Source organism: Triticum urartu, chromosome 3A (genome assembly GCF_056163025.1).
Source record: "Triticum urartu cultivar PI428250 chromosome 3A, HENAU_Tu73, whole genome shotgun sequence".
Classification (NCBI taxonomy): Eukaryota; Viridiplantae; Streptophyta; class Magnoliopsida; order Poales; family Poaceae; genus Triticum; species Triticum urartu.
Window position 1 is genome coordinate 24,485,679 of NC_141875.1, and position 137,814 is coordinate 24,623,492.

At 44.9% G+C, this 137,814-nt stretch overlaps 5 protein-coding genes, 2 long non-coding RNA genes and 3 pseudogenes across 8 annotated transcripts; 6 read left to right on the forward strand and 4 right to left on the reverse strand.

The window, feature by feature from the left end:
• Positions 1-897: 897 nt before the first annotated feature.
• LOC125547722 (UDP-glycosyltransferase 72B1 pseudogene) lies at positions 898-4,319 on the forward strand (annotated as a pseudogene).
• Positions 4,320-10,416: 6,097 nt separating this feature from the next.
• On the reverse strand, positions 10,417-41,823 carry LOC147978040 (uncharacterized). Its single transcript, XM_087514627.1, has 6 exons — positions 41,693-41,823; positions 40,968-41,481; positions 12,020-12,200; positions 11,673-11,866; positions 11,024-11,492; positions 10,417-10,802 (listed from the first exon to the last, which is right to left on the reverse strand). The coding sequence occupies exons 1-6, from the start codon at positions 41,821-41,823 to the stop codon at positions 10,417-10,419; spliced, it is 1,875 nt and encodes a 624-aa protein (XP_087370753.1).
• Positions 41,824-43,824: 2,001 nt separating this feature from the next.
• LOC147978041 (uncharacterized) lies at positions 43,825-46,940 on the forward strand. Its single transcript, XR_015618015.1, has 2 exons — positions 43,825-44,582; positions 45,375-46,940. It is a non-coding gene; the product is annotated as an uncharacterized LOC147978041 (long non-coding RNA).
• A 42,080-nt stretch (positions 46,941-89,020) lies between these two features.
• LOC125547723 (putative E3 ubiquitin-protein ligase SINA-like 6) lies at positions 89,021-93,697 on the forward strand. The gene is made up of 2 exons (XM_048711522.2): positions 89,021-89,214; positions 92,715-93,697. The coding sequence occupies exons 1-2, from the start codon at positions 89,077-89,079 to the stop codon at positions 93,399-93,401; spliced, it is 825 nt and encodes a 274-aa protein (XP_048567479.2). The 5' UTR covers positions 89,021-89,076; the 3' UTR covers positions 93,402-93,697.
• Positions 93,698-94,967: 1,270 nt separating this feature from the next.
• On the reverse strand, positions 94,968-98,479 carry LOC125547724 (putative E3 ubiquitin-protein ligase SINA-like 9; annotated as a pseudogene). Its single transcript, XR_015618016.1, has 3 exons — positions 98,151-98,479; positions 96,269-97,159; positions 94,968-95,310 (listed from the first exon to the last, which is right to left on the reverse strand). The product of XR_015618016.1 is annotated as a putative E3 ubiquitin-protein ligase SINA-like 9 (transcript).
• Positions 98,480-104,767: 6,288 nt separating this feature from the next.
• LOC147978042 (uncharacterized) lies at positions 104,768-112,777 on the forward strand. The gene is made up of 2 exons (XR_015599527.1): positions 104,768-104,801; positions 112,570-112,777. It is a non-coding gene; the product is annotated as an uncharacterized LOC147978042 (long non-coding RNA).
• A 10,615-nt stretch (positions 112,778-123,392) lies between these two features.
• On the forward strand, positions 123,393-125,090 carry LOC125542460 (hydroquinone glucosyltransferase). Its single transcript, XM_048705506.2, has one exon. It carries the CDS (start codon positions 123,512-123,514, stop codon positions 124,958-124,960), a length of 1,449 nt encoding a protein of 482 aa, XP_048561463.2. The 5' UTR covers positions 123,393-123,511; the 3' UTR covers positions 124,961-125,090.
• A 3,896-nt stretch (positions 125,091-128,986) lies between these two features.
• ER-ANT1 (endoplasmic reticulum-adenine nucleotide transporter 1) lies at positions 128,987-131,829 on the forward strand. Its single transcript, XM_048705507.2, has 3 exons — positions 128,987-129,396; positions 130,675-131,043; positions 131,131-131,829. Exons 1-3 carry the CDS (start codon positions 129,070-129,072, stop codon positions 131,443-131,445), a joined length of 1,011 nt encoding a protein of 336 aa, XP_048561464.2. The 5' UTR covers positions 128,987-129,069; the 3' UTR covers positions 131,446-131,829.
• A 649-nt stretch (positions 131,830-132,478) lies between these two features.
• LOC147978043 (uncharacterized) lies at positions 132,479-133,647 on the reverse strand (annotated as a pseudogene).
• Positions 133,648-133,806: 159 nt separating this feature from the next.
• Positions 133,807-137,053, reverse strand: LOC125542462 (putative E3 ubiquitin-protein ligase SINA-like 6). Its single transcript, XM_087546090.1, has 3 exons — positions 136,870-137,053; positions 135,334-136,015; positions 133,807-133,943 (listed from the first exon to the last, which is right to left on the reverse strand). Exons 1-3 carry the CDS (start codon positions 137,035-137,037, stop codon positions 133,807-133,809), a joined length of 987 nt encoding a protein of 328 aa, XP_087402216.1. The 5' UTR covers positions 137,038-137,053.
• Positions 137,054-137,814: the final 761 nt, after the last annotated feature.

The following is a 137,814-nucleotide window of genomic DNA, read 5'->3' on the forward strand; positions in this document are numbered from 1 at the left end:
ACTTTTTTGCTACAACAGTTTTGTTTTTTTTTTGCTACTACCGGCACTGATGTTTGTTACATCCTTTTTCATGAGGTTGTCGAGACCCTGCGACTATGTGTTTTGCTACAACCTTTTACACTTTTTGCTATAACCTTGTGCATTTTTTGCTACTACCTGAGAAGCCCCTAGCTGGACCACAAGTTGTTTTTGCTACAACCGTTTTGTGGTTTGCTGCAGCCAGTGTCAATTTTTGCTACCACCGGCTTCTTGATTTTTCTGGAACCAGCGCTCGATTTTTCATTTTTGCTACCACTAGCGTTCGATTTGCTGGAACAAGCTTCAATTTTTGCTACCATCAGGTTTTTGGTTTGTTGAAACGGCGTCGATTTTTTCCAATTTTGCTACCAACGTTTTATTGGTTTTTGCTGGAAGCGTCAAGAATTTTAGCTACGATCGGTGGAATTTTTTGCTGCGACCGACAAATTAAGGACGAGGAACAACACGAGCTCTACGACGGATGCTGCGGCCAGTGACGTGCGGCTCTGCGAGCCGCGGGAGGCCTCGCCAGAGTTGCGCCGCGGGGGCCTTGCTGGAGCTGCGCGGTGCTGCGAGCCGCGGGGGATCTCACCGGAAATGCGCCACGTGGGGCCGAAGAAGAAGAAGCTGAGATGATATATTTTTTGCTCCAGATCCAACCGCCATGCAGCTCGCATCGAGCGGCTATGGCTGGACCGGTCGAAAGTTTCGACCGATGCACGGGCGCCTAGCGGTGCCCTAATGGTAATAGTATAAACCCCGTACGGGGTCGAATGATAAAATCGGAATCTGAGCTTACCCCAAATGATTGGCCCAGCGTCAATCAATGTCTCATAACGTGGCTGTCCGATCTGAATTTTGCACGTTGTGCAATTAATTCCCTTGTCGTCTGAAACAATTTTCGCTTATATAGACCCCCAAAGCAACGCACGTATGTATCACGAGGCAAATAATCCCACGGGAAACAATGGAGGCCAGCGGCATGGCTGAGGCTCGCCGCCCTCCGCACGTCGCCATGCTGGTGACGCCCGGGATGGGTCACCTCATCCCGCCGGCGGAGTTGGCCAAGCGCCTGGCCGCGCGGCACGGCGTCACGGCCACGCTCATCACCTTCGCCTCCACGGCGTCCGCCACGCAGCGGGCCTTCCTCGCCTCCCTCCCGCCCACCATCGCCTCCATGTCCCTCCCGCCCGTCGACCTCTCCGACCTGCCCCATGGTGCCAGCCTCGCGACCCTCATGTCCAAGGAGTGCGTCCGCTTGGTGCCGGTGCTGATCGGGGTTCTGACGGGGCTCATGGAGACGACGCGGCTGGTGGCCTACGTGGCTGACGTCTTGGGAACAGACTCGTTCGATGCTGCCGTGGCTGCCGGCGTGCCGAGGAGATACATGTTCTTTACGGGGAACCTCCATTGGCTCACGCTCATCCTCCACCTCCCGGAGCTGGACGACACGATGCCCGGTGAGTTCCGGGACCTCGCTGAGCCCGTCAGGCTGCCCGGCTGCGTGCCTATCCCGGGGACGGAAGTCATGTCGGCTCTCCTGGACAAATCCAACCCCAGCCAGGGACGGAGCTCTCATGTAGCCACTGGTGTCAATTGACACCGGTGCCTTCTGGCTTTTGAGCTAATAAGTATTAACAAAAATGCGTCTGACCCCAGCTCAAAAATTCCATTGACCCCAGCCCATCAGGAGAGCAGTCAATCCCTAAAGCCTTAGCCCATAACATCCATTAAGTTATAAAAAAAATCAACAGCCTGCGGCAGCAAACAATGACAGAAGGCCAGGCCCAATGCGTACACACGTCTTTATGTATCAATTAATCGATGTACGCTACTCGGCTGTCGTACGCCTGTACCTATACGCGAATAGACGGACGCCCTCATCTCTTCGCCTCCTCATCTCGATCCCTAATTCTGCCACCGCCGTAGCGAATCGGCGACGAACGACGGCGAACTCGACGCCATTTCATCGGGTGAATGTTGACGTCGGCCGACCGTCCGTCAGTGCATAATCTTTAATTTGCAAGTGTTGGCTCTTCCTATCCCAGGTAATCCGCACCCTCTCTCTCTCCCGGTCTCTAGATTTTCTACAATTTTACATGTGCTTTGATTTCTTCTCATGATGGCTATTGGCTAGGTAAGTTTTGAGTGTCTTTTCTTTGATTTGCCAAGGACCAGGAGGATATGGATAAATTTTTTGTTGAAAGGGAAACGACCAGCACCAGACAGTAATGTGGCAGGGACTTCATACTAGTAGAAAAATGGGCTTTCGTTCGGGCCTGGCCAGCCCATTAGTCCCGGTACTTTCACGAATCAGGACCAATGGATACATTTGTCCCGGTTCGTGAGCCCAGGGAGCCGGCCGGGGCCTCGTGGGTATTGGTCCCGGTTCGTATGGACCCATTTGTCCCGGTTCTAGGCACGAATCGGGACCAAAGGGTCTCCTGCCTGGGCTCGCCGCACCGGCCACGTGGAGGCACATCTGTCCCGTTTAGTATAAGAACCGGGACTAAAGGCCTAGGGCATTAGTAACGACCCTTTAGTCCCGGTTCCCCAACCGGGACAGATGGGCCTTATGAACCGGGATAAATGGCCCTTTTTCTACTAGTGTCAAGGCCAGTTAGACCAAGACAAAATCTTGCATCAAATATTGGTACTACTCCTCTGCCTCCGACAGAAATTAATTTAGATGCACTTCCTCATGATCCAGCTGATCTTGCTAATATTTTCACAGATGAATCTTGGTCATGAACTTTGGATTTTCATAGACAATGTCCGAGCGGACCAAAGATTTGCCAATTTGGATGGCATTGCTGATCTTGCTAAAGTGTTGGTGGAAACTAAAAAGCATCTTGCTTTTCCTTTGATGTATCAACTTCTCAAGTTGGTGCTAATTTTGCGAGTTGCTACAATGTCAGTGGAGAGATGCTTTTCAGCAATGAATATCGCCAAGAGTGTTTTGCGGAACAAAATGGGTGATGAGTTCATGAGTGATTGCCTGACTTGCTATGTGGAGAAAGACATATTTTCTATAATAACAAATGATGATGTGATTGATCTATTTAAGAAGATGAAAGATCGAGAAGGGAAGTTATAAAATGTGAGTCTCCGTATCACTTTATTTTTTCCTTAATGATACTTATTTTCTGTATTACTTGTTTTTTATATTGTTGTGAATATAATATGGTCTTTTGTTCATCCTTTCCAGAAAGTTACAAATGAAACGTTCCAAAGTCATATTTTTGCCTATTATTTCCGGAATATGTAAAGAAGTGTTACTTTATGACTTCGCTCAGCCAATACTCGCTACTCGGTACATTTTTATGTAATAATAATATCACCAGCTCTTTCCATATTGTTGTTCTTTATATTGCTCTCGGCCATTATCTATGTTGTTGCACTACTATAATTTCTGCTAGAGGTTTAGCGTGGGCAGCGGTTGACACCAGTGCCCATTTTTTCTAGCTTCATCCCTGACCCCAGCTACCGGTGGATGGTGCACCATGGCGAGCTCTACCGCCACGCCGAGGCCATCCTGGTCAACTCCTTCGACGCCTTAGAGCCAGACGCCGCTAGGGTGCTCTCTCACCCGGAGCCCGGCCGTCCTCCGGTGCACAACATCGGTCCGCTCACAAGAACGGACGCCAGCCGCGTGCCTGGATTGGCTCGACCGGCAGCCGCCCAAGTCGGTCATCTTCGTCTCCTTCGGATCTGGTGGGTCGCTGCCGACGGAGCAGATGCACGAGCTGGCGCTAGGGCTGGAGCTCAGCGGGCAGCGGTTCTTGTGGGTGGTGCGGAGCCCAAGCGACGAGGGAGCCTTGCACGCCAACTACTACGACGCCGAGAGCAAGAAGGACCCCCTGGCCTACCTCCCGGAGGGGTTCGTGGAGAGGACCAAGGACGTCGGCCTCCTCGTGCCATCGTGGGTGCCGCAGGCGAAGGTACTGGCTCACGAAGCGACGGGAGGATTTTTGGTGGACTGCGGGTGGAACTCGGTCTTGGAGAGCTTGGTGCACGGTGTACCCATGGTCGCATGGCCGCTCTACGCCGAGCAGGGGCAGAACGCTGTGATGCTGACCGAGGGGGCTGGAGTAGCCATACGAGTGTCGATGAACAAGAAAAAGGAGGAGATTGCCGCGGTGGTGAGGGAAATCATGGCAGGCCAAGGCGAAGGCGCCGAGGTAAGAGCTAAGGTGGCGGCACTGCACAAGGCGGCCACCGAAGCTCTACTTGAGGGAGGTGCCACCATGACCGCGTTGGATGAGGTGGTGCACAAGTGGACATGCCATGAGGATAACTAGCTAGGTGTACGCAAATCTAGCAATACATATGCCCCCTCCTATGCAGTTGTATGATTTGTTTATTGTTCTCATATATTTTCATCTTCAATCCATTTTAGACGACATACTATGTTGGAAATAATGTGGAATCGGGGTTCACTAAGACAGAAATAAAGTATTGGATCAAACTTTTCTCTGGTGTTAAGGTGGTATCTGTGAATAACCATAGACTACCTGAAAAAAGATAGAAGAATATGACCTATTTTGGGCGTATAATGCATTACATATGTATGATCATTACCCTTCAATCGGGTCATTCTATTCTACTTTTAGATAGAGAAAAAAACTAAAGGAGAATACTTAGGCCCAGTTCTTTTGAGCAGATTACGGAGAATCTTGGTCCCGAAAATCCCGAGCGAAAAGAACTCGATTGAACTTCCAAAATCTCAACCGGATTCTCCAGAATCCTAGTGCAATCCCAAAATCCCAAAATACCTGGCTTCTCCCACAATCTCAGGATTCTGGCAAGTCCCATCAAAGAAAACGTTTGGACTTAATAGAGTACCCCTTTTGCAGCTGGTTATTACGGCCAAACTGCCACTGAGCCAGCCACGGTCGATACAAAGAGAACGAGCCTCTGTCGATGCATGTTCGCATCGCTTTCCTCCCCGCTTACCTCGAGCAGGGCCGCGCGCTAGGGTTCCAGCACCGCCACCGGCCCCGCCTCGCCGCCCCTGACCTCGCTGCCGCCGTCCCGGTACTCGCCGCCGCTGGATTGGTCCTCGCCGCTGCCGGTACCCACTCCCGCCGCAGCCCAGCCGTCCTCCGTGGCCCTCTGCCCTCTGCCGCAGCGGGGACAACAGGAAGCCACCGCCGCGCCCCTCTGCACCGGGTGCCCACGGCGTCTCCATCCCGAAGCCGCAACCGAAGTGCCCACCATTCATCCTCCTCCACGGTGAGCCATCCTCTCTGTCCCAACTCTTTGTTCTTCTTTTTTAGCTATATAAATTGGATAGATGCAAATACTTTGTTGCATAGATGGATGAATCGGTGTGTCCGTTGGATAGATGGATGAATGGATTGATTTTTTAATTTGTTAGATGGATGAATGATGCCAGAATTTTTTTTGTTCATATTGTCGATGCTACTGTGTATATTGGTTCTATTGGTAGATATTGGTGTTGTGATATTTGCTACTGTATGAAGATGTTGTTACATTTGACTAGTAGATACTGTTAGAAAAAACAAAGTGTTAACAATTCATCAAACAATTTCTCCAAGGGTAGTACAGACATTTCAACACACAACTCTTTCCAGAATCTCAAACTACAATGTCAGAAAAGAACTCGACCACAGATTCTGGGAGAAGCAGATTCTAGGAGAATTTTCTACAATCTTGATTCTGTAGAATCCTGGGCGAAAAGAACTAGCCCTTAATAACACGACGAAACATTTATACAAAACACCTATTCCGAGCACACGCAAGGGAACCATAGGCAGCAAGTGAAATCCAATCAACTAAAGATATTATTATCATTATCATCATCATCATCATCATTATTATTATTATTATTATTATTATTATTATTATTATTATTATTATTATTATTATTGGGTATTTGTTGATCGATTAGGCATCGCCAAATCTATATCTCACTTATTGCAAGACGTAGCTTGGCCTCCCCTCTCGGCTTGGGTGCGAGCAGGCCCATAAACCGGTTTTGGGAAGATTCAGTAGACCACACATTGGATCAGTTTTAGAACCTTCCATGCGCATTCTTTCTTTTTCAGTTTTTCTATGTTTTTTTATATTTTATATTTTACTTTTACTTTTTTATTTAAAAATACGTTTACATTTGAATACAAGTTTTAAAAATTTCGTATAAATGTGGAACATTTTTCAGATACATGTTGACCCTTTTTCATATACATGACGAACATTGTTTGGAATACATCTCTGAATTGTTTTGTGAATACATGTTAAAATTTTCAAAATACACTTTGAACATTTTCTTGATGGCAACAAATATTATTCTAAATTATACAAGCATTTAATTTTCATTGTATATACATTTTTATAAAAATATCATGAACATATTTTTGAAAGGTATGAACATTTTCTAAAATGTCACATATATTCTTTTTGAATGGTACATTTAGAAAAATACGAAAGAATACATCATATAAACAGCTTGTAAAAATGTGACCTGTAAATTTTTTTCAAAACAAGTGAAGCTTTGATAGTTGAAAAATGAAGAATTTTTTTCATGTCAATTGCCTGAATCTCAAATTTGTGCTGGTGCCGGAAATTTGGATCGGGACATTGGTGAATGTTGACAATAGAGCCATATACATTTTTGTTAAAAAAGATTAGCCAAACATATGCTTATCAATTTGAAGTTTTTTTCTAGGAAACTATGAATTTAATATTTGAGATTATTTGTTGCTACAGCCAACTTGTCTAAAAGTCTAAACTGTTAAAAAGAGACGGGCAATATATTTTAACACCAGGACTAAAGGGAAGAAGCCTTTTTGAAATGAACAAGAGAAAAATCACCATGGAAGAAGCTAGGCCCGGGGATGCATGCATGCATGCATTAGCGGTTTTGTCCTCACTGCCGTAGGGCAATGGCGCACCGTACCTGCCCTGCATCTATTCACTAAAATACATCTAGATACATCAATACCTATGACAAGTAATTCGGAACAAAGGAAGTAGGTACCATCGCTGCTTGGCCTTGCTTTGCATGGAGTCAATGGCAGAAAATTACCACATTTGCCCACCAAATCGCTAATCTGTTGCAAAAAAACACCACATTAGCAGTAAACTTGTTGCAAAAAACACCGATCGCTCACTTTGCTTCATTTAATCACGTTTCTAACAAAAATCGCCACGTGTGCGCGTTGACTGAGTCTTCTTCCTTCTCCTCTCTTCCCCTTCTATCACACATTTTGTCAAACATGTTGAGGGCATATCCCGCCAGCGCCATGGCAGCCGTCGCGGCTAGCCCCAATACGCCGCCCCGGCGAGATCCCCTCCGCCCCGCACCGCCCATGGAGCTAATCCCGAGCTCCTGCCGCAGCTCGCGAAGGGAGGCATCAGGGGTCCCCCGCCCGTTGCTGCAGTCCGCCGCGCTTTGAGCCGGGAATAAGGACCTTGTCGCACAGCTCCGCCTCAGCGTGCAGCATCCCGTGACCCTCGTTCTCGCGGCGACGGACCTCTCGGTGGCCGGCGTGGATGCGGGAAGGCCGTGCGGCGCGGCCGTCATGCGATTCGTGCTGGGGGAGGACCGCCTCGCTCAAGGAGGCAACGGGCCGCCGCCGCTGCCATCGAGCGCCAGCGAAGACAATGCACGGCGACCATTCTTCTGCTTGACAACGAGGAGGGGGAGCAGCACCTCCCCGCCCTCAACAAGCTTGCCGGCCGCGGAGCAGCAGGTACGCAGTGGGGACGTGCACGCCCTGGGCCTGGTGCTCCTCCTCGGTGCGGCTAATGGCGAAGCCGAGCTTGGTGTCCTCCTCCTCCAGGGTGATCTCCACGTGCATCTCTCCGGCGGCCGCGGTGTACCAGAGGCGCACAGTTTACCAGGGCAGCGCATTAGGGCCAGCTACGACGGCCATGGCGATGACGGGAGATGCCCTCAACATCTTTGATAAAATGTGTGATAGAAGGGGAAGAGAGGAGAGGGAAGAAGACTCAGTCAACGCGCACACGTGGTGATTTTTGCCAAGTCAGCTCCCGACAAGCGGGCCTCATTGTCGGAAACGCAATTAACTGAAGCAAAGTGAGCGATCAGTGCTTTTTGCAACAAGTTCACTGCTAATGTAGTGTTTTTTGCAACAAATTAGCGACTTGATGGTTTTCTGCAAAGCTAGTCGTAAACATGGTAGTTTTCTGCAATTGACTCCTTTACATGAGATTGTTTCGGCCGGGCATCATAATGCAGTCAAATCATCACCAGACTCTAGTTTTTTTCCCCAATGGTGACCATGCACCTGCACTGCATGCACAAAGAACAACAAATGCTTGCTTTTGGCGCCATGGCCGGCCGTGAGCAAGCGGCTGTGCATAGCGTAGCGAGGTGGCTTGGAAAAGCACCAACCTCAGGACGAGAACATTGGGCGAGCCTGAATGAGCGTTGCTGCATGCATGTATGTATAGCTGCTGCTGGCAAGCCTGAATGATCTGATGGCTGTTTGTCTGTAGGAGTATCTCATGGTCAGGACTAGGAGAGAAGCTGTTCCTTGCAACAGGAGAGCAACTTGTCGCCGGTCGATCATGTGAACGCGCGCGTCGCCTACTCCGGCGGAGGCCGGAGTCTAGCTAGCTCAAGAATTTCCGTGCGTGCATGGAATTACTATTTCCGCCTTGTAGAGAATGATTTGGTGCATCGATAATAATTGATCGTGCACTAGACACATATATATAGGTACAAGGGGTGCGACCGGTGTCTTCTCCCAAGATACAAGTATATATAGGGAAAGAGAGACACTACAAGTGCGGCATACAAAACTCAGACCTACGTACATGTACACATGTTCAACACCCCCCGCAGTCGAAGCGTCGCCGGTGACGCAGAGACTGGATCGAAAGCCCTCAAACGTCGAGGTGGGTAGTCCCTTCGTCATGACATCGCGAACTGCGGATCGGTGGGCACATGGAGAACTCGAACACGACCAAGTGCGACGTGCTCCCTGACGAAGTGAATGTCGAGCTCAATATGCTTCGTCCGTCGGTGATGGACAGGGTTGGCAGCGAGATACATCGCGGAGACGTTGTCACAGTAAACAAGCGTCGCCTTGGTAACCTCGCATAGCAACTCCTGAAGTAACTGTCGTAACCAAGAGCACTCCGCGACGGCGTTGGCCACAGCGCTGTACTCAGCCTCGGCGCTCGATCGTGAGGTCGTGGGTTGTCGTTTAGACGACCACGAAATCAGAGAGGGCCCAAGGTTGACACAGTAGCCGGAAGTGGAGCGGCGAGTGTCGGGACACCCAGCCCAGTCGGCGCCGGAGTAGGCGACAAGGCTGGTGTCAGGTGAGGCCGTCAGGGTGAGACCCATAGCTGTGGTGCCACGTATGTACCGAAGAATACGTTTCACCAGAGCCCAATGAGTGTCACGAGGAGCATGCATATGAAGGCACACCTGCTGGACAGCGTACTGAATGTCCGGACGCGTCAGTGTGAGATACTGAAGCGCACTGACGATGGAGCGGTAGAAGGGAGCGTCGGACGCCGGAGAACCCTTGATGGCGAACACCTTAGCCTTCGTGTCGACAGGCGTAGGAGCAGGCTTGCAGTTAAGCATGCCCGCTCTCTCCAGAAGCTCGTAGGCGTACTTCTGCTGGTGCAGGAAGAAGCCAGTGGCCCGGTGCACAACCTCGATGCCGAGGAAGTAGTGGAGAGCCCCCAAGTCCTTGAGGGCGAACTCGGTGCCGAGGCGAGCTGTGATCTGCTGAAGGAGCGCTGGCGAAGAGGCAGTCAGGATGATGTCGTCGACGTACAGGAGGAGGTACGCGGTGGCGGGACCCTGGTGATAAACAAACAGGGAGGCATCAGACCGTGTGGACCGGAACCCCTGCTGCTGAAGGAAGGCCACGATCCGCTGGTACCAGGCCCGAGGCACCTGCTTCAACCCGTAAAGAGAACGGGAGAGCAAGCACACGTGGTCCGGATAGTCAGTGTCGACGAAGCCAGTAGGCTGCTGACAGAACACCCGTCGAGATGGCCATGCAAGAAAGCATTGGACACATCGAGCTGGTGGACCGGCCAGGCGCGAGAAACAGCGAGCTGGAGAACAACGCGAATCGTGCCCGGTTTGACAACCGGGGCGAAGGTGTCGGTGAAGTCCACACCTGCACACTGGCGAAAGCCGCGCACCACCCAATGTGCCTTGTAGCGCTCAAGGGAACCGTCGGGGCGAGTCTTGTGGCGGAAGATCCACTTGCCAGTGATGACATTGGCATGGGGAGGCCCCGGAACAAGCTGCCACGTACGGTTGCGCTGCAGGGCGTCAAGCTCCTCACGCATCTCAGCTAGCCAATTTGGATCCCGAAGGGCTGCGCGAGCGGAGGTGGGTAGCGGAGACAGTGCAGAGGTGGATGCAGCACACGCGTACTAGTCCGACGGGTAGCACATGCTGGGACAAAGTGTCCCGGTCCGAACCCGAGTGACCACACCGGTGAGGGGTGCGGCCGCAGCAACGGGGGCCGCAACAGGGGCCGCGGCGGGGGCGGCCGAGGAGGCCGCGGCATTAGGGGCCACGGCAGAAACGGGGGCTGCTGGGGGGCCGCGGCGACGGGGCCCACGGGGGCCGCGGCGGGGTCGGCCGAGGGGGCAGCGGCAGTAGCCGCCGTGCCAGGGGCCACGGCAAGGGCCGCAGCGCCAGGGGCCGCCGGCGCAGGGAGCGCGGGCAGGGCCGACTCCGAGGCGCGGCTGGGCTGTTCGCCAGAGGTGGGGGCAGGGGCGAACCGCGCCGCTGGAGACGCTGAAGGTGACGGTACCTGCTAAAACGGGAACACCAGCTCATCAAAGTACACATGCCACGAAGTGAAAACGCGGTGGGACACTGGATCATAGCACCGGTAACCTTTGGTGTTGGGAGGATAACCAAGAAAAATGCAAGGAAGTAACCGGGGTGCGAGTTTGTGAGGAGCAGTGGACACGGTGCTAGGGTAAGAGAGACACCCGAAGATGCGAAGATCATCATAAGATGGAACCGCACCGAAGAGGAGCTGGTGAGGAGTGTAGTTCCAGCGGGAACGACAGGGGCGAATGTTAATGAGGAGGCTGGCGGTCGCGAGCGCGTCCGACCAGAACCGAGGAGGCACGTAGGAGTGGAAGAGCAACGTGCAGACACAGTCATTAAGAGTGCGAAGGACGCGCTCGGCGCGACCATTCTGCTGGGACGTGTAGGGGCATGTGAGGCGAAAGATGGTGCCGTGGGATGCAAGTAAATTGCGGACGGCGACGTTGTTAAACTCCTTGTCGTTGTCAGTTTGCAACGCGAGAATGGGACGACCGAACTGTGTGGTGACATATAAATAAAAGGCTGTGAGTGTGGCAAGAGCATCGGACTTGCGACGGAGAGGGAATGTCCACACATAATGAGAAAAATCATCCAATATCACCAGATAGTATAAATAGCCCGTGTTGCTAGCAACCGGGGACGTCCAAATATCACTATACAATAGCTGAAATGGAAAGGTGGAAATGTTTGTAGACTCGCTAATGGGAAGACGAATGTGCTTGCCAAGACGGCAAGCCTCACAAGTATGATCGTCGACTTTATTACATGAGAAAGAAAAACTATGAAGAATCTGACGCATAACGGTGAAGTTGGGATGACCAAGAAGGGCATGCCAAAGATCGACACTGGTGACGAAGGCGACGGGACGACGGGTGGTGGTGGCGCCGGAGGGGTGCACTGGGTAAAGCTCGTCCGGGCTGTCACATCGCTGGAGTACCATCCGTGTACGGGCGTCCTTCACAGAAAAACCGATATCGTCAAATTCAATGGTGATAGGGTTCTCACGAGCACGGCGACGAACAGAAACAAGATTAGTAACTAAGTCAGGAGACACAAAAACATTAGACATATGGACATGAGTAGAAGTAGACGGAAAAGACATATGACCGACATGCGTAATGGGTAGGAAGGAACCGTTACCAACGGTGATACGGGTGGGAGTATGAACGGGAGTGGCAGACATGAGGTTACCGGGATGAGCAGTCATGTGAGCGGTGACGCCCGAGTCCACGTACCATTCACCACCGCAACCATAAGAGCTCGGTGATAGGGCGGAGTGCAGGGCGGCGAGCAGGGCCGGGTCCCACGGCGGCAGTACCTGAGTAGGGTAAAACCCTCCGTAGGCCGGCGCGGGAGCTGCACCGAAGGCTGACTGAGTTGTTGAAGAAACATACCAAGTTCATATGGACAGAGGAATGTGAGGCTAGTTTCCAGGAGTTGAAGAAACGTTTGGTTACCTCACCAGTGTTGATTTTGCCAGACCAGACCAAGGATTATGAGGTGTATTGCGACGCTTCACGTCGAGGACTTGGAGCAGTGCTTATGCAGGAAGGGAGAGTTGTTTCATATGCCTCAAGACAACTGAAGCCTCATGAGTTGAATTATGCCACGCATGATTTGGAGTTAGCAGCAGTAGTGCATGCATTGAAGACATGGAGACATTTCCTCATTGGAAATCATTGTGAGGTGTACACGGATCATAAGAGTTTGAAGTACATTTTCACAGAGAAGGAGTTAAATCTCAGACAAAGGAGATGGTTGGAGCTTATCAAGGATTATGATATGAAATTGCATTATCACCCCGGAAAGGCTAATGTAGTAGCTGACGCATTAAGCTGTAAGAGCCATGTCAATACATTAATGACAGGAGAAATACCAAGGGAGTTAGCAGAAAATCTTCGTGAACTATGTTTGGAAATAGTTCCGAGAGGCTATGTAGCAGCATTGGAGATTCAGTCAACCTTGATGGATAAAATCAGGGAAGCTCAGAAAGCTGACAAAGAGATTGCCGCTATAAAGGAGAAACTGAGCAAAGGAAAAGCTAAAGGATTTCTTGAGGATGAACACGACACCCTATGTTTTGAAGACCGTGTTTACGTGCCCAATGACCCGGAGATCAGGAAGTTGATTTTGCAAGAGGCACACGACTCACCGTATTTGATTCACCCAGGAAATACCAAGATGTATTTGGATTTGAAGGATATTTTCTGGTGGACCGGAACGAAGAAGGATATTGCGGAGTATGTAGCAGTTTGTGATGTATGTCAGAGAGTAAGGCAGAGCATCAGAAGCCAGCAGGATTGTTACAACCATTGCCGATACCCGAATGGAAGTGGGATAAGCTAGGCATGGATTTTATCACGGGATTGCCCAGGACTCGTTCAGGCTATGACTCGATTTGGTTTGTAGTTGATCGATTGACGAAAGTAGCTCATTTCATCCCGGTAAAGACCACTTACACCAGTGCTAAGTTGGCAAAGATATACATGACCAGGATCGTATGTTTGCATGGAGTTCCAAGGAGTATCGTATCAGATAGAGGAACCCAGTTTACCTCAAAGTTCTGGAAGCAGTTGCACGAAACTTTGGGTACCAGGCTAGAATTTAGTACAGCTTTTCATCCATAGACAGATGGACATACCGAGAGAGTCAATCAGATTTTGGAGGATATGCTGAGAGCTTGTGCGCTAGATTACGGATCTAGTTGGGACGATAATTTGCCATATGCAGAGTTCTCTTACAACAACAGTTATCAAACTAGTTTAAAGATGGCCCCTTTCGAAGCTTTGTATGGAAGGAGGTGCAGGACACCGTTGTCGTGGGACGAAGTTGGAGACCGCCAGTTGTTTGGATCTGACTTGATTAAAGAGTCTGAACAGAAGGTGAAGTTGATTCGCGAGAGACTCAAGATAGCCCAGTCCAGACAGAAAAGTTATGCAGATTCTAAATGCAAGGAGACAGTTTACGAAGTCGGAGATAGAGCTTATCTTGGAGTATCTCCACTTTGGGGAACAAAACGTTTTGGAGTTAAAGGGAAGTTAGCGCCACGATTTGTAGGACCATATCGAGTTTTGGAGCATATGGGAGAAGTGGCCTACAAGTTGGAATTGCCCGAAGGATTGTCAGGAGTACATGATGTGTTCCACGTTTCTCAGTTAAAGAAATGTCACGCGGAGATGGCTGACATACCGTTGAGAGACACGGTGCCTTTGGAAACTATTGAGCTGGATAACGATTTGACCTACGAGGAGAAACTAGCTAAGATTCTCGAGTTTGCCAGCCGAGTTACTCGCAGCAAAGTTATCAAGTTTTGTAAAGTTCAGTGGAGCCACCACACGGAGGATGAAGCCACCTGGGAGCGAGAGGAAGATTTGCTCAAGGACCACCCTCACCTATTTTCTAGCCAACCCGAATCTCGAGGGCGAGATTCATCTTAAGGGGGGTAGGTTGGTAACATTCCAAAATTCCAATTTGGAATGTTATACATTAGATCATCAATGCATATCATATTTTATTTTGCATTTTGGTTGATCCTAGAAATTCTACGCAACTCAATGACCCACGGAGAGAGTTGGGGATTTCGTTATTTTCATATTTGAGTTCTCTCAAATTTTGAGAATAGGATCATTTGATTTTATTTATTTTATCATCAATTATTTCTACTACAAAAATATGAGAGAGGGAATAAAATGACTTTCCCAAAATAAAGAAATATTGAGGATTTATTAATAAAATCAAATAAGATTTTATTTCGGACTTTTTCGGTGTTTTATTGAATTTAGGAAAAAAGTGCGTTTTTCAAAATTGAATTTAGGGCCCAAATAAATGTTCACCTTGTGCAGCTTGATTTTAGAAGCCCGTGAAAATTTATTTCGGAATTTTTGGAGTCCGTTTAGTATTTCTTTTTATTTTTCTTCCAAGCGGAATAATTAAAAAAACGAACCGACTCCGGGCCGTACCCGAGCGGGACACCGCCCGGGGGCAGCCTTTAAATAGCGCCGCCCCAGCCCATCAGCCCTGCCTCGATCCGTGCGCGCCGCCGGAGCCGCCGTCGCCGACGATCCCGCCGCCCGAGATTCGACGCCGCCTCGTTTTCCGTGCCGAAAAAAAAAGAAAAAAAATCGGCGTTCGTCGTTTTTCTTTTTCTCGGATTAAATCCGCGATTTTTCTGATCGCGATTCCTGATTCGATTTTCGTTTTAGTTTAATTTTTCGCTCGTTTATCGGAATCAGGCGATTCAAACGCCTAGAGATTCGTCTCGAAACCCTCTATTCGTTTAACCAACTTAAAAAAGTTTTTGCTACTGTAAAATTTGCCCTAGATCCAGATTACTAGAACGAAGTTGTTTTCTTTTGCCGTTTGACTTTCGTTGTTTCGTTAGATTTGATTCTTTTTGCCAACCGGAGTTCTTAAGTTGAAATTTCTGGTTAGATCTCTTATTTGAGTTTTATCTATGCATTAGATGAGTACTTATTGTATGCTTGTTTGTTTGTCTGCGATAGAATACCCGGAGTGCGCCGCCTGTTACTTCGAATCGTTAGGTTTCGCGGATTGTCAGCAAGGCAAGTAACACTTTGATCATACCTTTTCTACTACCCAGTTTTATTGCATTAGATCAATCCTCGCACATTGCATGATTAGGATCTAATTAAATTGTGGGATGGGAAGTAGATGAGGTAGTACCTATTACCTGTTATTATCAAACCTTTGGGAGTTACTTCTACGTTTGCTTATTATGCCATGCTATGCTAGTAGACGTGGATTGGGTGAGTGATATCCATGACAGATGTGAGATTGTTAATTAATGGTTTATCTAAGGTGGCAACTTAAACACACATCTGGGTGGATTGAGGCACCTGGGTATTCCAGGACTTGCCTGTTTTCTTTTGGACCGCCACCCAGGCTCAAAGGGATCATGAGACTATTCATACTAGAAACTTCCGTGTGCAGCCACAAGCTATTATGGGCTCTAGCATAGTTGACTAAGTTGTGTGAACTCTTACAGTGGTAGACTAGCAGATGTAGGGGATGTAGGTGGTACGGTCTACCCGATCGTAAGGTGCTAGCGCTTCTGAAAGACTATGTCTCGGTCATCCGTCTTCTCAAACACCATGTAGTGCGAGAAACCAAATGGAGGCGATCGAGTCTTGTGGGGAAAAGTGGACAAACCTCTGCAGAGTGTAATAAACTAATCATGGTTAGCCGTGTCCCCGGTTATGGACATCTTGAGTATCTAGTACTTGGATTTTCATGTGAATCTCAACATGTTACTCTAAATTAATTTTGTTGGGTTATGTTTAATGATGATATTTAATTGGGATTGAGAATGCTGTCAACCATTCTCAATGTTTAACAACCACCATGATAGTAATTAAATTTTATTCCTTTGAAGTAGGGAAAAATTGGCTTTACGCAAAACAGTAACCATAGAGCTTTCCACCAGCCAAATATGCATATAGTATAGCTATTTCATTCCATTACTCTCTATGTGTTACCTTGCCAGCATATTCCATGTGCTGACCCGTTTTCGGGATGCAACGTTAATGTTGCAGACTTTTCAGACGACGATTAAGGAGTTTTTAGGTCGTGGTTCTATACTCAGTGATGCCGTTGGAGTTGATGGACTCACTTATCTTCCAAGCCTTCCGCTGTTATCGTTATTAGATGGCCTTAAGCCATACTTATTGTAATAAGTTCTCTTTTGAGACACTCGATGTAATAAGTGTGTGATTGCTACTCTGCTATAAATCCTCTGAGTACTGTGTGGTGTCAGCATTACTGATCCAGGGATGACACCGGAGCACAGAGATCAGACTGTTTGAGGTCTGGTCGCTACAGAGATGGTACAGAGCACACGCTGACTGTAGGACGCGACCAGTAAGCTAAAGACCTAGATCACTATTCACTCTCTTCTCTTCTGACTTCTCATCTTTTCTACTCTTTAGGATGGTGGATGCAAGGAACAAGTTCACGCAACCGGATGAAGATACACCCTTTGGACGATACTTGAAGGATGTCACTAGATACCTGAACATAGGAGTACCAAGCTTCACAGGAACCTACAACGCCACTTTACCTGAGGAAGAGCGCTGGATGATTCAAGTTCAAGTTCTAGGAAGGACGTTCATGCCAGTCACCGAGCCCATAGAGTTTTCTTTTGATGCCCCAACTTGGAGTCTAGGAAAGAGCATGGCAGCTCACATCACCATGGGACGCATTGGAAAAGTTGTTGGAAATATGCCCAGAGGCAATAATAAAAGCATTATTATTATATTTCCTTATTCATGATAATTTTCTTTATTCATGCTATAATTGTGTTATCCGGAAATCGTAATACATGTGTGAATAATAGACACCAACATGTCCCTAGTAAGCCTCTAGGTGACTAGCTCGTTGATCAACAGATAGTCATGGTTTCCTGACTATGGACATTGGATGTCATTGATAACGAGATCACATCATTAGGAGAATGATGTGATGGACAAGACCCAATCCTAAACATAGCACAAGATCGTTTGGTTCGTTTGCTAGAGTTTTCCAATGTCAAGTATCTTTTCCTTAGACCATGAGATCGTGTAACTCCCGGATACCGTAGGAGTGCTTTGGGTGTACCAAACGTCACAACGTAACTGGGTGACTATAAAGGTATACTACGGGTATCTCCGAAAGTGTCTGTTGGGTTGACACGGATCAAGACTGGGATTTGTCACTCCGTATGACGGAGAGGTATCACTGGGCCCACTCGGTAATGCATCATCATAATGAGCTCAAAGTGACCAAGTGTCTGGTCACGGGATCATGCATTACGGTACGAGTAAAGTGAGTTGACGGTAACGAGATTGAACGAGGTATTGGGATACCGACGATCGAATCTCGGGCAAGTAACATACTGATTGACGAAGGGAATTGTATACGGGGTTGCTTGAATCCTCGACATCGTGGTTCATCCGATGAGATCATCGAGGAGCATGTGGGAGCCAACATGGGTATCCAGATCCCGCTGTTGGTTATTGACCGGAGAGCGATCTCGGTCATGTCTACATGTCTCCCGAACCCGTAGGGTCTACACACTTAAGGTTCGGTGACGCTAGGGTTGTAGGGATATGTATATGCAGTAACCTGAATGTTGTTCGGAGTCCCGGATGAGATCCCGGACGTCACGAGGAGTTCCGGAATGGTCCGGACGTAAAGAATTATATATAGGAAGTGCTATTTCGGCCGTCGGGACAAGTTTCGGGGTCACCGGTATTGTACCGGGACCACCGGAAGGGTCCCGGGGGTCCACCGGGTGGGGCCACCTATCCCGGTGGGCCCCATGGGCTGAAGTGGGAAGGGATCCAGCCCAAAGTGGGCTGGGGCGCCACTTCCCTTAGGGCCCATGCGCCTAGGGTGGGGAAACCCTAAAGGGGGGGCGCCCCCTTGCTTGGGGGGCAAGCCCCCCACCCCTTGGCCGGCGCCCCCTCCTAGGCCCCCCTATATATAGTGGGGGGGATGGAGGACCTCTTACCTTTGCCTTTGGTGCCTCCCTCTCCCTCTCCAACACATCCTCCTCCTCCATAGAGCTTGGCGAAGCCCTGCCGGAGTACTGCAGCTCCACCACCACCACGCCGTCGTGCTGCTGCTGGAGCCATCTTCCTCAACCTCTCCTTTCCCCTTGCTGGATCAAGAAGGAGGAGACGTTACGCTGACCGTACGTGTGTTGAACGCGGAGGTGCCGTCCGTTCGGCACTAGGATCTCCGGTGATTTGGATCACGTCGAGTACGACTTCCTCATCCTCATTCTTTGAACGCTTCCACGCGTGATCTACAAAGGTATGTAGATGCAATCCAATCACTCGTTGCTATATGAACTCCTAGATGGATCTTGGTGAAACTGTAGGAAATTTTTTGTTTTCTACAACGTTCCCCAACAGTGGCATCATGAGCTAGGTCTATGCGTAGTTCTCTTTGCACGAGTAGAACACAATTTGTTGTGGGCGTAGATGTTGTCAACTTTCTTGCCGCTACTAGTCTTATCTTGCTTCAGCGGTATTGTGGGATGAAGCGGCCCGGACCAACCTTACACGTACGCTTACGTGAGACCGGTTCCACCGACTAACATGCACAAGTTGCATAAGGTGGCTGGCGGGTGTCTGTCTCTCCCACTTTAGTTGGAGCGGATTCGATGAAAAGGGTCCTTATGAAGGGTAAATAGAAGTTGAAAAATCACGTTGTGGCTTTCACGTAGGTAAGAAAACGTTCTTGCTAGAACCCTATTGCAGCCACGTAAAACTTGCAACAACAATTAGAGGACGTTTAACTTGTTTTTGCAGCAAGTGTTCTGTGATGTGATATGGCCAAAGTTGTGATGAATGATGAATGATATATATGTGATGTATGAGATGTTCATGCTATTGTAATAAGAATCACGACTTGCATGTCGATGAGTATGACAACCGGCAGGAGCCATAGGAGTTGCCTTTATTTTTTTGTATGACCTATGTGTCATTGAGAAACGCCATGTAAATTACTTTACTTTATTGCTAAACGCGTTAGCCGTAGTAGTAGTAGTAATAGTTGGCGAGCAACTTCATGGAGACACGATGATGGAGATCATGATGATGGAGATCATGGTGTCATGCCGGTGACAAGATGATCATGGAGCCCCAAGATGGAGATCAAAGGAGCTATGTGATATTGGCCATATCATGTCACTATTATTATTTGATTGCATGTGATGTTTATCATGTTTTTGCATCTTGTTTACTTAGAACGACAGTAGTAAATAAGATGATCCCTCATAATAATTTCAAGAAAGTGTTCCCCCTAACTGTGCACCGTTGCGACAGTTCGTTGTTTCGAAGCACCACGTGATGATCGGGTGTTAGATTCCAACGTTCACATACAATGAGTGTAAGACAGATTTACACATGCAAACACTTAGGTTGACTTGACGAGCCTAGCATGTACAGACATGGCCTCGGAACACAGAAGACCGAAAGGTCGAGCATGAGTCGTATAGAAGATACGATCAACATGAAGATGTTCACCGATGTTGACTAGTCCGTCTCGCGTGATGATCGAACACGGCCTAGTTAACTCGGATCATGTTATACTTAGATCACTGAAGGGATGTCTATCTAAGTGGGAGTTCATTGAATAATTTGATTAGATGAACTTAATTATCATGAACTTAGTCTAAAATTTTTTACTATATGTCTTGTAGATCAAATGGCCAACGTAGTCCTCAACTTCAACGCGTTCCTAGAGAAAACCAAGCTGAAAGACGATGGCAGCAACTACACGGACTGGGTCCAGAACCTGAGGATCATCCTCATAGCTGCCAAGAAAGATTATGTCCTACAAGCACCGCTAGGTGACGCACCTGTTCTCCCTGCAGAACAAGACGTTATGAACGCTTGGGAGGCACGTACCGATGACTACTCCCTCGTTCAGTGCGGCATGCTTTACAGCTTAGAGCCGGGGCTCCAAAAGCGTTTTGAGAGACACGGAGCATATGAGATGTTCGAAGAGCTGAAAATGGTTTTCCAAGCTCATGCCCGGGTCGAGAGATATCAAGTCTCCGACAAGTTCTTCAACTGTAAGATGGAGGAAAACAGTTCTGTTAGTGAGCACATACTCACTATGTCTGGGTTGCATAACCGCTTGACTCAGCTGGGAGTTAATCTCCCGGATGACGCGGTCATTGACAGAATCCTTCAGTCGCTTCCACCGAGCTACAAGAGCTTTGTGATGAACTTCAATATGCAGGGGATGGAAAAGACCATTCCTGAAGTATTTGCAATGCTGAAATCAGCAGAGGTAGAAGTCAAAAAGGAACATCAAGTGTTGATGGTGAATAAAACCACTAAGTTCAAGAAGGGCAAGGGAAAGAAAGCTTTCAAGAAGGACGGCAAGGGAGTTGCCGCGCCCGGCAAGCAAGCTGCCGGGAAGAAGCCAAAGAATGGACCCAAGCCCGAGACTGAGTGCTTTTATTGCAAGGAAAGTGGTCACTGGAAGCGGAACTGCTCCAAATACTTAGAGGACAAGAAGGCCGGCAAAATGAAGGTATATGTGATATACATGTAATTGATGTGTACCTTACCAGTACTCGTAGTAGCTCCTGGGTATTTGATACCGGTGTGGTTGCTCACATTTGTAACTCAAAACAGGAGCTGCGGAATAAGCGGAGACTGGCGAAGGACGAGGTGACGATGCGCGTCGGGAATGGTTCCAAGGTCAATGTGATCGCCGTCGGCACGCTACCTCTACATTTACCTGCGGGATTAGTTTTAAACCTTAATAATTGTTATTTAGTGCCAGCTTTGAGCATGAACATTGTATCAGGATCTCGTTTAATTCGAGATGGCTACTCATTTAAATCCGAGAATAATGGTTGTTCTATTTATATGAGAGATATGTTTTATGGTCATGCTCCGATGGTGAATGGTTTATTCTTAATGAATCTCGAGCGTAATGCTACACATGTTCATAGTGTGAGTACCAAAAGATGTAAGATTGATAATGATAGTCCCACATACTTGTGGCATTGCCGCCTTGGTCACATAGGTGTCAAACGCATGAAGAAGCTCCATGCTGATGGAATTTTAGAGTCTCTTGATTACGAATCGTTTGACACGTGCGAACCATGCCTCATGGGTAAAATGACCAAGACTCCGTTCTCAGGAACAATGGAGCGAGCAACCAACTTATTGGAAATCATACATACTGATGTGTGCGGACCAATGAGTGTTGAGGCTCGCGGTGGCTATCGTTGTGTTCTGACCCTCACTGATGACTTGAGTAGATATGGGTATGTCTACTTAATGAAACACAAGTCTGAGACATTTGAAAAGTTCAAGGAATTTCAGAGTGAGGTTGAGAATCAACGTGACAGGAAAATCAAGTTCTTGCGATCAGATCGTGGAGGAGAATACTTGAGTCACGAGTTTGGCACACACTTAAGAAAATGTGGAATAGTTTCACAACTCACGCCGCCTGGAACACCTCAGTGTAATGGTGTGTCCGAACGTCGTAATCGCACTCTATTAGATATGGTGCGATCTATGATGTCTCTTACCGATTTACCGCTATCTTTTTGGGGCTATGCTTTAGAGACTGCCGCATTCACTTTAAATAGGGCTCCGTCGAAATCCGTTGAGACGACACCGTATGAATTATGGTTTGGGAAGAAACCTAAGTTGTTGTTTCTAAAAGTTTGGGGATGCGATGCTTATGTCAAGAAACTTCAACCTGAAAAGCTCGAACCCAAGTCGGAAAAATGTGTCTTCATAGGATACCCTAAAGAAACTATTGGGTATACCTTCTACCTCAGATCCGAAGGCAAGATCTTTGTTGCCAAGAATGGATCCTTTCTAGAGAAAGAGTTTCTCTCGAAAGAAGTAAGTGGGAGGAAAGTAGAACTTGATGAAGTATTACCTCTTGAACCGGAAAATGGCGCAACTCAAGAAAATGTTCCTGAGGTGCCTGCACCGACTAGAGAGGAAGTTAATGATGATGATCAAGATACTTCTGATCAAGCTCCTACTGAAATTCGAAGGTCCACAAGGACACGTTCCGCACCAGATTGGTACGGCCACCCTGTCTTGGAAATCATTTTGTTAGACAACGGTGAACCTTCGAACTATGAAGAAGCGATGGCGGGCCCGGATTCCGGCAAATGGCTGGAAGCCATGAAATCCGAGATAGGATCCATGTATGAAAACGAAGTATGGACTTTGGCTGACTTGCCCGTAGAGCGGCGAGCCATAGAAAATAAATGGATCTTTAAGAAGAAGACAGACGCGGATGGTAATGTGACCATCTATAAAGCTCGGCTTGTCGCTAAGGGTTATCGACAAGTTCAAGGGGTTGACTACGATGAGACTTTCTCACCGGTAGCGAAGCTAAAGTCCGTCCGAATCATGTTAGCAATTGCCGCATTCTATGATTATGAGATATGGCAAATGGACATCAAAACGGCATTCCTTAATGGTTTCCTTAAGGAAGAATTGTATATGATGCAGCCGAAAGGTTTTGTCGATCCTAAATATGCTGACAAGGTGTGCAAGCTCCAACGCTCGATTTATGGGCTGGTGCAAGCATCTCGGAGTTGGAACATTCGCTTTGATAAGATGATCAAAGTGTTTGGGTTTATGCAGACTTATGGAGAAGCGTGCGTTTACAAGAAAGTGAGTGGGAGCTCTGTAGCATTTCTCATATTATATGTAGATGACATACTTTTGATGGGAAATGATATAGAGCTTTTGGACAGCATTAAGGCCTACTTGAATAAGAGTTTTTCAATGAAGGACCTTGGAGAAGCTGCTTATATATTAGGCATCAAGATCTATAGAGATAGATCAAGACGCCTCATAGGTCTTTCACAAAGCACATACCTTGATAAGATATTGAAGAAGTTCAATATGGATCAGTCTAAGAAGGGGTTCTTGCCTGTATTGCAAGGTGTGAAATTGAGCTCAGCTCAATGTCCGACCACGGCAGAAGATATAGAAGAGATGAGTGTCATCCCCTATGCCTCAGCCATAGGGTCTATTATGTATGCCATGCTGTGTACCAGACCTGATGTAAACCTTGCCGTAAGTTTGGTAGGAAGGTACCAAAGTAATCCCGGCAAGGAACACTGGACAGCGGTCAAGAATATCCTGAAGTACCTGAAAAGGACTAAGGAAATGTTTCTCATTTATGGAGGTGACGAAGAGCTCGTCGTAAAAGGTTACGTCAACGCTAGCTTCGACATAGATCTGGATGACTCTAAGTCACAAACCGGATACGTGTATATTTTGAATGGTGGGGCAGTAAGCTAGTGCAGTTGCAAGCAGAGCGTCGTGGCGGGATCTACATGTGAAGCGGAGTACATGGCAGCCTCGGAGGCAGCGCATGAAGCAATTTGGGTGAAGGAGTTCATCACCGACCTAGGAGTCATACCCAATGCGTCGGGGCCAATCAAACTCTTCTGTGACAACACTGGAGCTATTGCACTTGCCAAGGAGCCCATGTTTCACAAGAAGACCAAGCACATCAAGCGTCGCGTCAACTCCATTCGTGAAAATGTTCAAGATGGAGACATAGATATTTGTAAAGTACATACGGACCTGAATGTAGCAGATCTGTTGACTAAACCTCTCCCTAGAGCAAAACATGATCAACACCAGAATTCCATGGGTGTTCGATTCATCACAATGTAACTAGATTATTGACTCTAGTGCAAGTGGGAGACTGTTGGAAATATGCCCTAGAGGCAATAATAAAAGCATTATTATTATATTTCCTTATTCATGATAATTGTCTTTATTCATGCTATAATTGTGTTATCCGGAAATCGTAATACATGTGTGAATAATAGACACCAACATGTCCCTAGTAAGCCTCTAGGTGACTAGCTCGTTGATCAACAGATAGTCATGGTTTCCTGACTATGGACGTTATCAACGACATCACATCATTAGGAGAATGATGTGATGGACAAGACCCAATCCTAAACATAGCACAAGATCGTTTGGTTCGTTTGCTAGAGTTTTCCAATGTCAAGTATCTTTTCCTTAGACCATGAGACCGTGTAACTCCCGGATACCGTAGGAGTGCTTTGGGTGTACCAAACGTCACAACGTAACTGGGTGACTATAAAGGTATACTACGGGTATCTCCGAAAGTGTCTGTTGGGTTGACACGGATCAAGACTGGGATTTGTCACTCCGTATGACGGAGAGGTATCACTGGGCCCACTCTGTAATGCATCATCATAATGAGCTCAAAGTGACCAAGTGTCTGGTCACGGGATCATGCATTACGGTACGAGTAAAGTGACTTGCCGGTAACGAGATTGAACGAGGTATTGGGATACCGACGATCGAATCTCGGGCAAGTAACATACCGATTGACGAAGGGAATTGTATACGGGGTTGCTTGAATCCTCAACATGGTGGTTCATCCGTTGAGATCATCGAGGAGCATGTGGGAGCCAACATGGGTATCCAGATCCCGCTATTGGTTATTGACCGGAGAGCGATCTCGGTCATGTCTACATGTCTCCCGAACCCGTAGGGTCTACACACTTAAGGTTCGGTGACGCTAGGGTTGTAGGGATATGTATATGCAGTAACCTGAATGTTGTTCGGAGTCCCGGATGAGATCCTGGACGTCACGAGGAGTTCCGAATGGTCCGGAGGTAAAGAATTATATATAGGAAGTGCTATTTCGGCCGTCGGGACAAATTTCGGGGTCACCGGTATTGTACCGGGACCACCGGAAGGGTCCCGGGGGTCCACCGGGTGGGGCCACCTATCCCGGAGGGCCCCATGAGCTGAAGTGGGAAGGGATCCAGCCCAAAGTGGGCTGGGGCGCCACTTCCCTTAGGGCCCATGCGCCTAGGGTGGGGAAACCCTAAAGGGGGGGCGCCCCCTTGCTTGGGGGGCAAGCCCCCCACCCCTTGGTCGCCGCCCCCCTAGGAGATTGCATCTCCTAGGGCCGGCGCCCCCCTAGGCCCCCCTATATATAGTGGGGGGGATGGAGGACCTCTTACCTTTGCCTTTGGTGCCTCCCTCTCCCTCTCCAACACATCGTCCTCCTCCATAGAGCTTGGTGAAGCCCTGCCGGAGTACTGCAGCTCCACCACCACCACGCCGTCGTGCTGCTGCTGGAGCCATCTTCCTCAACCTCTCCTTTCCCCTTGCTGGATGAAGAAGGAGGAGACGTTACGCTGACCGTACGTGTGTTGAACGCGAAGGTGCCATCCGTTCGGCGCTAGGATCTCCGGTGATTTGGATCACGTCGAGTACGACTTCCTCATCCCCGTTCTTTGAACGCTTCCGCGCGTGATCTACAAAGGTATGTAGATGCAATCCAATCACTCGTTGCTATATGAACTCCTAGATGGATCTTGGTGAAACCGTAGGAAAATTTTTGTTTTCTGCAACGTTCCCCAACAGAAGTCTACCGCAAGGATCTCAAGGATACTATCTACCAGATTTGTGGGCGCCGAGATGAACACTAGGAGATGATCAGCACCAGAAAGGATAGATCAATCGCAGCTTTTATTCAGGAGTTAAACTAGCACATTCGATGACAGGAGAACCAGATGTGCGCCGACATGATAGATCTGAAGAAGGCTAAGACTAGAATCAAGGAACTGGAGGAAGAACTCAAGGCTACACGTGAGGATTATGAAGAGGAAATTGAAGTATTGGTGGACAAGAATGCCGACCTAACAAAGAAGATTGGAATATTTATGGGAGGCCCTACACCAGTAGATGAAGACGAAGAACCCAAGGAGATTAGTCCGGAAGACTACATCATCATCGACGGCACCGACTCGGAACCAGATAGTAGTGATGATGATTATGTTGATGAAGCTAGAGCAGATATCATGGAGTCTGCAACCGAACAATATTTCTAGTAGACCACCACATCAGTAGTAGTAATCCACCATGTAAATATAGTAGTCCGAGCACTTTTGCGATAGTTAGGTCGATTGTATGCCCTTGTTTGATTGAATGAAGTGAATTGTTTGGTTTTGCCTCATGTGCATATGGGTAGTGTTTTCTCTTTAGACCCCCTCTATTCTTATATCTCATCTTTTCTAAACCCTCAGATGCCTCCGAGACGTGACCCTGGATTTGCCTTTCCACCGGAGCTAACCCAGCTGATCCAACAGCAGAACACATTGATGCAGTTGCTAGTCCAGAATCAGAATCAGGGGAACAACAACAACAACCCACCACCACCACCACCACCTGTTGACCACTTAGCCCGTTTTCTTAGGCTGAATCCGCCGGTGTTTTCCAGTAGCACCGAGCCGATAGTAGCAGATGATTGGCTCCACAAGACAGCCAGGGAGTTGACCACAGCAGGATGCACAGATGCGGAAAAAGTGAAGTTTGCCGCACATCATCTTGAAGGACCCGCAGCATCATGGTGGGAGAATTTCATAGCCACTTTCCCAGTTGACACTGTCACATGGGACCAATTTCAGCAGGCTTTTCGTACTGCCCATGTTTCAGCAGGAGCTATGGCCATGAAGAAGCGTGAGTTTCGTAACTTGCGCCAAGAGGATGGACAGTTGGCCAGCATGTGGAGGAATTTAGTAAGTTAGCACGTTATGCCCCATATGACGTTGCTACGGATGCAGCTAAGCAGGAGAAGTTTCTGGAAGGACTGAATGATGAGTTGAGCATGCAGTTGATGGTAGCAACCTTCAACAACTACCAGGAGTTGGTAGATCGTGCTCTTATGATTGAAGGGAAGCAGCATCAGATTGAGAACCGCAAGAGGAAGTATGGACAAGGAAAGTATAATTCAGGAGCTCAGCAGAAGCCATGTTTTACCCCTAGACCGAGAGGACATTTTCAGCATACCCATGGAGGAGGTAGCTCGCACAATCACAATGGCACCAAGAATGGTAATGGCAACGGAGGAAGCAACGGCCAGAACCGCACCAACCCCTCAACCCCAGCTAAGAAGGACCTAAGCCAAGTCACTTGCTTTAAGTGTTCGAAGACCAGACATTATGCCAATGAATGTCCTGAAGGCCAAAATGGCAATGGAAGTTCTGGGAAGAAGCCGAACCCTTTTAACAGGGGACAAGTGAACCACGTTAGCGTGGAGGAGGTTGAAGCTCAGCCCGATGCAGTAATAGGTAAGTTTTTGGTTAAGTCATTTGCTGCACTCGTTCTTTTTGATACTGGTGCATCGCATTCATACATCTTAAGGGGATTTGTGGTTAAGTATAACCTACCAACCCAAGCCCTTAGGTCACCCATGTTAGTAACCTTGCCTGGAGCAGAGTATGTGGCTAGTCTATGGTGTGATCGGTTACCATTAAGGATGGTAACTATGTTTTTCCCTCAGACCTAATAGTATTGGAATCTCAAGGATTGGATGTGATATTAGGCATGGATTGGTTATCAAAGTATGAAGGGAATATTGAGTGTGCTAGTAAGTCAATTTTGCTTACCACCCCAGAAGGGAGAAGGATCAAGTATGTATCTCGGCATGTGCCAAAGAGGACTCAAGTAAATTGCCTAACAAGAGTTGTGCAGGAGGAAGTACCAGCGGTAAGGGATTTCCCTGATGTATTTCCAGAAGAGTTGCCAGGCATGCCACCGGATAGAGATATTGAGTTTCTGATTGAGCTATTGCCAGGCACAGGGCCAATATCAAAGAGACCATATAGGATGCCAGCAAAGGATTTAGTGGAAATTAAGAAACAGATTAAGGAGTTACTGGATAAGGGATATATCCGCCCAAGTTCTTCGCCTTGGGGATCGCCAGTACTTCTAGTGGAGAAGAAGGATGGATTGTTAAGGATGGTTGTCGATTATCGAGGATTGAATGAAGTTACGATCAAGAATAAGTACCCACTACCGATGATCAATGATCTGTTTGATCGATTGCAAGGAGCTAAGGTATTTTCCAAGATCGATCTGCGATCAGGATACCACCAGTTGAAGATTCGAGAACAGGATATCTCGAAGACACCTTTTACCACCAGGTATGGGTTGTACGAGTATACCGTTATGTCATTTGGTCTGACCAACGCACCTGCCTATTTTATGAACATGATGAACAAAGTGTTTATGGAGTTTTTGGATAAGTTCATCGTAGTGTTCATTGATGATATCTTGGTATATTCGAAGAATGAAGAGGAGCATAAGGAGCATTTGCGTTTGGTACTTGGAAAGCTCAGAGAACATCAGTTGTATGCCAAGTTCAGCAAATGTGAGTTTTGGTTGAAGGAAGTAGGATTCCTCGGACATGTTATATCTGGAGAAGGTATAGCAGTAGATCCCGCTAAAGTTGAAACCGTGACCAAGTGGGAAGCCCCAACAACAGTTGCAGAGATCCAGAGTTCTCTTGGACTCGCAGGATACTACCGGAGATTTATTGAGAATTTCTCAAAGATTGCGAAGCCTATGACTGAGTTGTTGAAGAAAGATACCAAGTTCATATGGACAGAGGAATGTGAGGCTAGTTTCCAGGAGTTGAAGAAACGTTTGGTTACCTCACCAGTGTTGATTTTGCCAGACCAGACCAAGGATTATGAGGTGTATTGCGACGCTTCACGTCGAGGACTTGGAGCAGTGCTTATGCAGGAAGGGAGAGTTGTTTCATATGCCTCAAGACAACTGAAGCCTCATGAGTTGAATTATGCCACGCATGATTTGGAGTTAGCAGCAGTAGTGCATGCATTGAAGACATGGAGACATTTCCTCATTGGAAATCATTGTGGGGTGTACACGGATCATAAGAGTTTGAAGTACATTTTCACACAGAAGGAGTTAAATCTCAGACAAAGGAGATGGTTGGAGCTTATCAAGGATTATGATATGAAATTGCATTATCACCCCGGAAAGGCTAATGTAGTAGCTGACGCATTAAGCCGTAAGAGCCATGTCAATACATTAATGACGGGAGAAATACCAAGGGAGTTAGCAAAAAATCTTCGTGAACTATGTTTGGAAATAGTTCCGAGAGGCTATGTAGCAGCATTGGAGATTCAGTCAACCTTGATGGATAAAATCAGGGAAGCTCAGAAAGCTGACAAAGAGATTGCCGCTATAAAGGAGAAACTGGGCAAAGGAAAAGCTCAAGGATTTCGTGAGGATGAACACGACACCCTATGGTTTGAAGACCGTGTTTACGTGCCCAATGACCCGGAGATCAGGAAGTTGATTTTGCAAGAGGCACACGACTCACCGTATTTGATTCACCCAGGAAATACCAAGATGTATTTGGATTTGAAGGATATTTTCTGGTGGACCGGAACGAAGAAGGATATTGCGGAGTATGTAGCAGTTTGTGATGTATGTCAGAGAGTAGGGCAGAGCATCAGAAGCCAGCAGGATTGTTACAACCATTGCCGATACCCGAATGGAAGTGGGATAAGCTAGGCATGGATTTTATCACGGGATTGCCCAGGACTCGTTCAGGCTATGACTCGATTTGGTTTGTAGTTGATCGATTGACGAAAGTAGCTCATTTCATCCCGGTAAAGACCACTTACACCAGTGCTAAGTTGGCAAAGATATACATGACCAGGATCGTATGTTTGCATGGAGTTCCAAGGAGTATCGTATCAGATAGAGGAACCCAGTTTACCTCAAAGTTCTGGAAGCAGTTGCACGAAACTTTGGGTACCAGGCTAGAATTCAGTACAGCTTAACATCCACAGACAGATGGACAAACCGAGAGAGTCAATCAGATTTTGGAGGATATGCCGGAGCTTGTGCGCTAGATTACGGATCTAGTTGGGACGATAATTTGCCATATGCAGAGTTCTCTTACAACAACAGTTATCAAACCAATTTAAAGATGGCCCCTTTCGAAGCTTTGTATGGAAGGAGGTGCAGGACACCGTTGTCGTGGGACGAAGTTGGAGACCACCAATTGTTTGGATCTGACTTGATTAAAGAGTATGAACAGAAGGTGAAGTTGATTCGCGATAGGCTCAAGATAGCCCAGTCCAGACAGAAAAGTTATGCAGATTCTAAACGCAAGGAGACAGTTTACGAAGTCGGAGATAGAGCTTATCTTCGAGTATCTCCACTTCGGGGAACAAAACGTTTTGGAGTTAAAGGGAAGTTAGCGCCACGATTTGTAGGACCATGTCGAGTTTTGGAGCGTATGGGAGAAGTGGCCTACAAGTTGGAATTGCCCGAAGGATTGTCAGGAGTACATGATGTGTTCCACGTTTCTCAGTTAAAGAAATGTCACGCGGAGATGGCTGACATACCGTTGAGAGACACAGTGCCTTTGGAAACTATTCAGCTGGATAACGATTTGACCTACGAGGAGAAACCAGCTAAGATTCTCGAGTTTGCCAGCCGAGTTACTCGCAGCAAAGTTATCAAGTTTTGCAAAGTTCAGTGGAGCCACCACACGGAGGATGAAGCCACCTGGGAGCGAGAGGAAGATTTGTTCAAGGACCACCCTCACCTATTTTCTAGCCAACCCGAATCTCGAGGGCGAGATTCATCTTAAGGGGGGTAGGTTTGTAACATCCCAAATTTCCAATTTGGAATGTTATACATTAGATCATCAATGCATATCGTATTTTATTTTACATTTTGGTTGATCCTAGAAATACTACGCAACTCAATGACCCACGGAGAGAGTTGGGGATTTTGTTATTTTCATATTTGAGTTCTCTCAAATTTTGAGAATAGGATCATTTGATTTTATTTATTTTATCATCAATTATTTCTACTACAAAAATATGAGAGAGGGAATAAAATGACTTTCCCAAAATAAAGAAATATTGAGGATTTAATAATAAAATCAAATAAGATTTTATTTCGGAGTTTTTCGGTGTTTTATTGAATTTAGGAAAAAAGTGCGTTTTTCAAAATTGTATTTAGGGCCCAAATAAATGTTCACCTTGTGCGGCTTGATTTTAGAAGCCCGTGAAAATTTATTTCGGAATTTTTGGAGTCCGTTTAGTATTTCTTTTTATTTTTCTTCCGAGCGGAATAATTAAAAAAGAACGAACCGACTTCGGGCCGTACCCGAGTGGGACACCGCCCGGGGGCAGCCTTTAAATAGCGCCGTCCCGAGCCGCCCCAGCCCATCAGCCCCGACTCGATCCGCGCGCGCCGCCGGAGCCGCCGCAGCCGCCGCCGACGATCCCGCCGCCCGAGGTTCATCGCTGCCTCGTTTTCCGTGCCGAAAAAAAAGAAAAAAAAATATTCGGCGTTCGTCGTTTTTCTTTTTCTCGGATTAAATCCGCGATTTTTCTGATTGTGATTCCTGGTCCGATTTTTGTTTTAGTTTAACTTTTCGCTTGTTTATCGAAATCAGGCGATTCAAGCGCCTAGAGATTCGTCTCAAAACCCTCTATTCGTTTAACCAACTTAAACAAGTTTTTGCTACTGTAAAATTTGCCCTAGATTCAGATTACTAGAACGAAGTTGTTTTATTTCGCCGTTTGACTTTCGTTGTTTCGTTCGATTTGATTCTTTTTGCCAACCGAAGTTCTTAAGTTGAACTTTCTGGTTAGATCTCTTATTTGAGTTTTACCTGTGCATTAGATGAGTACTTATTGTATGATTGTTTGTTTGTCTGCGATAGAATACCCGGAGTGCGCCGTCTGTTACTTCGAATCGTTAGGTTTCGCGGATCGTCAGCAAGGCAAGTAACACGTTGATCATACCTTTTCTTCTACCCAGTTTTATTGCATTAGATCAATCCTCACACATTGCATGATTAGGATCTAATTAAATTGTGGGATGGGAAGTAGATGAGGTAGTACCTATTACCTGTTATTATCAAACCTTTGGGAGTTACTTCTACGTTTGCTTATTATGCCATGCTATGCTAGTAGACGTGGATTGGGTGAGTGATATCCATGACAGATGTGAGATTGTTAATTAATGGTTTATCTAAGGTGGCAACTTAAACACACATCTGGGTGGATTGAGGCAACTGGGTATTCCAGGACTTGCCTGTTTTCTTTTGGACCGCCACTCAGGCTCAAAGGGATCATGAGACTATTCATACTAGAAACTTCCATGTGCAGCCACAAGCTATTATGGGCTCTAGCATAGTTGACTAAGTTGTGCGAACTCTTACAATGGTAGACTAGCAGATGTAGGGGATGTAGGTGGTACGGTCTACCCGATCGTAAGGTGCTAGCGCTTCTGAAAGACTATGTCTTGGTCATCCGTCTTCTCAAACACCATGTAGTGCGAGAAACCAAACGGAGGCGATCGAGTCTTGTGGGGAAAAGTGCGCAAACCTCTGCAGAGTGTAATAAACTAATCATGGTTAGCCGTGTCCCCGGTTATGGACATCTTGAGTATCTAGTACTTGGATTTTCATGTGAATCTCAACATGTTACTCTAAATTAATTTTGTTGGGTTATGTTTAATGATGATATTTAATTGGGATTGAGAATGCTGTCAACCATTCTCAATGTTTAACAACCACCATGATAGTAATTAAATTTTATTCCTTTGAAGTAGGGAAAAATTGGCTTTACGCAAAACAGTAACCATAGAGCTTTCCACCAGCCAAATATGCATATAGTATAGCTATTTCATTCCATTACTCTCTATGTGTTACCTTGCCAGCATATTCCGTGTGTTGACCCGTTTTCGGGCTGCAACGTTAATGTTGCAGACTTTTCAGACAACGATTAAGGAGTTTTTAGGTCGTGGTTCTATACTCAGTGATGCCGTTGGAGTTGATGGACTCACTTATCTTCCAAGCCTTCCGCTGTTATCGTTATTAGATGGCCTTAAGCCATACTTATTGTAATAAGTTCTCTTTTGAGACACTCGATGTAATAAGTGTGTGATTGCTACTCTGCTATAAATCCTCCGAGTGCTGTGTGGTGTCAGCATTACTGATCCAGGGATGACACCGGAGCACAGAGATCAGACTGTTTGAGGTCTGGTCGCTACATCTACATAGTTCTCGAACCCGTAGGGTCCGCACGCTTAACGTTCGTTGACGATATAGTACTATGAGTTATGTATGTTGGTGACCGAATTTTGTTCGGAGTTTTGGATGAGATCACAAATATGACGAGGAACTCCGGAATGGTCCGGAAGTAAAGATTGATATGTGGATAGTAGTGTTTGATCTCCGGAAGGGTTCCGGAATTCACCGGAAGGGGTTCCGGATGTTTCCTGAAATGTTTGGGCACGAGAACACTTTATCTGGGCCAAAGGGGAAAGCCCACGAGGCTTTTGGAAAGTGCAAAAGGAAGTTTTGCGGAGACCAGAGGCTAGACGCCAGGAACCCTGGCATCTAGGGGGTAGACGCCGGGAACCCTGGCGTCTAGCCCTGGAGTCCGAGAAGGACTCTTGCCTTTCGGGTGAAACCAACTTTGAGGAGGCTTTTACTCCAAGTTTTGACCCCAGGGCTCAACATATAAATAGAGGGGTAGGGCTAGCACCAAAGACACATCGAGAAACTTCAAGCCGTGTGCCGGCAACCCCGTCCCCTCTAGTTTATCCACCGTCCTAGTTTTCGTAGTGCTTAGGCGAAGCCCTGTGGAGATTGTTCTTCACCAACACCGTCACCACGCCGTCGTGCTGCCGGAACTCATGTACTACTTCGTCCCTCTTGCTGGATCGAGAAGGCGAGGACGTCACCGATCCGAACGTGTGCAGAACTCGGAGGTGCCATGCTTTCGGTACTTGGATCGGTCGGATGTGAAGACGTACAACTACATCAACCGCGTTGATATAACGCTTCCGTGAACGGACTACGAGGGTACGTAGACAACACTCTCCCCTCTCGTTGCTATGCATCACCATGATCTTGCGTGTGCGTAGGTAATTTTTTGATATTACTATGTTCCCCAACAGTGGCATCCGAGCCTAGGTTTTATGCGTTGATGTTATGCACGAGTAGAACACAAGTGAGTTGTGGGCGATATAAGTCATATTGCTTACCAGCATGTCATACTTTGGTTCGGCGGTATTGTTGGATGAAGCGGCCCGGACCGACATTACACATACGCTTACGCGAGACTAGTTCTACCGACGTGCTTTGCACACAGGTGGCTGGCGGGTGTCAGTTTCTCCAACTTTATTTGAACCAAGTGTGGCTACGCCCGGTCCTTGCGAAGGTTAAAACAGCACCAACTTGACAAACTATCGTTGTGGTTTTGATGCGTAGGTAAGAACGGTTCTTGCTTAAGCCCGTAGCAGCCACGTAAAACTTGCAACAACAAAGTAGAGGACGTCTAACTTGTTTTTGCAGGGCATGTTGTGATGTGATATGGTCAAGACATGATGCTAACTTTGATTGTATGAGATGATCATGTTTTGTAACCGAGTTATCAGCAACTGGCAGGAGCCATATGGTTGTCGCTTTATTGTATGCAATGCAATCGCCCTGTAATGCTTTACTTTATCACTAAGCGGTAGCGATAGTCGTAGAAGCATAAGATTGGCGAGACGACAACGATGCTATGATGGAGATCAAGGTGTCGCGCCGGTGACGATGGTGATCATGACGGTGCTTCGGAGATGGAGATCACAAGCACAAGAAGATGATGGCCATATCATATCACTTATATTGATTGCATGTGATGTTTATCTTTTATGCATCTTATCTTGCTTTGTTTGACGGTAGCATTATAAGATGATCTCTCAATAAATTCCAAGATAAAAGTGTTCTCCCTGAGTATGCACCGTTGCCAAAGTTTGTCGTGCCCAGACACCACGTGATGATCGGGTGTGATAAGCTCTACGTCCATCTACAACGGGTGCAAGCCAGTTTTGCACACGCAGAATACTCAGGTTAAACTTGACGAGCCTAGCATATGCAGATATGGCCTCAGAACACTGAGACCGAAAGGTCGAGCGTGAATCATATAGTAGATATGATCAACATAGTGATGTTCACCATTGAAAACTACTCCATTTCACGTGATGATCGGTTATGGTTTAGTTGATATGGATCACGTGATCACTTAGAGGATTAGAGGGATGTCTATCTAAGTGGGAGTTCTTAAGTAATATGATTAATTGAACTTAAATTTATCATGAACTTAGTCCTGGTAGTATTAGCATATCTATGTTATAGATCAATAGCTCGCGTTTAGCTCCCCTGTTTTATTTTTGACATGTTCCTAGAGAAAACTAAGTTGAAAGATGTTAGTAGCAATGATGTGGATTGGATCCGTGATCTGAGGTTTATCCTCATTGCTGCACAGAAGAATTATGTCCTTGATGCACCGCTAGGTGACGAACCTATTGCAGGAGCAGATGCAGATGATATGAACGTTTGGCTAGCTCAATATGATGACTACTTGATAGTTTAGTGCACCATGCTTAAATGGCTTAGAATCGGGACTTCAAAGACGTTTTGAACGTCATGGACCATATGAGATGTTCCAGGAGTTGAAGTTAATATTTCAAGCAACTACCTGAGTTGAGAGATATGAATTCTCCAACAAGTTCTATAGCTAAAAGATGGAGGAGAATAGCTCAAGCAGTGAGCATGTGCTCAGATTGTCTGGGTACTACAATCGCTTGAATCAAGTGGGAGTTAATCTTCCAAATAAAATAGTGATTGACAGAATTCTCTAGTCACCATCACCAAGTTAGTAGAACTTCGTGATGAACTATAATATGCAAGGGATGACGAAAACAATTCCCAAACTCTTCGCGATGCAAAAATCGGCGAAGGTAGAAATCAAGAAAAACATCAAGTGTTGATGAATGACGAGACCACTAGTTTCAAGATAAAGGGTAAAGGGAAGAAGGGGAACTTCAAGAAGAACGGCAAACAAGTTGCTGCTCAAGTGAAGAAACCCAAGTATGGACCTAAGCCTGAAACTGAGTGCTTCTACTGCAAAGGGACTGGTCACTAGAAGCGGAACTACCCCAAGTATTTGGTGGATAGGAAGGATGGCAAAGTAAACAAAGATATATTTGATATACATGTTATTGATGTGCACTTTACTAGTGTTTATAGCAACCCCTCGGTATTTGATACTGGTTCAGTTGCTAAAGAGTAGTAACTCGAAATGGGAGTTGCAAAATAAACAGAGACTAGTTAAGGGTGAAGTGACGATGTGTGTTGGAAGTGGTTCCCAGATTGATATGATCATCATCGCACACTCCCTATACTTTCAAGATTAGTGTTGAACCTAAATAAATGTTATTCGGTGTTTGCGTTGAGCATAAATATGATTGGATCATGTTTATTGCAATACGGTTATTCATGTAAGTTAGAGAATAATTGTTGTTCTGTTTACATGAATAAAACCTTCTATGGTCATACACTCAATGAAAATGGTTTGTTGGATCTCGATCGTGGTGATACACATTTTCATAATATTGAAGCGAAAAGATGCAAAGTTAATAATGATAATGCGACTTATTTGTGGCACTGCCGTTTAGGTCATATTGGTGTAAAGCGCATGAAGAAAATCCATACTGATGGGCTTTTGGAATCACTTGATTATGAATCAGTTGATGCTTGCGAACCATGCCTCATGGGCAAGATGACTAAAACTCTGTTCTCCAGAACAATGGAGCGAGCAATAGATTTGTTGGAAATCATACATACTGATGTATGTGGTTCGATGAATATTGAGGCTCGCGACAAGTATCATTATTTTCTGATCTTCACAGATGATTTGAGCAGATATGAGTATATCTACTTGATGAAACACAAGTCTGAAATATTTGAAAAGTTCAAAGAATTTCAGAGTGAAGTGGAGAATCATCGTAACAAAAATAAAAGTTCCTATGATATGATCGCAGAAGTAAAATATTTGAGTTACGAGTTTGGCCTTCAGTTAAAACAATGTGAAATAATTTCACTACTCACGCCACCTGGAACACCACAGCGTAATGGTGTGTCCGAACATCATAACCATACTTTATTTGATATAGTGCAATCTATGATGTCTCTTACCGATTTACCACTATCGTTTTGGGGTTATGCATTAAATACAGCTGCATTCACATTAAAAAGGGCACCATCTAAATCCGTTGAGATGACACCGTATGAACTATGGTTTAGCGAGAAACCTAAGCTATCGTTTCTTAAAGTTTGGGGTTGCAATGCTTATGTGAAAAAGTTTCATCTTGATAAGCTCAAACCCAAGTCGGAGAAGTGCATCTTCATAGGATACCCAAAAGTTACTGTTGGGTACACCTTCTATCACAGATCCGAAGGCAAGATATTTGTTGCTGAGAATGGATCCTTTCTAGAGAAGGAGTTTCTCTCGAAATAAGTGAGTGGGAGGAAAGTAGAACTTGATGAGGTAACTATACCTGCTCCCTTATTGGAAAGTAGTTCATCACAGAAATATGTTCCTGTGACTACTACACCAATTAGTGAGGAAGCTAATGATGATGATCATGTAACTTCGGATCAAGTTGCTACCGAACCTCATAGGTAAACCAGAGTGAGATCCGCACCAGAGTGGTACGGTAATCCTGTTCTGGAGGTCATGTTACTTGACCATGACGAGCCTATGAACTATGAGGAAGCGATGATGAGCCCAGGTTCCGCGAAATGGCTTGAGGCCATGAAATCTGAGATGAGATCCATGTATGAGAACAAAGTATGGACTTTGATTAACTTGCCCATTGATCGGCGAGCCATTGAGATTAAATGGATCTTCAAGAGGAAGACGGACGCTGATAGTAGTGTCACTATCTACAAAGCTAGAATTGTCGCAAAAAGGTTTTCGACAAGTTCAAGGTGTTGACTGTGATGAGAGTTTCTCACTCGTATCTATGCTTAAGTCTGTCCGAATCATGTTAGCAATTGCCGCATTTTATGAAATCTGGCAAATGGATAAAAAAACCACATTCTTTAATGGATTTACTAAAGAAGAGTTGTATATGATGCAACCAGAAGGTTTTGTCAATCCTAAAGGTACTAACAAAATATGCAAGCTCCAGCGATCCATCTATGGACTGGTGCAAGCATCTCGGAGTTGGAATATACGCTTTGATAAGTTGATCAAAGCATATAGTTTTATACAGACTTGCGATGAAGCCTGTATTTACAATAAAGTGAGTGGGAGCACTACAACATTTCTAATAAGTATATGTGAATGACATGTTGTTGATCGGAAATAATGTAGAATTATTCTGCAAAGCATAAAGGAGTGTTTGAAAGGAGTTTTTCAAAGAAAAACCTCGGTGAAGCTGCTTACATATTAAGCATCAAGATCTATAGAGATAGATCAAAACGCTTGATAAGTTTTTTTCATGAGTACATACCTTGACAAGATTTTGAAGTAGCTCAAAGTGGAACCGTCAAAGAAAGAGTTCTTGCCTGTGTTACAAGGTGTGAAATTGAGTAAGACTCAAAGCCCGACCACGGCACAAGATAGAAAGAGAATGAAAGTCATTTCCTATGCCTCAGCCATATGTTCTATAAAGTATGCCATGCTGTGTACCAGATCTATTGTATACCCTACACTGTTTTTGGCAAGGGAGTACAATAGTGATCTAGGAGTAGATCACTGGACAGCGGTCAAAATTATCCTTAGTGGAATAAGGATATGTTTCTCGATTATGGAGGTGACAAAAGGTTTGTCGTAAAGAGTTACGTCGATTCAAGCTTTGACACCGATCTGGATGACTCTAAGTCTCGATCTAGATACATATTGAAAGTGGGAGCAATTAGCTAGAGTAGCTCCGTGCAGAGCATTGTTGACATAGAAATTTGCAAGATACATACGGATCTGAATGTTGCAGACCCGTTGACTAAACTTCTCTCACAAGCAAAACATGATCACACCTTAGTACTCTTTGGGTGTTAATCACATAGCGATGTGAACTAGATTATTGACTCTAGTAAACCCTTTGGGTGTTAGTCACATGATGATGTGAACTATGGGTGTTAATCACATGGTGATGTGAACTATTGATGTTAAATCACATGGCGATGTGATCTAGATTATTGACTCTAGTGCAAGTGGGAGACTGAAGGAAATATGCCCTAGAGGCAATAATAAAGTTATTATTTATTTCCTTATATCATGATAAATGTTTATTATTCATGCTAGAATTGTATTAACCGGAAACATAATACATGTGTGAATACATAGCAAACAGAGTGTCACTAGTATGCCTCTACTTGACTAGCTTGTTGCTCAAAGATGGTTATGTTTCCTAACCATAGACATGAGTTGTCATTTGATTAACGGGGTCACATCATTAGGAGAATGATGTGATTGACTTGACCCATTCCGTTAGCTTAGCACTTGATCGTTTAGTTTTTTGCTATTGCTTTCTTCATGACTTATACATGTTCCTATGACTATGAGATTATGCAACTCCCGTTTACCGGAGGAACACTTTGTGTGCCACCAAACGTCACAACGTAACTGGGTGATTATAAAGGTGCTCTACAGGTGTCTCCAAAGGTACTTGTTGGGTTGGTGTATTTCAAGATTAGGATTTGTCACTCCGATTGTCGGAGAGGTATCTCTGGGCCCACTCGGTAATGCACATCACTATAAGCCTTGCAAGCATTGCAACTAATGAGTTAGTTGCGGGATGATGTATTACGGAACTAGTAAAGAGACTTGTCGGGTAACGAGATTGAACTAGGTATTGAGATACCGACGATCGAATCTCGGGTAAGTAACATACCGATGACAAAGGGAACAACGTATGTTGTTATGTGGTCTGATCGATAAAGATCTTCGTAGAATATGTAGGAGCCAATATGGGCATCCAGGTCCCGCTATTGGTTATTGACAAGAGAGGTGTCTCGGTCATGTCTACATAGTTCTCGAACCCATAGGGTCCGCACGCTTAACGTTCGTTGACGATATAGTACTATGAGTTATGTATGTTGGTGGCCGAATGTTGTTCAGAGTTTTGGATGAGATCACAAATATGACGAGGAACTCCAGAATGGTCCGGAAGTAAAGATTGATATGTGGATAGTAGTGTTTGATCTCCGGAAGGGTTCCGGAATTCACCGGAAGGGGTTCCGGATGTTTCCCGAAATGTTTGGGCACGAGAACACTTTATCTGGGCCAAAGGGGAAAGCCCACGAGGCTTTTGGAAAGTGCAAAAGGAAGTTTTGCGGAGACCAGAGGCTAGACGCCAGGAACCCTAGCGTCTAGGGGGTAGACGCCGGGAACCCTGGCGTCTAGCCCTGGAGTCCGAGAATGACTTTTGCCTTTCGGGTGAAACCGACTTTGAGGAGGCTTTTACTCCAAGTTTCGACCCCAGGGCTCAACATATAAATAGAGGGGTAGGGCTAGCACCAAAGACACATCGAGAAACACCAAGCCGTGTGCCGGCAACCCCATCCCCTCTAGTTTATCCTCCGTCCTAGTTTTCGTAGTGCTTAGGCGAAGCCCTGCGGAGATTGTTCTTCACCAACACCGTCACCACGCCGTCGTGCTGCCGGAACTCCTCTACTACTTCGCCCCTCTTGCTGGATCGAGAAGGCGAGGACGTCACCGAGCCGAACGTGTGCAGAACTCGGAGGTGTCGTGCTTTCGGTACTTGGATCGGTCGGATGTGAAGACGTACGACTACATCAACCGCGTTGATATAACGCTTCCGCGGACGGTCTACGAGGGTACGTAGACAACACTCTCCCCTCTCGTTGCTATGCATCACCATGATCTTGCGTGTGCGTAGGAAATTTTTTGAAATTACTACGTTCCCCAACAGTACGTCCATGGGGGATTCACCTGCTGCTGCTGCTGACGAGGGCCCCTCCCGGCGCCTGGTGCTGCTTGCGGCCGCACCCGCGGCGGTTGCCGCGGCGTCCGCCGCCCGGCTGCTGGGGGCAGCGGGAGGCGCGGGCGGGAGGGGAAAATACCCCGGAGGCGCGGGGGGCGGCAGCTGCTGGCGCGGCGCGGGTGGGCGGCCTGTGGAGGGGCACCACATGAGGTGCCGGCGGCGAGGGCGTGATGCTGCACATGCTTCTTGACCCCCTTCATCCGGCGCTCCTCCAACCGCAAGTACGCCACAAACTTGGGAAAGGAGGGCTCCGGCATCAAGGTGAGGTTGGAGGCGGCGTTGCCGAAGTCCTCGTTGAGGCCGGCGGTGAGCGTGCTGAGGAGGAGGTCGTCATCCACCTTGGCTCCAATGTCACGGAGCTCATCCGCCAACGTCTTCAGACGGCGGCAGTAGTCATCAATGGACTGTTCATCCTGGTGACAGTCAAAAAATTCCTGCTGCAAAAAAAACGCGGCGCTGAAGCTTGTTGTTGGTGAACAAGCCGTTCAGCTTAACCCACATGGCACGGGCGTCGTCACCGGCGCTCACGACCGTGTGGAACGAGTCCTTGGAGATGGTGGTGAAGAACCACCGGATGATTGTGGCGTCGATCGCGGTCCACTATGGCGCGGGAGTCCACGGTGCCATCCATATGATACACGAGGTTGTTCTCGTGAAGAGCAGCGAGAAGTACGTCTTCCACGCGAAGTACGTGAAGTTGGAGGCATCGAGGACCACGGGGACGCGTGCATGGACGTTGATGTCGCGGATCTCAGCAGGGTTGACGGCGAAGGGGTTGGAGTAGATGGAGGCGTTGGACGACATGGCTGCGAGGTCGTGGGAGGGAGGCGACACGGCTTAGGGAGAAGCGGCGCGGCGATGGAGGGCGGGCGGCGCGGCTTGGGGAGAAGCGACGCGGCGGTGGAGGGCGGGCGGCGCGGCGGGTGGGCGGCGCGGCGTGGAGGGGAGGGCGCGCGGGGAGGAGAAGGCGCGCGGGAAGGAGGGGACGCGGCGGCGGCGGTAGATCGCGGCGGCGACGGCGGCCCGAAGCGGCGGTTAAGGTTAGTGGAAGCGGGAGGATCGACTTGCGATAGATACCATGTAGAGAATGATTTAGTGCATTGATAATAATTGATCGTGCACTAGGCACATATATATGGGTATAAGGGGTGCGACCAGTGTCTTGTCTCCTAAGATACAAATACATACAGAAGAAGAGAGACACTACAGATATGGCATACAAAACCCAGACTTACATACATGTACACATATTCAACACACCTGCCTGATCATCTACTCATGATGAAGTCGTTGTGCTGGTGTCTATCCCGAGGCTGAGGCCATGCATGCATGGAAGATGGTATTCTCGTCGGCACAAGCTTAAGGTTAGGACTCTGACAAATCCTAAATTCTCATGCCCAGTACTATTCCTTGAAGGAGTACTAGTGTATTACTGATTTACTACTGTTTTCTTTAGACAAACTGTCGTGGGCCTACTGACTACTAGCGGTTACCAACTTGGCAGAAGGCCCAAATCATGATGTTTAACGCCTTCTCTAAGATGGGCGAGTCTATATTTCGCGGCACGCGACAGAATCTTGCGACTTGCTCAAACAACTTGCGCGGGAGGCTACTGCCTCGGTTTTTTTTCACATTTTATTCATTTTTTAATTTTTTAAACTTCCAAATATTCTAAACATATACTATAACAAAACAAAATTATACTTTACATAATGTTTTCCAAAAGGTTAATCAAGCATTTGAAAAATGTTAAATGCGTATAGTAAAAATGTTGACCATGTATACGAAATGTATACAAAAACAATATATTTCCTCCGATTCTATTTACTCTTCTCATAACTCTTGACCCGCATACATGAGGGGGCACTGGTTTTATTTTTTTGGACTAATTTGCCCCTGTGCAACAATACTCTGCATGAGTATCGGGAGTAGATATGCATGCAATGGTTGGCTGGTCCTTCTTTTTCGCTGCAGTTGGCTCCGCAACACGCTCATCCCGCATGAGCCAATGCATGCCGTTTTGCTGCTGCCTTTTTTCTTGGAAACTGGCGCAATTAATTAGGGCAGAAGCGGATATGGCGAGGCACAAAAGGAAACCAGCGTTAGGAATCGGCAACGTACAGACTAATACGAGAAAACTGATAAAAAGTTATACGCAAAATAAAAAAGAATCGGAGGGAGTACAATGTGAGTAAAAAAATTGATCATGTATTTAAAAATGTGTGACGTCCCGAGACCGACGCGCCAGGTGTCTTCCAGTTATTCGTTGTTATTGCCTTGTCATTTGCTTGCATGTCGCATCTTGCCATGTCATCATATGCATTGCATTATCATGTTTTCAAAACTTGCATCCGTCCCGGTCACCCCGTTCCTTCCGTTGTCCGTTCTGAACCCAGACACACTCGCACGCGCCCGTGGCATGTCCGAAATATTATTTTATAAGTGACTGGAGAATGTTCTCGGAATGGGTTGAAAGTTGGCATGTAGTGTTGTTATGTTGTTAGTAGGTCGTCTGCCAAGTTTCATCACATTCGGAGTTCGTTTAATGCCCCAACGGATAACTATAGCGGCATTATAGCCGGTATAACCTCAGACGTTTTCGGTCTCTCGAAACAGTTGCCGGGCTGCATTCCTCCTCTTTCCTCTCGGACCAACTCCTTTACACAGCCCACTAATCCAGCTCACCAAACCCCCCTCTGACCGGAACCGTTTGATCGACATCGGAGGGTCTAGAGACAACCCCTAGACCCAAACCCTAGCAATTTTGCAATATATGGTCACCCTCCTTCCAAATTTGGCATCCCCTAGTCTCCACCTACCTCCAGCCGCAGCCAACCCCGCCTTCCTCGTTTTCAGCGCCAAGCCACCCGTCGCCGCCACTTGTCGCCGGCCTAGAGGCCAGCGCCGCCACCTGCCGTCGGCCCCGGCCAATCCCCTTGCTCCACGTCACCCCTCAGCCCCCTCCACCCCGCGCGGCCCGCCCGAGCACGCATCCGGCCCGCCCTGGGCTGGATCTGGGCCCGAGCGCCTCCGCCCCAGCGCCCCGTCTTCCTCTCGCGAGCAAGATCCAGATCAAACCCCGCCGCCGCCAACCTCTCGCCGCCGCCTGCACCACGTCGACCCCGCTAGAGCTGCGTCATCCCGGCGAACCCAAGGCCGATCTTGCGCCCCTTGTTTCTTTTCCTCCCTGGCTTCCTTCCCTCACCCTTTTTCTCTGTTTTCCCTCGACCAGGAGCATGCCCCGCCATGGCAGTTGGCCGTTCGTCGCCCTCGCTGCCGGATCTGGCTGCTCCAGTGCCCCATGGCCGTATCCGCTGCCGTCTGGTCGCTGGTAGCCGCCGTTGTGCCCGCGACCCTCTGCTACGCCCGTTCGCCACCGGCGCCCCCAAGTTTCTCTGTGCCCCTGTTTTTCTCTCCACCGAGCCGAGCCATCGTTGACCTCGAGTGCCGCCTCCAGCGCCATCGTGGACCGGTGCCTCCCAAGGCCCAGCCAGCGCCAGGAAGGCCCTGCCTCCTCCACGGCCTGCCCGCGCCGCCAACACCGACCTAGGCCTCAGCCCATGGTGAGGCCCCCAGCGCCTCCTTTATTTTTTTTCTTTTTGTCTGCTATCCCATTATGCTTCAAATTCGGCCCACGTGTGTCTTTTTCCATTTTGCGAATTTAGCATTTAATCCTGAGACAGCAGTTTTACATAAAAGCCCTTGCATTTCATGCATATCCTAACTCCAAAACCGTGCATCACATGTAAATAACTTATATATGTAAAATGCTTAGAATTTCGTCTATTCTCATAATATGCCACTTTCATCCATGTTTAAAATGTTGTTTGTGTAATTTCTACCCATATGCCATGCTAAATGATTTAATTCATAACTAAATAACCGTAGCTCCAAACCTAACAAACTTTATATGTAAATGTGGTAGAAAAATGCCTAGTTTAACATGGTGTATTTACTTTGCATGTTTAACAACTCTAAAATTTGGTTTAGGGCAGAACAGTACCAAATCTAATATATGCACATGATGAGTTTCCGGACTTGTTGGTTGTTGTTCCGGCCTCATTTAAACTTGCCTAGATAGGTAGTTTTCATTATGCTTCACCTCTTGCCATGTTTAACAACATTTAATATTGTTGGGTACATAACGAGAGAGAACTAAATAAGTCATGTGGTATTCCGTCAATATGCAACTCGTTGCATATTGAGCTCCACTTAATTTGTAGTGTTGTTTGTGCACTTTGCCATGCCATGCCTCATTAATCCGGACATGCATCATACTTGGTTGTGCATCATGCCATGCATATGTGGTGGTTGTTTACTATGTTGTTTGCTTATTTCTGGTGTTGCTTCTTCAGGTTAGTTCCGATAACGTCGCGTATGTGAGGATCCGTTCGACTACGTCCGTTTGTCTTATGGACTCGTTCTTCTTCCTTGCAGGATTTCAGGCAAGATGACCATACCCTGGAAATCACTTCTATCTTTGCTTGCTAGTTGCTCGCTCTTTTGCTATGTCGTGATACCTACCACTTGCTATATCATGCCTCCCATTTTGCCATGTCAGCCTCTAACCCATTTTTCCTAGCAAATCGTTGTTTGGCTATGTTATCGCTTTTGCTCAGCCCCTCTTATAGCAAAGCTAGTTGCAGGTGTTGATGAGGTTTGTTCCATGTTTGGAACATGGATATGTTGGGATATCACAATATCTCTTATTTATTTTAATGCATTTATGTACTTGGTAAAGGGTGGAAGGCTCGGCCTTATGCCTGGTGTTTTGCTCCACTATTGCCGCCCTAGTTTTCGTCATACCGGTGTTATGTTCCTTGATTTTGCGTTCCTTACACAGTTGGGTGTTATGGGGACCCCTTGACAGTTCGCTTTGAATATAACTCCTCTAGCAAGGCCCAACCTTGGTTTTACCATTTGCCTCACCACCACCTACCCTTCCCTCGGGTCGACCAACTCGAGGGTCATCTTTATTTTAGCCCCCCCCCCCCCCAGCTAGTGCTTGTCTAAGTGTTGGTCCGAACCGAGCCGCCTGCGGGGCCACCTTGGGGAAACTCGAGGTCTGGTTTTACTCGTGGCTTGTCTCATCCAGTGTTGCCCTGAGAACGAGATATGTGCAGCTCCTATCGGGATGACGGCGCACCGGGCGGTCTTGCTGGTCTTGTTTTACCATTGTCGAAATGTCTTGTGACCGGGATTCCGAGTATGATCGGGTCTTCCTGGGAGAAGGAATATCCTTCGTTGACCGTGAGAGCTTGTGATGGGCTAAGTTGGGACACCCCTGCAGGGTTTGAACTTTTGAAAGCCGTGCCCACGGTTATGGGCAGATGGGAATTTGTTAATATCCGGTTGTAGAGAACTTGACACTTAACTTAATTAAAATGAATCAACCGCGTGTGTAGCCGTGATAGTCTCTTCTCGGCGGAGCCCGGGAAGTGAACACGGTTCTTATGTTATGCTTGAACATAAGTAGATTCAGGATCACTTCTTGATCACTTCTAGTTCACGACCGTTGCATTGCTTCTCTTCTCGCTCTTATTTGCGTATGTTAGCCACCATATATGCTTAGTGCTTGCTGCAGCTCCACCTCACTACCCTTTCCTACCCATAAGCTTAAATAGTCTTGATCTCGCGGATGTGAGATTGTTGAGTCCTCGTGGCTCACAGATACTTCCAAACAGTTGCAGGTGCCGATGGTACCAGTGCAGATGACGCAACTGAGCTCAAGTGGGAGCTCGATGAAGATCATGTTCGTTGTGTTTTTTCGTTTCCAGTTGATCAGTAGTGGTGCCCAGTTGGGACGATGGGGGATCTAGCATTTGGGGTTGTCTTCTTTTATTTTGGTTCCGTAGTCGGACCTTGATTGTATTCTAGATAATGTATGTTTAACTTGTATTTGTGTGAAGTGGCGATTGTAAGCCAACTCTTTATCCCATTCTTATTCAGTACATGGGATTGTGTGAAGATTACCCCTCTTGCGACAAACCTACCATGCGGCTATGCCTCTAAGTCATGCCCCGACACGTGGGAGATATAGCCGCATTGTGGGTGTTACAAGTTGGTAATCAGAGCCATCCCCGACTTAGGAGCCCCCTGCTTGATCGAGTCGCTGACGTTATTGAGTCTAGAACAAAATGTTTTGAGTCTTAGGATTATATATATATCGGAGAGTAGGATTCTTTTTACTCCTCAGTCCCTTCGTCGCTCTGGTGAGGCCTCCTAACGTAGAGTTTTGACTCTTCTCTCCTTAAATTTTCACGAAATTTTTTTGGGATCACGCGGGTATCTTGGAATCGTTCCAATAGTCTTGTGACAAGAACATTGTTCTTGGTGCGTCCTGACATTTAGGGGTTGTGGCAGTGTCCCGGGGAGTTGAGCTCCGAGGTGTTGTCGTCACAATTTTATCGTTGCAGTTCTGGAATACCTGAGTTCGCCGACATCGAAAATCTCTTTTATGCAGTTGTAGGTGAGATAACCTCGACGCCACCCAGTACTGGGGCGGGAGTTCGGGAGTATTTCCATAACTCGCATAACGAATGATTTTCGAAGGTTGGGGTAAATGATTTCCGAAGGTTTCTTGGTTATGTGTTGAAGGATGGATACTGCTGGATGTAGGATTTGCTAGTTTTGGGTGAGATATTATGCTTCCCTTGTATCCCCAACACCTGATTGCATAACCAGAAAGTTTCAGGAGTTTATAAGTGAGAATTCAAGTATCACGTAGGATACCCTTCCAACAGACACATGATATGATATGGGATCTATCATATGTTTGTTTCCGGCTTATTTCCTAAGTCAATCCTTTGTTTTTGTTTTTGTTGTGGTATTCGAGTTGCTTCAATGTCAAGTGTTGACTCCATACCTTCCCTAAGCGATGTTCTCATATTTCTATGTGGATGCTAATCCGTCATGATCATCGAGATTGTCATGTCAATCCTTTTCAACCGGTGTGTTTCTCTTCAAGTGGATCCGATCATTTCAACATTCGCAAGATCAACTCTAAGTTCTCTCAACGGTGTTCGTTTCATCTGCTCCAAGTTGCGTTTGTATTCCCGCCCTCCCACCCTTTTTCTTCAAGGACTCGGATTTCTTAATCAAGTATTCATCTTATTGATGGGAAGCCTCTCCATTCTTTTCCGTCAATGTTCTTATCCGGTGATTCTCAGGAAGATTCTAACGGGGCTTGAAGTTCATCATTTGCCATTCTTTTTCTTCTCCGGTGGATTCAATTCAAGCTTTGTCGATAATATAATTCCATCGGTTCAAATGCTCTCTCATGCCGGTGGACCTCTTTATCATTCATATCTCATTGTTCATTTGTTCCGGAGTGCCGAAGATATATCAGAAGATTTGTGTTTTCACTCCTAATACGTTCAAGCTCTTTCGAGGTTGTTATCTCATTCAAGCCATTTAATTCAACCGATGCAATCTATCTTTTAAATCATCAACGGTGTTTCTCTTGAGTGGGCCCTAACCCACAGGTCTTTTCCCAGGATCTTACCTGACTCTTCTAATCTTCCCGGAGTTACTCTCAAATTCATTTTCCAAGTTTGACGTAAGAATGAGTTATCATCAGTCAAATGCCTTCTCCAAGATCTTTCACATTCTTTTCATCATTGGTTCAACCTTTCTATTTTTCATTCCGGAGTGCCTCAACAATTCATGGTGGTGTTTCTCATCATCATTCTCTGCATTTGAAGACCGAAGAAGAGTTTCTCCTCCAAATCTCACCCATTCTTCCAAGGACGCGAAGTGCAAGCTTGATGCCATCCTCTCATAATTGTTTGTGATTGTGAGAATTCTTTTCACCCATCCGAAGCAATTCAGGAGTCTTTTCAGTTTGATTCTCCGGAGCCCATCATCTCATAATTATGCATTCTAGCTTTCAGCTCTCGTTCTCCAAATCTTACCGGTGCATCGTTCAAGTTTTCTCTAATCAATCCGGGATCTCTTCGTTCACTTGCATCTAAATTCTCTCAAGTATCTTCGCTCATTTTCCAATTCCTCCTGCTGATGTGTTCGTTTTCTTCGTTCATTTTCAATTCTTACGGTGGTTCGTTCAAGATTTCTCTTCCTTGTTTATCATATCAATTTATTCGTTGTTTCAATCCTACCGGTGGATCGTTGAAGACCTTCCCAAGTTTACGCTATATCTCTCTTAATCCTTTCAATGAGAATGAGTGGTATGCCAAATCCGTTGCTTGTCATCAATTTAAATTGGTGAAGGATACGCATAACATAATTCTTATTCTTGCTTCATCCAAGGGATTGATTCAATTCTTCCGGAGTTTGTTCACAATGAGTAAATTCTCGGTTCAAGTGCTTCATACTTTCCCGGAGTTCCAAGCTCTCTCAATTATATCATCACGAAGCTCCATTTAATCATTGCTAGGCTTCTCCCGGAGTCCTTTTCAACTTTCCTTTCGTTTGATCATTCTTTTGTTACCGGAGTTCTTCATGGAGGTTACATTGTGGTACATCAAGGATTCCTTTCATTCTTCAATTGTTCGTCAAGATTTCTCTCGAAGCGATGATCCGCCAAGCAATACTTCAAGTATTCTTCATCTTGCATTTCGAAGTGCAGTTCTTCCTATATTATATTTTGAGGTGGTGTTATGTCATTGATAATTTCCCTCCGTGTTTCATGATTCACAAGTTTTCAAGGGTGACATATCTAAATCCATCATTTTATCTTCGCTCAAGACATCTTTTCAACCAATCAACCTCTTCATTGGAGCTATCTTGGGTTATATTTCACCTAAAGCTTTCCCTAAAGAATGTTGCTCTTATGGTGCTTATAAATGACCCAAGTTCTTCATTTATCCTTTTGGTGAAATAAGTTTCTCGTCTGCTTGTTCATATCAATCCAATCCATTGTTTTTCGTTAGTGGCAGAATTTCACCTCAAGTTTTTGAGATGTTTTCCATAAGCCCACAACAAGCTTACTCTTTTCGTTGTTGGATTTCCAACAACTCCATTCGACCCTTCTCCTAAATATGCTTTTCCAAGCTCATTTGAGGTAGAAGATGTGGTCGTAATTGATCCTTATCGTTCCTTGTACATATCGTTTCAACCGGAGTGCTTGCATGTACTTCTTGTCCATTGCAACCCCTTTTCTTATATCTTTAAACCTACAAGGTTTTCGTAATGTTCCTTGTTCCCCTTTTCTAATGGAGTGTTTTCAACTTTGTTCATCTTCGTTGTATTCTTTCTTTAAATTTGCTCGACCTCTCAAGGTTCTTTGGTTTCACTCTTTTTGTCAAGAAGCAACTTTTTTTACCTCTTCCTCTTCCGCTTTTTCTCCAGTGCCATCCTAGATCTCGGGACGAGATCCTCTCGTAGTGGTGGAGTATTGTGACGCCCCGAGAGCGACGCGCCAGGTGTCTTCCAGTTATTCGTTGTTGTTGCCTTGTCATTTGCTTGCGTGTCACATCTTTCCATGTCATTATGTGCATTGCATCATCATGTTTTCAAAACTTGCTCGTCCAGGTCTCCTTGTTCCTTCCATTGTCCGTTATGAACCCAGACACACTCGCACGCGCCCGTGGCATGTCCAAAATATTATTTTATAAGTGACCAGAGAATTTTCTCGGAATGGGTTGAAAGTTGGCATGCCGTGTTGTTATGTTGTTAGTAGGTCGCCTGCCAAGTTCCATCGCATTCGGAGTTCATTTGATGCCCAACGGATAACTATAGCGGCATTATAGCCGGTCTAACGTCGGACGTTTTCGGTCTCTGGAAATAGTTGTCGGGCTGCATTCCTCCTCTTTCCTCTCAGCCCAACTCCTTTTCACAGCCCACTAATCTAGCCCACCAAACCCCCCTCCGACCGGAACCGTTTGATCGACATTGGAGGGTCCAGAAACAACCCCTAGACCCAAACTCTACCAATTTGCTATATATGGTCACCCTCCTTCCAAATTTGGCATCCCCTAGTCTCCACCTACCTCCAGCCGCAGCCAACCCCGCCTTCCTCGTTTTCAGCGCCAAGCCACCCAGCCGCCGCCACTTGTCGTCGTCCCAGAGGCCAGCGCCGCCACCCGCCCTCGGCCCGGCCAATCCCCTTGCTCCACGTCGCCCCTCAGCCCCCTCCACCCCGCGTGGCCCGCCCGAGCCCGCAACCAGCCCGCCCTGGGCTGGATCTGGGCCCGAGCGCCTCTGCCCTAGCGCCCCGTCTTCCTCCCCGCGATCAAGATCCAAATCGAACCCCGTCGCCGCCTGCACCACGTCGACCCCGCCGGAGCTGCGTCATCCCGGCGAACCCAAGGCCGATCTCGCGCCCCTTTGATACGTCTCCAACGTATCTATAATTTTTTATTGCTCCATGCTATATTATCTACTGTTTTGGACATTATTGGGCTTTATTATCCACTTTTATATTATTTTTTGGACTAACCTATTAACCGGAGGCCCAGCCCAGAATTGATGTTTTTGCCTATTTTAGGGTTTTGAAGAAAAGGAATATCAAACGGAGTCCAAACGGAATGAAACCTTCGGGAACGTGATTTTCTCAACGAACAAGACCCGGGAGACTTGGACCCTACGTCAAGAAAGAAAAGAGGAGGCCACGAGGTAGGGGGCGCGCCTACCCCCCTCCCAGGCGCGCCCTCCACCCTCGTGGGCCCCCTGTTGCTCCATCGACGTACTCCTTCCTCCTATATATACCTACGTACCCCCAAACGATCAGAACGGAGCCAAAACCCTAATTCCACCGCCGCAACTTTCTGTATCCACGAGATCCCATCTTGGGGCCTATTCCGGAGCTCCGTCGGAGGGGGCATCGATCACAGAGGGCTTCTACATCAACACCATAGCCCCTCTGATGAAGTGTGAGTAGTCTACCTCAGACCTACGGGTCCATAGTTAGTAGCTAGATGGCTTCTTCTCTCTTTTTGGATCTCAATACAATGTTCTCCCCCTCTCTTGTGGAGAACTATTCGATCTAATCTTCTTTTTGTGGTGTGTTTGTTGAGACCGATGAATTGTGGGTTTATGATCAAGTGTATCTATGAACAATATTTGAATCTTCTCTTAATTCTTTTATGTATGATTGGTTATCTTTGCAAGTCTCTTCGAATTATCAGTTTGGTTTGGCCTACTAGATTGATCTTTCTTGCAATGGGAGAAGTGCTTAGCTTTGGGTTCAATCTTGCGGTGTCCTTTCCCAGTGACAGTAGGGGCAGCAAGGCACATATTGTATTGTTGCCATCGAGGATAACAAAACGGGGTTTTCTTCATATTGCATGAGTCTATCCCTCTACATCATGTCATCTTGCTTAAGGCGTTACTCTGTTTTAAACTTAATACTCTAGATGCATGTTGGATAGCGGTCGATGAGTGGATTAATAGTAGTAGATGCAGGTAGGAGTCGGTCTACTTGTCTCGGACGTGATGCCTATATACATGATCTGTTGGGGAACATAGTAATTTCAAAAATTTCCTACGCACACGCAAGATCATGGTGATGCATAGCAACGAGAGGGGAGAGTGTGATCTACGTACCCTTGTAGACCGACAGCGGAAGCGTTATGACAACGCGGTTGATGTAGTCGTACGTCTTCACAGCCCGATCGATCAAGCACCGAAACTACGGTACCTCCGAGTTCTAGCACACGTTCAGCTCGATGACGATCCCCGGACTCCGATCCAGCAAAGTGTCGGGGAAGAGTTCCGTCAGCATGACGACGTGGTGACGATCTTGATGTTCAACTGTCGCAGGGCTTCGCCTAAGCACCACTACAATATTATCGAGGACTATGGTGGAAGGGGGCACCGCACACGGCTAAGAAAACGATCACGAGGATCAACTTGTGTGTCTAGGGGTGCCCCCTGCCCCCGTATATAAAGGAGCAAGGGGAGGAGGCCGGCCGGCCCTATTGGCGCGCCAAGGAGGAGTCCTCCTCCTAGTAGGAGTAGGACTCCTACTAGGAGGGGGAAAGGAAGTGGGGAGGGAGAAGGAAAGGGGGGCGCCGCCCCCCCTCTCCTAGTCCAATTCGGACCAGGGGGGAGGAGGCGCGCGGCCCACCCTGGCTGCTCCTCTCTCTCCACTAAGGCCCATATGGCCAATTACTTCCCCGGGGGTTCCGGTAACCCTCCGGCTCTCCGATTTTCTCCGAAATCACCCGGAACGCTTCCGGTGTCCGAATATAGCCGTCCAATATATCAATCTTTATGTCTCGACCATTTCGAGACTCCTCGTCATGTCCGTGATCACATCCAGGACTTCGAACTAACTTCGGTACATCAAAACTCATAAACTCATAATATAACTATCATCGAAACCTTAAGCGTGCGGACCCTACGGGTTCGAGAACAATGTAGACATGACCGAGACATGTCTCCGGTCAATAACCAATAGCGGAACCTGGATGCTCATATTGGCTCCCACATATTCTACGAAGATCTTTATCGGTCAGACCGCATAACAACATATGTTGTTCCCTTTGTCATCGGTATGTTACTTGCTTGAGATTCGATCGTCGGTATCTCAATACCTAGTTCATTATCGTTACCGGAAAGTCTCTTTACTCGTTTCGTAATACATCATCTCGCAACTAACTCATTAGTTGCAATGCTTGCAAGGCTTAAGTGATGTGCATTACCGAGTGGGCCCAGAGATACCTCTCCGACAATCGAAGTGACAAATCCTAATCTTGAAATACGCCAACCCAACATGTACCTTTGGAGACACCTGTAGAGCTCCTTTATAATCACCCAGTTACATTGTGACGTTTGGTAGCACACAAAGTGTTCCTCCGGTAAACGGGAGTTGCATAATCTTATAGTCATAGGAACATGTATAAGTCATGAAGAAAGCAATAGCAACATACTAAACGATCGAGTGCTAAGCTAACAGAATGGGTCAAGTCAATCACATCATTCTCCTAATGATGTAATCCCGTTAATCAAATAACAACTCTTTGTCTATGGTTAGGAAACATAACCATCTTTGATTAACGAGCTAGTCAAGTAGAGGCATACTAGTGACACTCTGTTTGTCTATGTATCCACACATGTATTATGTTTCCGATTAATACAATTCTAGCATGAATAATAAACATTTATCATGAAATAAGGAAATAAATAATAACTTTATTATTGCCTCTAGGGCATATTTCCTTCAGTCTCCCACTTGCACTAGAGTCAATAATCTAGTTCACATTGCCATGTGATTTAACACCAATAGTTCACATCATTATGTGACCAACACTCAAAGGGTTTACTAGAGTTAATAATCTAGTTCACATCGCTATGTGATTAACACCCAAAGAGTACTAAGGTGTGATCATGTTTTGCCTGTGAGAGAAGTTTAGTCAACGGGTCTGCCATATTCAGATCCGTAAGTATTTTGCAAATTTCTATGTCTACAATGCTCTGCACGGAGCTACTTTAGCTAATTTCTCCCACTTTCAATATGTATCCAGATGAAGACTTAGAGTCATCCGGATCAGTGCCAAAATTTGTATTGACGTAACCCTTTATGACGAACCTTTTGTCACCTCCATAATCGAGAAACATATCCTTATTCCACTAAGGATAATTTTGACCAATGTCCAGTGATCTACTCCTAGATCACTATTGTACTCCCTTGCTTAACACAGTGTAGGGTATACAATAGATCTGGTACACAGCATGGCATACTTTATAGAACCTATGGCTGAGGCATAGGGAATGACTTTCATTCTCTCTCTATCTTCTGCCGTGGTCGGGTTTTGAGTCTTACTCAACTTCACACCTTTGTAACACAGGCAAGAAATCCTTCTTTGACTGTTCCATTTTGAACTACTTCAAAATCTTGTCAAGGTATGTACTTATTGAAAAAAACTTATCAAGCGTCTTGATCTATCTCTATAGATCTTGATGCTCAATATGTAAGCAGCTTCACCGAGGTCTTTCTTTGAAAAACTCCTTTCAAATATTCCTTTATGCTTTCCAGAAAATTATACATTATTTCCGACCAACAATATGTCGTTCACATATACTTATTAGAAATGTTATAGTGCTCCCACTCACTTTCTTGTAAATACTGTCTTCACCGCAAGTCTGTATAAAACTATATGCTTTGATCAACTTATCAAAGCGTATATTCCAACTCCGAGATGCTTGCACCAGTCCATAGATGGATCGCTGGAGCTTGCATATTTAGTTAACACCTTTAGGATCGACAAAACCTTCTAGTTGCATTGTATACAACTCTTCTTTAATAAATCCATTAAGGAATGCAGTTTTGTTTATCCATTTGCCAGATTTCATAAAATGCGGCAATTGCTAACTTGATTCGGACAAACTTAAGCATAGATACAAGTGAGAAACTCTCATCGTAGTCAACACCTTGAACTTGTCGGAAAAACCTTTTTGCGACAATTCTAGCTTTGTAGATAGTAACACTACTATCAGCGTCTGTCTTCCTCTTGAAGATCCATTTAATCTCAATGGCTCGCCGATCATTGGGCAAGTCAATCAAATTCCATACTTTGTTCTCATACATGGATCTCATCTCAGATTGCATGGCCTCAAGCCATTTTGTAGAATCTGGGCTCACCATCGCTTCTTCATAGTTCGTAGGTTCATCATGATCTAGTAGCATGATTTCCAGAACAGGATTACCGTACCACTCTGGTGCGGATCTTACTCTGGTTGATCTACGAGATTCAGTAATAACTTGATCTGAAGTTTCATGATCATCATCATTAACTTCCTCACTAATTGGTGTAGGTGTCACAAAAACCGTTTTCTGTGATGAACTACTTTCCAATAAGGGAGCAGGTACAGTTACCTCATCAAGTTCTACTTTCCTCCCACTCACTTCTTTCGAGAGAAACTCCTTCTCTAGAAAGGATCCATTCTAAGCAACGAATATCTTGCCTTCGGATCTGTGATAGAAGGTGTACCCAACTGTCTCCTTTGGGTATCCTATGAAGACACATTTCTCCGATTTGGGTTTGAGCTTATCAGGATGAAACCTTTTTCACATAAGCATCACAACCCCAAACTTTAAGAAACGACAACTTTGGTTTCTTATTAAACCACAGTTCATATAGTGTCGTCTCAACGGATTTAGATGGTGCCCTATTTAACGTGAATGCAGCTGTCTCTAATGCATAACCCCAAAACGATAGTGGTAAATCGGTAAGAAACATCATAGATTGCACTATATCCAATAAAGTACGGTTATGACGTTCGGACACACCATTATGTTGTGGTGTTCCAGGTGGCATGAGTTTGTGAAACTATTCCACATTGTTTTAATTGAAGACCAAACTCGTAACTCAAATATTCGTCTCTGCGATTAGATCGTAGAAACTTTATTTTCTTGTCACGATGATTTTCCACTTCACTCTGAAATTCTTTGAACTTTTCAAATGTTTCAGACTTATGTTTCATCAAGCAGATATACCCATATCTGCTCAAATCATATGTGAAGGTCAGAAAATAACGATACCCGCCGCGAGCTTTAACACTCATCGGATCGCATACATCAGTATGTATTATTTCCAATAAGTCAGTTGCTCGCTCCATTGTTCCGGAGAACGGAGTCTTTAGTCATCTTGCCATAAGGCATGGTTCGCAAGCACCAAGTGATTCATAATCAAGTGATTCCAAAATCCCATCAGCATGGAGTTTCTTCATGCGCTTTACACCAATATGACCTAAACGGCAGTGCCACAAATAAGTTGCACTATCATTATTAACTTCGCATCTTTTGGTTTCAATATTATGAATATGTGTATCACTACGGTCGAGATCCAATGAACTATTTTCATTGGGTGTGTAACCATATAAGGTTTTATTCATGTAAACATAACAACAATTGTTCTCCAACTTAAATGAATAACCGTATTGCAATAAACATGATCATATCATATTCATGCTCAATGCAAACACCAAATAACACTTATTTAGGTTTTAACACTAATCCCGAAAGTATAGGGAGTGTGCGATGATGATCATATCAATCTTGGAACTACTTCCAACACACATCGTCACCTCACCCTTAACTAGTCTTTGTTCATTCTGCAACTCCCGATTCAAGTTACTAATCATAGTAACTGAACTAATATCAAATGCTGAGGGGTTGCTATAAACACTAGTAAAGTACACATCAATAACATGTATATCAAATATACTTATGTTCACTTTGCCATCCTTCTTATCCGCCAAATACTTGGGGCAGTTCCACTTCCAGTGACCAGTCCCTTTGCAGTAGAAGCACTTAGTCTCAGGCTTAGGATCAGACTTGGGCTTCTTCACTTGAGTAGCAACTTGCTTGCCGTTCTTCTTGAAGTTCCCCTTCTTCCCTTTGCCCTTTTCTTGAAACTAGTGATCTTGTCAACCATCAACACTTGATGTTTTTTCTTGATTTCTACCTTCGTCGATTTCAGCATCACGAAAAGCTTGGGAATCGTTTCTGTTATCCCTTGCATATTATAGTTCATCACGAAGTTCTACTAACTTGGTGATGGTGACTAGAGAATTCTGTCAATCACTATCTTATCTGGAAGATTAACTCCCACTTGATTCAAGTGATTGTAGTACCCAGAAAATCTGAGCATATGCTCACTAGTTGAGCGATTCTCCTCCATCTTTTAGCTATAGAACTTGTTGGAGACTTCATATCTCTCAACTCGAGTATTTTCTTGAAATATTAACTTCAACTCCTGGAACATCTCATATGGTCCATGACGTTCAAAACGTCTTTGAAGTCCCGATTCTAAGCCGTTAAGCATGGTGCACTAAACTATCAAGTAGTCATCATATCGAGCTAGCCAAGCGTTCATAACGTATGCATCTGCTCCTGCAATAGGTCTGTCACCTAGCGGTGCATAAAGGACATAATTCTTCTGTGCAGCAATGAGGATAATCCTCAGATCACGGATCCAATCCGCATCATTGCTACTAACATTTTTTAACACAATTTTCTCTAGGAACATATCAAAATAAAGACAGGGAAGCAACAACGTGAGCTATTGATCTACAACATAATTTGCAAAATACTACCAAGACTAAGTTCATGATAAATTTAAGTTCAATTAATCATATTACTTAAGAACTCCCACTTAGATAGACATCCTTCTAATCCTCTAAGTGATCACGTGATCCAAATCAACTAAACCATGCCCGATCATCACGTGAGATGGAGCAGTTTCATTGGTGAACATCACTATGTTGATCATATCTACTATATGATTCACGCTCGACCTTTCGGTCTCCGTGTTCCGAGGCCATATCTGTATATGCTTGGCTCATCAAGTATAACCTGAGTATTCCGCGTGTGCAACTGTTTTGCACCCGTTGTATTTGAACGTAGAGCCTATCACACTCGATCATCACGTGGTGTCTCAGCACGAAGAACTTTCGCAACGGTGCATACTCAGGGAGAACACTTATACCTTGAAATTTAGTGAGAGATCATCTTATAAAGCTACTGTCGAACTAAGCAAAATAAGATGTATAAAAGATAAACATCATATGCAATCAAAATATGTGACATGATATGGCCATGATCATCTTGCGCCTTTGATCTCCATCTCCAAAGTACTGTCATGATCTCTATCATCACCGGCATGACACCATGATCTCCATCATCTTGATCTATATCAATGTGTCGTTACATGGTCGTCTCACCAACAATTGCTCTTGCAACTATTGCTATCGCATAGCGATAAAGTAAAGCAATTATTTGGCGCTTGCATCTTATGCAATAGAGAGACAACCATAAGGATTTTGCCAGTTGCCGATAACTTCAACAAAACATGATCATCTCATACAACAACTTATATCTCATCACGTCTTGACCATATCACATCACAACATGCCCTGCAAAAACAAGTTAGACGTCCTCTACTTTGTTGTTGCAAGTTTTACGTGGCTGCTACGGGCTGAGCAAGAACCGTTCTTACCTACGCATCAAAACCACAACGATAGTTTGTCAAGTTGGTGCTGTTTTAACCTTCGCAAGGACCGGGCGTAGCCACACTTGGTTCAACTAAAGTTGGAGAAACCGACACCCGCTAGTCACCTGTGTGCATAGCACGGCGGTAAAACCAGTCTCGCGTAAGCGCACGCGTAATGTCGGTCCGGGCCGCTTCATCCAACAATACCGCCGAACCAAAGTATGACATGCCGGTAAGCAGTATGACTTATATCGCCCACAACTCACTTGTGTTCTACTCGTGCATATAACATCAACACATAAAACCTAGGCTCGGATGCCGCTGTTGGGGAACGTAGTAATTTCAAAAATTTCCTAAGCACACGCAAGATCATGGTGATGCATAGCAACGAGAGGGAAGAGTGTGATCTACGTACCCTTGTAGACCGACAGCGGAAGCGTTATGACAACGCGGTTGATGTAGTCGTACGTCTTCACGGCCCGATCGATCAAGCACCGAAACTACGGTACCTCCGAGTTCTAGCACACGTTCAGCTCGATGACGATCCCCGGACTCCGATCCAGCAAAGTGTCGGGGAAGAGTTCCGTCAGCACAACGGTGTGGTGACGATCTTGATGTTCAACTGTCGCAGGGCTTCGCCTAAGCACCACTACAATATTATCGAGGACTATGGTGGAAGGGGGCACCGCACACGGCTAAGAAAACGATCATGAGGATCAACTTGTGTGTCTAGGGGTGCCCCCTGCCCCCGTATATAAAGGAGCAAGGGGAGGAGGCCGGCCGGCCCTATTGGCGCGCCAAGGAGGAGTCCTCCTCCTAGTAGGAGTAGGACTCCTACTAGGAGGGGGAAAGGAAGTGGGAGAAGGAAAGGGGGGCGCCGCCCCCCCCCCCCCTCTCCTAGTCCAATTCGGACCAGGGGGAGGAGGCGCGCGGCCCACCCTGGCTGCTCCTCTCTCTCTCTCCACTAAGGCCCATATGGCCCATTACTTGCCCCGGGGGGGTCCGGTAACCCTCCAGCTCTCCGGTTTTCTCCGAAATCACCCGGAACGCTTCCGGTGTCCGAATATAGCCGTCCAATATATCAATCTTTATGTCTCGACCATTTCGAGACTCCTCGTCATGTCCGTGATCACATCCAGGACTCCGAACTAACTTCGGTACATCAAAACTCATAAACTCATAATATAACTATCATCGAAACCTTAAGCGTGCGGACCCTACGAGTTCGAGAACAATGTAGACATGACCGAGACATGTCTCCGGTCAATAACCAATAGCGGAACCTGGATGCTCATATTGGCTCCCACATATTCTATGAAGATCTTTATCGGTCAGACCGCATAACAACATACGTTGTTCCCTTTGTCATCAGTATGTTACTTGCCTGAGATTCGATCGTCGGTATCTCAATACCTAGTTCAATCTCATTACCGGCAAGTCTCTTTACTCGTTTCGTAATACATCATCTCGCAACTAACTCATTAGTTGCAATGCTTGCAAGGCTTAAGTGATGTGCATTACCGAGTGGGCCCAGAGATACCTCTCCGACAATGAGTGACAAATCCTAATCTCGAAATACGCCAACCCAACATGTACCTTTGGAGACACCTGTAGAGCTCCTTTATAATCACCCAGTTACGTTGTGACGTTTGGTAGCACACAAAGTGTTCCTCTGGTAAACGGGAGTTGCATAATCTCATAATCATAGGAACATGTATAAGTCATGAAGAAAGCAATAGCAACATACTAAACGATCGAGTGCTAAGCTAACGGAATGGGTCAAGTCAATCACATCATTCTCCTAATGATGTGATCCCGTTAATCAAATAACAACTCTTTGTCTATGGTTAGGAAACATAACCATCTTTGATTAACGAGCTAGTCAAGTAGAGGCATACTAGTGACACTCTGTTTGTCTATGTATCCACACATGTATTATGTTTCCGGTTAATACAATTCTAGCATGAATAATAAACATTTATCATGAAATAAGGAAATAAATAATAACTTTATTATTGCCTCTAGGGCATATTTCCTTCATGATCATACCTAGATATTCTCATAACTATGCTCAATTCTGTCAATTGCTCAAGAGTAATTTGTTCACCCACCGTAGAATACTTATGCTCTCGAGAGAAGCCACTAGTGAAACCTATGGCCCCCGGGTCTATCTTCATCATATTAAGCTCCTACTACTTAGTTATTTCCTTTGCTAATTACTTTGCCTTTATTTTACTTTGCATCTTTATCACAAAAATACCAAAAATATTATCTTATCATATCTATCAGATCTCACTCCCGTAAGTGGCCTTATAGGGATTGACAACCCCTATTTGCGTTGGTTGCGAGGATTTATTTGTTTTGTGCAGGTACGAGGGACTCGCGCGTAGCCTCCTACTGGATTGATACCTTGGTTCTCAAAAACTGAGGGAAATACTTACGCTACTTTGCTGCATCATCCCTTCCTCTTCGGGGAAAACCAATGCAGTGCTCAAGAGGTAGCACCCTTCTTTCTTTTCCTCCCTGGCTTCCTTCCCTCACCCTTTTTCTCTGTTTCCCCTCGATCAGGAGCATGCCCCGCCATGGCAGTTGGCCGTTCGTTGCCCTCGCTACCGGATCTGGCTGCTCCGGTGCCCCATGGCCGGATCCGCCGTCGTCTGCTCGCTGGTAGCCGTCGTCGTGCCCGCGACCCTCTGCTAAGCCCGTTCGCCACCGGCGCCCCCAAGTTTCGTCGCGCCCCTGTTTTCCTCTCCACCGAGCCGAGCCATCGTTGACCTCGAGTGTCGCCTCCAGCGCCATCGTGGACTGGTGCCTCCCAAGGCCCAGCCAGCGCCAGGAAGGCCCAGCCTCCTCTGCGGCCTGCCCGCGCCGCCAACACCGACCTGGGCCTCAGCCCATGGTGAGGCCCCCAGTGCCTCCTTTGTTTTTTTTTCTTTCTGTTTGCTGGCCCATTATGCTTCAGATTCGTCCCGCGTATGTTTTTTTTCCTTCTGCGAATTTAGCATTTAATCCCGAGACAACCGTTTTACATAAAAGCCCTTGCATTTCATGCATATCCTAACTCCACAACCGTGCATCACATGTAAATAACTTATATATGTAAAATGCTTAGAATTTTGTCTAGTTTCATAATATGCCACTTTCATCCATGTTTAAGATGTTTAAAACGTTGTTTGTGTAAGTTTTGCCCATATGCCATGCTAAATGATTTAATTCATAACTAAATAACCGTAGCTCCAAACCTAACAAACTTCATATGTAAATGGGGTAGAAAAATGCCTAGTTTAACATGGTGTATTTACTTTGCATGTTTAACAACTCTAAAGTTTGGTTTAGGGCAAAACAGTACCAAATCTAATATATGCACATGAGGAGTTTCCGGACTTGTTGGTTGTTGTTCCGGCCTCACTTAAACTTGCCTAGATAGGTAGTTTTCATTATGCTTCACCTCTTGCCATGCTTAACAATATTTAATATTGTTGGGTACATAAACGAGAGAGAACTAAATAAGTCATGTGGTATTCCGTCAATATGCAACTCATTGCATATTGAGCTCCACTTAATTTGTAGTGTTGTTTGTGCACTTTGCCATGCCATGCCTCATTAATCCGGACATGCATCATACTTGGTTGTGCATCATGCCATGCTTATGTGGTGGTTGTTTACTATGTTGTTTGCTTCTTTCCGGTGTTGCTTCTTCAGGTTAGTTCCGATAACGTCGCGTTTGTGAGGATCGGTTCGACTACGTCTGTTTGTCTTCTTCATGGACTCATTTTTCTTCCTTGCGGGATTTCAGGCAAGATGACCATACCCTCAAAATCACTTCTATCTTTGCTTGCTAGTTGCTCGCTCTTTTGCTATGCCGCGATACCTACCACTTGCTATATCATGCCTCCCATTTTGCCATGTCAGCCTCTAACCCATTTTTCCTAGAAAACCGTTGTTTGGCTATGTTACCGCTTTTGCTCAGCCCCTCTTATAGCGTTGCTAGTTGCAGGTGAAGATGAGGTTTGTTCCATGTTTGGAACATGGATATGTTGGGATATCACAATATCTCTTATTTATTTTAATGCATCTATATACTTGGTAAAGGGTGGAAGGCTCGGCCTTATGCATGGTGTTTTGTTCCACTCTTGCCGCCCTAGTTTCCGTCATACCGGTGTTATGTTCCTTGATTTTATGTTCCTTACACGGTTGGGTGTTATGGGGACCCCTTGACAGTTCGCTTTGAATAAAACTCCTCCAGCAAGGCCCAACCTTGGTTTTACCATTTGCCTCACCACCACCTACCCTTCCCTCGGGTCGGCCAACCCGAGGGTCATCTTTATTTTAGCCCCCCCGACCAGTGCTGGTCTAAGTGTTGGTCCGAACCGAGCCGCCTGCGGGGCCTCCTCGGGGAAACTCGAGGTCTGGTTTTACTCGTAGCTTGTCTCATCCGGTGTTGCCCTGACAACGAGATTTGCGCAGCTCCTATCGGGATATCGGCGCATCGGGCGGTCTTGCTAGTCTTGTTTTGCCATTGTCGAAATGTCTTGTAACCAGGATTCCGAGTCTGATCGGGTCTTCCTGGGAGAAGGAATATCCTTCGTTGACCGTGAGAGCTTGTGATGGGCTAAGTTGGGACACCCCTGCAGGGTTTGAACTTTCGAAAGCCGTGCCCACGGTTATGGGCAGATGGTAATTTGTTAATATCTGGTTGTAGAGAACTTGACACTTAACTTAATTAAAATGAATCAACCGCGTGTGTAGCCGTGATAGTCTCTTCTCGGCGGAGTCCGGGAAGTGAACACGGTTCTTGTGTTATGCTTGAACGTAAGTAGATTCAAGATCACTTCTTGATCACTTCTAGTTCACGACCGTTGCATTGCTTCTCTTCTCGCTCTTATTTGCGTATGTTAGCCACCATATATGCTTAGTGTTTGCTGCAGCTCCACCTCACTACCCTTTCCTACCCATAAGCTTAAATAGTCTTGATCTCGCAGGTGTGAGATTGCTGAGTCCTCGTGGCTCACAGATACTTCCAAACAGTTGCAGGTGCCGATGATACCAGTGCAGATGATGCAACTGAGCTCAAGTGGGAGCTCGATGAAGATCGTGTTCGTTGCGTTGTTTCGTTTCCAGTTGATCAGTAGTGGTGCCCAGTTGGGACGATGGGGGATCTAGCATTTGGGGTTGTCTTCTTTTATTTTGGTTCCGTAGTCGGACCTTGATTGTATTCTAGATAATGTATGTTTAACTTGTATTTGTGTGAAGTGACGATTGTAAGCCAACTCTTTATCCCATTCTTAATCAATACATGGGATTGTGTGAAGATTACCCTTTTGCGAAAAACCTACCATGCGGCTATGCCTCTAAGTCGTGCCCCGACACGTGGGAGATATAGCCGCATTGTGGGTGTTACAAAATATTAATCAAGATTTTCAAAAAAAGTGTTGACCATGTATTAGAAAATCTTGTACTTGTATTTAAAAAATGTTAAATGTATATAGAGAAAATGTTAACCATGTATTAAGAAATGTTGACCATGTATTAAAAGTATTGAACTTGTATTTGAAAAATGCTAAATTTGTATAGAAAAATGTTGACCATGTCTTGAAAAAATGTTAAACTTGTATTTGAAATATCTTAAATGCATATAGAAAAAATGTTGACCATGTATTTAAAATAATAAAAAAAATTCATCACATATATAAAACTGTTAATCAAGCATCTGAAAAAATGTTAACTAGTATTTTTAAAAATGTTAATGAAACATTTGAGAAAAAGTTAAATGTGCAAATAAAAATGTTCACCATGTATGAAAAAAATGCTAAACCTGTATTTGAAAAATGATAACTGTATAATAGAAAAAATGTATTGCATATACCAAAAATATGTATAGAAAAACAATGAAAACCCGCGGGATAACAAATGAAAAAGGAGCAAAAAACCGAAAGAGGAAATAAAATAAAAAACCCAGAAAGAACCGAGAAAGAAACAAAATAAAATAAAGAAAATAAAGTGAATGAAAAACCCAGAAAGAATAGAGAAAGACACAAAGAAAAAATGGTGAAAATAAGAAAAAAAACAAAAACAAAAAACCGAAAAGCCTATGGAAACCTGACTCTTTTACTTCAAGTTCATCACGCCCTATAGTAGTATAACACGAACTCGACAATTAACTTATGGCCAGCGGCGCAACGCTGTAACTAGTGGTTTTAGGATCGAACCCGCTCGGTCCATTTTTCTCTTCCTCTACTTGATTTCTTTCCAAATGCACTAATGGGCCAGCCCGTCGCTGTAGGCACTCGACGCGCGAGAAGCTTTTGTCTTGCTATAAGCGAGATATAGCTATCATGCTCTAAGATTAGGATAGATTTGACAAGATGGGCTTCGTTTTTTGGTTAGGTCATCAGGGACCATAGATTATAGTTATCACCGATTCCATTTCACTTAGACGAAGCCAAAAAAAACTAAAATCCATCCGGCTGATTTCTAGAAAGAAATCAACCGTGTCGTCTGCGCGCCATGCGTCCTCCCACATTGCATCGCTCGGTCAACTGCCCAACCCACATACCACATCTCTGGCTGGGCCCATGCGCCGCTTAACATCCGCCTTATCCCCACGCAAGAAGCCACAACCATGCATTTTTTTTCCTGCCGCATTGTCATCTTCCACTTCTCTAGATCTACGACAACACCGGTCACCGCTACCGCAAGCGCTATTCTCCTTCGCTGCTGCTCTTGCCCGCTGTTGCGGAGCAAAAAGGGAACGACACTGCTCGCCGCTATGTTTCTGCTATAGGGAGTACTGCAATGGGTCGTGTGGCGCTGCAATGGAGTGGTTGTTGATGCCGGCGACGCGACATGTCGAGTATGGCGGTGCTACAATGGAGCGGGCGCCACTTCCGAGGGTGTGATGACGGCACTACAATGGAGTGGGCTCCTGTTGCTGTCGGTGTGACAAGTCGTGGACGGCGGCGCTGTAGTGGTGGTGCTGCCGGCGGGGCGGCGAGGCAGGCCCGTCTTGCGGGAGACCAGCTCATCCTTGGCGTTGTGTCTGATCTGGACGTCGTGGTTGCGCGAGGGCGAGGCCGGCTCGACCCTTGACGCGGCGTCCAATCTGAACAACGCCGCGGTTGCGTGCAGGGGGTGTTCAGAATTTTTAAATTTTACTTACTATATATTTTTGTTTACTGTTCATTAGGGAGCATATGCTCCCAAGAGTCAAAACAGCCCTCCCGAAAGAAACGTTGTACGTAAATCGTATACATAGTTTATCGTACGCATAGCAGGGCGAAACCTATTCCCCCGCGCAATGGAAGAGGGCTGTAGTCTCGCTAAATTCTCTCTTGATCGTCCTATAGGACGTCATTTTTTGCTCCTTCAGCCTCCGAATATTCATTGTGTCTGTATGGAGGTAACATTGTGAAGGTTTTTTTATCAATAAACCGGAGCGTTTTAAGCCTAAAAGGAAACCTATTCCCCGCGTAAGGATGAGCAAGGGAGCTCCTATACGGCGCTTGATACACCCGTGCAGGAACTGGCGCTCACTAGCCGCACCTGGTGGGCCAACCCAAGACACAGCATAGCAAAAATGTATAAATAGCGGAAAAAAATTCCCTAAAATATTGCTCCCACGAGGAATCGACCTCACCCCATGTAGCTTCATTGCAGGTAGCCCAAAGATTAGAGCAACAAGGCGATAGTGAAAGATTCCAGCGCGAATTGTTTAAAAATAACTGTAGCCGCGCTGATTATTGCTCATAGATAAAAAAACATGGTTTTTTTTAACAAAAAATATGAACAAAATTAGAAATTTCACAGATTTTTTAAAAAAAAGTCATGAATTTTTAAAAAAGTTCATGTAATAAAAAGGTTCACAAATTCAAAGAAGTTAACGAATTAGAAAATGTTCATCGATTTTCCAAAAAGTTCAAAATTTTGAAACAAGTATCAATTTAGAAAACCAGTTCATCGATTTTGAAAATCGTTCATCGATACATAACAAACTTCATCGATTTTGAAAAAAGTTCATCAATTCTGAAAAACATTCATCCATTTTAAAAAAAGTTCGCTGATTTTGGAAAAGGTTCATCTATTTTAAAAAAAAACCTTCACAAATTGGATTTTGAAAAATAATTCATCGAAATGGGTGTTTCCTCTCCCTATTCCCATTGGTTTTAGAAAGATTATAGAACCTTCTTTGACCCGTTTTTTGTTCTTTGCTTTTTACCGGTTTTCTTCCAGTTTTAAACTTTTTATTTTTTATTTTTATTTCATGTTATTTTTTCTCCTTATCTATTTTGATTCCGAACTATTTTCTTAAATTCATTATCATTTTTAAATTGATGTATATTTGTATAGATCATGAACACCTTTTTAAATTTGTGGACATTTCCTTAAATTTGGGAGCATTTAAATTAATGAAAAAAGTTATAATTTCACAATTATATTCGTGGATATCTTTTAAAAAATCTTTAATAGTTTGAAAATTTAGAAAAAAATTAACTTCATGATTTTTATTTTTTTTGAATGTTTTACAAAATGTTGAAAATTTTAAAATTCAGAAATAGTTTTCTATTTTGTGAGCATATGTTTAATCAAGAATCTTTTTAATTTGTGAACATATTAAAAATTCTTTAATACTTGAATTTTTTTTATCCTTTTTCAAATTCAATATTATTTCACAAAATTTGTAAGCATTGCTTTGGAATTTCATTTAAAGTGAAAAATAAAAAAAATAAAAAAAGGAAAAAGGAAACAATAAACAACGGCCCCGCTTTGCAATGGCCCAAAAGCAAGTGTCAGGGGTATGTGTTTGGTTCCCTACTGAGGCGCTGCTCTGCGCTGACTAGTAGTGGCGGAGCCAAAAAAATCTATCGGGGGGGGGGGGGGGGGGGGAGGGGGCCGCAAGTGCTCTTAAAACTATATGGGCAGGGTCAAATCATTGAAAACTTGATTTTTTATCAGCAAATCATCACTGATTCTGGAAGATGGTACCAGTTCATTAGCAAGTATAGGCAGAAAATCCATAATGTCAGGGGGCTAGGGCCGTGTCGGTCCCCCTGTCTCCGCCACCGATGACTAGGAGGACTTCATACCAAGCTACTCCTATCCCCTCTTTGTTTTCAAATTTGCCCACGAGCCTGAACATCGACAAACGTTCGCCGCTCAATTTTTTTAATTATTTATTACCGCTTTTACTATCTTCGTTTGGATTTATAAGTAGGACATGGCTTTTTAGGTCTTTACTTTACTAGAAAAATATGTATTTTATTCACAAAACATAGATATGTAGGCACTAGATTCCTCATCAAATGAAGTTTCTAACTATCAGGGTTAAAATTTTCAACGAAATTTCATCAAATATTTCCATGGGGTCTAAAAAATTTTTAATCCAAAATTTCGAGCCAGATTCAAACTAATTTCAAAATATTTTTAAAGGTAAAAATGCAAAGAAATTTGAAATCTCAAAATACAAAATTTTCTCTGATATATGCAATATTTTTGAGTTTCTGCATATTTCGGTGAGGCCCAAAGTTGTTTTGTTTATGAAATTTTAAACCTTGCTGAATATATAATTTTGTTACATATTATACATATTTCATTTGTCAAATCAAACGCCTAAAAATGCATACCCAACTTATAAACGCAATCGGAGGGACTACTATTCTTCAAGTACCTAAAAAATATATTTTGTTTTAATCCATTTTTGTTTCTCTCGCCCGATGCAGCCCATGTAAAAGGGCCGAGCCAAACTGCAAAATGTTTCCTACAAAGGTGGCATTTTGACGTATAGGAAAATCAAAAGCGCCATTTGAGGGTTTCGTTAAGGTGCAGCCGCCGCCACGGCAAGGGAATTTTTGGTCCCCTCGTCTCCGGCTGCCATCTTGGCGTTGAGAGGTTGGGGGACCGCGCATCTTTCAGATTTTTACATTTTTTGTCGTCGTTTAGTGATCATTGTATGTGTGAGAATAAATTTACTTTCGTTCTTTTGGTAGTGGCATGTGGTTAGAGAGTCGTTTGTCCTCGTTGATCCGATTATTCAGATTTCATGAGTTTATGTTGGTGTGTCAAAAAAAATTTTGTTGGTTTAATTCTTTGTGGAGTTGAAAGCTTTCATCGACAACATGGTGAAGATATTTTGATCCGAGGACTTGAACTTCTAGGATATTGTCCCCGGCCCAAGTACGTTCATTGACCAAGGCTTCCCACCTTCTTGGATGGGCGACTCATGACGTGTTCAAAAACTGTTATTGGTAATGTTAGTGCGGGTGAAAGAGTGACAACATAGTTGCTCCAGTCCAATTGCAACTTTTTTACCGATGGCTTTCAAGTATTTCTTCTAATAGAGATTGACACAACGAAGAAGGATTTTCCAAAAGATTTTATTGTAATGCTTAGTCATAGGAGTTACTTTATATTTTTGGGGATCTTATATCCAAATTAGTGTACCTGCAATTGTTATGAGTATGAATAAAATTACAGATGTTTCTAAAAAAGTGTGGCATTTTATTTAACAATATATCTCACCCTAAAAAACATAATACAGGAATCAACACATTGGAGTAGGATTTTCTACAAGCGCTTGGCACAGAACTAGTTAAGGGTTTCACGGTGCAAAAGTTCTCAAAAAATTTGAAAAAAATACTGAACCAACACACCTATAATATAACATGATCCAACGAAGGGATTAAAAAAATACGACTGTATGTGTCCTGGACAAAAAAACAAATAGTTCAGTATATATTTATGTCGCAGTGAGCTGAAATGCTTATTATTTTTGCCGAGGACACACAGATGCATATTTTGATAAAAACAGCAAGGTAACTAATGATAAAAGTGAGCGTAAACGGTATTGCAATGCTAGGAAACAAGGCCTAGTGTTCATACTTTCACTAGTGCAAGTCCTCTCAACAATACTAACATAATTGGATCACATAACTATCCCTTAACATGCAACAAAGAGTCACTCCAAAGTCACTAATAGCGGAGAACGAACGAAGAGATTATGGTAGGGTACGAAACCACCTCAAAGTTATTCTTTCCAATCAACCCGTTGGGCTATTCCTATAAGTGTCACAAATAGCCCTAGAGTTCGTACTAGAATAACACCTTAAGATACAAATCAACCAAAACCCTAATGTCACCTAGATACTCCAATGTCACTTCAAGTATCCGTGGGCATGATTATACGATATGCATCACACAATCTCATATTCATCTATTCAACCAACACAAAGGACCTCAAAGAGTGCCCCAAAGTTCTACCGGAGAATCACGACAAAAACGTGTGCCAACCCCTATGCATAGGTTCATGGGCGGAACCCGCAAGTTGATCACCAAAACATACATCAAGTGAATCACCTGATATCCCATTGTCACCACAGATATCCACGGCAAGACATACATCAAGTGTTCTCAAATCTTTAAAGACTCAATCCGATAAGATTACTTCAAAGGGGAAACTCAATTCATTACAAGAGAGTAGAAGGGGGAAGAAACATCATAGGATCCAAATATAATAGCAAAGCTCGCAATACATCAAGATCGTATCACCCCAAGAACACGAGAGAGAGAGAGAGAGAAAGAGAGAGATCAAACACATAGCTACTGGTACATACCCTCAGCCCCGAGGGAGAACTACTCTCTCCTCATCATGGAGAGCGCCGGGATGATGAAGATGGCCACCGGAGAAGGATTGCCCCCTCCGGCAGGGTGCCGGAACGGGTCTAGATTGGCTTTCGGTGGCTACGGAGGCTTCTGGCGGCGGAACTCCCGATCTATTGTGCTCACGGATGTTTTTAGGGTATATGGAGATATATAGGCGAAAGAAGTACGTCAGGGGGGCCACGAGGGGCCCACGAGGGTGGAGGGCGCGTCCAGGGGTGGGCGCGCCCCCCTGCCTCGTGGCCTCCTCGCAGGTCCCCCGATGTGCACTCCAAGTCTTCTGGGCTTCTTTCCTTCCAAAATTGAGTTCCGTGAAGTTTCAGGTCAATTGGACTCCGTTTGATTTTCCTTTTCTTCGAAACCCTAAAACAGGGTAAAAACAGAAACTGACACTGGGCTCTGGGTTAATAGGTTAGTCCCAAAAAATGATATAGAAGTGTATAATAAAGCACATAAACATTCAAAACAGTAGATAATATAGCATGGAGCAATCAAAAAGTATAGATACGTTGGAGACGTATCAGCATCCCCAAGCTTAATTCATGCTCGTCCTCGAGTAGGTAAATGATAAAAATAGAATTTTTGATGCGGAGTGCTACTTGGCATAATTTCAATGTAATTCTTCTTAATTGTGGTATGAATATTCAGATCCATAAGATTCAAGACAAAAGTTCATATTGACATAAAAATGATAATACTTCAAGCATACTAACTAAGTGTAGCGACCAGACCTTAAACAGTCTGGTCTCTGTGCTCCGGTGTCATCCCTGGATCAGTAATGCTGACACCACACAGTACTCGAAGGATTTATAACAGAGTAGCAATCACACACTTATTACATCGAGTGTCTCCATAGAGAACTTATTACAATAAATATGGCTTAAGGCCATCTAATAACTATAACAGCGGTAGGCTTGGAAGATAAGTGAGTCCATCAACTCCAACGGCATCACTGAGTATAGAACCACGACCTAAAACTCCTTATTACAATAAAAGTCTGCAACATCGGGTAGACCGTACCACCTACATCCCCTACATCTTCTAGTCTACCATTGTAAGAGTTCGCACGACTTAGTCAACTATGCTAGAGCCCATAATAGCTTGTGGCTGCACACGGAAGTTTCTAGCATGAATAATCTCATGATCCCTTTGAGCCTGGGTGGTGGTTCAAAAGAAAACAGGCAAGTCCTGGAATACCCAGGTGCCTCAATCCACCCAGATGTGTGTTTAAGTTGCCACCTTAGATAAACCATTAATTAACAAAACTCACATCTGTCATGGATATCACTCACCCAATCCACATCTACTAGCATAGCATGGCAAAATAAGCAAACGTAGAAGTAACTCCCAAAGGTTTGATAATAAACAGGTAATAGGTACTACCTCATCTACTTCCCATCCCACAATTTAATTAGATCCTAATCATGCAATGTGTGAGGATTGATCTAATGCAATAAAACTGGGTGGTAGAAAAGGTATGATCAAAGTGTTACTTGCCTTGCTGATGATCCGGGAAACCTAACGATTCGAAGTAACAGGCGGCGCACTCCGGGTACTCTATCGCAGACAAACAAACAAGCATACAATAAGTACTCATCTAATGCACAGGTAAAGCTCAAATAAGAGATCTAACCAGAAGGTTCAACTTAAGAACTCCGGTTGGCAAAAAGAATCAAATCGAACGAAGCAACGAAAGTCAAACAGCGAAAGAAAACAGCTTCGTTCTAGTAATCTGGATCTAGGGCAAATTTTACAGTAGCAAAATCTTGTTTAAGTTGGTTAAACGGATAGAGGGTTTCGAGACGAAACTCTAGGCGCTTGAATCGCCTGATTCCGATAAACGAGCGAAAAGTTATACTAAAAGGAAAACCGGATCAGGAATCGCGATCAGAAAAATCGCGGATTTAATACGAGAAAAAGAAAAACGACAAACGCTCGCTAAATTAAATAAACCGGAAAAACCGATCTATTTTAAAAAAACCGAATCTAATAAACCGACGAAAACCGATGAAAACCGATCGGGTTTTTTAAAAAAAACGATGGCACGGAAGTCGAGGCGGCGGCGAACCTCGGCGGCAGCGGCGCGGCAGCGGCGGCGGGTGGCGGCGCGGCTTGGGGGCTAGGGCGGCTAGGGTTTCCCCGGGGCTGGGCCTCGGCTTATAAAGGCCCCCCTCGGGCCGGAGTCCTAGTCGGACACGGCCCGTAGGTCGGTTCGCACTTTTTTTTCGCTCGGAAGAAAAATAAAAATAAATACTAAACGGACTCGAAAAATTCCGAAATAAATTTTCACGGGCTTCTAAAATCAAGCCGCACAAGGTGAACATTTATTTGGGACCTAAATGCAATTTTGAAAAACGCACTTTTTTCCTAAATTCAAATAAAATAATGAAAAACTCCGAAATAAAATCTTATTTTATTTTATTATTAACTCCTCAATATTTCTTTATTTTGGGAAAGTCATTTTATTCCCTCTCTCATATTTTTGTAGTAGAAATAATTGATGATAAAATAAATAAAATCAAATGATCTTATTCTCAAAATTTGAGAAAACTCAAATTTGAAAATAACGAAATCCCCAACTCTCTCCGTGGGTCATTGAGTTGCGTAGAATTTCTAGGATCAACCAAAAAGCAAAATAAAATATGATATGCATTGATGATCTAATGTATAACATTCGAAATTGAAAATTATGGCTGTTACAAACGTATCCCCCTTAAGATGAATCTCGCCCTCAAGATTCGGGTTGGCTAGAAAATAGGTGAGGGTGGTCCTTGAGCAAATCTTCCTCTCGCTCCTAGGTGGCTTCATCCTCTGTGTGGTGGCTCCACTGAACTTTGCAAAATTTGATAACCTTGTTGCGGGTAACTCGACTGGCAAACTCGAGGATTTTAATTGGTTTCTCCTCGTAGGCCAAATCGTTATCCAACTGAATAGTTTCCAAAGGCACTGTGTCTCTCAACGGTATGTCAGCCATCTCCGCGTGACATTTCTTCAACTGGGAAACGTGGAACACATCATGCACTCTTGAAAATCCTTCGGGCAATTCCAATTTGTAGGCCACTTCTCCCATACGCTCCAAAACTCGATATGGTCCTACAAATCGTGGTGCTAACTTCCCTTTAACTCCAAAACGCTTTGTTCCCCGAAGTGGAGATACTCGAAGATAAGCTCTATCTCCGACTTCGTAAACTGTCTCCTTGCGTTTAGAATCTGCATAACTTTTCTGTCTGGACTGGGCTATCTTGAGCCTATCGTGAATTAGCTTCACCTTCTCTTCAGACTCCTTAATCAAGTCAGGTCCAAACAACTAGCGGTCTCCAACTTCGTCCCACGACAATGGTGTCCTGCACCTCCTTCCATACAAGGCTTCGAAAGGGGCCATTTTTAAACTGGTTTGATAACTGTTGTTGTAAGAGAACTCGGCATCTGGCAGATTGTCGTCCCAACTAGATCCATAATCTAGCGCACAAGCTCTCAGCATATCCTCCAAAATCTGATTTACCCTCTCGGTCTGTCCATCTGTCTGTGGATGAAAAGCTGTACTGAATTCTAGCCTGGTTCCCAAAGTTTCATGCAACTGCTTCCAGAACTTTGAAGTAAACTGGGTTCCTCTATCTGATACGATACTCCTTGGAACTCCATGCAGACATACGATCCTGGTCATGTATATCTTTGCCAACTTAGCACTGGTGTAAGTGGTCTTTACTGGGATGAAGTGAGCAACTTTCGTCAATCGATCGACTACAACCCAAATCGAGTCATAGCCTGAGCGAGTCCTGGGCAATCCCGTGATAAAATCCATGCCTAGCTTATCCCACTTCCATTCGGGTATCGGTAATGGTTGTAACAATCCTGCTGGCTTCTGATGCTCTGCCTTACTCTCTGACATACATCACAAACTGCTACATACTCCGCAATATCCTTCTTCGTTCCGGTCCACCAGAAAATATCCTTCAAATCCAAATACATCTTGGTATTTCCTGGGTGAATCGAATATGATGAGTCGTGTGCCTCTTGCAAAATCAACTTCCTGATCTTCGGGTCATTGGGCACGTAAACGCGGTCTTCAAACCATAGGGTGTCGTGCTCATCCTCACGAAATCCTTTAGCTTTTCCTTTGCTCAGTTTCTCCTTTATAGCAGCAATCTCTTGGTCCGTTTTCTAAGTTTCCCTGATTCTATCCATCAAAGTTGACTGAATCTCTAATGTTGCTACATAGCCTCTCGGAACTATTTCCAAACATAGTTCACGAAGATTTTCTGCTAACTCCTTGGGTATTTCTCCCGTCATTAATGTATTGACATGGCTCTTACGGCTTAATGCGTCAACTACTACATTAGCCTTTCCGGGGTAATAATGCAATTTCATATCATAGTCCTTGATAAGCTCCAACCATCTCCTTTGTCTGAGATTCAACTCCTTCTGTGTGAAAATGTACTTCAAACTCTTATGATCCGTGTACACCTCACAATGATTTCCAATGAGGAAATGCCTCCATGTTTTCAAAGCATGCACTACGGCTGCTAACTCCAAATCATGCGTGGCATAATTCAACTCATGAGGCTTCAGTTGTCTTGAGGCATATGAAACAACTCTCCCTTCCTGCATAAGCACTGCTCCAAGTCCTCGACGTGAAGCGTCGCAATACACCTCATAATCCTTGGTTTGGTCTGGCAAAATCAACACTGGTGAGGTAACCAAGCGTTTCTTCAACTCCTGAAAACTAGCCTCACATTCCTCTGTCCATATGAACTTGGTATCCTTCTTCAACAACTCCGTCATGGGCTTCGCAATCTTTGAGAAATTCTCAATGAATCTCCGGTAGTATCCTGCGAGTCCGAGAAAACTCCGGATCTCTCCAACTGTTGTTGGGGCTTCCCACTTGGTCACGGTATCAACTTTAGTGGGATCAACTGCTATACCTTCTCCAGATATAACGTGTCCGGGGAATCCTACTTCCTTCAACCAAAACTCGCATTTGCTGAACTTGGCATATAATTGATGTTCTCTGAGCTTTCCAAGCACCAAACGCAAATGCTCCTTATGCTCCTCTTCATTCTTCGAATAAACCAGGATATCATCAATGAACACTACGATGAACTTATCCAAGAACTCCATAAATACTTTGTTCATCATGTTCATAAAATAGGCAGGTGCGTTAGTCAGTCCAAATGACATAACGGTATACTCATACAGCCCATACCTGGTGGTAAAAGCTGTCTTCGGAATATCCTGTTCTCGAATCTTCAACTGGTGGTATCCTGATCGCAGATCGATCTTGGAAAATACCTTACCTCCTTGCAATCGATCAAACAGATCGTTGATCATCGGTAGTGGGTACTTATTCTTGATCGTTACTTCATTCAATCCTCGATAATCAACAACCATCCTTAACGATCCATCCTTCTTCTCCACTAGTAGTACTGGCGATCCCCAAGGCGAAGAACTTGGGCGAATATATCCCTTATCCAGTAACTCCTTAATCTGCTTCTTAATTTCCGCCAAATCCTTTGCTGGCATCCTATATTGTCTCTTTGATATTGGCCCTATGCCTGGTAATAGCTCAATCAAAAACTCAATATCTCTATCCGGTGGCATGCCTGGCAACTCTTCTGGAAATACTTCAGGAAAATCCCTACCACTGGTACTTCCTCCTGCACAACTCCTAGTAGGCAATTTACTTGAGTCCTCTTCGGCACATGTCGGGATACATACTTGATCCTTCTCCCTTTTGGGGTGGTAAGCAAAATTGACTTACTAGCACATTCAATATTCCCTTCATACTTTGATGACCGATCCATGCCTAATATCACATCCAATCCTTGAGATTCCAATACTATTAGGTCTGAGGGAAAAACATAGTTACCAATCCTTAATGGTAATCTATCACACCATAGACTAGCCACATACTCTGCTCCAGGCGAGGTTACTAACATTGGTGACCTAAGGGCTTGGGTTGGTAGGTTATACTTATCCATAAATCCCCTTGAGATGTATGAATGTGATGCACCAGTATCAAAAAGAACGAGTGCAGTAAATGACTTAACCAAAAACTTACCTATTACTGCATCGGGCTGAGCTTCAACCTCCTCCACGCTAACGTGGTTCACCTGTCCCCTGTTGAAAGGGTTCGGCTTCTTCCCATAACTTCCATTGCCATTTTGGCCTTCAGGACATTCATTGGCATAATGTCCGGTCTTCTGGCACTTAAAACAAGTGACTTGGCTCAGGTCATTCTTGGCTGGGGTTGATGGGTTGGTATGATTCTGGCCGTTGCTTCCTCCATTGCCATTACCATTCTTGGTGCCATTGTGATTGTGCGAGCTACCTCCTCCATGGGTATGCTGAAAATGTCCTCCCGGTTTAGGGGTAAAACGTGGCTTCTGCTAAGCTCCTGAAGTGTACTTTCCTTGTCCATACTTCCTCTTGCGATTCTCAATTTGCTGCTGCTTCCCTTCAATCATAAGAGCATGATCTACCAACTCCTGGTAGTTGTTGAAGGTGGCTACCATCAACTGCATGCTCAACTCATCAATCAGTCCTTCCAGAAACTTCTCCTGCTTAGCTGCATCCGTATCGACGTCATCTGGGGCATAACGTGCTAACTTACTAAATTCCTCCACGTACTGGCCAACTGTTCGTCCTCCTTGGCGCAAGTTGCGAAAATCACGCTTCTTCATGGCCATAGCTCCTGCTGAAACATGTGCAGTACGAAAAGCCTGCTGAAACTGGTCCTATGTGACAGTGTCGACGGGGAAAGTGGCTGTGAAATTCTCCCACCATGATGCTGCGGGTCCTTCTAGCTGATGTGCGGCAAACTTCACCTTCTCCGCATATGTGCATCCTGTTGTGGTCAACTCCCTAGCTGTCTTGCGGAGCCAATCATCTGCTACTATCGGCTCAGTGCTACTGGAAAACACCGGCGGATTCAGCCTAAGAAAACGTGCTAAGTGGTCAACAGGTGGTGGTGGTGGTGGTGGTGGGTTGTTGTTGTTGTTGTTGTTCCCCTGATTCTGATTCTGGACTAGCAATTGCATCAATGTGTTCTGCTTCTGGATCAACTGGGTGAGCTCCGGTGGAAAGGCAAATCCGGGGTCACGTCTCGGAGGCATCTGAGGGTTTAGAAAAGATGAGATGTAAGAATAGAGGGGGTCTAAAGAGAAAACACTACCCATATGCACATGAGGCAAATGCAAACAATTCACTTCATTCAATCAAACAAGGGCATACAATCGATCTAACTATCGCAAAAGTTCTCGGACTACTATATTTACATGGTGGATTACTACTACTGATGGGGTGGTCTACTAGAAGTATTCTTCGGTTGCAGACTCCATAATATCTGCTCCAGCTTCATCAACATAATCATCATCGCTACTATCTGGTTCCGAGTCGGTGCCGTCGATGATGATGTAGTTTTCCGGGCTAATCTCCTGGGGTTCTTCGTCTTCCTCTACTGGCGTAGGGCCTCCCATAAATATTCCAATCTTCTTGATCAGGTCGTCATTCTTCTCCACCAATACTTCAATTTCCTCTTCATAATCTTCACGGGTAGCCTTGAGTTCTTCCTCCAGTTCCTTGATTCTTGTCTTAGCCTTCTTCAGATCTATCATGTCGGCGCACATCTGGTTCTCCTGTCGTCGAATGTGATGGTTTAACTCCTGGATAAAAGCTGCAATTGATCTATCCTTCCTGGTGCTGATCATCTCCCAGTGTTCATCTCGGCACCCACAAATCTGGTAGATAGTATCCTTGAGATCCTTGCGGTAGACTTCTCCAATGCGTCCCATGGCGATGTGAGCTGCCATGCTCTTTCCTAGACTCCAAGTTGGTGCATCAAAAGAAAACTCTATGGACTCAGTGACTGGCATGAACGTCCTTCCTAGAACTTGAACTTGAATCATACAGCGCTCTTCTTCAGGTAAAGTGGCGTTGTAGGTTCCGGTGAAGCTTGGTACTCCTATGTTCAGGTATCTAGTGACTTCCTTCAAGTGACGTCCAAAGGGTGTATCTTCATCCGGTTGCGTGAACTTTTTCCTTGCATCCGCCATCCTAAAGAGTAGAAAAGATGAGAAGTCAGAAAAGAGGAGACTGAATAGTGATCTAGGTCTTTAGCTTAGTGGTCGTGTCCTACAGTCAGCGTGTGCTCTGATACCATCTTTGTAGCGACCAGACCTCAAACAGTCTGATCTCTGTGCTCCGGTGTCATCCCTGGATCAGTAATGCTAACACCACACAGTACTCGGAGGATTTATAACAGAGTAGCAATCACACACTTATTACATCGAGTGTCTCATAAGAGAACTTATTACAATAAATATGGCTTAAGGCCATCTAATAACGATAACAGTGGAAGACTTGGAAGATAAGTGAGTCCATCAACTCCAACGGCATCACTGAGTATAGAACCACGACCTAAAAACTCCTTAATCGTCGTCTGAAAAGTCTGCAACATTAACGTTGCAGCCCGAAAACGGGTCAGCACATGGAATATGCTGGCAATGTAACACATAGAGAGTAATGGAATGAAACAGCTATATTATATGCATATTTGGCTAGTGGAAAGCTCTATGGTTACAGTTTTGCGTAAAGCCAATTTTTCCCTACTTCAAAGGAATAAATTTATTTAACTATCATGGTAGTTGTTAAACATTGAGAATGGTTGACAGCATTCTCAATCCCAATTAAGCATCATCATTAAACATAACCCAACAAAATTAATTTAGAGTAACATGTTGAGATTCACATGATAATCCAATTACTAGATACTCAAGATGTCCATAACCGGGGACACGGATAATCATGATTAGTTCTATTACACTCTGCAGAGGTTTGCGCACTTTTCCCCACAAGACTCGATCGCCTCCATTTGGTTTCTCGCACTACATGGTGTTTGAGAAGACGGATGACCGAGACATAGTCTTTCAGAAGCGCTAGCACCTTACGATCGGGTAGACCGTACCACCTACATCCCCTATATCTGCTAGTCTACCAGTGTAAGAGTTCGCACGACTTAGTCAACTATGCTAGAGCCCATAATAGCTTGTGGCTGCACACGGAAGTTTCTAGCATGAATAATCTCATGATCCCTTTGAGCCTGGGTGGCGGTCCAAAAGAAAACAGGCAAGTCCTGGAATACCCAGGTGTCTCAATCCATCCAGATGTGTGTTTAAGTTGCCACCTTAGATAAACCATTAATTAACAAAACTCACATCTGTCATGGATATCACTCACCCAATCCACGTCTACTAGCATAGCATGGCAAAATAAGCAAACGTAGAAGTAACTCCCAAAGGTTTGATAATAAACAGGTAATAGGTACTACCTCATCTACTTCCCATCCCACAATTTAATTAGATCCTAATCATGCAATGTGTGAGGATTGATCTAATGCAATAAAACTGGGTGGTAGAAAAGGTATGATCAAAGTGTTACTTGCCTTGCTGATGATCCGGGAAACCTAACAATTCGAAGTAACAGGCGGCGCACTCCGGGTACTCTATCGCAGACAAACAAACAAGCATACAATAAGTACTCATCTAATACACAGGTAAAGCTCAAATAAGAGATCTAACCAGAAGGTTCAACTTAAGAACTCCGGTTGGCAAAAAGAATCAAATCGAACGAAGCAACGAAAGTCAAACGGCGAAAGAAAACAGCTTCGTTCTAGTAATCTGGATCTAGGGCAAATTTTCCAGTAGCAAAATCTTGTTTAAGTTGGTTAAACGGATAGAGTGTTTCGAGACGAAACTCTAGGCGCTTGAATCGCCTGATTCCGATAAACGAGCGAAAAGTTATACTAAAACGAAAATCGGATCAGGAATCGCGATCAGAAAAATCACGGATTTAATCCGAGAAAAAGAAAAACGACGAACGCTCGCTAAATTAAATAAACCGGAAAAACCGATCTATTTAAAAAAACTGAATCTAATAAACCGACGAAAACCGATCGGTTTTTTTTAAAACGATGGCACGGAAGTCGAGGCAGCGGCGAACCTCGGCGGCGGCAGGCGGCAGCGGCGCGGCGGCGATGGCGAGGCGCGGCGGCGGCGGGTGGCGGCGCGGTGGCGGCGGTGCGGCTTGGGGGCTGGGGCGGCTAGGGTTTCCCCGGGGCTGGGCCTCGGCTTATAAAGGCCCCCCCTCGGGCCGGAGTCCTAGTCGGACACGGCCCGTAGGTCGGTTCGCACTTTTTTTTCGCTTGGAAGAAAAATAAAAATAAATACTAAACGGACTCGAAAAATTCCGAAATAAATTTTCACGGGCTTCTAAAATCAAGCCGCACAAGGTGAACATTTATTTGGGACCTAAATGCAATTTTGAAAAACGCACTTTTTTCCTAAATTCAAATAAAATAACGAAAACTCCGAAATAAAATCTTATTTGATTTTATTATTAAATCCTCAATATTTATTTATTTTGGGAAAGTCATTTTATTCCCTCTCTCATATTTTTGTAGTAGAAATAATTGATGATAAAATAAATAAAATCAAATGATCCTATTCTCAAAATTTGAGAAAACTCAAATATGAAAATAACGAAATCCCCAACTCTCTCCGTGGGTCATTGAGTTGCGTAGAATTTCTAGGATCAACCAAAATGCAAAATAAAATATGATATGCATTGATGATCTAATGTATAACATTCCAAATTGAAAATTTGGGATGTTACACTAAGCAATTATGTCTTCTCAAAATAACATGGCCAAAGAAAGTTCATCCCTACAAAATCAATAGTTTAGTCATGTTTCATTTTCGTCACACAAGAATGCTCTCATCATGCACAACCCCGATGACAAGCCAAGCAATTGTTTCATACTTTAGTAATCTCAAACTTATAAACTTTCACGCAATACATGAGCGCGAGCCATGGATATAGCACTATGGGTGGAATAGAATATAATGAGGGGGTTATGTGGAGAAGACAAAAAAGAAGAAAGTCTCACATCAACGAGGCTAATCAATGGGCTATGGAGATTCCCTTCAATTGATGTTAATGCAAGGAGTAGGGATTGCCATGCAACGGATGCACTAGAGCTATAAATGTATGAAAGCTCAACAAAAGAAACTAAGTGGGTGTGCATCCACCTTGCTTGCTCACGAAGACCTAGGGCACTTGAGAAGGCCCATTGTTGGAATATACAAGCCAAGTTCTATAATGAAAAATTCTCACTAGTATATGAAAGTGACAACATATGAGACTCTCTATATGAAGAATATGGTGCTACTTTGAAGCACAATATATGAGACTCGCTATATCATGGTGCTACTTTGAAGCACAAGTGTGGAAAAAAGGATAGTAGCATTGCCCCTTTTATTTTATTTATTTTATTTATATATATATATATTGGGCCTTCTTTTTTTTCTTTGGCCTTTCTCTTTTCTCTTTTTTTGGGACAATGCTCTATTGAATGATGATCATCACACTTCTATCTATTTACAACTCAATGATTACAACTTGATACTAGAACAAAGTATGACTCTATATGAAGGCCTCCGGCGGTGTATCGGGATATGCAATGAATCAAGAGTGACATGTATGAAAGAATTATGAACGGTGGCTTTGCCACAAATACTATGTCAACTACATGATCATGCTAAGCAATATGACAATGAGAGATATGTCATGAAGAACGGAACGGTGGAAGTTGCATGGCAATATATCTCGGAATGGCTATGGAAATGCCATAATAGGTAGGTATGGTGGTTGTTTTGAGGAAGATATAGGGAGGTTTATGTGTGAAAGAGCGTATCATATCACGGGGTTTGGATGCACCGGCGAAGTTTGCACCAACTCTCGATGTGAGAAAGGGCAATGCACGGTACCGTAGAGGCTATCAATGATGGAAGGGTGAGAGTGTGTATAATCCATGGACTCGACATTAGTCATAAAGAACTCATATACTTATTGCAAAAATCTACAAGCCATCAAAAACCAAAGTATTATGCGCATGCTCCTAGGGGGATAGATTGGTAGGAAAAGACCATCGCTCATCCCCGACCGCCACTCATAAGGAGGACAATCAAATAACACCACATGTTTCAAATTTGTTACACAATGTTTACCATACGTGCATGCTACAGGACTTGCAAACTTCAACACAAGCATTTCTCAAATTCACAACTACTCAACTAGCATGACTTTGATATTATTACCTCCATATCTCAAAACAATCATCAAGCATCAAACTTCTCTTAGTATTCAACACACTCACAAGAAAGTTTTAATCTTGTATACCTAGCATATTAGGATTTTAAGCAAATTACCATGCTTTTTAAGACTCTCAAAATAATATAAGTGAATCATGAGAGTTCATCTATTTCTTCAAAATAAAACTACCACCATGCTCTAAAAGATATAAGTGAAGCACTAGAGCAAATGACAAACTACTCCGAAAGATACAAGTGAAGATCAATGAGTAGTCGAATAATTATGCAACTATGTAAAGACTCTCTAACATTTAATAATTTCAGATCTTGGTATTCTATTAAAACAGCAATCAAAGCAAAATAAAATGACATTCTAAGAATGGCAAACATCATGTGAAGAAGCAAAAAACTTAGGATCAACCGAAACTAACCGATAGTTGTTGAAGAAGAAAGGTGGGATGCCAGCCGGGGCATCCCCAAGCTTAGAAGCTTGAGGCTTCTTGAAATATTATCTTGGGATGCCTTGGGCATCCTCAAGCTTGAGCTTTTGTGTCTCCTTAATTCCTCTCATATCATGGTATCCCTAAATCTCAAAAGCTTCATCCACACAAAACTTAACAAGGACTCGTGAGATAAGTTAGTATAAACCATTGCAAAAACCTTATCATACTCTACTGTAGCAAATCACTAAAATTATTATTCAACATTGCATACTAAATGTCTCTGCATATTTAATAGTCCTATCATCAAATAGAATCATTAAAGAAGCAAACATATGCAAACAATGCAAACATAACAGCAATCTGCCTAAACAGGACAGTCTGTAAAGAATGCAGCAACATCCATACTTCCCTAGCTCCAAAAATTATGAAAGAAAATTCCCACTGTAGTAAACTTATCAGATCTTAAGATGCAAAAGGTTTCGACATTTTATCACATTCTGACTTTTCTAGGGAATTATTGCAACAGCGGTAAACTTTCTGTTTTCAAACAGCAACATGTGGACTTCTAAAATAGGCATAGTAAAGGCTATCAATGCCACTTTTATTGAAATAAAAGATGCAAAAAATTATTCTAAATAACAGAAAGCAAATCCTAACAAAATAAATTGACGCTCCAAGCAAAACACATATCATGTGGCGAATGAAAATATAGCTCCAAGTAAAGTTACCGATGAACGAAGACGAAGGAGGGGATGCCTTCCGGGGCATCCCCAAGCTTAGGCTCTTGGTTGTCCTTGAATATTACCTTGGGGTGCCTTGGGAATCCCCAAGATTAGGCTCTTTCCACTCCTTATTCCATAGCCCATCGAATCCTTACCCAAAACTTGAAAACTTCACAACACAAAACTTAACAGAAAACTCGTAAGCTCCGTTAGTATAAGAAAACAAAAGACCACTTCAAGGTACTGTAATGAACTCATTCTTTATTTATATTGGTGTTAAACCTACTATATTCCAACTTCTATATGCTTTATAAACTATTTTACTAGCCATAGATTCATCAAAATAAGCAAACAACACATCAAAAACAGAATCTGTCAAAAACAGAACAGTCTGTAGTAATCTGGATCAAACGTATACTTCTGGAACTCATAAAATTCTCAAATAAATTGCTAGACCTGAGGAATTTATCTATTAATCATCTTCAAAAATAATTAACTAAATATCACTCTCCAAATAAAAATGGCAGCAATTCTCATGAGCACTAAAGTTTCTGTTTTTGACAGCATGATCAACAAGACTTTCCCCAAGTCTTCCCAAAGGTTCTACTTGGCACAAACACTAATTAAACACATAAAACCACATCTAAACAGAGGCTAGATGAATTATTTATTACTAAACAGGAATAAAAAGCAAGGAACAAAAATAAAATTGGGTTGCCTCCCAACAAGCGCTATCGTTTAACGCCCCTAGCTAGGCATGATGATTTCAACGATGCTCACATAAAAGATAAGAATTGTAATATAAAGAGAGCATCATGAAGAATATGAATAGCACATTTAAGTATAACCCACTTCCTATGCATAGGGATTTTGTGATCAAACAACTTGTGGGAACAATAATCAACTTGCATAGGAAGGGAAAACAAGCATAACTTCAAGATTTTGAGCATATAGAGGGGAAACTTGATATTATTGCAATTCCTACAAGCATATGTTCCTCCCTCATAATAATTTTCAGTAGCATCATGAATGAATTCAACAATATAACCAGCACCTAAAGCTTTCTTTTCATGATCTACAAGCATAGAAAATTTACTACTCTCCACATAAGCAAAATTCTTCTCATGAATAATAGTGGGAGCAAACTCAACAAAATAATTATCATGGGATTGAAAATTGAAATCAAGATGAAAAGTTTCATTGTTATTATTATTCTTTAAAGCATATGTGTCATCACAATAATCATCATAGATAGGAGGCATGCTTTCATCATAGTAAATTTGCTCATCAAAACTTGGGGAACAAAAAATATCATCTTCATCAAACATAGCTTCCCCAAGCTTGTGGCTTTGCATATCATTAGCATCATGGATATTCAAAGAATTCATACTAACAACATTGCAATCATGCTCATCATTCAAATATTTAGTGCCAAATATTTTAGAGATCTCTTCTTCTAGCACTTGAGCACAATTATCCTTTCCATCATACTCACGAAATATATTAAAAAGATGAAGCGTATGAGACAAACTCAATTCCATTTTTTTGTAGTTTTCTTTTATAAACTAAACTAGTGATAAAACAAGAAACTAAAAGACTCGATTGCAAGATCTAAAGATATACCTTCAAGCACTCACCTCCCCGGCAACGGCGCCAGAAAAGAGCTTGATGTCTACTACACAACCTTCTTCTTGTAGACGTTGTTGGGCCTCCAAGTGCAGAGGTTTGTAGGACAGTAGCAAATTTCCCTCAAGTGGATGACCTAAGGTTTATCAATCCGTAGGAGGCGTAGGATGAAGATGGTCTCTCTCAAGCAACCCTGCAACCAAATAACAAAGAGTCTCTTGTGTCCCCAACACACCCAATACAATGGTAAATTGTATAGGTGCACTAGTTCGGCGAAGAGATGGTGATACAAGTGGTATATGGATAGTAGATATAGGTTTTTGTAATCTGAAATTATAAAAACAGCAAGGTAACTAATGATAAAAGTGAGCGTAAACGGTATTGCAATGCTAGGAAACAAGGCCTAGGGTTCATACTTTCACTAGTGCAAGTCCTCTCAACAATACTAACATAATTGGATCACATAACTATCCCTCAACATGAAACAAAGAGTCACTCCAAAGTTACTAATAGCGGAGAACGAACGAAGAGATTATGGTAGGGTACGAAACCACCTCAAAGTTATTCTTTCCAATCAATCCGTTGGGCTATTCCTATAAGTGTCACAAACAGCCCTAGAGTTCGTACTAGAATAACACCTTAAGATACAAATCAACCAAAACCCTAATGTCACCTAGATACTCCAATGTCACCTCAAGTATCCGTGGGCATGATTATACGATATGCATCACACAATCTCATATTCATCTATTCAACCAACACAAAGGACCTCAAAGAGTGCCCCAAAGTTCTACCGGAGAATCACGACGAAAACGTGTGCCAACCCCTATGCATAGGTTCATGGGCGGAACTCGCAAGTTGATCACCAAAACATACATCAAGTGAGTCACGTGATATCCCATTGTCACCACAGATATCCACGGCAAGACATACATCAAGTGTTCTCAAATCTTTAAAGACTCAATCCGATAAGATTACTTCAAAGGGGAAACTCAATTCATTACAAGAGAGTAGAGGGGGGAAGAAACACCATAGGATCCAAATATAAGAGCAAAGCTCGCGATACATCAAGATCGTATCACCTCAAGAACACGAGAGAGAGAGAGATCAAACACATAGCTACTGGTACATACCCTCAGCCCCGAGGGAGAACTACTCTCTCCTCGTCATGGAGAGCGCCGGGATGATGAAGATGACCACCGGAGAAGGATTGCCCCCTCCAGCAGGGTGCCGGAACGGGTCTAGATTGGCTTTCGGTGGCTACGGAGGCTTCTGGCGGCGGAACTCCCGATCTATTGTGCTCACGGATGTTTTTAGGGTATATGAAGATATATAGGCGGAAGAAGTACATCAGGGGGGCCACGAGGGGCCCACGAGGGTGGAGGGCGCGCCCAGGGGGGTGGGCGCGCCCCCTGCCTCGTGGCCTCCTCGCAGGTCCCCCGACGTGCACTCCAAGTCTTCTGGGCTTCTTTCCTTCCAAAAATGAGTTCCATGAAGTTTCAGGTCAATTGGACTCCGTTTGATTTTCCTTTTCTTCGAAACCCTAAAACAGGGTAAAAACAGAAAACTGGCACTAGGCTTTGGGTTAATAGGTTAGTCCCAAAAAATGATATAAAAGTGTATAATAAAGCCCATAAACATTCAAAACAGTAGATAATATGGAATGGAGCAATCAAAAATTATAGATACGTTGGAGACGTATCAGTGGATGCTCGGGAGAAGGCATGACTTAGCTAGCAGAGGAAAGGACCATCACCATGAGAGACACAAATAGATGAGGGGTGTTGTAAAGGGATCACAATACCAAGACTCTACAAACAGCCTAATGCATCACACTAGCGTGCGTACTGAACCTCTTGTCACAAAATAAGAGCATGGCAATCAATGTATGTGAAAAGCTTAACACAGAGCTTGACTAGCAGCTTCGCCACAGGAGGTCAGGACGATTAGCAAGTTGGAGAGGCGTCATTGTGTCATTATTGAGAAAAGGTCAACCAAGACGACACAAGAGCCTCAAGCTCGCCGCAACACAACCGGCTCCAAGCTGCACCACCACCACCACTCAACACTACCTCCACCAGCACTACCTCCACCACCACCATCCATCACCATCAGCCTTTGCCCCAAGCTGGACCACCAAGGGACATATCCGCCCAAATCGAGCCTGGTAAGCGAACCACCATCTACAAACCACGAGGTGCAAGCTCGCCTTACCCAAAACCACCACAGGCAGGATACCGGTGCGTGCCCTGGGCGGATGACTGGAGCATATGAGGCTGGCATCGCACCCCCAAGATTTGAGGAGAACTCCTCGAGGGACCCAAATCCGACCACGATGCCTGCCATAGAGTGACCTCTGACACGCGACACGGCCATCGATCCGTGACGTTGCTCGGGCCTGCCACCGCAAGGAGAGGCCGTCACCCCGGTTCTACGAGGACGCCAACAGACCATGAGAGACCTACTGCCTCCATCCCTAGGCATGCCCTGCTTCGCCTGTGTCCCTCTTGTGGCGGCGAAGCAGGGGAGGGGTTATCGACACACTGATCAAACATGTAACATCTATTCAAGAGCTTCATCGTCAAGAGACACATATTTTACTTACAAATATAAATTCTCTTTTACACACGTGTGTCTACAGTTCTCAAGGAATTACCACCAGGTATGACCTTTTTAAATCAATACTAATTCCTGGATGGCAAGTAAATGTTAGTCCAATATAGTAATTTGTTTGGTCCTTGAAGATTACATGTCAAGAAAACTGCACTCGCGACTCTCAGTGTGGGCTCAAGTGAAAGGAAGGTTATATTTGACGCTAACTTTGGCAAGCAGTCAACCTTTCATATAGGGAGTGACGGACTAGCCCCATCAATGATGCACAGGGCGCACATGTTTCCTTTTTTTCTTTACTAGTTTTATGTTTTTGGGTTTCATTTTTCAAAGACATATTCCCATCTTAAAAAAATAGAATTTCAAATTCTGTTCCAGTTTTCTGAACATCTTTTCAAAAGCACATATAATTTTTGAAACTATGAACAATTTTCTTAAATCCAAACATTTTTTGAAAATACATTTTTTCAAAAATGTGAAGAATTTTTGAAATTGTGTTTTTTAAATGCAAATATTTTTTGAAACTTTTGAAATGGTTTGAATTTTTGAACATATTTTTAAAACTCAAACAAGTTTTGACATTTCTAAATATTTTTTATTTTTTTGGGGGAAAGAATAACCATTAAAGAAAAAAACCGTGAAAAAATAGACCGAAACCTTCTAAAAGGTTTCCCAAAATGGGTAAAACCTTTCGAAAGGTTTCCAAAACCAAGATCTCCCTTGCACGTAAATTCAGCCTAATGGGCTGGCCCATGTGTGGTTCACTCGCTCGCTCGCTCTTTGTGGGAAGCAGAGACAACTTGACGCGGAGAAGGGGAATAGGGTTTGTCCAAGAAAACTGCATTGGAAAGCCCATGTGAGGAGCCCGCTAAGAAGCTCACTCTCTGTCTCTCCGCCTATATCCAGCGATAAAATTGAGGCGACAAGCACGAGGTCCACATAATTTCTTCATTGTAGGAACATGAGCGCACAAGGGATTGAGAGTATGGAGGCGAAGAGGAGGCGGGGGGAGAAGTCCGCCACCAGCGAAGGCGCCATCCCTCTAGAGGTGCTGGACTGCGCCTTCTGCTTTGATCCCCTCAGGCCTCCCGTCTTTCAGGTTCTCCTCTTCCTTTGCCCTAATTGACCCCATCTAGATCCACTATTGCATAAGGGATCTGGTTTCCATGTTATTTCTAGGGTTCTATTTTTCTTGGAAAAAACCCTAAAAGTTCATATAGGGATTATATACATGGAGCTGAAGTAAATCGAATTACATCTTAGGCACCAGACACAAATTTTGATCAATGTCATCATATAGGACAAATAAATAAAGAAAATAAAGTGTTACTAACTACCTCACTAAACGCACACCGGTTATGGTACTTTGTTTCACCAAAACACCCAATCAGATTTGCTAGCAACATCACCAAAAAGGAAAGTTCAGTTTTGTGATTTTTTAAAAACCAAACATCTGTTCAAATTGGCAACATAAACTGTGAATTATGTGCACTGTCATAGTCATCTTGCATCAGGAATATTGTGTCATATGCATATTGCAACATGTTGACACCGCCCTCAAAATATTCTTCTAGTAGTCCTTCAACTAACTCAGTTTTTTTGGCATTCTCCATCTACCTTGCTAGTACATCAGCAGCTAAATCAAAGATAACAGTTGATAGGGAATCCCCTTTCCTCAATCCTTTGTGGGTGGGAAGTATGGGCCAATACAAGCATTGCATTTTACCCCCACATGCCAAGGTCTAATAGTAAACACAATCTAATAAATCCAGTTTTCAGGAAAACCTTCCAGTTTCATGATTTGTAGAACAAAAAGACATTTTAGTTTGTCATATGCCTTTTAAAAGCCAACTTTAGAAATAGTTGAGCTTTACTTTTTTACATGACATGTATTCAAAGCTTCATGTAAAATAAGTACCCCTTAAATAATGTCTCTCTCATTAACAAAAGTTGTCTGAATAAGGGTATGACATCACTAACATCCATATTGAACCTACTCATAAGGATCTTTGTAAAAAAAACTAACATTTCAGTTTTCCTCTTAGATTTTAGGAACATGGGTGATCAAACCGTAACTCATTGTAGAAATGTTAAGCCCTCCTATATGGAAATCATCAAATAAGGCCTTGAAATCATTTTAATAAATTTCCAAAAATGTTGATAGAATGTTGAAGTGAATCCATTAGGGCCAGGAGATATATTGTGAGCCATTTGAAGTGCCGCAATTTTAATTTCCTTCGGTGATAATTCCTTAGTTAATTTAACTCAAGCCTCTATGGGTATAGTAAATGAAGTTTCAACCTCAAAGGAAATTGTAGAATGTTCAGGATGTCCTAACATACTTTTATAAAAAAAAATAGTCAACTAATTGTTTAACCTTCAATCACCCCTTCATATTGGTTAAGGGATGTAATTATATTTTTGGTATGCATGCAATTAGCTTTAGCATGATAGTACCTAGTGTTACTATCCTCTTCCAAAATTTATTTCTTGTTGCTCTTTGTAACCACTTCAACTCTTCTTTTTCATAATCCTGTCTAGTTCAACTATAAGTTCCAATTGTTCATGTACTATGCAGTAGTGAGCCCATGGATTTCGCAATGTTTATCAATGTTATCTATTTTTAATAGATTATCCTTTTTTTCATAATTCTATACGAGGCATTCATATTTCTATGCCATCCTTTTAGTTTTTTCCTAAGATTTCTCAGTCTGGCCAACCACTTATCAGTGTTAGTTCCATTGATACTGCGGTTCATCCAAAATTCATGTACTAACTCATTTAGTCCTCCCTTCCAAATTTAAGAGTTTTCAAACCTAAAAATTGGGCCTTTTTTCTGCATGTCCCATGTATCTGTATACAATGGTGCATGATCAGATTTCTCCCTTCTAAGGGCGACAATATGAGGCATTTATCCTCCCAATCAGTGTTGCAAGTCATCCTATCCAATTTCTCAAAAGTGAGTTCCTGCAAAGTATTGCCCCATGCATAATGTCTTCAATTCATCTTAATTTCTCCCAGGCCAGTGTGTACTAGTACAACACTAGATACAAAACTCCAGTTTCCAAGAGTTACTGGTTTATTCTTTTTAGACGAATTTTGAATGCTATTAAAATATCCACCAATCAAATTCAGATTTGTAAAATCACACAGAACCCTTGAAAGTTTCAGATTTGTAAAATCATGCAGAACCCTTGAAAGTTTAGATAAAAAGCCAACTTTCCTTTCCATTTGGGCTTCCGCTTAAACCAACATTAAAATCCAAATGAAGTTTGTTTTCTTATCTTGTACTGTTATATTTATGTAATAGTCACCATCGTCTTGTGTTCCTATATACATACAATGATTTGAAATTAACACCAAGAAATGGCCCCCTAGATCTAACCCTAGCAGGAGTATGTTGCCAACGAAAATCCCTGCCAGCACATATATTGTGCAACTCAGTTCTAGAGAATGGTTGTCTCATTGTTTCTTGCAGACCCACAAATTCGACAAGTTTTTCCATAAATAACTCTCTTAAGTATCTCCTTTTGACCTCTCCTCCAAACCCTCTCATGTTTCAAAAAACACCTCTCATTTTTGTTCCTTTATTTACTTTTAAATTTTCGAATGTTTGTAATGGACAAACAAGTTGCACACACCCATTACCACTAGCATGTTTTTTCCTTTTTTTTATTAGAGAAAACCTGTTTGAGATGATCCCACCAGGCTTTTTCCATATCCGTATGACTATTGTCTCCATCAGAGAATAACTCCTCTAGGTCCACATCCTCGATTTCAATCTTACTAGGAGTGTGTATCTTAGGGGGGGAGGGGGAGGAGATTGTTGGTTAGTTTTCTTGTGTCATAAGATCATATCTAACTTCCTGAAGAGATTTAATACCATTAATGTTATGATTAACATATCAGAAGAGCAATCCAAATTGACCCCTGCATAGGAGGCCATCTAAGCAAGACTAGGATTACTAGAAGAAACTATATTAGGGATGGGTATCTTACTAGAGTCATTCTTGGCACCAACCCTATCTTTGGCAAGATATTCAATCATGAGCCCTCCTAAGACTTCAATCTGTTACACCTCCTTGGATTCTCATCCCCTTGTTTGTTAACATTTAGATCTCTTGTGCAAACTTTCCTGATTTTTGAAGTAAATGATACACCCGATTCTTGGATAGGTTCATAGTCATTTGATTCTCTTCCTCATTATTTTTCATCTCATTCACCTTGCTCTTTATTTTTTTACTACTTTGGTCTATGACCCTAGTGCCTCCATTAACTGTTTCCTCCCCGCTATCTTAATAGATTAATTGTTGTAGGAACTCTTGCTGTCTTTTGACTTCTTTTTCCAACCCTTGGCAAGTGGCAACCTCATTGATTTAAATTGTCTAGGAAACTGGGAGTACAAAGAGGTCGAACTCCCACCAAGTCATTGTTCAACCAAAACAAAATTTTCTTTGAGCTTTTTTGGCAAACATCCTCCTAACTGCCAGGGAGTCTCCTTTGTTTATGTGTACGGAAATGTTTTTAGCAAGTGTATCAGTGTTATCTTTCTCATAGGCAAGCCCATGATTAATGCTTTTCCTCTGTGATATAATGCAGTGTAGGGTCGGGCATGTGATATGTTCGTCTTGCCATCACAAGCTCCGGAAGAAGGACAATTGCCATGTGTGCGCCATTACCGGAGGCTACAACCGCTGCATCGCCTTCGACCACATCCTCGAGTCTATTAAGGTCTCTTGCTCCAACTCCATCTATGGGTGCACCATCAAGACACACTACTACCAGCAAGAGGAGCATGAGAAATCGTGTCCGCATGCGCCGTGCTTCTGCCCCGAACCTGGTTGCGGCTTCGCAGGCTCAACCGCCCAACTCCAGCGCCATCTCACTGTCGATCACATGTTGCCCGCAACTGCGTTTGCGTTTGGATATTCTTTCACCCTTCATATGCAGGAAGGAATGCGTGTTCTCCACAGGAAAGAAGAAGGTGGCCCCCTTTTCCTAGCAAAGTTCACGTTGGTGCCACCTTTCGGCAATGCTATCTCCATCTTGTGCATTCATCCTCATGTTGTGACAGAAAATCATAGATTCGAGTGCGATGTTGATTTCTACAGCCGCACCATGGGATGGCACCAACATTCAAATTTCCAGATCATAAGCACGAATCTCTCCAACGGGTTCCCAGGGGAGGAGGCCAGCTATACATTTGTTGTGCCAAAAATTTCTTCCGACCCGCACACCACCACCACCCGCCTCCTCATTCGCCCCCCAAAGATAACCTGTCCCTAAGTGACCAGCATTGGAGAAGTTCGTAGTCAGGGGGTTTCTACCGCATATGTGTGGCGGCAGTGATATGCCGTGGTGCTACTTGAGAGTTGTTTACTAGTCATGACTAGTTGGATGTTTTATTTTATATCGCCAAAGCTACAATTAAATAAATCTAGAAGTTTGTGATAATTTGGTCATGTGCATCTTTGGAAGAAGGTTCACTTTTATCATAGCTAGGATCGTTGTTGAACTTTGATGCTTGAAAACTTGCATAGTGGTGGGCTTATCACTCCAATTGAATGGATATTGTCAGCACACGTGGAGTATGTTTTGAGATTTTTATTACGGAATGTTTTGCTACATTTTCTTTTAAAAGTGTACATTCACACATATACGTTTAGCTATTGATGGTCAGGTAAGGCATACAAGTACGACGATGTGCACCGGTAGGCATATACTCTCTCCGTCCCAAAATAAGTGTCGTGGTTGAACTAAAACCACGGCACTTATTTTGGGACCGAGGGAGTACAATACATAAAACAACCACAAGCAGCCTACAACAAAAGAAAAAGCAACCGTGTATGACACTATGACTACAAGGTCCTTGTCGTCGGCGTAACTATGGTGACCTTCTAAATCTTCATCGGAGCTCCCATAAGACGAACAAGCCGTTGAGGCTAACTATATAGACGGACAACAACACAAAGGGGCGTAGCCAGGCTCAGGCAACTAGGGCCATGGCCTGGGGTGTGGCTGCGCACCCATTCGTTAAATGTAGCAATTTCTAGTACTACGGACTCGGTGGCTACTGTAGCTTCAGATGTTGGACTAGGGCGTTGGCCGGCGCTGGCTACGCCGCTGAGAACACGGATATCATAATCTGCCAGACAAGCCCTTTCGATGATCATCCGATGGCCGCGGTTTCGAGTTTGCCGTGCCGTTTCTCCACCCTCACCACACCAGAACATCAACGGAGGAAGAAGGGCACTCTCAGCTTCGTCTAATCAAGAAACACATGAGACCACACCTGACCCAAGATCTGTCAAAATGCAGATGGAGTGGGGAGGGCTTATTTAGCGCTGCCACCACCAAAAACATAAGCTTCATGACACACTAGACAGGAGACGGTATTCCACCTCCCTGCCCACGCACCGGGGTCACAGCCAGAGAGGCGATGGCGCGCGGCGGACAGGGCGATAGGGTTGCATACATGCACTAAAGGAGTCGAGACGAGACTCGAGCCGAAACCAGCAGTGACATGAACACGGTGGTGCAAACAGAGGCCATATGGGAGTCGAAACCGATGCCAATCATTACGGTCATACAAATTTTCCGAGGTTGCAAATCGGCACCCTTTAGGTGTATCCTCTTGCTCTCCTTTGTTGAACCAAGTGAAGTAAATTTTCAAAAGTGTACCCTGCATGTCACAATACAAAGGCAGTGAATTAGTGTCCCACCTGTCGACAATTTCTTGGTTAAAATGTTCTTGTTTATTCCATAACTTCTAATCCAGAGTTCTCGAATTTTCGTGTGACGATACCATCATACCACTGACGTGTGTATCAAAACACTGTCACACCAGCAATGTAACATTGATTTGCAGTGTGGCTAGCTTTATGGATATACAAATCTGAAGGTTGCAACATTTATGTCATTGTCACTATGACATAAAGTCCCAAGCCCAAAGTTGTACTGTTAAAAGGGAAAAAAAAACATAGTTGTGTAATTCGTTTGTCTGCATTTCCTGATAGAGATACATATCATAAGGGAGTGTAGCACAGTAGAAAAAGTTCAACAATCGATGGCCATTTAACTGAAGAAATCAGAAGACATATACAGCATGGTCAAGATGATTAATGGCTCTTTGTTGAGCAAAACAGTTGATTCTCAGCATAACCTTCCTCAAATGCAGCCGGCAGTTTCACCAACCCTGGAGTACAACAGAAGAGGGCAGAGGTGATTTAATTCATCACAACACAAAATATTTTACATGCCATTGTACTGACAGTCTAACACCAATGAATAACTTACTCTCAATAATCACTCTAGCAGTCCGAGCTTACTGAAATTTGAAAATCATGTGCATAAACATAGATGATGATTGCACTCAGGTAAGCTTGTGCACAAAAAACAACTTTGGAATTAAATACTTTTGGCATTCAAATCACGATACTGCTTACCTGACCAAACAAGATCTAATATATTTTCTATTTTCCACATATATATTTTATAAGGGATAAACCTCCCATTGAGTGTTGAGGCTGACCTTGAACCTAACATAGAGATCACCTACATGACAAACATCTGAATTTCCTTGGCCAGCACTGACACGACAATGTTTTGGACATCTGGTCATGCAGAACAAGAGCATGTGGGTAGAGAAAATAAAGATGTGTGTTGCTGCAGCCGTCCATCATGGTGAAAGAATGGAGATATTAGAGGCAAAGTGAAACCGCGGCATCTCGGTAGTCTTACCGATAAAAAACCAGAACCAGGTAATAACTCAAAGAATCAAGAACCAAGAAGGCAAGTTCTCAACATGGCATGCAACTAATTTACATATAACACAAGTGCATGTTTAGTAGTACTTGCTAATCAAAATCTTAGAAACAGAGCTTGAACAAGAGAGTAACAACATGTGCAGAGCTGCCGAAAAGAGGTCACCCAACATCTTAAATATCATGTCAAAACTTGCATAAATTTTTCAAACTAAGTCTAACCAATAGCAAGCTATCAAAAAGCAGGTAGGCACACAATTAGTTAACGGGGTCTACTAATCCAAAAAAGCAGAAGGAACTTCTCCATGGAGCATACACTATCTGCTTTCAGCTAGCCAAAATGACATCGATATTGGAATGGAAGCATTAAGTAAATGCACACATGGGTACCTGAACAACAACTCTGTAAACATGTACATCACTTCAAGTACCCCCAGCCTGTCCATCGATTTATGCATATAGCCAACATGGATCAACTAGCTACCACGTACGGAAGTGTAATTTGTTCGACCTCCTTCCCACGCTTACACTTGACACGACAGACTACCTTCGCAGAAACACTGATCAACTAGCTGCCACAAACGGAAGCATACTTTGCCGCATCGCCTTCCCACGCTTACGCTTGTCGCGCACTATCTTCACGATACTGACAGTGATGCTGTGGGTGCTAGAAGCAAACAGTGAGGAGCCATCATTCTCTGTGAACAGTAACCCGTCGGAGAGGTTGGTGCTCCTGACCTGGAAATCAGAGGACTGCTGCTGACCCATGGCGGTGCACCTGGAACCAAGACGGCACCTGAACCTACGCTCAGCGGTGGCATGAGGATCCACGCACAGGACGGAGGCAACATTGCCGAAAGGCGGCGCCAGGGTGAATTTCACCAGGAACAGGGGAGCGTGGTCTCGGGCGTGGAGAACCCACGTCCCTTCTTTGACAGGCAGAGTGAACTTGGCGTCGTACTTAACCTCCTTGGATTTCCACTTGTGATCGCCGGTGAGATGAGCCAGGAGCTTGTCAGTTGTGCCGGCAAAGCTGCAGGCGGGTCCTGGGCAGAAACATGGCGCGTGCGGGCACAAATTGCGATGATCTTCAGCCTTGTAGTAGAGTGTCTTCACAGTGCACCCGTACACGGGATTGGAGCAAGGAACACAGAATGACTCCAGGATTTTGTCGAGCGCGATGCATCGATTTTAGCCACCGGTGGCCGTGCAAATGTGGCAGCTGTCCTTGTTCGGTAGGCTGTCGTGGCAGGACGAGCAGATTACATGCCCAACTGTGCACTGTGTCTCAAGAAGGAAAATGCACCATGGTTAGAGGCCTGCTTGTGAAAATGATGGTTATGCTGCAAACATAGATCTTCAGTTTCAGTTCAGAAGGTTGCAGGGAAACAGCAATGAAGAACCGCGCAAACATGATTGACCAATTTGTTCTTGCTGAAAAGTAATGATGCTGTGACATGGAAATGTTTTATGCAGGCGGCAAATTCATTGCATAATCTCTTAGCAGGTGATGCTTGACCAAAATTTGGCCACAGATTCCACAAAATCAAACAGACTCATTTTTTTCCCGGTACCTTGGGAGTTGCAGGTGATGCTTGACCAAAAAGTTTACAGAAAGAAAATACTATATAATTGGAGAAGGATGACTAGGTTGCAGGTCGAATCCATTTTTGTAGCTGTTCGATTCAATCATTGGTTTGTAATTAAGGTGCTTGATGAAGGATGGGGAATGGTCTGATTTAGGAGGGCCCTGTGGTATTTGCAGAGCTATATGGAGCTGTTCACTTTTAGAGCCGAAGAGCAGTACACTTGAGTGCAATCCTCTTGCAATGCAATGAGTTTGTCACTGGATGTTGAGGATTCAGGTAGTTGATGATTCAATCAAGGATTCAGCTTTCAGTTTGCTGGTGCCTCATACAGTAATTTTGACAACACAAAAATCTGACCTCAAGGGGGGACGTAGGGTGAGATTATTTGGTATAAGCCACTGACGGATCGCCTTTCCTTTACATCTTCTGCAGCAAGATATGCGTGAATGGTGAATCAACATGATACTGTTGATTTTACCTGAACTCTCTTTGCCATCTACTGTATGATTTCTACCAGAACTTATAGATTTATTTTACAGGCATGGCAGGGCATGGCATTCGGGCAACCCAATCTCCCAATACAGTGGTAGACCAAACAGGGCAAACGGTGCTATCCAACAATCCAATCTACCAATCTCGTTCGAACAAGGGAAACAAAAGAGGGGATAAACAAGGAGATGTACCTGGAGGAGCGGAGGGCGGAGGGGATCCAAGCAGATGGTGCAGTCAAGAAGATCCAGATCGATGCTGCCATTGCTGGCCGCGGATCTGTTCGTCTTCTCAAGCCGCCGCGGCTCCCCTTCCCTCTCCCTCTCGCCGTCGCCGCTCTGCATCTCCTCCTCCATTGCTCTCTGCCCTGCAGACTCATCCATTGCTCTCTCCCCTGCAGATTCATGCCTCTCTGCTCTGCCTACTAGCCGTTCTGGTCTGGTGATGCGATGCGATTGATGTGACGAGACGGACAGTGCTGCAGAGGACAGATGGGCTAGTTCTGAAGGCATGGGCAACCCAAAAAAAAATCACGACCGGTTGACATCCGATGATAGTCGCATATATTTTAAGAAGTTATCAATAAATCAGATGAAATTGATGCAAACACGACCAAATTTCATACAAATATGACTAATTACATACAAACATGACATATTTCATTATATTTCGAACATTTAGAAAGAAAAAACCCCGCCCCTAAATCTATCCTACGGCGGCGGCGCTCGACGTCCAAACCCGTCTCGTCTTTCATCAGTCGTCTCCATGAGCACAGGCGTTTTTAAAACTGTGTTGGAACCTAGACAAATGGGGAAGTGGTTCGCTGCTCAACCCTTTTTTTTTACTACTACTCTGTTTTCTTTTTCTTTTTCTTTTTTAAGAACCTCTGGTTGGTTTCTTGGAACCTTGTGTTGACGCTCAAAAGTGGCACGATCATAAAGCAGCATGCCGGGGCGAAAACCTTGCCGGGGTAAAATCTTGCCGGTGTGAAAGCTTGCCGGTGTAAAGGCTTGCCGGCATAGAAAGATCGCCGGTGTGGAAGCTTGCCGGTGTGAAATCTTGCCGGGGGAGAAACCTTGTCAGGGAGGAACCCTTGCCAGAGTACAAACCTTGCCGGAGTGAAACCTTGCCGGTGTGGAAGCTTGCCGGTGTGAAATCTTGCCGGGGGAGAAACCTTGTCAGGGAGGAACCCTTGCCGGAGTACAAACCTTGCCGGAGTGAAACCTTGCCGGTGTGAAAGCTTGCCGGGTAGAAACATTGCCGGTGTGGAAACCTTACTCGGATGGAAAACTTGCCGGGTTGGAGGCTGTGATAGTCAATCGAACGAGAAGTTAAAGATGGGCTCAAAAGGTTATTTAGATGATCTCGGATGGAAAAATGATCTACACGGGTTGTCTTCGTCTCGTCAAAACGATTGATTTTGATATAAAAATCGTTCAAACCCGAGTTCGTATGCAAAAGTTAGAGCAATCGGAGTGCAGCCCTGTCACGAGGCGAGATGTGGCGCGCCCCACGAGACACATGTCTGACGGGTAGCGCGAGGAAATAGCCTGTGTTGCGAGACCGATCTGACCCTCAAGATGATCTCTGATCAAAAAACCTTCAACATGAAAGTTGTTCGTCTCATCGAAACGGTCAAGATTGCTTTTGGGCTTGTTTTCATCCGAGATCGTTTACCATCGCAAAAAAGACCCGCAAGGTGCAGCCAGTTTAAACCAAACAGTTTTGGAAAGTTCGGATAAACCAGTCCGAATTTGACTAGGGTTTTGAACGTGAATTGATGTAATTTTCTTGTAAGGAAAGCCTAGATAAATTCTTTGCTTATACGGGAAGTCCAGCCGCCTCTTATATATGTTGGGGGGGACGGCCGATTGAAACAACACCAATCGAACCAACCTATCAATTACACTTTTGTGTTCATCTACTTTTATCCCTCAGCCTTGTATCTTTCTTTCTCGTTCTTCGTTCGTTCTTCGCGTTGGAAGGCAGCGATCCACGAGACTCTAGGGGCGAGCGAATCGACCTAGGGCAGCCCATAGCCTCCGCAATCCCTGACGGGGTCCCTCCCGGGTGCGCGGGGTTTCGGGTCTGCAAAAGCGTCCGCCGACTGTCCTGCGTATCGCGCTGTCGGTCGGGTCTCCTTCGACGTGAGCTGCGGTGCATCACCCCCGGCGTCGAGGGTACATGGGACGTGTTCGTGTGTCAACACACTTTTTGGGGTTTCGGGTCTGCAAAAGCGCCCGCCAACTGTCCTGCGTATCGCGCTGTCGGTCGGGTCTCCTTCGACGTGAGCTGCGGTGCATCACCTCCGGCGTCGAGGGTACACGGGACGTGTTCGTGTGTCAACACACTTTTTGGCGACTCCACTGGGGACGAAGCTTTGAACGGTCTCCAGCCCGTTCTTGCTACAAAGAGATCGTCATCTAGGATTTGCAATCTACAAAGGTAATATGAATACCCAATTCACATATGAAGATGCAAGTAATGCATATGTTGTTGCTAGATCATCTAATGAGAATAATGTATCGGCTAGCCCTAGCTTTATCAATCATATATCTAATTATGTGCAAGGGCTGATGCAACAAAATCTTCATGATTCTACTTCATATAATTTTAGCAGCATGCAACATATGTATCCCAACTCCCATGCATCGGCAACCCCAAAAATTTATATGCCGATGAATAACATGATGAGTTTGGGCAATCAAGTTGAAACACCTCTTGTAGGAACTTCCAATATCATGCGACAAAGTGTTTCACCTTTTTATTCATCGGCAACTAATTTGCAATATACTAGTTCAACCATGCCGATGGATGGGAGAATCGGCCATGCCACTACTAGCTATTCGGCCAATTACTCTCAACCGTCATATACTACACCCCATCTCAGTAATTTTTCAGCACCATACACAACTGTAGATATTCATAATTCGGCTTCACACCTTCCTGGTCATAGCCGAATAAATGTAAATTTTACAGGAGAGGTTGTGCCCAATATTGTAGAAGATGAGGTAGTAGTGGCTGCATTGAAGAGTTTAGCCCAAAATAAGAGGATTAGTGCTCTTTGCCTTGAACAACATGAAAAGGGGCTATTTCCTGATTATGCCGCAATAAAAGCTAGAGTTTTGCAAGAAGATGAATCTTTGCCAATTGATAAAATTGGCGAGCAAAAATATGGTTTTACAACAATGCATATGCCTTCACCTAGTACTACATCATATTATACACCCCCTACACTATTGCAAAATTTCGGCAACACCCGTGTGTCATTGCCGAAAGAATCTAAAAACATTGGGGGGCAATCATATCCGGAGTGGGCTGAAATTGAGAAAAAACTTAAAGCCAACTTTGCCGCTCGCCGCCAGAAACAAATAGAAGAAGCATTGCCAATTGGTAGTATCAATAAAAAGAAGGATGATTTGGAACTTGAAAGTGCCACGGTTGAAAAAGCCGAATCAAGTAGTATATATTATGAATCCATCAAATCCAAAGAGGCAAGCATTATTGAGAAAGGGCATGGCAAGCATAGCAAAACAACCATGTTTGATTTTTCTGAAGTTAATGGAACCTACTTCCTGCCCTATGAGTTTCGTGCCATAGAAATTGACAAGCTTCAAGGACAAGAGCAAGTAGCCGAACAAAGTTCGGTTGACGGAGATCTTCAAATTTATGATGCACGAAATCAAGAAGAAAATTGTGACATGGTGTTGGGAAGTCATCCAGAAGCAAAGCACGATATTATTCATCATATGCAATCATCATGCTCTCCCAACATATTTGAAGAGGTATGTCTAGCAAGTAATTTACCTATTTTCAGATTTGGCCACAACTTTATTGTTGATACATCTATTACAAAAATTCTAATAAGTAATTTTCAAAGACCAATGAAGAAGGGCAATTTACTTGTTAGCAATAAAATTGTTACTAAGCATATCAGCCAATATATTGTACCATTCAAAGAGACCGATAGTGACTTATTACTACAGCCAAACCTTTTCCCATTGCTTTATTTAAAGTTCATATCTAATTGGGTAGCTTTGATTGCTTCATGCTTGGCTTACGCATGGTATCAATTGAGACGTGTATGTTCTAACTACTTTGATTTCAGAAATTTAAAGCCAAGGTTAAAATCTTTTGGGAAAACCGATGCTAGTATAGTTTCTTATTTAAGGACATCGGAAAAAGTATGCGAAAGAGAATTCATAGCCGAATGGGAAGATGTCAAATCTGAACCGTTCGTTTGCTTAACTCCAAAGCCGTTCTCACAACAAGATCGGCTAGAAAACAAAAGGTATACCTTTGATTCAAACATGTGTGATCAAATCTTTGATTTGTTGTTGAAAAATAATTACATTAGAATTCTTGATCACCATGTCAAGCCATCTATCCAAGGACGAATGTATTGTAAGTTGCATGATTCGTCTAAGCATAATTTTGAGGATTGTAACATGTTTCGTCAAATAGTTAAATCGGCCATTGATAAAGGACGATTGAAATTTGTTGAGACACCAAGAGATGACCAGTCTATTCCGATTGGTCCCGATGGTAGAAAGTTTTTGCATCGGCTGCTTCAAGCCGATCCATTTGAAGAGAAGGTAAAAACTGCAGGTGATGGGATCAAGCTTTCAAGTAAAGAAGTTGTCGAAGAGCATAATGAACATAATCTTGAGGGCAAGAATTCCATCGAAGCTACAATGGAGACGCCAAGGACTGGGGGGCAGCAAGCAAATCCAATGATCGATGAAAGCAAACCAAAAGGAAACAAAGGCCAAAATAAGCGCAAGTGTAAGAGATCAAAAATCACCTTCGCTGAACTATTGGATAAATATCAAAAGAAGAGTGAAGAGAAGAATGCTTATCGGCCCAATCATGCAAAGAAACCAAGATCACCCCCAAGGCGCAAATATGAGGATCGGTATTGGCAAAGTGAGAATTTTAATGCAACATATTCATATCCTTATTTTGGGCCGCCAATGCCAATGCCGTGGATGCCTCCCTATGCTCATATAGATCCATATCCATCATGGCAGAGGTATGATACAAGGGCACATTCTCCATCTTATATTAGACCATCTCACCAATATTATGCAGCTCCGAGAAGATCAATCACTACTGGAATCAGCTAGTTTGCCATCTGCCAGTTCTTTGCCGTCCGCTAGCGGACGGCAAAGAAGCTCTTTGCCATCAGCTTCCAAAAAGCAGACGGCAAAGAACTGGCTGATGGCAAAGACAAAGTTTGCCATCAGCCAGTTCTTTGCCGTCTACTAGCGGACGGCAAAGATTCTTTGCCGTCGGCTAGAGGACGGCAAAGAGGGAGGGGCCCCACTGACGAGCTGCAAAAAAAAACCTGACGGGCCCCCCTCTTTGCCGTCCGCTAGCGGACGGCAAAGAGCAAGGAGGCGGACGGCAAAGGTTGGCGGACGGCAAAGAGGGAGGCCCCACGTAACGTTAACGGGGCCGCGCCCCACACCCTCCTCTCTCTCTCTCCCACCTCCACCGCCCCGTCGCACCACGCCCCGCCGCCGCCCCAGCGCCCCCCGCCGCCGCCCCAGCGCCCCCCGCCGCCGCCCCGGCGCCCCCCCCCCCCGCCCCAGCGCCCCCCGCCGCCGCCCCGGCGCCCCCCCCCCCCCCCCCGCCCCAGCGCCCCCCGCCGCCGCCCAGGCCGCCCCGCCCCGCTCCTCCGTCGCCCCAGGCCGCACCGCCCCCCTCCTCCACCCTGCAGGTGAGGCCTCCTTCTTCCTTTTTTTCTTTTTCCTTTTTTCTGTTTTTTTAGTTTTAGGTTTATGTTTAGTTTAGATTTAGTTTTAGTTTTAGGATTAGTTTTAGGTTTATAGGTTTAGTTTTAGTTTAGTTTTAGGTTTAGATTTAGTTTTTTTCTTTTTCTGTTTTTTTAGTTTTAGTTTTAGGTTTAGTTTAGTTTTAGGAAAGAAGAAAAAGAGAAAAAGAGGAGATCAGGAGAAGAAGAAGAAGAGGAGGAGGAGAAGAAAAAAGAAGAAGAGGAAGAAGAAGAAGAAGAAAAAAGAGGAGAGGAGGAGAAGAAGAAGAAGAGGAAAAAGGAAAGGAGGAAGAAGAAGAAGAAAAAAGAGGAGAGGAGGAGAAGAAGAAGAGGAAAAAGGAAAGGAGGAAGAAGAAGAAGAAAAAAGAGGAGAGGAGGAGAAGAAGAAGAGGAAAAAGGAAAGGAGGAAGAAGAAGAAGAAGACCCCGACCCCGACACCCCAACCCCCCAAGCCTGACCCGACACCCCGACCCCGACCCCGACACCCCGACCCTGACCCGACACGGTACCCAGACCCCGACCCGGCACCCCGACACGACACCCCGACCCCGAGACCCCGACCCCGACCCCGAGACCCCGACCCCGACACCCCGACCCCGACCCCGACCCCGACCCCGACACCCCGACCCTGACCCCGACACCCCAAGCCTGACCCGACACCCCGACCCCGACACCCCGACCCCCCGAGCCTGACCCGACACCCCAACCCCGAGCCTGACCCGACACCACAGCCCGACCCCGAAACAACACCCCGACACCGACACGGCACTACCCCGACATCGACACGACACCCCGACCCCCCGACCCCGACACGGCACCCCGACACCGACAGGACACCTCGACCACCGACACCTCCCGTAAAGGTGTTCTTTGGCCTTCCAGAGGCCGACGGGGTCATATATTTGTGAATTATTAGTTAGGTCATATATTTTTTGATTTTGTTATGAAAAACATCATATATAATTGTGTTGATCATGTAGTTTTAAATGTGCAGTTGTTTCATCGCTGCGAGGTTTGGTGTTCGACGACCTCGTCGTGCGTTTGACGAGCTCTGCCCCTTCGTTCGTGGGTGAGCACAAATGACAAGTCCTCCTCCCCCATTAATTATTTGATCTATTCCGATGAAACTTGATAGCTAGCTATGTATGTGTCTTGAATCATTAGTATGCGTAACCAATATGTGTCTCCCGTTCGAAAGCATCATAGTTATAAATATGCATGCATTTGCATATATATAACCTTGATTCTTTCGAATTGTCCAACGCTATCCATGGACAGCCCGAGTATGTGTAGATTGGGTTCGTTTTCCCATATGCTTTGCTCCGGATCCAACGCATATATTTCGTCAGTGCCTCCCCTGTTGTTCTCCGGGTACACATCCTCTCTGTTTATTGCAGAGACGTGTATCAGGAGAACAGTGGGGAGGTGCTGCCGAAATTTTGCGTCGGATCCGGAGCATAGCATGGGAAAATAAACCCAATCTACACATACACGGGTGGGATTAGGACCTATCATTACCTATTAGAGTGTAGGTTGCATGGACGTAATAAAATTGACAAAGTAGATCAACTGATGAATATATACATGGTGAATTACATATATAATCGTTGTGTGTCCAGTAGCTCTGAAAGTCAAGATGAGTGACCGTGCTTGGATGTATACCGGTCACACTGGTCAGAACAAATGGAGCGCTGAATGGTTCACAAAAACTAAGGGGTTTGTGCAAGCCGCATTTGCAAATGGCCAAAAGAAAACCTGGTGCCCCTGTTTCCGGTGCGGCAATTGGGAAAAGAAGACAGAGGCTGAAATGGGCAAACACCTGCAGAAGAGTGGTTTTACGCCCGATTATACGGTGTGGACATTTCATGGTGAGTCTGCCCAACGTGACCGAGCTGAGGTGGATCGTCGTCGCACCGACGAGCATGGTACCGGGATGGAAAACATGGTGCAAGGCTATGATGATGCTCGGGATTCGGACGAGGAGATGGAGGAATCTGCAAAGGCCTTCAATGAAATGTTGGAGTCTTCGAAACGTCCGCTCCACGAGCACACTGAGCTTTGTCAGTTGGATGCCATCTCACAAGTAATGGCTCTGAAGGCTCAGTTCAACTTGGGCAGAGAATGCTATGACGCAATTATGACAGTATTTGGACGCTTTCTACCCAAAGGCCATGTAATGCCTGCAAACCTGTACCAGTCGGACAAAATCCTCTGTGCACTGAAGATGCCCTATGAGAAGATACATGCCTGTGAGAAAGGATGTGCCTTATTTAGGCTTGACTATACGGACTTGAACTATTGTCCCATTTGCAAGTCTTCCAGGTATATTGTGGTAGACAACGGTATGGGTGAGAAGACACAGACCAAAATCCCCGTTACTGTTCTTCGGTATATGCCAATCGTACCAAGACTTCAACGTCTTTTCATGGTCGAAGAGACGGCCAGACAGATGACATGGCACAAAACAGGCAAAAGAACCGAACTAGATGCAGATGGGAATCTGATGATGGTACACACATCGGATGGTGTTGCGTGGAAAAAGTTTGATGAATTACATGCTGACAAAGCGGCAGATCCGAGGCATCCTCGAGTCGGCATCAGCACGGATGGGTTCAGTGTGTTTGGTATGACGGCAGCCCAATACAGTTGTTGGCCCGTATTTGTCTTTCCACTCAATCTCCCCCCCGGACAGATTATGCAAAGAAAGAACATTTTCCTGACGTTGATAATTCCAGGACCCAACTATCCGGGCAAAAATATGAATGTGTACATGCAGCCGCTTAAGGACGAATTGCAAGAAGCCTGGGATAATGGGTTCAAGACATACGACGCCTTTAGCAAACGGAACTTCATAATGCGTGTCTGGTACATGTACTCGACGCATGACTTGCCGGCGTATGCGCTATTCGTTGGCTGGTGTGTGCATGGAAGGTTCCCGTGCCCCACATGCAAGGGAGCTCTTGAGTTTCGTTGGCTTCAGGCCGGTCGCAAGTTTTCTTGCTTCGACATGCATAGACAGTTCCTGGATCCTCGCCATAAGTTCAGGAAAGACAAGAAGAACTTCATTAGGGGTAGAGTTGTCAAAAACTCTGCACCACCTGCATTGACAGGCCAACAGACCCTGGATCAGTTAAACGCTCTCGAGCCAGATCCACAACGTCCAGGGTACTTCAAGGGGTATAATACTAAGCATGCGTGGACTCACAAAACATGCTTATGGGATCTGCCTTACTTCAAAGACCTCATTTGCCCACACAACATCGACGTGATGCACACTGAGAAGAATATCGCCGAGGCACTTTTTGGTACATTGTTCGGCATAGATGGGAAGTCAAAGGATAATACTAAGGCTAGAGTCGATCTGGAGGCGCTATGTGATAGGCCGTTACAAAACATGAAAGAACCGAAAGGAAAGCAGAACTGGACGAAGCCAAAGGCATGGTTCAATCTTGGAAGGCCAGCTATGAGGGAAATTCTCTTGTGGGTGCAACAGCAGTTGATGTTCCCCGATGGGTATGCAGCGAATCTAAAGAGGGGAGCGAATCTTGATAAACTAAAGATATTTGGTCTCAAGAGTCATGATTGGCACATATGGATTGAGCGGGTAATGCCGGTGATGTTGCGTGGCTTCATCCCTGAGGATGAATGGCTAGTACTGGCAGAACTCAGCTATTTCTTCCGTGTTCTTTGTGCGAAAGAACTATCGCCTGGCGTGCTAGAAGAAATGGAAGAGTTGGCGCCGGAGTTGATCTGCAAGTTAGAGAAGATCTTTCCACCGGGCTTCTTTAATCCAATGCAGCATTTGATTTTGCATCTCCCGACCGAGGCAAGATTGGGGGGGCCCGTGCAAAATCGTTGGTGCTACCCAACTGAGAGGATGCAGAAGACGCTTCGAGAAAAATGTAAAAATAAACGTAGAATTGAAGCATCGATGGCTGAGGCATTCATCACAGAGGAGGCGGCAAACTTCGTAACAGCGCACTACGAAGCCAAAAATCGTCATTTGCATAATCCGAAGCCTCGGTACAATGCTGACGAGCCTAAAAAGGGTGGATCCAACCTCAGCCTATTCAAAGGGAATCTCGCACCAGCTAGTGTTTCACATCCAGTATCTTTGGATAACGAAGAATGGCGGACCATTTCGTTGTATATCTTCAACAACCTGATAGAAGTGCGGCCGTACATCGAGTAAGTTCTCGGTACATTGTTTCGCAACTTCTATTTCCTTTGAACTACTCTTATTCCTGGATATGTCATACAGTCGATACGTCACCATATTCTCGTATGGAGCGGAGATCCAAAAGGATTCCGTCGAAGAGTATGAGCTTCTCGCAAAGCAAGGAGGTGGCTATCCCGGTTTCATCTCTTGGTTCAAACAAACGGTAATTTCTATTAGACAATTTCATATCATTCGCTAATTTGTGCATAATGCAACAATCCTTTCATATTAAACTTGTAGGCTAATTCAGAGTCTATGGACGCCGAATTGAGACAAGTCGCTAATGGTTTTGACTATAAGGTCCGTTCATTTGACAAGTACGACATCAACGGGTATCGCTTTCGTACCTATGGCAAAGAGCTATCTATGGCCGACCGAAAGTCAAAAAATTGTTGTGTATCTACTATCGGCGAAGGAGGTACCGAGTATTATGGGAGAGTTGAAGCAATTTATGAACTTCTGTTCTATGGTGAAAATCCACCGAATGTCGTAGTCTTCAAATGTTATTGGTTTCAGCCGAAGGAGACTAGAAGGACTCATGAACATGTAGGGCTAGTTGAAATCAACCAAAGCACTCATTTAGATGTTCCTGATGTCTATATTATGGCTCAACAGGCGACCCAAGTATTCTATCTACCGTGGGCCTGCCAAACTAATCCAAATCTAAAAGGTTGGGATGTCGTTTATGAAGTGCCGCCACGTGCTAGACTTTCTCCCCCAAAGGAAGAGGATTATGAACCTCACATTAACCCAGACACATATGAAGGAGAATTCTTCCAAGAGACACATCTTTCCAAAAAGCGTTTCAAGAACCGCTATACTTCACCCCCAAAACATTGAAGTAGACAGCGACAATGAATCCGACATCACCCCAGAGGAGGAACAAGAAGAGCCGGAACAAGAAGAGGTTACTGCTGCGGATGACCTGTCAATGCTTGACCGATTACGTCAAGGTGGCCTTGCACATGTTGATGCCAATGAACCCTATGAGCCCGTCATTGATTATAGTGATGATGATGATTATGCATTTATTGATGATACTGATCGAGATTATTAGTAGTGTCAGGTATTACATTTTTTTTATGTTGTACTTGATGATGATACACTTAAGTGATACACATATTATTATTCATGTCGGTCTTTTTTTATGTTGTACTAATTTCGTTTACTGTTTGTCATGGCAGGTGTTGAAAGATGGTGGGCGCTGGTCGGGAGCGTGGTCTGAGGTCTTCCATTCCAGACGCACCTCTCCGCCGAGCGTTGCTGGACAGTATGGCCACACCGTCGGGCCCTTCTTCATCGACCGCGGTGCCTAGCAGGGGACGAGCTCGAGGTAGGAAGAGAGGAGGTGGGGCACGTGGTCGTGGGAGAGGAGGTAGGGCTACGGCGCCTTCCTCGCCGCCATCCCTGGCTGTTTCACCCGAGCACGTGACTTCTAGGGTGGACTCGTCCGAGGAGGAGGCTACACGGACTCCGGTCCACGAGCCTCCGGTCCACGGGTCTTGGGCCCACGAGCCTCGGGTCGACTGGCCTTCGGCCCACGAGAGTTCGGCCCACGTGACCCCGGAGGAGCACACGTCCGGATGGGGTACCTGGCCGGATCAGCCCGAGGAGCCGAGTGGCCATGCTGATGATGGTGGGGAGCCGACTGATCTTGAGGAGGAGGGGGGCACCGTCTACCAGCGTGGTGCTACACGGCTCCCGTCCGTGCCGGTGACCCGCGAGCAGAGGTGGTTGATTTTCCCTGATGGGGAGAGGTACGTAAGTGCATTTAATATTTTTGTACCTTGTGCATTCACGTTTTTTCAAATAACTAATGCGTTGGCCTTGTCATGCTGCAGGGGTTGGGACCACCATCATAGTGTCCGCCGGCCCAACTCCGTCCTTGGAGTTCTTTGCCGGCAAAACTTCCCGGGGTTTGTCACGTTGCCTGGTGAGGGTCGGCTTCCAGAGCTTGGATTGAGCTGGGAGCACTACGTGGCTGCCCCGGACCCGCCGGATGAGATTATCGACGGTGTCGTGTGCGACACGAGGGCAGACATGGTGATTAGAAAGTTTTGGGTAATTTCTCCTTTACACATTTAAAAATCTTCAACTAGCTAGTTATTAATTGTACTAATCAATATTGTCTCATTTGATTGCAGACATTCTACAGGTGTGAGGAGGGATACGAGGAGGACGCGGCACATGTTATCGAGAACGTCTGCAAGCGCCTACTCCAGAACTTACGGCACGAGGCTCGGGTGCAGGCTGTTCGAGACTACTACGCCTTGCGTGGTATCAAGAAGACCAAGCCGGCATGCCGCGATAAGTTCCTGAGTAAGGAGCAGTACATGAAGGTAATTCTTAAGGCCTTCTCTACTTAAGTTCCTTCATTTAGTAATTCTTAGCCGTAGCGCTCAAGTTTCTATTTGCTAACTTAGGCGCCTCCGAGATGGTGTGCGGATCGGATGGATTGTTGGGAGGTGTTGGTCGATGAGTGGTGCTCTCCACAATGGCTAGCCCTCCACAACGAGGCCAAGGACAAACGTGCCCAAATGGAAGGTGTGCCACACCATCAAGGCAGCTCCAACTTATATCAGTTCGGGCGCAACTGGGTATGTGGTTTGCTTCATGATTCATGCAATTCATTCATCATGCTAGCTTGAGCCCTTTAATTACTAATTTTCATTGTTTCTCTCTTTCAGGCACGCTACAATAAGGCGGATAAGGTGCCAGAGGTGTACGACCTGTATGCCATGGCCCACACTGCCTCTTTCAAGAAAGTCAAGGCTTTCTCTCAGTCTGACCTCGATGATGCAAACAACTTCACCAACATCTCCTCCCACAACAAGCTCGTGAGATATAGAGATGAGGGGAAGGCGAGGAAAGGGGAGGACTTTAACCCGAGCCAGGGTCCCATTGATCCAGAGCTGTTGATGATATCTGGTGGCGGGAGGTCCCATGGCTCCATAGCCATTGGAGATGGACTTATCCGTTGTCCTAGCACTCTCCCGGAGATCAAGGCGCGCCAGTCGAGCTCCGCTCCTGAGATAAGGCCTCGTGAACGGCCAGTGCAACTCGCCATCAAGGTTAGTGATACGTACTCAGTTATCTTTCTCCATTGCATTCTGTGCGCTTCCATCAATGATTACAAATGGTCATGTGAGTGGTGTTGCAGGCTGCTATACAGAGTGAGAGAGATAGAACGGAGAAACTTCTGGCGGAGGCGGCGGAGAGGCAGCGGGAGTTGGAGGAGAGGACGACAAAGATGATGGAGGAGGAGAGGGCACGGAATGACATGCAGGCAAGGGCCATGTACGAGCTCCTTGTGGTAAGTTTCTTCTGCAGATTAGCCAAAACATTCATGTAGTGTTTGTCTCATTACTAACTAGTATGACTGAGTCGTCAAAACCAAATGTGCAGTCTGTGTGCGAGAAGACAGGTCAGACCGCTCCACCGATGCCAGTGATTGCTCCTGGGACCACGGTGAGTTTTATTGAATGGACATTACTTGCTAGTCTTAACATTTGAGTGTCATCATGCTAACAAGACATTGGAAATGATCTTTGGTGCAGCGTAACTCCAGACAAGCATCGCACGATCCTTCTCCAGCTACCGACACGAGCCACCCCGCTCCTACACCTCCTACATCTTGGTAAGTTTATCTAGTGTTTTGCTTAACACATGCATAAAGACCTAGACTTAGCTTTATTTCCTCCAATGCTTACCATAATGACCTAGACTTAGCTTCTTCACCTCCAAAATGACTTAATAAGCTTACTGACCTCCAAAACCATCCATTTTACCTAAGTTCGCTCTAAAACGATCTGTACTTAGCTTACTTATGTCAAAAATTGCATAATTAGCTTAGTTAGCTTATAGACGATCCATTTTACCTAAGTTAGCTCTAAAATGACCCATTTTACCTAGGTTAGCTTATAAATGATCCAGTTCATCCAAGTTAGCTCAAAAATGACCCATTTTACCTAGATTAGCTCCTAAATGATCCATTTTACCTACGTTAGCTTTAAAATGACCCATTTCACCTAGGTTAACTCCAAAATGACCAATCTTACCTAGGTTATCTCATAAACGATCCATTTCAACTAATTTAGCTCATAAACGATCCATTTCACCTAGGTTACCTAAAAAACGATCCATTTCACCTAAATTAGCTCTTAAATGATCCATTTCACCTAAGTTAGCTCAAAAAGATCCATTTCAACTAAATTAGCTCATAAATGATCCATTTCACCTAAGTTAGCTCAAAAACGATCCATTTCAACTAAGTTAGCTCATAAATGATCCATTTCACCTAAGTTAGCTAAAAAACGATCCATTTCACCTTAGCTACCTCAAAAATGATCCATTTCACCTTAGCTAGCTCATAAACGACCCATTTCAACTAAGTTAGCTCATAAATGATCCATTTCACCTTAGCTAGCTCATAAACGACCCATTTCAACTTAGTTAGCTCATATATGATCCATTTCACGTAAGTTAGCTCATAAATGACATACTCTTCTTGTTCTAGTCTTCTTCTTGTTCTACTCTTCTTGTTCTAGTCTTCTTCTTGTTCTACTCTTCTTCTTGTTCTACTCTTCTTGTTCTAACTTTCTTATTTTTCATTTTGCAGAGTTCATTCACTTGACGAAAGCTTGCATAGATGGAGTGCTCCTTATCCCTTTCTCTGTTTCTTTTTGTATCGTTGAACTATGCATGTATCGTTGGATGAAACTATTGTAATATATATGGTTGGATGCCTCTATGTTGAACTTGTTATGTATGATGGAACTATGATGAAGTTATGTGTTGGATGCATGTAATATATATGGTTGGATATCTTATATGTTTGCTCTGTAATGGCCTTTTGAAATATATCTATATATGTCATCTATATTTGTGATGAAAATTGTTGGATTTAATAAAAAACAGATAAAAGAGCCAATATGCAGGCTCTTTGCCGTCTGCCACCGACGGCAACGAGCTCTTTGCCGTCTGCCGCGGACGGCAAAGAAGACACGTGGCATCCAGCTGTGCTTCCTGGGAGCTGACCCATTTGGCCAGTTTTCCTACAGTGGCAGACGGCAAAGACTTTGCCATCAGTGGCAGACGGCAAAGAACATGCCATGTAGTGACGTGTAGATGACATCACACGGCGGACGGCAAAGACACTAGAAAGTTTGCCGTCAGCGGCGGACGGCAAAGGCCTGCCGTTAGCCACTTAACGGACTGACAGCGCAATTATTGCCGTCCGCCTTCTTTGCCGTCTGCCGAGCTCTCTTTGCCGTCTGCGGCGGACGGCAAAGACTTTGCCATCAGTAGCAGACGGCAAAGTAGCTGTTTACCGAAGCCTACATTGCCGGAGCCTTTTGCCGTCCGCGGCTGACGGCAAAGGCCTTTGCCGTCCGCCGTTCATGCCTTTGCCGTCCGCCGTGGCGGACGGCAAAGTAGCTAATTCCTGTAGTGAATATCTGAACAATCACATGTTAAAGACCGTTTCAATCATAAGGAATCGGTCCAGAGCTCAAGGATGAAGAAAGAGGTGGTCAAGCAAGTTTACCGTGTTAAAAGAGATGGTCGTAAGAGTGCAACTTCAGATTTGATCTCAAATAAAAAAGAGCCAATTAAGATTTACATTGGCTACTAACGGCAATGAGACAAAGCAACCAATTATTGAGAGTCAAAGTGCCAAATCTGAAGAAAAGAAGTTGAGAGTGCATAAGGCCAAAAAGGAATTGCCATTGGTCAAAACAGAATTACAGCCGAGATGCCCACTCGGCTTAACGTATTGGCAAAAGAAGGAATTACAAAATCTTAGTGCACAAGAGCTGAGACAGAAGAACATGGCATGGGTTCCCAAGAGGATCATTCATAACAAAAATGATGTGCATGCTTCTATTGCAACAAGTACAATAAAAGTGAAGAAAGAGAAGAATGGAAGCAACAAACAATTAAGCCGAAGGTGTGGATCACAACATCAAAATCTTCGGTTAGCACATCATCCATTTTCTTCAACAATGCCATTGATGCCTTTGCCATGGAATTCATCCACAGGTATGATCAGTTACCCTCCATGGGCTTATTTTGATCCATGGATGCAACATAATTTTCTATATCATGACAGAGTATTACCAAATCACTATACATTTGGTTAGTTACATTTTTGTTGCTAATACAAAGGGGCCGGAATATCTTATTGCTATTTCATTTGTTTATTTCGGCTATACATACCTTGGTGGGTGAATACTACATGGACCTCATTGTAATGGCCGATATTTATCTATCGCCCTAAGAATATATCTAAGAATGGCCGGTGTGGTATTCTAACATCGTCCTTAGTTTGAGATAAGTGCTTGCAAAGGAATTTGTCAAATTGATGCCATTGAAGATATTATGCATAGACCAATTCACCAAAATTGCGAAGTGAACTTATGTTTTGATTGGGTGTGCTTTAGCTTATTAGTATTCAGAATTTATGTAAGGCCAAATCATGGTTGATTTTATTTGAGCATCATATTGACATCATGCATAATATTGATTTCAGCTTGATCTCTCTAGAACTATGGAGATTATATATTGATGGTTAAATTTGTAGCAATGGCCAAGGTGTTGGTGTTGTTTATATATATCCTTATGGTGCTATTTTGTGAAGCCTCATGCCGCTTAAAATATTTTTGCACAATGATCAAAGCCGAATATGCATTGTCATTCGGATTGGAGCTTTGCCTTGCTATAGGTGCTATACATATTGAGGCTTCCGGTGATTCATTACTAGTAGTGCAACAAATATCCAATGGTTATCAATGTTTTGACGAATCACTTTTAGTTTATCTTGAGGTATGTCTAGATGTAAAATTTACCATGGGTTGTTTTAAGATTCTTCATATATCTAGACATGATAATTGGAGAGAGTTGGCATAGCAAGCATTTGGCTACCATGTTGGTCATGGTGTATTGCACATCTATCAATAGCCGATGCTTATTCTTGCCAACATAGGTAAGGCCGAATTGGAGTCCACAGCTTCGGCCACTAATGAAATTTTTACGCAGGCGAAAGTAAGGATTGGAGAAAGTTTATTGTTGATTGTCTACAAAATCCTAGCAAAAGGGTGAACAATATGGTTCGGAGGATGACATTGAGATACATATCTATGGAACTTTATCACCGGATTGTTAATGAAGCTGAGAAGGTTTCACCCAAGTTTGCATCAGAAAGTTCACACAAGACATGGCCGATATATACTTATCGTCCTAAGAACATATAAATGGCCGATGGAGTGTTGACACCGTCCTTAAAACAAACTTGGTACAAGTATTTTTCGGCACGCTAGCTTTACCGAAAAACAGGGGGGCATGTGTTGACGCTCAAAAGTGGCACGATCATAAAGCAGCATGCCGGGGCGAAAACCTTGCCGGGGTAAAATCTTGCCGGTGTGAAAGCTTGCCGGTGTAAAGGCTTGCCGGCGTGGAAAGCTTGCCGGCATAGAAAGATCGCCGGTGTGGAAGCTTGCCGGTGTGAAATCTTGCCGGGGGAGAAACCTTGTCAGGGAGGAACCCTTGCCAGAGTACAAACCTTGCTGGAGTGAAACCTTGCCGGTGTGGAAGCTTGCCAGTGTGAAATCTTGCCGAGGGAGAAACCTTGTCAGGGAGGAACCCTTGCCGGAGTACAAACCTTGCCGGAGTGAAACCTTGCCGGTGTGAAAGCTTGCCGGGTAGAAACATTGCCGGTGTGGAAACCTTACTCGGATGGAAAACTTGCCGGGTTGGAGGCTGTGATAGTTAATCGAACGAGAAGTTGAAGATGGGCTCAAAAGGTTATTTAGATGATCTCGGATGGAAAAATGATCTACACGGGTTGTCTTCATCTCGTCGAAACGGTCGATTTTGATATAAAAATCGTTCAAATCCGAGTTCGCATGCAAACGTTAGAGCAATCGGAGTGCAGCCCTGTCACGAGGCGAGATGTGGCGCGCCCCACGAGACACATGTCTGACGGGTAGCGCGAGGAAATAGCCTGTGTTGCGAGACCGATCTGACCCTCAAGATGATCTCTGATCAAAAAACCTTCAACATGAAAGTTGTTCGTCTCATCGAAACGGTAAGATTGCTTTTGGGCTTGTTTTCATCCGAGATCGTTTACCACTGCAAAAAAGACCCGCAAGGTGCAGCCAGTTTAAACCGAACAGTTTTGAAAAGTTCGGATAAACCAGTCCGAATTTGACTAGGGTTTTGGACGTGAATTGATGCAATTTTCTTGTAAGGAAAGCCTAGATAAATTCTTTGCTTGTACGGGAAGTCCAGCCGTCTCTTATATATGTTGGGGGTGATGGCCGATTGAAACAACACCAATCGAAGCAATCTATCAATTACACTTTTGTGTTCATCTACTTTTATCCCTCAGCCTTGTATCCTTCTTTCTCGTTCTTCGTTCGTTCTTCGCGTTGGAAGTCAGCGATCCACGAGGCTCTAGGGGCGAGCGAATCGACCTAGGGCAGCCCATAGCCGCCGCAATCCCTGACGGGGTCCCTCCTGGGTGCGCGGGGTTTCGGGTCTGCAAAAGCGTCCGCCGACTGTCCTGCGTATCGCGCTGTCGGTCGGGTCTCCTTCGACGTGAGCTGCGGTGCATCACCCCCGGCGTCGAGGGTACACGGGACGTGTTCGTGTGTCAACACACTTTTTGGGGTTTTGGGTCTGCAAAAGCGCCTGCCAACTGTCCTGCGTATCGCGCTGTCGGTCGGGTCTCCTTCGACGTGAACTGCGGTGCATCACCCCCGACGTCGAGGGTACACGGGACGTGTTCGTGTGTCAACACCTTGAGAGAGGACTGCACTTTACTCCCCATCCAGCAGCCATCCTAGAGACTAATTGGCTAGCTCCGCCACTGCACCCATGTCACAAAGAGCAGTAATCAGATCCTTCCACAACAAATAAGCGTCTCTTTTCGCTAACACGAATCATCAACCAACAAGCAATTGATAAAATTACAAACTTCTTCTCTTCTTTGCTAATATGAATCAACCTGATGTGATTGCATACCTCTATCACTCTTTTTCCCGTTTCTTCCTTTCTTTTTTCTAATTTTTTTCTTTTTCTTGTTCCTTTTTTTCTTGTTTTTTCAAACGCTCGGTTTTTTTATTTTTATTTTCTTTTTCTTTTTTCTGTTCCATTTTTGTTTTCCTTTTTCTTTTGCAATGTGCAAACTTTTTCAAATTTCGCCTTTTCTTAAATTACTGAACTTATTTTTATTTTTTTAACATTTTTTCAAAATTGGTGAACGTTTTTTCAGTATCGATGACCTTTTTTCAAAACTGATGAACCTTTTTGAAAAAAAATGAATGAAAATTTTCAAATGCAGTGAACTTTGTTTTCCAGAATATGTAAACTTTTTCCAAATCCTTTAATTTTTTTCCAAACTCCGTGAATTCTTTTCTATCATGGTATTTTTCAATTTGTGGACATTTTACAAATCCACGAACATTTTTTCAAATCCATGAACTTTAACCGCTTGTTGAAAGTCAACGGTTAATGGTCAACTTGTCGTCCAAGTCAACCATGAAGAAGTTTTTTTTGGTTGAACTATGAAAAAGCGATTGAGCGTAGGCTCCCCATGAGCGACGGCTGATTGCTCGCGTAGTTCTGCCGACCCCATGAAAGGTGGCGTACGAGCGCTGCGTCCGCTAACTAGCGCAGCAAGCGCTAACTAGGAGCTCCCAATATACAGGGAGTAGCGTCACACAAACAAGTGCACACATCCCTTCAACCTCGGATTGGTCCATTTTTTTTAACCTTCACAAAATAGGTGCATGAAGTAGGATTCGAACTATGGACCTCTTGGATTACTTCCACCCGCTATAACTTCGAATTACGAACTTTTTTTGAAATTTGCAATCTTTTCAATTTCTTAAAAAAAAAGTTGCAACTTTTTTTGGTTCTGGCGTGAGGGAGCCTAGCGCTTTGGTTTTTCTTTCAGTTCTTCGGTTTCCCACCAAATCGACCGATTTGAATTCAGTAAGTAAAAACCACTTTTACTGTACCAGCAGTAAAAATAAAAATTAAGTATTTCCGGTTTTGGTATCGGTTCGTCGTTCGGTTTTTATGTCCATCTCTACCAAAAAAATGTTTTTGTTTTCAAATATGGTTTACAATTTTAAAAAATGTTCTCGTTTTTGAAAAAAAATCACAAATTTAAGGAATGTTTGCATTGCAAAAAAAAATTGATAATTGTTTGAAAAAGTACATGGTTTGCCTCTTCGGCAGGTGGGCGTTCCCTAGATTTGTAGATTGACCAAGGTGGAGCTTCTGGTGTTAACGGTAATTTATCCCTTAGATCGTATTTCTTGAAGGGCCGCGGTGGATCTATTCCGCTTCGGTGCCAAGATGCTTTGGGAAGATTTTTTTACCCGCCTGCTTGCCTATCTCAGCTCCGAGGAGGGTGGTCGGGCTTTCTTGGCTAGCACGTTGTCCTCAGCCTCCTCGTCTAGCTCTGGAAGCAGGTTCCTTCGGGGGTAGAACTGATGAGCCCCGGCCTTCCCAAGCTTGTCATCGAGTTCCTGCATTGGCCCTGAGGAGCTCGACCTATCTGCCATTAAGTTCATCTTGTTCGGATTTAAGTAACTTAGACTTTTACTTGATGCTTTTGTCCGTGCTGGCCAGTCGTCCACGGAATACTATGAGCCGAGGTACCTCAGGGGGTTCCTCGAAGATATCATATTCATCGGGCCTGAGGCTTCTATCTTCCTCGGACTCTGGCATGTAGTTGATGTCCTCGGGGTTGTCTTCGTCCCCGTTGATCATATCATCGTCGTTGACGTCACGAGTGCCTATGTCATTGCCAGCGTTCTGGTTATCGGCGTCGCCCTGAGCGGCGCCGTTGTCGAGAGTGTCTTGAATTGGTCAGATAAGGTCATGGAAAAAAATTGGATCCATTTCAAGGATGTTGAGAAACGACGTGCTCTTGGACGGGGCCTCCTAGCCTACCCGATCACCCTCTGATAATTATGGTCTATTTTTGTATATATTTGAAATGACCCCAACTTTTGCGAGCAGGTCGACATGCCCGTGGTAGGCACCGATGCCAGATTTGAACAATTTCCGACATCGTATGCAAGTTGTGACATGTAGGGCCACTTATTAGCCTTTTTTGGCAGAGAAAACTTCACAAAATGCAAAAAAAATCAAAAACAACTTTTCATGGTGCCTTACATTGGTCATACAAGGCTTCTGGCCTTGTGGCCTACCCGAATACCCTCCGTTGAACATGGTCTATTTTCACACATTTTTTAAGTGACCCCAACTTCTGCAAGCAAGTGGGCATGCCCATGGTAGGCATTCATATCAGGTTTGAATGATTTTCGACACGGTATGCAAGTCGCGACACACCAGCCATTTATCAGTCTTTTTTCATTGAGAAAACTGCTGAAAATGCAAATTTTGCCTAAAACCGAAACAATTTGGCATGGTGCGTTGAATTGGTCATATAAGGTCATGAAAAAAAATTGGGTCCATTTCAAGAATGTCGAGAAACAACGTGCTATCACACAGAGCCTCATGGCCTACCTGAACACTCTGTGTTCAACATGATCTATTTTTGCACATTCTTAAACAGACCCCAACTTTTGCAAGCAGGTGAATATTCCCATGGTATGCATCCATGCCGGATTTGAATGATTTCCCGACACCATATGCAAGTTGTGACACGTCCATCAATTTATCACCCTTTTTTGACTGAGAAATTTTTAGAAAAAGTGAAATTTGTAGAAAACCAGAACAACTTGACATGATGCCTTGAATTGGTCATACAACCAAATGAAAAAATCAGGATCATTTGAGAGATGTTGAGAAACAACATACGCTCAAATGGAGCCTTCAAAGCCTGATATGGCGAGGGTGTTTGCAAGTGTTGGTTTTCTTTGTTGTTGATTCAGTGCAATTTTTAATCTAAGACATGCGATGTACAATCAGAGGAAGAAGAAAACTAGTATGCTTTTTAATGTTACTTTATTTTTACCGATCATTCTACGTCTAGATGTCTATTCATTCTACTGACCTTTATTTTTCTTGATATTAATCAGATCTAAGATGCTTCATGGGTATCTTTATCCAAAAAAAACGCACAAGACAAGCTGTTGTGGTGGGCATTGCTAACGAAAGAGCAGTTCAGGTACAAGTGATGACATCGGCAATGAGCTAAGCAATCTTTTCATAAGAGCAATAATCGAACCAATTTTTTACAAGCAGAATGATGTCAGCGTTAAAGAAAAACTCTCCAACTGCTTGGCTGATAAGCTAGATCAGAAAACTAATTAGTACAGTGCATATAATTAACTTGTGCGAGGTAGACATCCAGCAAAAGTACACATAAGCGCAATTCAAAAGCAACAATAACAAGTGTGTGTGTGCCCGGAAAAAAAAAACAAGTGTGTGCGGAATCAAAACAATTTATGTTCGATATCAGTGCATACTGACTAATCACTAGTACTGGCAGTCTACCAAGGGTAAGATTATCAACATGCATGTGTTCAAGCCTTCAAGGTTTTAGGAGAAGTAGTCAAGTATGCATTAACTTATTTCGGTTGTGCTAATCAGTACTCAATTTTTCTTTATGCTGAAGCAATATTATCAATGCAATATAGTAGTACAAAGGACGGCAAAAAAAAAAAGGATGAATCGTTGACATAGACTATGAGAGTTAAGACGAACGAAGCATTTAGCGATATGACATGTGCAAACTTAAAGATCTCTGCAGGGTAATACAACCTCGGAGAGATCTCCCGGTTCAAATATGAGTAAAAGCTGCAAATCTTTAGGCTCTGTTTGGATTATCGTTTTTCCCTTCAAATACACTCGTAAAAAATGCAGGTCTCCGCCTGTCGTATTGGTTTCCGGCTAGAAATAGCCCTTGGCCGGTAACTTACACCCGTAAGTTAAACGCACCGGCATTTAACCACGGGTGGAGTGAAATCCAACAAAAAATTTGGTGTATCAATCTATTTGATTGGTCCTCGCACCCCCCGCGTCACCTCCGCTCGGGCGGGATCGCAACCCTAGCCGTCGGGGGCTCCTTGTCCTTCCATCCCTTCCTCCGCCGCCGTCGAAGGACGCCGCCGGCCTATAGCCCGGGGGTTGACGGTGGTGGCGGGGGCCTTCCCTCTCTCCTGCGTCATGGGGGTGGTGCGGAGCCCCGTGGCGTGTGGTGGCACGGCCGATCTGACCTTAGTGGCGTGGCGGGTCTGCCTTGACCGGCGACGGTGCGGCGGCCGCCTCAGCCTAGGGCAGATGGTTGCGGGTGCGGCGGTTGGCCCTGCTTCGGGCAGCGGCCTTGGCTGCGTTCGGCGGCGGCGGCCGGATCTGCAGCGACGAACCATCTGACCTCGGATCGGCGGTGGCGGCAATGGAGGGCTTGGTGGTTGGGTCGGCACCATGTGTGGTTTGCCCTCCGGACAGATCTGATCTGCCCGGTGCGACCTGCTCGATGTGCGGCGGCTCAGGTCGGCGGCGGCCCGTGCACACGATACTTGATGGAGGTTCCTCGAGCGGATCCGGGTGAAAACCTAGTTCTCGGCTTGATGCCAAGACCGGCATTGGCGGCACTCTTTTGTGTCATTACCTTCTTGAAGGCATTGCTATGGAGAAGCTCCGGACCTCTATCCGCTACCTCCGGGGAAACCCTAAATCAGTAGATCAGATGACGGCGGCGCATTGGTGTCGTTTCCTCCTTAGGGGCGTCATTCTTGGAGGCGTACACGGGATCGGGGGACCAATGGGCGGCTTTTTTTGGTGGAGCGGTGCTTCATCCTACACATTGATGATGGCGGATCTCGGCGGCGTGGCGCAGTGGCGACTCGGCGCCCGATGCGCGGTGATGGACTCGCGCAGGAGGAGGTAGCTGTCTGGCATCATGGTGGCGTCGATGGTCGAGGGGCCTGACAAGGTAGAAGCCTCAATATTTGCTCTGAAGACGGACCTGTGGAATATGGCGGCGACGACACATGTGAGTGCGTCAGATCAGTTTATGTCCTAGACCTGGTATGTGGCTCGACTGAGGATTTCTGGCTTTTGATGATAGGCTTAAGTGAGTGGTTTGGATATTTGGCCTAGTTGGCACACCTTCATCATATGGATAGGAGTAGTGGCATATGTTGCTAAGATGACGGATTTAGGCATATTGTTGTGATACTTTGTGAGGTCCTCCAGAATAATCAATAAAGTGGCAGCATACATCTCCCAGATGCAGAGGCCAGGGATCATCCTCCTTTAAAAAAAAATCAATCTATTTGATCTACCATATCTGAAGATAGGAATCAAACAGCAAGGATTATTTGACCTGCCAGACAAACCAATTGTTATTCAATCTAGCGGTGCAGATGCACAGGTCATCAGAACTTATACTACTGTTTTACAGCAGGATAAGAGTCGTTAAAAATACGTACAGGCTGAGAGGCCAGCCTTAAACTCCAATTTTTGACACTCAAGTTGCATTCAGAACTGATCTTCCGAATCAAATTGTTTCAAGTTGCATTCTAAATAAAAGAACAAAAGTACAGAAGAACATAACTAAAACTAATGGAGTACCAGTGATCGATCATCCGGCGTTTTGACTAAAAGAAAGAAATGGCAGTGGTGCAACTGGGCTAGTTGGCGTTTGTCCGTTCCACAGGCCTGTGGCTGTCACCTGTCCCACGAGCCCGGCATGGCCATTTCTCCACGGCTATTTTTCGTTTTTGGTTTATGTTGTGGACATTTTAGGTTTGGTAATTTTTCATTTTTGGACACTTTAGAAATTGTAGCGCTGGCTTCCGAGAATTCTTGTCACAACTTTTGGAGTTCGTAAAATATAGCATATTCATTAATGGTTGTAATAAAGGTTAAGGGGGGCCATTGCCCCCATTGGTCTACACGAAGCTCCCCCACTTGCCCCACCTAGGAAAGAGAAGAGGAGAGAAAGTCTTAAACCACCACCCTTAGCCGCCAGGGGGGAATCTGTTTAAATGAAAGTTTTGTTCTTTGTAAAATAGAACTGTTGGAAGGGAGGAACGCACCAAAAACTTATAATAAAACCCCGAAGCACCCTTGCACGGCCGCGTAGCCGCCGGTGAGAATCTTCCGTATAAATGGTTGGTATCTCCTCTAATTATTTGGAATAAAACTAGAACTTTTGGTAGGTAGCAATGCACTACAAACTTATACTCCCTCCATAAACTAATATAAAAGTGTTTAGATTACTACTTTAGTGATCTAAACGCTTTTATATTAGTTTACAGAGGGAGTATAAAATAGAGCTGTTGGAAGTTGGGAATACACCAAGGACTTTGTATACCGCAAAGCGCCCGTGCGTGGCCGCGTAGCCGCCGCGGAGAAATTTCGTTTTGGTGATTGGTATCTGGAGTAACTTTAGTTGGTGCAGTATAAAAATAGAACTTTTGGTTGGTAGGAATGCGCCACAAACTTATAAAACCCCACCCGTAGCACATCACTCCAGCCAAACCACCGCCCGCGTACATCAAATCAGACCATCGCACGCCCAGAGAATCTGCTCCTCCCGAGAAAGAGACACGGGATCAGCGGCGGGCGCAACAATGGAGGCGAACGGCGTCAGCGGCGGCGCGGCCGGGGCTCGCCGGCCACCGCACGTGGCGATGCTGGTGACGCCCGGGATGGGCCACCTCATCCCGCTCGCCGAGCTGGCCAAGCGCCTCGCCGCGCGGCACGGCGTCGAGGCCACGCTCATCACCTTCGCCTCCACGGCCTCCGCCACGCAGCGGGCCTTCCTCGCCTCCCTCCCGCCGGCCATCTCCTCCCTCTCCCTCCCGCCCGTCGACCTCTCCGACCTGCCGCCCGACGCCTCCATCGAGATGCTCATGTCCGAGGAGTGCGTGCGGCTGGTGCCGGCGCTGACCGAGGTACTCTCGCGGCTCATGGAGACCACGCGCCTGGTGGCCTACTTCGCCGACCTCTTCGGGGCCGACTCGTTCGACGCCGCCGTGGCCGCCGGCGTGCCGAGGAGGTGCCTCTTCTTCCCCGGGAACCTCCAGGGGCTCACCCTCATCCTCCACCTCCCGGAGCTCGACGTCTCCATGCCCGGCGAGTTCCGCGACCTCGCCGAGCCCGTCCGGCTCCCCGGCTGCGTGCCCATCCCGGGGGCGGACATCCTCTCGCCGCTGCAGGACAAGTCCAGCCCGAGCTACAGGTGGATGGTGCACCATGGCAGGCGCTACCGCGAGGCCCACGCCATCCTGGTCAACTCCTTCGACGTCCTCGAGCCGGACGCCGCCACGGTGCTCGGCCGCCCGGAGCCCGGCCGCCCTCCCGTGTACAGCATCGGTCCGATCATACGCACCGACGCCGCGCCCGTCGCCAGCGACGCGCCGCGCGCCGCGTGCCTGGACTGGCTCGACCGGCAGCCGCCGAAATCCGTCGTCTTCGTCTCGTTCGGCTCCGGGGGCTCGCTGCCGACGGAGCAGATGCACGAGCTGGCGCTGGGGCTGGAGCTCAGCGGGCAGCGGTTCCTGTGGGTGGTGCGGAGCCCGAGCGACGAGGGGGCCGTCAACGCCAACTACTACGACGCGGAGAGCAAGAAGGACCCGCTGGCGTACCTCCCGGCGGGGTTCGTGGAGCGGACCGAGGGCGTGGGCCTGCTGGTGCCGTCGTGGGCGCCGCAGACGGAGGTGCTGGCTCACGAGGCCACGGGGTGCTTCCTGGTGCACTGCGGGTGGAACTCGGTCCTGGAGAGCCTGGTGCACGGCGTGCCCATGGTCGCGTGGCCGCTCTTCGCCGAGCAGCGGCAGAACGCCGTGATGCTCTCGGAGGGCGTCGGGGCCGCCGTGCGCGTGCCGGCGACCAAGAGGAAGGAGGAGATCGCCGCGGCGGTGAGGGAGGTGATGGCTGGCCCAGGCAAAGGCGCCGAGGTGAGAGCTAAGGTGGCGACGCTGCAGAAGGCCGCCATTGAAGGCCTCCTCGAGGGAGGCGCCGCCACGGCCGCGCTGGACGAGGTGGCGAGCAGGTGGACTGGCGCCGAGCATGCGTGAGTAGGCGTCGGCAAACCTTGCCTTGCCCCCTCCAATTCTGTTGTATGCTTTGTTAAGTAAAATTCTCATGATGCACTGGTTGTTTGTAAGTTGCTTTCGAAATGTATTGCGGTAGTCGATTTTTCCGGCACTGGATTCCCCTCGCAAATGCCATGACCGGCAGCACCGCCCGTCTCCGTCTGGATGCCATGCGATGCCAGAGCCGCGGCCGCCACCTCCACCCTTCCTCTAAACCCGGCCACGATTCTACTAGGTTGACGCATGACCTTTCTGTTCTTCGGGATCGACAGAGTCGCCATGCATGAGTGTCATCGTCTTATCCCATTAGTCGTAATTTTTTTGGTTTAAGCAGTGCGCCCGTGATCCACCTACCTATGCTCCCTGCACAGACGCATCCCGACGGAGGAAGTGGACAACTTCATGTGGACTACTCACAGCGCGACAGACACGGAGATGGGGAGCGGTAGTTTTATGTGGACACGGACGTCTCTTATACTCGTATTAATCTGATGATGCAGGCCGGACGTGTACGTGAGTGTATGCGCGTGTATATATGAGCGTTTGTGTCTGTACTGATGCTTAAAAAAAAGAACGGAAAATACACTAGTGACAAAAACGCTTTTATATTATGGGACGGAGGGAGTACGTCTCACCTCTCGCTTGGTCACCAGTGCCCAGTGCATGTCTCTTGTAATGGTCCGAACGCCTATGCTTCTCCGTCCCCTCTTTCCGGCGCACTCGAACCTGTCAACCCGCGACTCCCCCTTCGCTGGCAACGCCGCTGCCGTGTCGTCCCCCGGTTCCAGGGTGCTCATGGCTTGGCGTCGTGGCGATGCCCCTGTCCATCTCAGGATGCGCATATTGATCGACACCGGTTGCAAATTTAGGCAAAACTTGTCGTTAGCAAAAACGAATGCTTATGCATGTATTCTCATTGTCATTCCATTTTGAGAAGGGTTGTTTGAGCGCAATACCTTGCAAAGAGGAAGCGCAAAAAACACGTGCTCATCTTTTCTTCAAATGTCTCGACACGATTACGCTTTGGAGGGCCATCATCGAGAAGCTTGGCTTGAATCACATGGATACCTCCACATGGCACCTTGATGAAACCGTCGACGCACGGTGGGGCAAGAGAACCAACAACAACAATCCTAATTGGCATGCCATGGCCTCCCACATCATGCTTGTCTCTTGGACCATTTGGAATGAAAGAAATGATAGAGTGTTCCACGCAAAAGCATGCCGCGCGCCGTCTACTCTCCTTACCATCATCTTGAAGGAGGCCAAGCTTTGGGTTACCGCGGGTGCTAAGAAACTTGTTATCGGGTGAGTAGTTGTCATGTCGCTTTTGTGGGTGTTTTGTAATACTCTAAACTCTAGTCTCTCCTTTAGTGGATGAGCCAAATCTTTTGCCTTCGTTTCGATTTTTTTCTTATGTTTTTCTTAGAAACACCAGTTGTATATTTGTTTGGAATAAGAAGAGAGAGCAATAAAGAACACCAACAATCCACGCAGAACCTCTAAAGGTGAAAAGATAGAGCATCGATGTAGCTAACTGATTGGGGTCGCATGGGGGGCTAGTTTATATCTCGCTTGCTGCGAGACACAAGATCGTGTCGCTTACAGTGAGCTGGTAGTGAGTCGGCTTGTTAACCATGTGTTTCGTCAAGCTGATGTCATGCAGCATTTTTTCTTCCTCTTTGTTATGTTCTGAAAATAACCAAGTACACATATTATAAAAAAATAATTTAGTTAGGATGTGACATTTTGAAAATGTTCACGTGTTTCAAAAAGTTTACATGACAGTTTAAAAAGTGTTATACAATGTAAATGAATGTCCGTGTGATTAAAACATACGTAGGTTGCATTTTAAAAAGTGTTTACGTGTTTAAAAAATATGTTTGTGACATTTAAACGAATGTTTATAAATATAAAAAAAATGTTTGCATACTTTCAAAAACATTGCGTACATTAAAAAAAATCTTTCAACGTGTACTTGAAAAATGTTACCATGTACAGATTTTATTTCAAAACATGTATTTGAAATAAGTTTGTATTTACAAAAAGTTAAACAGACATAAAAATATTTTAGATGTATACGAAAAATGTACAATATGTATGAAAAAGTAGATGTCAAAACATAAATTAGGAAATGTCACAGACATCACAAGTCTGAGCCCAAAAAACACACACGCACACATAGCTAGGCTAGGCTAGCCATAAATAAAAAAAGTAAATAGCTATGTTGTACACTTTACTACTAGTGAGTAAATCATTCATTCATGTGAATGTCATTCATCCTTGACACACATATGTAAAGAAGAAGAGGCATTCATCTTTTATATATAAAGTAAATAGCTGTGGTAAATAGCACCACTTTGATGAAACAGATCAGAGCTTATTTGATGTGGCATGAACATAAATAGAACCCAGGAAGTTGCTACTAGCATGGCTTGTAGATAGAAAAAAAAATGAACCATACAACTAGGTGTGGTATCGGCCGACGCAGACAATCATCAATCTCTAGCTCATCACAACAAACCACGAGATGTAGGCAGAGCAGAACAACAACAAAATTGGGGAAAAAACTCAGTCAATAGTGGTCGACCTTTAGTAGTCATGGTCGTGGTGGACCATACACTGGTTAGTCGATCGCTGAATACTCATTGGCCGGTGATGATTACCCATGGATCGGTCATCCCAGCCGTCCGCCTGTGTGTACATCCATCTAATAGGTTTATGTAACTATTAGATACGATATTTCTCAGTTCCTTATGTTATTCTTTGAGTGTTATAATTTGTGTGAGAGTATGAGATTGTAGAAACAATCAAAGTTACAACATGTACATTTTTTTTTGTGTGTGTAGGACCCGTTTGAATTTTTTTAGGCTCCGCCACTGCGGCCCAGCTACGCATCATTTTACTTTGCAGCACTAGACTCTGTCGTTCTCACCGTGAACTAGTATCATTTTCCTTTATATACACCGCCTCTCTTTTTGATTTTCCATAGCGGATCTCGGCGCCGTTGTACTCAAGTTCCTTAAACACAACACCGGCAAGAAGATTCTCTATCTCGTACTCATCATCGACGGTGTGTCGCTGTTTGGATGGGGATTGTTCACGTTGTTGACTTTATGGGCTAGGGCTCTGGACTGAGGCGGAGCTAGCATAGAAGCATTGGGTGCAGATGACACCAACAAAATTTAGCAGATCAAGTAGGGCTTTACAGGTACTCGACCTCTTGAACCCAACAAAAAAGTCATGGATGAATCCATTGACTCAAAATTTGATGCCCTGCGTGTGTCCAGTGATGTCTCCCCTGCGCGTGAATCAATTGTGCATTTTTGATTTCTTCAGTTGGGCTTAATCATCCGCACGCTTCCGTTTGCATATTCAAAGTTATGCAATTTACATGATTTTATTATGAAAACAAAGTGCATGGAAGTGATTACACTGTAGTCATCACATTATTGTTGGTTAATGAAGTATGATTACATGGTGCTGTTCTTGCGTTTTAATTGCGGGGGTCACCGAATGGTCTTTGTGAGGATTTCTCTCCGCCAATTGCTTGAGTGCCACTTCCTTCATGAAGGCGTTGCTATTGAAGAATCTCGTTGTCCCTGTGATTTCATGAGATGGTTGATGAGGCTACGATAATTGTTGTAGTTTGTCGATTGCAGAACCAGATTTCTTTTTCCCCTCGCATACACATAACTTTGATAGTGTCAAACTTTACTATTTGTCGGCGTGTTTTTTTTACGTATGTTACTGTTGGTTGTGTGCATTCTAATTCAGCGGAGACTGGATGTGTGTTCTTTATGTTTGTATCCTCTTAATGCTTCCCGCTCCATTTTTAAATAAAATCCACCCCTTTAATTTTTTAGGGGTTAAAATCCACCCTTTAGTGAAAATTCACACACACACACACACTCTCTCTCTCTCAAAGCCCTGAAGCCCACGTAGAAGAAGGCCCAGTTAACTACAGGTGAGCTTCGTTTTGTTCTCTTCTTCGCTCCGGCCTTTGATTATAATCACAAAAAAAATCAGGCCATGGAAATCCCCCACGCCACGCACCACCACCAACTCTCTCCCGCGGCGCCGCTCCACCAATGGCCGCCGCCGCCGCCGCCGCCGCGGCCACGAGGAAGGACGGCGCCGACGCCCACCACCCGCCCCATCGCCTCCGGTCGCCCTCCAGGGTGGCGGCCGACTTCGCCATGGGCGGCGCGGCGGCGGTGGTGGCCAAGACGGGGGCGGCGCCGGTGGAGCGCGTCAAGCTGCTGCTGCAGAACCAGGCCGAGATGCTGCGCCGGGGCGCCCTCACGCGGCCCTACCGGGGCATCGCCGACGCCTTCGCCCGCGTGCTCCGCGAGGAGGGCGCCGCCGCGCTCTGGCGTGGGAACCAGGCCAACGTCATCCGATACTTCCCCACCCAGGTCAGCCCCCCTTCCCCCCCTTCCTTCCTCCCTTGTTCCATCCACATTCTCGACTGACGAATCCACCCGTCTGATTAACGGACTGTCTGAATCATGATGCCTGCCATACCTGCATTCAGGCAGGCTTCAGCAGCAGAATTAGCAAGCAACGCAATCCTATTTGGGCATCCAAAATCTAGTTTTAGTCAGCTGATTTAGTGTAGAAATGTGCTGATGCGGTGCATCGGGTGAGGCTAATTTGTGTAATTCGCTTCACCCACACGTATTTTCTGTGGCCCTCGAATTTGCTCACGACTCTGAGGTAGTGAGGCGCTGTCTGACTGGCTGGTAGCTCCCAACTTTTTCTCACCACATAATACATAGTGTCTCTCGCTTTCGCAAGGCTAGTTATAAATTTATATCTGGCACAGGGAAAGCATGAGTGGCTTAGAATCTGATCGGTCATGTGTGAAGAAGTACTGCCAGATTTATCACAAAAAACAGAGACGTCCTCGTGTCTTCCAATAATACAAAATGGTTCCACCCCTCGCAATATGAACAATTAAGATTCAGCATTCACATCCATGATGCGTACACCACACCGCAAGGGCACAGACTTTCTGGAAAAAGCAAAGATGGTAGAGGAACATCACGGGCTCGTGGCCACACAGGGTCTAGTCTGATAACGATTATGCAGCTGAATCGTATTTCGGTGAATACTGTTCAAAGTTGCTACTTTTATCTGTACGGCCAATCACTGAAGTTCTATAGCATGTCCTTGATTCTGATTGATGCTTTATATAGTGGAATTAGAGAAATGACTAGTGTGCGGACTGTTTGCTATCACAGAATAAACTTATGCTTCCACTGTTACAATTATTTTCTGCAGGTTTTGTGAAAAAACTAAGAGTGAGAACTGCATTCCATTTCATGCTGAACTATCAAACATGGCCCTGAGCTACATGTTTGTACCCTCCACACATGTCCTAACCAGGGATTCTGATGGGTGCTGTACATAGTGGAATTAGGAAAGTAGCTACTGTGCGGATAGTTTGCTAATGCAGAAGAAACTTATGCTCCTGCTACCACAATTATTTCTGCAGGTTCTGTGTAATAGCTAAGAGTGAGAATCACATCCCGTTTCATGTTAAACTATCAAACATGACTCCAGAGTCAAGAGTACACTCTGTTGATGTGAAAAACTACCCTTAACTTGTTGATGTGAGGAAACACTCTTGTCATGAAAAACTTTGTTGTTCAAAAATGGAATGAAACCTCACTCGTGCACCTTTTGTGCAGGCCTGCAACTTTGCATTCAAAGGCTACTTCAAGAGCTTCTTTGGCTATGACAAGGAGAAAGACGGGAAATGGAAATGGCTAGCTGGAAATGTAGCATGCGGCAGTGCTGCAGGAGCTACAACATCATCCCTGCTGTACCATCTGGATTATGCACGGACACGGCTAGCCACTGACGCGATTGAATCTCGAGCGAACAAACGTCAGTTCAGGGGGTTGCTAGATGTCTACAAGAAGACACTTGCAACTGATGGTATTCGTGGATTGTACCGAGGCTTCAGTGTGTCTATTGTGGGTATTACTCTATATCGGGGCCTTTATTTTGGCATCTACGACACCATGAAGCCTATTGTACTAGTAGGGCCGTTGGAGGTAACATCATTCTTGTGTCATCTGCATCTCACAGATGAGGTTCCCACGAGACCAGTTTGACACATTTATTATTGGATGCTTTTGCAGGGAAATTTTCTGGCCAGTTTTGCCTTGGGATGGACAATAACTACATTCTCTGGGGCCTGTGCCTATCCATTTGATACACTCCGACGAAGAATGATGTTAACTTCAGGGCAGCCATTCAAATACAGGAGCGCCTTCCATGCCGTAAAACAGATAGTCTCCACCGAAGGGTTCTTCACTCTATTCAGAGGGGTCGGTGCAAATATCCTCTCAGGAATGGCAGGAGCTGGAGTTCTTGCTGGGTATGACCAGCTCCAACGGTTTGCAGGCCGGCATGATTACAAAATTGAGAACAAGATGAAAGGGGCATTGAAATGATGTGCATATGATGGATCTGCATGTGCCTGGGAAGATCCTTGGGTTTTCAGGTTGCGCGCTGGCCAGATGGGATGTGTTGTGTGAGCTACAATTACCGAGCTCACAGAGCAGAACTTGAAATGCCTGCAAGAGTTAATGGGAATGAATTGATCAGCACAGCAACATTTCCTGGAGGTGAATTTTCCCAGGACAAGAGATGGCATCAGGGTGCAATAGATGATTCGTTTCTATACAAAGTTTTGAATACCATAACGACTAGATCTTATTCTTGAAGTGTAAATTAATATGGTTTCGAAAGCTGATGTCCCCATGTACACTATTAATGTAAGCTGTGAATAGTACTGTAAAGAATAAAGAGTTTAGGGCCTCTTTGGTCCAAAGGAATTTCGTACCTTGTATTAGGTTTGATCCATTTATCCATACCTGGAACATTAGTTTGCTGCCACACCTTTGCTGCATTTGCTGTAATTGCTAAGACTGACATAAGCCATTGTTGTTGTTGTTGTGGTTTTTTAGGGTACATTGTGGTATTTTTTGATTGATCAGGCGTCCGGCCTTGTTGATCGCTTAGAAGGCCCAACTAATGATGATATGTAGGCTTCTGCTGAGACTGGAATAAATCTGAGGTGAACTTCATTTTGCATTGTCCTTTGTTTTGGCCTTTGATCATACCACAAATTAGATCATGGAATTATCATTTTCAGTGTAAAACTCTCTATGTGGCTTGCTTGTTTTGAACAAGTGTGTAGCGCCATGCTGAACAAGGCTTTTCACCACATATTAGTAGCTTACAAGTAGTTCTTCAGGATCTCACAATTCTCAACTGAAACAAGTGGCAAGTTATCTGGTGTGAACTGCAATTTACTCTAGAAAATTAAGTTTGATTGGAATTTAGTGTTTTTAACCTCCATTGACAATGACTTTACTTTGATAAATTAGACTGTAATTTTGTCAAATTGTTTCCCCTGCATATATCCAAAGAACTAGGCACTTTAAGCTTCTTAAGAATTGCAAGCATGTATGCAACACACAATTGAACTTGACAATCGTAATCGGTACTTATAGCGATAATACATCGAGTAGTTCTTGATTCACAACTGTAAGAAATAAAACATAAAACAAACTCCACAAGTTTGGCTATAATATGAAAGAAAAGAACACTAGAGAGAAATAGTAGCTTCACGCTTCCTCCGCAAGGTTGTTTTAGGCTGCTGTTGAGCACAATACGGGACATGGTAACTGAACTCGGTATAAGGAGGTATCTGTGATTCCCATGTCACTAATACAAAGTCACCCTTAGGACGAAGGGAGGGATTCTCAATGATCTCTCCAATCCTTATCTTGGGTAGTTTCCTGGCTTCAGTTCGAGGAGGCATAAGGTGTAGTGGAGCAGCGGGGGAGGGAAGGAAGTTGGTGAAGTCTACTGCACATCGTTTTTTGAAACGGTCTGATGGATGCTCACCAAACATTGACAAGTTATTCTTTGTCACATTCTTGTATCTCTTCAACATGGAGAGCCAGAACTGAAGGCTTAAATTTGTCCTCAACCCATTGGTAAGTGAATATGCTGCCACAAATGACCCGTCCAACAATTTGATGAACTCTCCTGCTAACAGTGTCAGCTTTGGGTGGTCCTCACTGTGGGCACTTCCAAATGCTAGTGCCTTAAAGAGGTAGCTGTACTCCTCATCTGGTAATCTACTTAGGTGAATTGGCTTCACAGTACCATATCTAGTCAAACATTCCATCCTACTAATGATTATAACCTTACTTTCTGTGCTTATGGATGTCACTGCCCGGTAAAATGATTTCCAGTCCTCATCATTGACCTCTGAAACTAATTTAACATGATAACCATGGATGTCACTGCCCGGCAAATGAGCCAGAACTCATCACTTCCTTAGTGCCCTCTCTGACTAGTTGGTTGCACTTGAAGGTGTCTAGTGCATGATAACCATGGTACATAGCCCTAGCTAGCATCTTCAGTTGCAGAAGCATACCAGAGTTGGTGATGTACCGGCCATCCGCCTCCTCGACAACCGTCTGAGCTCTTAGCAGGAGTTGCTGCAACCTCTCGGCATGCTTCTCCTCCGAGCATGGCGCTTCTGAATACCTCCCGATCAAAAAGGAGAAGAATCTGCTAACAAGGTCACCTGCAGCCGCAGACAGAACAACTTCCATTCTGAGAACTTTTGGTTGAGTGACTACTGAACTGAAGGGGAATGCTGATGTTGAACTAGAAGCTTGTTTTGGTTTTCACCTTGTAGAGTTCAGGTTTCAGGTATATATAAGGTGTTGTTGAGATAGATGCATGCATGGTATTGCCGTGTACCGTGAAAGACCAGCTGGTGCGTCTACAGTCTACATCGTACCAATATGTTGCTTTTTTGCAGATTCTCCCATCTGTGGTTGACTGAAGGTCGTTGCATCGTGGTTGCCTGACTTTCTTTCGCAGAAGTGCTCTAGCTGCTGTGACCTGATGGTTGTCCGTACAGGCAGTGGGCCAGTGGCCAAGTGGAGCTAGCAGGATGCCACTATGAGGCAAAGTGGCAAACAGAATAGACTGGGTGAGTTGGGATGAGTTGCTGAACCCAAAGAACATGGGTGGGTGACCTGTGCTTCAAAGACCTTGATAGATTCAGCGTCATGATGGTAGCACCACAAGCTTGTAGAATCGCTTTGTCGCCCTTGAGTTCTCATGGACAGTTACTGCTGGAATTCTAGTGTTCTGCAAGCTGAAGCAAAGTAAGGAATTTCATTGCCTGAAGAAGCATCCTGCATGGAATCTGGTAGATGCGCGACCACCGAAAGGTACTCAAATCACAAACTTACTATTGATTATTTTTAGCTCTACTCGAAATCACTCTACATGGCTTGCTTGTAGAACAAGCACGCACCGTCATCCTCAGAAGATCTTGAGAAGGCCGCGTAGATGGAAAAGAAAGTTTCTCAGATGTCGGCAAAAAAAAAAAATCTTAATCAGGGTGCTGGCCCAAGCAACACCATGTCATGTTACTATCTGCATCATGTTTCAGTGGACCTAGCAGGATGCCATGATGACGCAAAGTGGTAAACAGAATAGACTAGGTGAGTTGCTGAACCCAAAAAACATGGTGGGTGGCCTGGGATTCAAAGACCTTGAAGATTCAACATAATCATGCTACCACAACAAGCTCGTAGAATCGCTAGCTGCCCTCGAGTTCTCACAGCAAATACTGCTGGAATTCCGGTTTTCAGCAAGCTGAAGCAAGGCAAGGGATTTCATTGCCTGAAGGCGCATCCTGCATGGAATTTGGTAGACCAGTCTGGCTCTGTTTGGTGAGCAACGACAGAGAGGTACTTGAAATCACAAACTTCCTTTTTTTTAAAATAAAATCCTTCTACTCGAAATCACTCTACATAGCTTGCTTGTTTTGAATATGTATGCACCATCTCCTGAACAAGGTTGTAACAGCGCCATGTAGAGTGTTTTCCTGGTAATGTAGTAGCAATGATCAGAACAAACTTCACCAAAGTCATAGATTCATTGCCTGCCAGGAATAAATATTACACGAAAAGACGCAGTTTGTGCTTTATACCTTGAAATGCCTCAAATTAACTAGACAGTCATATACATCTCTACCAGATCTTAGACACTAGCAAGTTGGTCTGAACTTTCAGCTGGTGTAGCATTCCACTGCTTCACAGGCAATTCTTCAGACTCCATCTCAATTAGTATGCATTAGTTTTAGCACTACATTATTATTCTACATCAATCACCTAGCATATAGTAGAGGAGCCTCAACTGAAAGGGATTCACAGCGCTGATCATCTAGCATGAACCACGGGATTCAAAGCACTGATGAAGTGTACTTTGTCTCATACGGATGGGCGTCAGCTGGATCTCATTCCCACGGGTGTCACGCATTATCTTCGTGATACTGACAGTAATGCTGTCGGTGCTGGGCGCGACATATAAGGTACCGCCGTCCTCCGCCGGTGGCCACCCGTCGGAGAGGGTGGTGCTCCTGACCTGGAAACGCGAATATTGCTGCCAATCCAGGTCGACGTTGCTCGAGCCAAGTTGGCACCTGAACTTGCGCCCCTTCTCCGTGGTGGCGGCGGCATCAGGATCTACGCACAACACTGAGGCGGCATTGCCGTAAGGTGGCGGTGCTGGAGTGAACTTCACCAGGAAAAAGGGGCTCCTGTCTCGCCTGTGGAGAACATGCACTCCTGCTTTCACCTCCAGTGTGAGCTTAACATTGTACTCCAACTCGGTGGATGGCCACATATGACCGCCGGTAAGATGAGCCAGGAGTGCGACGGTGGAGCCGGCGAAGTTGCAGCCAGGTTCCGGACAGAAGCATGGCGCGTGGGGGCATGACTTGCCATGATTCTCCACCTCGTGATAGTGCGTCTTCACGGTGCACCCGTATGTGACGTTGGCGCAAGGGATGTGTAGGGACTCCAGGATTTTGTCGAGCGCGTTGCATCGGTTGTACCCGCCGGGGAGGGAGCACGTGTTGCAGTTCTCCTTGTTTATGAGTTTGCCATGGCACGGTGAGCAGATCACATGCCCAACGACGCACTGTGTGTCAACAAGAAAACACATCATGATTTATCCTGAAGTCCTGTTTGAAAATGATGAGCATGCTGAAAACAACAGTGGGGAACCATGCAAAACTTGATTGACCAATTTGTTCTTGGAAATGTTGTGCTGGTGGCAGAACTCACTACATAATCTTTGAACAAGGATACAATTCGCTCGCCACAGGTATCCCCAAGTCAAGGATGCTCTCGATTTGTATTGGCGTTTTTGGAGTTGAGGAAAAAATTGGTGTTAGTTGTAGGATGGAAGTGGCCAGATTATCTGGTCTGGAAACTAGGCAGAATTATCTACATTCTGTAGCCAAAAACAGTACTTGAGTGCTATCCGTTTACACGGCAATAAGCTTGTCACAGGTTGCTTACCCTCCACAATTTTTTTTCGCACAGTTAAGTTCCTGACTAGAACTCGGAAGATTTTTTTTTGAAAGCAAAAACTCGGAAAAAATTTGTGCCCCTAAGGGGATAGAACGGTGAGAGCAATCTATTGTGTGTGTGTGTGTGTGTTGTTCCTTGGGTGTAGAAACTGATCCCCTTTTCTTTACTTTGTCATATGGCAAGCAAATACAGTATTTGTGTAGGTGATTCAGTATGTATTTGAATTTAGCCGTGCCTTTTCCCTATCTGTGATTTTTATTTTATTTCTGATAAAGGTGTGCGATTCCTCTGTGTATCAAAGAAGGAAACACACCATGGTTTCATATTTATATGCATGCTTGTGAAAATGAAAATGCATGATCTTCTTCAGTTCCAGTTCAGAGGTTGCAGGGGGGCAACAATGAAGAACGAATAGTAGCGAAGGCAAATGAAGAGAAGCGACGGTGGAGGATGAGAGACCTGGAACACCGGAGGCCGGAGGGGGCCGAAGCAGATGGTGCAGTCGAGAACATCCGGGGCGATGATGCCGCTGATGCCTGCCGCCGCCGCCGCCATCTCGCTCATCTGCTCCGGCCGCTGACGGTGATCCCCTTTCCTCCTCTTGTTGCCGCTGCAGCTCTCCTCCATTGCTCATAGGCAGCTGCGCTACTAGTCCACCACCACAACTTAGCGGTGAAGAAAAATCCGTGGCTTGCTCCATACGCTGCAGCGTGAGTGCAGGGTGTACTAATTAACTAGCCGTTGTGTGCATTGACGTGATGCGACGAGGCAGGGGCGGGGCAGAGGAGGCTAGTACTAGGCTATAGTACTATCTAAGCTAGCCGTTCCTTTTTTGGTTTTGAAATCCGCGGTGATGCTCCGGTTTTTTTTCATTTCGGCTTTGGTTTTCAGGAACTTTTTGGTCATATATTCTTATGTGGGTTCCTCGAGAAATGTGATGACGTGGCTATTCTGCACCTGGGCTGAGGGCATGAACAGTAAACTGGTTTAAACAGTGAAAAAAAATTCAACAAATCCGAGTTTATTTGTGCTGCAAAAAAGTCTCATTTGCATGATGCTCGTTCAAAATTTGGTGAAGTTTGTACATTCGAGGAGCTCGTGGTAATTTTTTTATGGATGAGACTTCTGAAAACGACACTGCTCGCAACCGATTTTGTCTTTTTTTTTATCACGAGCTCCTTGAATGTCTATACACTCTGAGATTTTGCACCAACATCATGCATTTGAGCATCTTATGCCATAAAAATAATTCCATTTTTTTTTGTTTTGTCTGCGTTTTTCTTACCTTAATTGTTAACCAGGTGTAGATGAGTCCGAGCACCGAATTGAATTTTCGATCTACTTCAAGAAATAGTATTAAACTATACCTAGACATCCCTTATGCCGGGCTTAACAAAGCTAGAA

Excerpts from the sequence above, each read along its gene's own strand:
- LOC125542462 (XM_087546090.1), bottom strand. The coding sequence starts at position 137,037 with ATGGAGGAGAGCTGCAGCGGCAACAAGAGGAGGAAAGGGGATCACCGT. Across the intron at positions 136,016-136,869 it reads TCCGGCCTCCGGTGTTCCAG|TGCGTCGTTGGGCATGTGAT; the intron begins GTCTCTCATCCT and ends GTTGACACACAG. Across the intron at positions 133,944-135,333 it reads AATGCGTGACACCCGTGGGA|TGCCTGTACGGACAACCATC; the intron begins ATGAGATCCAGC and ends CCACTGGCCCAC.
- LOC125547723 (XM_048711522.2), top strand. The coding sequence starts at position 89,077 with ATGAGCGCACAAGGGATTGAGAGTATGGAGGCGAAGAGGAGGCGGGGG. Across the intron at positions 89,215-92,714 it reads TCAGGCCTCCCGTCTTTCAG|TGTAGGGTCGGGCATGTGAT; the intron begins GTTCTCCTCTTC and ends GATATAATGCAG.
- LOC147978040 (XM_087514627.1), bottom strand. The coding sequence starts at position 41,823 with ATGTCGTCCAACGCCTCCATCTACTCCAACCCCTTCGCCGTCAACCCT. Across the intron at positions 41,482-41,692 it reads ACGTACTTCGCGTGGAAGAC|CTTCAGCGCCGCGTTTTTTT; the intron begins GTACTTCTCGCT and ends ACCAACAACAAG. Across the intron at positions 11,493-11,672 it reads CCGTCGCCTTCGTCACCAGT|CTATTGTATAGTGATATTTG; the intron begins GTCGATCTTTGG and ends TTTCCATTTCAG.
- LOC125542460 (XM_048705506.2), top strand. The coding sequence starts at position 123,512 with ATGGAGGCGAACGGCGTCAGCGGCGGCGCGGCCGGGGCTCGCCGGCCA.
- ER-ANT1 (XM_048705507.2), top strand. The coding sequence starts at position 129,070 with ATGGCCGCCGCCGCCGCCGCCGCCGCGGCCACGAGGAAGGACGGCGCC. Across the intron at positions 129,397-130,674 it reads TCCGATACTTCCCCACCCAG|GCCTGCAACTTTGCATTCAA; the intron begins GTCAGCCCCCCT and ends CCTTTTGTGCAG. Across the intron at positions 131,044-131,130 it reads TACTAGTAGGGCCGTTGGAG|GGAAATTTTCTGGCCAGTTT; the intron begins GTAACATCATTC and ends ATGCTTTTGCAG.